General features: G+C 46.1%; 5 protein-coding genes and 1 non-coding gene across 11 annotated transcripts; 3 read left to right on the plus strand and 3 right to left on the minus strand.

Annotated features, from left to right (window-relative positions):
• The first annotated feature begins 8,426 nt into the window (after positions 1-8,426).
• Positions 8,427-8,529, plus strand: LOC121459940. The gene has a single exon (XR_005976009.1). It is a non-coding gene; the product is annotated as a U6 spliceosomal RNA (small nuclear RNA).
• A 19,967-nt stretch (positions 8,530-28,496) lies between these two features.
• On the minus strand, positions 28,497-63,964 carry Cbx5 (chromobox 5). 4 transcript variants are annotated; one of them, XM_041669739.1, is made up of 6 exons: positions 42,885-42,903; positions 42,645-42,744; positions 40,160-40,338; positions 34,155-34,341; positions 29,999-30,096; positions 28,497-28,765 (listed from the first exon to the last, which is right to left on the minus strand). In XM_041669739.1, exons 2-6 carry the CDS (start codon positions 42,702-42,704, stop codon positions 28,615-28,617), a joined length of 675 nt encoding a protein of 224 aa, XP_041525673.1. In that variant the 5' UTR covers positions 42,705-42,744; positions 42,885-42,903; the 3' UTR covers positions 28,497-28,614. The 4 variants fall into 4 exon arrangements, with proteins under 4 accessions (XP_041525673.1, XP_041525674.1, XP_041525675.1 ...); XM_041669740.1 differs by lacking the exons at positions 42,645-42,744; positions 42,885-42,903 and adding an exon at positions 63,841-63,964 and having other exon boundaries at positions 29,999-30,099; XM_041669741.1 differs by lacking the exon at positions 42,645-42,744 and having other exon boundaries at positions 29,999-30,099; positions 42,885-42,971.
• A 525-nt stretch (positions 63,965-64,489) lies between these two features.
• Hnrnpa1 (heterogeneous nuclear ribonucleoprotein A1) lies at positions 64,490-70,655 on the plus strand. Of its 3 annotated transcripts, XR_005975970.1 has the most exons (12): positions 64,490-64,616; positions 65,133-65,249; positions 65,486-65,632; positions 65,842-66,052; positions 66,134-66,226; positions 66,311-66,403; positions 66,599-66,673; positions 66,873-67,025; positions 67,575-67,730; positions 67,900-67,965; positions 70,255-70,324; positions 70,523-70,655. XR_005975970.1 is itself a non-coding variant. In XM_041669523.1 (11 exons), exons 1-10 carry the CDS (start codon positions 64,602-64,604, stop codon positions 67,953-67,955), a joined length of 1,116 nt encoding a protein of 371 aa, XP_041525457.1. In that variant the 5' UTR covers positions 64,490-64,601; the 3' UTR covers positions 67,956-67,965; positions 68,186-68,902. The 3 variants fall into 3 exon arrangements, 2 of the variants coding, with proteins under 2 accessions (XP_041525457.1, XP_041525459.1); XM_041669523.1 differs by lacking the exons at positions 70,255-70,324; positions 70,523-70,655 and adding an exon at positions 68,186-68,902; XM_041669525.1 differs by lacking the exons at positions 66,873-67,025; positions 70,255-70,324; positions 70,523-70,655 and adding an exon at positions 68,186-68,902.
• Positions 70,656-72,350: 1,695 nt separating this feature from the next.
• Nfe2 (nuclear factor, erythroid 2) lies at positions 72,351-75,810 on the minus strand. Its single transcript, XM_041669934.1, has 2 exons — positions 75,675-75,810; positions 72,351-73,567 (listed from the first exon to the last, which is right to left on the minus strand). Exons 1-2 carry the CDS (start codon positions 75,786-75,788, stop codon positions 72,560-72,562), a joined length of 1,122 nt encoding a protein of 373 aa, XP_041525868.1. The 5' UTR covers positions 75,789-75,810; the 3' UTR covers positions 72,351-72,559.
• Positions 75,811-105,553: 29,743 nt separating this feature from the next.
• On the plus strand, positions 105,554-129,368 carry Copz1 (COPI coat complex subunit zeta 1). Its single transcript, XM_041669968.1, has 9 exons — positions 105,554-105,669; positions 118,830-118,898; positions 120,453-120,534; positions 121,133-121,224; positions 123,883-123,938; positions 125,086-125,163; positions 125,302-125,353; positions 127,325-127,363; positions 128,313-129,368. The coding sequence occupies exons 1-9, from the start codon at positions 105,652-105,654 to the stop codon at positions 128,358-128,360; spliced, it is 534 nt and encodes a 177-aa protein (XP_041525902.1). The 5' UTR covers positions 105,554-105,651; the 3' UTR covers positions 128,361-129,368.
• A 9,998-nt stretch (positions 129,369-139,366) lies between these two features.
• Gpr84 (G protein-coupled receptor 84) lies at positions 139,367-140,694 on the minus strand. Its single transcript, XM_041669243.1, has one exon. It carries the CDS (start codon positions 140,692-140,694, stop codon positions 139,504-139,506), a length of 1,191 nt encoding a protein of 396 aa, XP_041525177.1. The 3' UTR covers positions 139,367-139,503.
• Between the last annotated feature and the right edge of the window lie 1,658 nt (positions 140,695-142,352).

Below are 142,352 nucleotides of genomic sequence, written 5' to 3' on the forward strand. Positions count from 1 at the left end.
GTCATCTTCAGCTACATGGTGAATTTGAACCAGATTGGATTATGAGCTTCCGATGAAAAAAAAAAGGTTTATATTCTTTTTTGGTTTTTTCAAGACAGGGTCTCATTATATACCTCTGGCTGTCCTGGAACTTACCATGCAGACCAGGATGCCCTCGAACTCACAGAGATCCGCCTGTCTCTGCCTCCCAAGTGCTGGGATTAAAGGTGTGCGCCACCACCCCCAATGAGGTTTGTATTTTTATCACCAGATGTCCTACCTGGCTCCAAACACCTGGAGTCTAAGGAAAAAACTGCTTTGCCTTCACATGGTTCATCTGGGCCATAAGGCAGAGGCAGGAGAGTTTGTTCGAGCTGGTAGGACAGCAGGAGCACCCTCAGCACCCTGGAGTGGGCTCCCAGTTTGAGCTGCACAGGGAAGGTGGGTACCTCTTCTTACTGATGCACCAACCACACGAGAGACCTCAGTGGACATGGACGAGTTGCTGGAAACCTGGGTGAGCAGCTTGACCTCTCCCAGTCTCAGCTACTTCATCTCAAGACGAAGGGACTGGACCATCAGACAACCGAGTACCCTCTGACCATAATAGGATGATAACTTGGTGGTAGGGTGCGTTCTAAGACACACACGACCTCTGTGCATGTCGCCTAGGTCACAGTGAATAAAAGCTCTTTCCTACCTCACTCGTACACACACAGGTTCAGAGATAAGGGCATTGACCTGACCTTGCTGTTCGCATGCCCCGTCTCTCCTTTGCTCTCCTCAATCCTGCTATGCAGTGCCAGGTAGGCTGGCACACCACTTCTGGATGCCACAGGCCTGGCGTCTGCTGCCCCCTGCTGACCACGTACGGCATGGCAGCCTCTCCTGCGGAGCTAGGCTAGGGGTCTGGCCTGCTCAGGCAGGTAGGTTGAGCAGCTTCACCTGGTCCTTAGGCTCACCCTGTCAAACAGCTTCCTTCCTGGATCCTAGGAAGGTCTGTGAAAAGAACGAAGACACTCCTCCGCTGACCCTGATCTCTCTACAGAAAAGAAATCCAGAACACAGTGCTATTGTGAGCAAGGCCCTGTATTCCGTGCTTTTCAGGCCTGTGGGATGTGTTCACAGTGGGAAGGGGAGAAAGGCGGAGAAGCCCAAAGTTACACAGCCGGCAGACTCAGATGAGGATCTTTACTTCTGGGAAAGAGCAGGGAGGGTCTGGGAGACAGACATTTGACCGACATCTCCAGACTACTGTCTGGACGGCTGCAGAACCGCGGGCTGTGGGAGGGAAGGGGGGCGGATTCCCCTTTGACCCCAGGGCCCCAAAGGTGTTATCAGCCAGACCCCGCGGAAAATCCTCCCAGGATTCCTGTGCATTCCAGCCTGGGCCCAAGCTAGTTTTACAGCCACCGGCAGCCAGGACGCTGTTTATGGCTGCCCCATTCTCTGGTCCTGTCTCCAGGCCCCAAAGGCATCTGGCCAGGCTAGGAGGCTTGCGGTGGGAGGGGGGCTCCCTGCCTTTGCGGTGGGAGGGGGGCTCCCCCCCCCCAGTTGTCCTTTGAACCCTGCTGGGCACCAGAAGGAAGAGGCTGGGACGTGGGGCCTGCAGGCAGCACACTGAGCTGGAGGAGCAGGACCCCCCGCGCAGAGCCACCTAGCACCACCTGAGTGCCCCTGCTAGCTGTGTGACCTTGGGTTGGTGGTTTAACCTTCCCCAGCTTTAGTTCATTCTTCCAAGAAGAATGGAAATCATAGCTCCTCACAGTTCTTTTGAGAATGTGACAGGTCGGGTACAAACTTCCTGCCTCAAATTATAGCTGATATGATTAGCTTTATAGAGTCTGTAAATAAGGCAAAGAACCAGAGATTCCTCTGTGATCAGCAGCCCTACAACTCCTGAGGTGGACCTCTAGCTCCGCTATGCACCCTTCCGCGGCACTTGCGTGCGTGTTGCCCTCTGCTGGCAGTGTAGAGAACTGCACTCTGCCAGGGACAGTCACGGGCTCCTCTCCGTGTTACCTAAGGTGCACCGGAATTTGCAAAAGAGTCGCAGAAGTGCAGACTAGCAAGGTTTGGGTGTAGGAATCAGGATCTATGGGAAATCTTGGACAGGTGGAGCGGCACCCTTGAGGAAGGGCTGCGAGGGCACCAAGCAGTTCGTCAGCTCAGCAGTGGGAGCAAGAGAAAGAACTCCATGGCCTTTTCCTGAGGTGTCCCCTGACTGAGGAAGAACCGGGAAGGTGGACAATCGTAGCTATAGGAAGGTCTGTGATACCACTGGAGACCTGAAGATCTGGGGACAGGGCCATAAGAGATGTGGAGCAAACCCTACCCTCCTGTACAACCCAACCCCCCAAACGCCAGTCCCCACCACCAAGCGCGCACACACACAGTAGGTTAGGGACGGTCAGAGGAGAAGCTCTTCCTGCCGGCAAAGGCAGGACTCTAGCAGCGCTAACATCTCAGAGTCTGGAGCTACTGCTCAGTGTCTGCTGAAGACAGCAATTCCCAGACAGAGTGAATGCCAGAGCAGGCAACCTGGCCTTAACACTGGTCACTCTCTGCCTTCTGGCCTACGCTGCAAGCCAGTAGGCTGTGGCCCCAGACCCTGAGCCTTGCAGCCCCTCTTTCTCCCTGCTTCCCACACAGGCACTGCCTGTGTCAGCTCCGAGGATGCCCTGGGTGATTCCGGAAGACAGGGTGCCATGCAAGCTCAAGGGACTTTGGGCAGTAGACCTTTTTTTGAAAGCCAAGGTCCATATATCCTTCAGTAATGTCACAGCCTATGGCGCTGTGCCCCCACCTCCATCCTCCCTGATGTCCACCCTGCCCTCTTCCACCCTCTTTCCCACCAACCGCCCAACCATTCCCTCCCACACTACCACCGAGAATTCCAAACAAGAGGCTGGGATCCAGGCCCTGTTTATGTCACTGCAAGCTCTGTCCTGCCAGAAGCTGCACCTCTGACCCTCAGCCCTACCCCCAGAGCACTGCTGGAAGAAACATTGAGCAGGGATGAGCAAACAGGCCCTCCCTGTCTGAGACCAGAGGAAAACTCTTTCTCCATTTTTATACTGCGCCCCAAACAGGTGGACCTGGCATGGGAAATCTCTTTTCCAGTAGACTTGGGAGCAAGCAGGATGGAGGTGTCCCTCTGCTTCCCAGGGTGTCTGTGTCCCCGCTGCCCCCTCCTAGCCCACCCACCTCCCTGAGTTGTAGTCTGGCCTGTCAGAACAGCCTCCCTCACTCCTAAGTAAACACAGCCCAAGGGACAGAGCCTGAGCCCCCCAAGTGCAGCTGCCCTGGGCAGGTTGTAAACCAGTCTACTATAAATACAAAGCAGGGACCTCCATAAACAGGGGAGGGCTCCAGCAGAGGCACCTGGTCCAGGGAAAGAAGGCACCATTGGGCCTGAGGTGAGTGATGGAGATGAGAAAGGGGTGACCGTGCAGGGCACCGCCTCACCAGCTCTACTGTCTCACATCCTCCAGCCCCATGGGCAGTGACAGAGTCCCAGGAAATTCAAGGGACTGAGAGTCAAGAGCTGGGTCCATTTTGCTGATGTTGGGACAGAGGTCCTGGGAGCAGAAGGGAATCCCCAGGCGTTGGTTGAGGAGGGGCAAGTTCCCAACTCCAAGGTGAAGAGCCAGTCTGTCTTCAGTACCTCTGTCCTGCTGCCCTAGCCTTCTGTGCTCGCTGTGCCCTCCATCTTCCCTCATGTGTGGCTGGATCTCCATGCTTCCTCCACATGGGTTTTTTTTTTTAAATATTTATTATGTATACAATATTCTGTCTGTGTGTATGTCTGCAGGCCAGAAGAGGGCACCAGACCTCATTACAGATGGTTGTGAGCCACCATGTGGTTGCCAGGAATTGAACTCAGGACCTTTGGAAGAGCAGGCAATGCTCTTAACCTCTGAGCCATCTCTCCAGCCCCACATGGGGTTTTTAAAGCTATTTCATTACTACTTTCTGTGTCTGCGTGTTTCACCTGTATACATGCCTGTGGACTGCATCACACCTGCTGCTCTCGGAAGCCAGAAGAGGGCACTGGATTCCCTGGAACTTGAGTTACAGAAATGAACTTACAGACCGTTGAGTGCTGCTATGTGATGGGAATTGAACTTGGATCCTCTAGAAAACAGCAAGTGTTCTTATCTACCAAGCTATTGCTCCATCCCATCAAAACATTATTTTATGGGCAAAACTCGGAGCCATTTCATATGTCCGTGATCAGTCAGGACTGCAGCTGTGGAGACAGCCGGCTCATGTTGACACCTCCAGCCCTGTCTCCATGCCGTTTTCACTTCCTGTCACCTGTGGATGTGGTCCTCTCCCATGTGATCTCAGACAGCGAAGGGAAAGGGCAAAGGGATCCAGGCAGACCCACAGCCATGCTTGGGAGTGAGGGTCTCTCCGAGGACTGAGGAAAGCAGAGCCTGGCAGACCCACAGCCATGCCTGGGTGTGAGGGTCTCTCCAAGGACTGAGGAAAGCAGAGCCTGGCAGACCCACAGCCATGACCTGCTTCTCTCCTGACCCATCCCCCGACTAATCGCTATTCATGGGACTCAGCTGGGTGATTAATGGCCTGATTAATAATTACTCAGGCTAATAAAATAATTAATTAATTTGGCAAGCCATTATTTATCTGGCTGTCCTCAACCTGAAACTCAGAAACTAGGAGTTTGGGAATCTCCCCTCCAGGCTCTTTCAAAAAAACGTAATCTTTTACAGGGTAGGTGGTGGGAAGGGGTGTCCCGCCCCACCACAAGGCTCTTGGTTGGTGGAAGAGAAAAGGGCTTTAGGACTCTGAGAACACAGAGAAGAGACTGAACCTCCAGCAACCTCCAGCAGAGGGAGGAGTTGACTAGCCAGAGAGCTCTGCATCTGAGCACCCAGGTTCAGGGAATTCTTGTAGGCATTCTCTCTAGCACGTGATTGATGACACCATTTTCAACAAACGATCTTTATCTCTCTTCTTGTCTCCCAAATTTATGATTTTGCCCGCAAACCTCAGCATAGATGAGTGAGAACTAGGTGGGACCCAAAAACTAGCAGGAACCCCCCCCCCCCATCTGCAGCTAAGCTCTGCCTCCTGGACTCTGCAGGAAGCAAGGCCCCCTTTCCCCTGCCCATCTGCAGCTAGGCTCTGCAGCACCGTTAGACTTGGGTTCCCAGTAAAACCAGAGAAATAAAGTCAGGCGGTGGTGGTGCACACCTTTACTCCCAGCAGAGGCTCCAAAGCTACAAAGAAACCCTGTCTCGAAAAACAAAACAAACAAACAAACAAAACAAAACGCAAAAGAAATAGGACAGCCAGGGCCTGGAGAAATGGTTAAGAGATTAAAAGCACTGGCTGCTCTTCCAGAGGTCCTGAGTTCAAGTCCGAGTAACCACATGCTGGCTCACAACCATTTGTTATGAGATCTGGTGCCCTCTTCTAGCCTGCAGACAGAACATTGTATGCATAATAAATAAAAATCTTTTTAAAAGATTTAAAAAATATTGGACAGCCAATATTTTGGGAGTTAAAGATGGAGGCAGAGCCTACTTCAGTTACTTGTCCCTTTGTCTTATAGGCAGGTGAGCTCATACTCTAGGCCTAGGGACCATACATGAGCCATGTGGTCCCCTTGGGTGCTTCAGTGAGAGAGCTTAGGTGGGCTCTTAGTAGCGCTAAGAGCTGATAAGAACTTTATCTTGTTATAGATGGAAGCAGGAAAATCAGAATAATAAATAGCTCATGCCTAGGACAAAAGCCTCCCAAAGAGAGACGCTGGAGAGATGGCTTAACGGTTAAGAGCACTGGCTGCTCTTCCAGAGGATCTGAGTTCGATTCCCAGTACCCACACGGTGGTTCACAACTCTCTGTGAGATCTGGTGCCCTCTTCTGGCCTGAAGGTGTATATGCAGCGCACTCGTACATAAAATAGAAATAAATAACTTTTTTTAGAGAGACGCTTCTAAAATTCGTGCAGCCTACGATAACAGTGCACAACTGCCATCCAGCACCAGGAAGATGGAGGCAGGGGATCGGCCAGACTGGGCTACAAATTAGAGGCCACGCTGGACTCCACAGGAAGGAAAAACTTAGAAGTGGGCTTTTGAAGTGGGTTTTAAGGAATGAGCAGGAAAGTTGTTGAGGACAAGTAAGAAAGTATGTGTGAGAGGCGGCCAGATGGACTCAGGCAAGACCGAGGTGGCCACAGGGGTGTCCTTTCCTGTGCGCAGTGTGGAGGTGGGAGAGGGGCCCACACTGGTTTGTGTATTCGGAAGGCATCTCTGGCAAACGGGAAAAAGAGCTGGTACATTGGGGCCAGGCTGGGAGACGCTGGGAATTGGCTGGATTCCAAAGCCTCCACAGTGGACAGGAAGATGCTTTGGCGTCGGGCTGCTGGGGATCCCCACTCTCCTGGTCTCCAGAGACTGAAAAACTGGGCGGGAGCTCTGCTCTTAAATCTTCCCACACCCCTGAATGATGGAGAGGAGCCAGGCCTGGTGCCCCGGCGGCCGCAATGAACGCGGCACTGCGGCCAGCAGAGGGCGCGCGGGAGACTCGCCGCCCAGAGCCGGGCGTCCCACTCGCGGGCGTCCCCAGCGCGGTGTCGCCGCCCGAGGGGTCACGCGCGGAGCTTGCAGCCCCTACCGTGTGCTTCCGAAGTACGGCCACCCAGGGCGACTCCTACGGGCCGCCAGCCCGGGCGGGGGCGGAGCGCGGGGCCACCTGGGCGTCCCAGTGGGCGGCCACCGTGCGAGCACCTGGTCTGACTGCTCCCGCGGGGGAAGGGCGACCCACACTCCACTTGGGCGTCCTCCCACCTCTCCCCCCCTCCACCAGTTTCCAGTAGGAGGGGCTTTCAGGTTAAAGTCCTCGGGAATCTCATCTTCAAGCCCTCCACCCTGAGCATCCAGGGTTGACTCTATTGGGGAAGTTCTTCCTGGTGTCTTACCACGGCAATCAAATCTTACAAGCTATAGCCTCACTGGAGGAAGCGGGTGCCTCGATTTTCTTCCCACGCTCCCTTTCCCATGCTCACAGCTCCGTTCCCCTCCTGGAAAAGCCCTCCTCCTCCCCATCTTGCATTCCGTTTGCCTTTTGTCATCTGGGCCACCCAACTCTGCTCTGATCGCCCCCTTCCGCCTCCTCAGCTGCGCCAGCACCCGAGCACCACGAAGCTGGGCCGGCGGATGGCCTCAGTTTCCCCGTGGCTTCCTCCCGCGCCCTCGGCTCGGGGAACGCGCAGATCCCAAGACGCCGAGTAGGGGAGCTGAAGGTCGTGGGCGGCTGGGAGCAGCGGCGGGGGCGGGGAGGGAGGGCACGGGGTGCGGCGGGCGCGGGGCACGCGAGTCCCCATTCTTGGCGCAAGGAAGACCCCGTGTGGCCGCCGCGGGAGGCGCAGGCCTTGGAGAGCCTCCGAGCGCCAGACAGTCCTCGGCTGTTCACTCTGCCCAGGAAGACTTCGGCCTCTTTACACACACACAAAACACAACAACCTGGATCTCACCAAACCACCAGGAAAATAAAGTACGAACAGCAAGTGTGATTATGGTTAGACTTCCGGAATAACTTCAGCAAGGGAGGCAGGAGACAGGTCTCAAGAAGGGTGGAGGAGGACAGACCTTCAGACCCGGGCATCGCCTGGTCCTGGAAAGACGGAGTTCTGGGGCTGGGTGAGCGCGGAATTGTTGTAGCCTGGCCTACCGTACCCCGCGTGCTCAGGAACACGCAGCTAGCAGGCGGACGGCCCTTTGCCCGCACCTTAGTAAGGAGCCCCGTCACGGGGACCCAGCACACCCCAGCCTAACTTCTCCACGACTGCGACGACACCTTTGACAGCCCTGTCGCCGAGTCGTTTGCATACATTTGCACACCCAGCTGCGCGCAGCTGCCCTCGGCTGCCGGCCACAATTCGTGGCAGGCGGGTGGCTCCGCGGGGTGGGCTCCATCTGTGCCCGGCCGCCGCCGGCTCGCGCCACCTTCTGGGCATCCGTCCGCCTCACCCAGACGAGCTTAGACGCCACCGCTGAGACTTCCTGGACAGCCTGCGCTCCCTCCCGGCCCGACCTTCCTGAAGGACTGGTGGGGTCTCCTAGACGGTTATCCTACAAAGATGGGGCATGTGCGATCGGAGACCCAAAACTCCCGGGACTGGAGAATTTCGAACAGAGATTGTGATGTCTGCTCTGCCCGAGGACATCCTACGCCCCCTGCCAGTAGCCGGGTGTAGCTTCATCTCTGGCGCCCGCTGATGTCAGAGGACCGCAGACTCCCTGCACTCCTGGATCACTCTCAGGCTGCCGCCCACCTGGACTGCCCTCTTGACTCATGGACAGACAGAGTTGAAGGCATAGGCCTGTAATCCCAGCTGCTTAGGGACTGAAACAAAAGGAGCACAGATTCAAAGCCCGGGTAACGTAGAAAGACATTATTAAAAACAATTTGTGTTCGCTCCAGCAGCACATATACTAAAATTGGAATGATACAGAGATTAGCATAGGCCCTGCACGAGGATGAAATGAAAATTGTGAACCATTCTATATTTGTTGAACAAGTTCTAGGACAGCCAGGCATACACCGAGAAACCCTGTCTCGAAAAAATCAAATACTTTTTTGTTTTGTTTTGTTTTGTTTTGTTTTTCGAGACAGGGTTTCTCTGTAGCTTTGGAGCCTGTCCTGGAACTCCCTTGGTAGACCAGGCTGGCCTCGAACTCACAGAGATCCGCCTGTCTCTGCCTCCTAAGTGCTGGGATTACAGGAGTGCGCCACCACCGCCCGGCTTTTCAAATACATTTTTTAAAACTATCTCCGGCCGGGCGATGGTGGCCCACGCCTTTAATCCCAGCACTCGGGAGGCAGAGGCAGGCGGATCTCTGTGAGTTCGAGACCAGCCTGGTCTACAAGAGCTAGTTCCAGGACAGGCTCCAAAGCCACAGTGAAACCCTGTCTCGAAAAACCAAAAAAAAAAAAAAAAAAAAAAAAAACTATCTCAGGCCGGGCTGTGGGGAGGCAGAGGCAGTTGCATCTCTGTGAGTTCGAGGCCAGCTTGGTCTACAGAGTGAGTTCCAGGACAACCAGGGCTGTTAAACAAAGGGGGGAGACCACCTCCCTCAGACTTTAGCTAACACCTGTAATACTAGCACTCTGGAGGCTTGAGGCAGGAGGATTACCTTGAGTTCCAGTTCAGTCTGGGCTACTTGACGAATTCCAGGCTAGTCAGAGCTACATAGCCGAATCCTGTCAGAAATAACAACAACAACGACAATGCAGCTTCTTTTTAAAGGCGGGGATGTAGTTCGGTGTAGGGCACTTGCCTAACATATGGAAAGCCCTGGATTCATTCCACAGCAACGATCTCACACACACATGAGGATAAAAGAAAATGAGCTGCCATCCTCCCTGAGGGCTCCCTCTCGGACTCTGCAGAGACATTTGGTCACTCTCCAGGTTGTGAGCTCTACAGGGACCATATCTGTTCACAGACTAGATCAGGGGGCCAACTCCCGGACGGCTGCACCCCGAAGCAAAGCCTCCTCCTCTGAAGCTGACCCTGAACTACAAAACTGGAGTTACCCTGGTAGACCCCACTCAGCCAGAGAATGAAACGCTTCCTGAGTGTACAAAAGGGCGGGTTCCCCGGGCTTTAAGTGGGAGAAAGGGTCGTCCCTTGCTCCCTTGCCCGTGGGGAGGAGGACATGTCCCTGGCAACTCTGGCACTGGGTTTGAGCTCTGCCAGCATTCAACCCGATTGGGAATCCACTGAGGAGGGTCCAGGCAGTGCCTGTTTCAGCTCTGAGCCGACCTGCATGCGATTTGCACCGTGGCTGCCAGGGGGCAGTACGAACCCCCAAATCACCTCGGGCTGCCTGCCCTCGCCATTCTCAGGAATGAGCCCCTTGCCCTGTCCCTGCTGCTTCCCATAGTGGTCACAGGCCCTAAATCGGTCGAGGACTAGGATGACTCAGGGAAAAGGAGCCCTGCCTGGCCAGTAATGAGCCTGGCACAGCTACATGTGACCTAGGCGGGTCAGTTTCCTCTGAGCTGTAGGCTCAAGTGCCTGCATCACCTGGGAAGAACGCAAAGGTGACCGTTCCAGGGAGAGAGGAGTAATAAATGAGAAGCATTTGAAGTGATGACATGTTAATTTGATTAGATAATTTCATATTATATATTACTTTGATCCTTATAAATGTATACAAGTATAATGTGCAAATAACATTTTTAAAATGAGTTAATGCCGGGCGATGGTGGCGCACGCCTTTAATCCCAGCACTCGGGAGGCAGAGGCAGGCGGATCTCTGTGAGTTTGAGGCCAGCCTGGTCTACAGAGCTAGTTCCAGGACAGGCTCCAAAGCCACAGAGAAACCCTGTCTCGAAAAACCAAATAAAAAAATTAAATAAATAAAATGAGTTAATAACTTTTTGTTTTGTTTTGTTTTTTTGTTTTTCAAGACAGGGTTTCTCTGTGGCTTTGGAGCCTGTCCTGGAACTAGCTCTGTAGACCAGGCTGGTCTCGAACTCACAGAGATCCGCCTGCCTCTGCCTCCCGAGTGCTGGGATTAAAGGCGTGCGCCACCATCACCCGGCTAACATTTTTAAAATGAGTTAACGTGTGTGTATTGGCACACCATGCCACGTGTAGAGGCCAACTTTGTGGAGTTGTTCTCTCCTTCCACCTGTGTGTGGGCTCCAGGGTTCAAACTCAAGTCTTCAGGCTTGTGCTTCAAGCACCTTTACACACTGAGTCTTCTCACCACCTGAGTGACATTTTCTTACGGGATTCACAAAGCTAAAAACCTTTTTAAAACACCTTAGTCTCAGCACTCAGGAGGCAGAGACAGGATAATATGAACTCAGAACTAGCCTGTTTTATACACTGAGTTCTAGGGCAGCCAGAGCTACATAGCGAGACCCTGTCTAGAAACACTCTCCCCCTCCTCACAAACAAACCCAAAAAAAAAAAAAAAAGTAACTGTTAAAAATTTTTTGTATTAGCCGGGCGGTGGTGGCGCACGCCTTTAATCCCAGCACTCGGGAGGCAGAGGCAGGCGGATCTCTGTGAGTTCGAAACCAGCCTGGTCTACAAGAGCTAGTTCCAGGACAGGCTCCAAAACCACAGAGAAACCCTGTCTCGAAAAACCAAAAAAAAAAAAAAAAAAAAAAAAATTTTGTATTAATGTTTGCCTGGTTCTCTCAGAATGCAGAAGTCATCAGATCCCCTGGAAAGAGCATTACAGGCAGCTGTGGATGCTGGGGACTAAACAGGGTTCTCTTAACTGGGACATCTCTTTAGCCTCAAGAACTATTCTGAATGTCATGTGAAAAAAAAAAAACACAAAACAGACATCTATCCACAATGTAAAAATAGGGATTTTTCTCCTATGAACAAAAAACAAGGTCAAGTACAGAAATGAAAGGATGTGTAGTATATTGTCATGATAGGATTATGGGATTGGGCTGGGCGGTAGTGGTACATGCCTTTAATCCCAGCACTTGGGAGACAGAGGCAGGCAGATCTCTGTGAGTTTGAGGCCAGCCTGATCTACAGAGCAAGTTCCAGGACAGTATCCAAAGCTACAGGGAAACCCTGTCTTGAAAAAAAAAAATAAGATTTTTCCTTTTGTTAGTTTTTAGATTCTGGTTATAATAAAAATAATAAAGCAGACTAGAGAGATGGCTCAGTGGTTAAGAGCACTGGCTGCTCTTCCAGAGGTCCTGAGTTCAATTCCCAGTAACCACATGGTAGCTCACAACCATTTCTAGTGGGATCTAACGTTCTATTCTGGCATGAAGGTGTACATGCAGATAAAGCACTCACACTCATACGTACAATAAATAAATCTTTTTTAAAAAAAATAAAGCGGCCAGGCAGTGGTGGTGCACGCCTTTGATCCCAGCACTCTAGAGACAGAGGCAGGTGAATCTCTGTGAGTTCGAGGCTAGCCTGGTCTACAGTGCTAGTTCCAGGACAGGTTCCAAAAGCTACAGAGAAGCCCTGTCTCAAAAAACCCAAAAATAAATAAATAAATAATAAAAAAAAATAAAGCACCCTGGGGAAAATGAAAGCATGGCCCAGCACTTAGGCTGAGCCCCCAGGAAACCGAGAAGCTGGTGGTGCCAGACAGCCCTGCAACAGCAAAGCCAACACATCCGTGTCTCGGTGGTGCTGGGGCACAGCCTAGCCTCAGTGCCGAATGATTCTGCCACTTAGCCCAACCTCAATATGTATTTGTCCTGCCCAGGGCCTAAGCTGTTGAGGGGTTGGGGGCTGAGAGAAGAGGTCACCTGTTTCTATTGCCCATTCTCTCAATCTGCCTATCCCGCCATTGTGTGTGCCCGGACTCCTCACACGCTTGCTGTCCTTCCAGACAGTGCTGCCTCTAAGGCCTCCTGCTCACAGTTTCCTGCTTCTGGGTGCCACAGTTAATGTTATGTGGCACTGGGGACCAAACCCAGGGCCTTGTACTTGTTGGGGCAAGTATTATACCAATTGAGCCACATCCCCAGGCCTCTCTCTCAGAACAGAGGATCTGAGGGTCTGCATTACGGAGCTGAGGTGAAGCCCCTCCCAAACAGCAAGCCAAGCACTATTCACTCATTTTCATAAATGACCTGCAGCTCTCGTGTTGCTTCCGCTTCCCAGGAAACTGCTTCCCAGCCATGTCCACTAAACGGTGACCTGACAAGGTGGGGTCTTAAGTAATCAAATGAGCACAAACATTTTCAAATGAACCCTTCCTCCAACTCACCCACACCCAGATGCTCCATTCCCTTGTGAGGGACCTAGAGTTGTTGGGAATAACCCCAACCACTAAGGACTAGGTATCCTTACCTCTGGCCACTTGAAGGGCCAAGTACCTGCCCCTCCCCTTACTCCCGTTCTGGGATACCTAAAGCAGGCCTGGAGGTTGAAAGGATCCAGGCTCCCCAGTCTTCCCACAGAAGGTACAAATTAAAGCCATTAAAGATGCACAGGGTCCTAAAATTACCCATGCATTCTTCAGGTTTCTAGGGAGCTCATGGAGTTGAGGGGGAACCCTGTCCTGTCTCAGAACACAGCAGGGTAAATGCTGAGGTCACTCACCACTCCCAGCTCTCTGGAGGTGAGTCTAGCCTGCTGTTTGTAGGGAGTGAGGGTGCTGACTGGAGGCAGAGGGTAAAGCCACAGAAGCCCAGGCTCAGCCCTTGAATCTGTCTCACCTCTGCCTTCCCCTTTTATTCTTCTGCTAATTTTCACAGGGATAATCCCTAAATCTGCTTCTCTCTCTCCTCCTCCCCAGGCTTGTACTTTGGTCCCCAAACTACACTAATCCAGCTTTTTGTTTTTTCCTTTTTTTTTTATTTTTTTTTCATTTATTTTACATACCCACCAGTTTCCCTCCCTCAACCCAGCTCTTTAATCCACACCCCAGACTCATCCAGCTTGAGGTTTGAGAAGTGAAGGGCGGGGTGGGGCACAGAGTTAAAGGACTTGCTTTTGCCTAGTTCGCACGAGGCCCCAGCATGGAACCAGATACAGTGGTACACACCGAGAATTCCAGCACTTGGGAGGTAGAGATCACTCTTGCCTATATAGTGAACTTGAACCCCGCCCAGTTCCTACATGCTCCCCACGGCTGATGAATGGGACATTTTTATGTGTATGATAAGCGGAACAAGTATTTCAGAATGAAACTAGGCACGATGGTACATATCTGTATTCGCAGCTTCAGGAGGCTAAGGCCAAAGAAAAGGGGTGTAGATCCGCCCTAGGCATAGTGAGACCCGCCTCAAAACCTGCTGTCTGCAGAGTCCAAAAACTTCATCTCATGGCAACCCCTGCCCTGAGGTGGCATCAACACCACAAAGGTTATGAAATTCTTTTTTTTATATTTATATATTATGTAAACAGTATTTTGTCTGTGTGTATGCCTGCAGGCCAGAAGAGGGCACCAGATCTCATTACAGATGGTTGGGAGCACATGTGGTTGCTGGGAATTGAACTTAGGACCTTTGGTAGAGCAGGCAATGCTCTTAACCACTGAGCCATCTCTCCATCCCCCGGGTTATGAAATTCTTAAAAGTGGCCATTATCAGACTGGAGAAATGCATCAGTGATTAAGAACACTTGCTTTTTGTCTTTGTAAACACGGTTTCTATGTGTTGGAACTCACGCTATAAACCAGGCTGGCCTCAAGCTCACAGAGATCTGCCTGCCTCTGCCTACCAAGTGCTGGGATTAAAGGTGTATGCCACCACTGCCCAGGTTAAGTAATTATTTTAAAGTAATCAATTTGGGGTGGGGTGCATGCTTGGCTGAGGCACACGCGGCCCAGGAACACCTGTTTTACACACCACTGCTAAATGAGGAGATGGAGACTCTGATTCCCAGAAGCAACTTCCCCTTCACTAGAACTCTGAAAAAGAAAGGAAGTGTTCTTCCTCCTTGGATCCCTTTTTCTTAATTCCCTTTATTAGTTCTCTGACACAGCAAGGAAAGAGAACAATCAGGAACCGAGAAAGGGCCATAAGCAGGAAGAGGTGAAGAGGGAAGAAAGAAGCCCTCGAGCAAGACTACTGTGCAACAAGGCACAGTCACTCTCTCCATCTCCAGCCTCCTACACAGGCCTGAATGAGGCAGTGAGGCAGAAGCTAGAGCAAGGACAGCCAGGCCCAGATCCCTAGGAACTGGGCATCCCTGGCTTCCACCATGAAAGGATAGGAAGCTGGTAATTATTGGGCAGGGGGTGGGGAGGCAGGCTGCCACTGGAGGTGCTGCAGTGTGGAGGAAGTCCTGTTCACCTGCTCCCAAGGCTCCCTACATACTTTCTTCCCTCTCCAAAGGCACAAGGGGCAGCAGGAGGAAAGGGTGAAGTAATAATCCAAACCTTTCGTCTCAGCAGCCCCCAATTAAAATTATCAGCATCTCTTCTTCCCTGGCTTATAACCAAATGATATCGAACAAGACCTTGGTGATGGAGCTGGTGGCTAGTGGGCAGGCATCTTCTCTTAGTCTCGCACAGAAAGACATGCATCTGCTTCCAATCACAGCATGGACCAGAACGAGCTTGTAAAGAGTCCCAGATTGTTGCAAGAAAGATAATTTGAGGGGCTGGAGAGATGGCTCAGCGGTTAAGAGCACTGACTGCTCTTCCGGAGGACCTGAGTTCAATTCCCAGCAACCACATGGTGGCTCACAACCATCTGTAATGAGATCGGGTGCCCTCTGGCCTGCAGGCATACATGGAGGCAGAATGTTGTATACATAATAAATAAATAAAATCTTTAAAAAAAAAAGAGAGATAATTTGATGGGCTGAAATGAAATATCCAAATTAAGGTCACTTTGGGATTGGGAGGGGTGGAGACATCGGAAATAGGAGAAAAGGACAAGAGACAACTCAGTATACAAAGGGGAACTACCCAGATGAGCCTCCCACCTGACACACCAGGTGGGCTCATGGTTTGCCCTGAGCCACACTGATGGAGGAAGGTCATTGGCTAATAAAGGAACTGCCTTGGCCCATTTTATTGGTTAGAAGATAGGTGGGAGGAGTAAACAGAACAGAACGCTGGGAGGAACAGGAAGTGAGCTCAGACTCCACAGCTCTCCTCTCGGGAGCAGACACCTCAGAGAGAGGCCATGCTCCCGGCTCCTGGGCAGAGGCACACGATGAAGCAAGCCGCCAGGTCAGACATGCTGAATCTTACCCGGTAAGACCAGTGCTCACAGATTATTAGAGAGGGGTTGATCGGGTTATCAGAATTAGCCAGTAAGGGCTAGAGCTAAAGGGCCAAGCAGTGATAAAATGAATAGTTTGTGTGTTGTTATTTCGGGTATAAGCCGAGCAGGCGGCTGGGGTGCTGGGAACGCAGTCCCGCCGCCCTTATTACTACAGATTGGCGCCCACGTGGACAACTGAATCCACAGAAAGCCTGAAAAAGCTTGGGAAAGAGTAAAGCATGTTTTCTTGATAGTGACAATTTCTCAGATCTACTCTGCTTGCTAGAGGCAAGCAAGCGCCTCATCTAAGAGAGGCTTCCTGACTCAGCTTTAGCTGCAAAACCCTGCAGCTCATTAAGAGGTCCTGCCACGAAACACTTAAATGGTGTTGACGAAAAGCTGAACGCATGCTTTTCGGTTTTCAGCCATAGCAGGAAAAAAGCTGCGCCGTTTAAAAATGCCGGCTTTCTGGGCTGTCCTGCCAGGGCAAACTCTGACAATTATGCAGGCGGTTCGTGCAGTTTGCAAGCACAGGCTGCTGAAGCTCGCTTGCTGGCAGGGACCTTGAAATGCCATAGAGTTCTGGCAGTAAACGTGGCTACAGCCAGTACCTCAGCCATGAGGCTGGAAAGCTAAGGAATGGGCTACATCTAGCCGGCAAAGCCACACCTTTAATCCTACTGAGATTGCTTGGTAAATTAAAGACTCATGTGGTCAGAAAAAGAGAGATATACAGTAAAGATTCAAAAACAAAGAAAATTTTTAAATGGTTTACAGTGTGTTAAAAATATATGCAGACTAAAAGTTGAAGTTCTTAAAGTAAAAAACATAAAAAAGGAAGAGAGTTGTTGTGTGTGGTAGTACACACCTTTAATCCCAACACTTGGGAGGCAAAGGGAGATTGACCTCTGTGACTTCAAGGTGTGGTAGCACACGCCTTTAATCCCAGTGCCTAGAAGGCAGAGACAAACAGTTCTCTGTGAGTTCAAGGTGTCCTAGCATACATCTTTAATCCCAAAGCCTGGGAGGCAGAGACAGGTGGATCTCTGAGAGTTCAAAAACAGCCTGGTCTACAGAGTTATTCCAGGTCAAAGATATACGCTCAAAAAGCAAAAAGTTAAAAGTAAAAATAAATGAAATAGAGGTTAAAACAAAGCTGCGCAAAGATGGAAAATACACAGAGACTTTTGATACTGTATGCTATTATGCTCTCTTTAAATTATTTAAATGCTGAGGAAGGAGCAACAGATGCTAAAAGATATTTATTTATAAATGCTGCTGAACTAATCCAACATAGATATTTTGATGCCTTGACTTTGAAATTTGGATCTAAGGACATGATGCTTTGGAAAGGAGTTTCTTATTTTGTTTTCACAGAGGATGAGATGCTGTTCATTTCTTCTATTCCGATTTGGTATGATGGACCACGCCCTCCTGAAGGGTTGCAGTGAACACCTTCAGAAAATTGCTTCGCTCAACTGCCAACTGAGCACACAGGTTATACCATGAAAGACCTAATTAACGACGCCCCCATTCAGCAGGAAGCAGTTTGGAGAGAAAAAACTGCACCCATGTTCCCAAATATGGTTTATAAACGTCCTTTTACATTTAAAGGGGGATATGATATAGATATGAATAATTTACATTAGTATAGATTTTGCTTTATTGACAGAGATTTAAGGTCAATTTTGTTATATGTATAAGTGTTTCTGATTTTGATTAAGGTATTGTGATTGTGTAGTTCATTTAAATATGTACTGTATAATTAAGAAATATAGGTTGTTAATGGATAATCATCGATAATAGTAAAGCTTGTAGTCATGTTAGTTAGATTTTCTAGATATATAGAGATATATTTTAGATAGACATTCTTCATGTCTTTCAAAGATTACAGAATAGGACATTTAATGTTTTAATAACTGAGGACTTTTCATGACAATGAGACACTCTGCTCCTGGCAGCACCAATCTACTTCAAGAGGAAGATGGGCATCGAAGAGGCTCGTTATGGAGTTTTGATAGCCATTTGGGCAAGAAACTGCTCTTGCCTGGACTATTGCATACACTGGACACAGAGAACCCACAGAGAGAGGACTACTGAACTTGCCTAAGGTGAGATGATCTTTCGGGGTTCCTGATTCATGAAAGAGTCTGCGAGACATTCTGCAGGACACAACAGATAGTGACTGAACTGACTTTGAATTTTCCTGCTTTATGGAAATGTCTGCTGGATACCATGGGCCTGAAGGCTGAAGATGGATGCCCCAACGGTACAGAGGAACTTTGAGTGACTGTCTAGGCAGCGAGATGTCTCCGTCATTTCTAGAGTTTAAAAGTTGCTTTTTTCTTGTTTGCTTAGGTCATATTGAATCTTTCTGGAGTCTTTGATGGAGTTAAGAATAGTTAGTTATAGTTTTCCTTAGTTATGATAAAGATTATTGTAACTTTTACTTGATAACTGTTTTGTTATATGTAATTTTGCTATGTTAAAGCATTTTTTTTTTGTTTAAACAGAAAAAGGGGAAATGATGGAGGAAGGTCATTGGCTAATAAAGGAACTGCCTTGGCCCATTTTATTGGTTAGAAGATAGGTGGGAGGAGTAAACAGAACAGAACGCTGGGAGGAACAGGAAGTGAGCTCAGACTCCACAGCTCTCCTCTCGGGAGCAGACACCTCAGAGAGAGGCCATGCTCCCGGCTCCTGGGCAGAGGCACGCGATGAAGCAAGCCGCCAGGTCAGACATGCTGAATCTTACCCGGTAAGACCAGTGCTCACAGATTATTAGAGATGGGTTGATCGGGATATCAGAATTAGCCAGTAAGGGCTAGAGCTAAAGGGCCAAGCAGTGATTAAATGAATACAGTTTGTGTGTTATTTCAGGTAAAGCTAGCCATGCGGGCGGCTGGGGTGCTGGGGACGCAGCCACGCTGCCCTTATTACTACACCACACAACGCCTATGCCACATGCCCACACTCTGACCCCAGTCTTCACCTTGTCTCCTTTCTCCCCTTTCCAATAGGGTCTCTGTGAAGGCTGGCTTGGAACTAAGAGATCCATCTGCCTCTGCCTGAGTGCTGAAGTTAAAAGTGTGCCACCATGATTTTTTTAAAGATCTTTTTAAAAACCATACACGGGGAAGTCAGCTTATGGAGTGGATTTCCTCCAGTCACACATTCCTCTCAAGCACACACACAGGTCACTCCAGGCTTGGGCAGCAGCTCTGGCATGGCTTCCCCTGTTCAGGGTCAGCTCTGACTACTGTGAACACCTGGTTCAGCTTACACTTCCTTCCAAAAAGCAGGGAGAGCCTGGGGCTGGCTCCAGCAGGGCAGTGCAGAGCTATGTGCTCAATGAGCCAGGAAACCATGGACCCCCACAGTGAGCCAGGAGAGCACGGACCCTCACAGTGAGCCAGGAGAGCATGGATCCCCACAGTGAGTCTCCACTTGCCTCCAGCTGCCAGCACTGCATCCATTTCGTTAGCTCGGTGACTTCCGGACTTTTTCAGAAAACTGAAAGTTTACAAGGGGATGAGTTATGGCAACACAGAACTCATCTAAAATGAGTGCTAAGCAGACAAACCCCTTCCCTTACTGAGGGGAGACATACACCAAGATAGTTGTCTAAGGGTGGGAGTACAGGATCAAACCCCCTCTAACCCTGGAGTTAGTCCTGCCCAAGGCAGACAAACTGCCCACGGGAAAAGACAACTAGAAAAGGAAGGAAGCAGATCCAATCCCCAGAAGTCGGAAATAAATAATGTCCAGAAAGGCCCATCTCTGAGGTGGACCAAATGGCTCTCCTGTACCATGTTTATGGGGTCATGGACCATTAAGCCAGCCAACCTACAGATGTCTTCATAAGACTTTTACGAGATTAGACTGCAGAGACCCTATAACTCAGCAGCCAGAGAGGAAAACAAGCATGGGGAACTGCAAAGACAAGCTGGTAGCAATCAGGGCTGCTCCAGGGTCTGTCCACCATCACTTAGGCCTGCAAGTTTCTGCCCTGCCCCACCAGGTTCAGGGCCACATCACTTATATTGCCCAATAAACCCTAGATAACCTCACTTTCCTCTCCTGACCCAATTCACTACTGCAACCCCATTTCTGGTTCACCCGTGTTAATCCTTAGGACACGAGTTTCTTTGGCCTCTGTGAAGCAAACCAAAGATGAGACAGTTATAGCAAAACCATACTGGGTTTTGTAAACCTTAGACTGTGCTTGGTGTGCTTCAGTAAAGAACAAACCCACAGAGCACCCTGGGCTCTGAAGAACAGATAAATGGAGTCAGGGTCACAGCATGGTCTTCAGGGTTGGCGCCACCTGGTGGTTGTTTGCAGAACCAACAAACCCTTAAGGAAAGTTCTCTTTTATAAAGCTTCAGAAAAACAATGTACCCAGATGTACAGATGGGTTGGGGCTCAGCTCCATGAGTGGGTGCTTACTTAGCACACACAAGGCCCTGGGTTTGATGCTCAGCACCGAGAAAATAAACGACAGCAAAAATATATGACTATTGGCGAACACTCCAGAACCCAAACTGAAAAGGCATACAGACGACCCAGATCTTGAAACCACCACTCAAGATCCGTATTTGAAAAGCAACCGTTTATTAGAACCAATACAAGAGTATGAAAATGGGGGAAAGGGGGGAGGGAAAGAATGGCGTCTGAATTGAATGTCAGTTGTAAAAAGACAAAAATGTGTTTTTAAACCATTTACACTTAAAATGCAAACATACATATATATATAGACCACTTATACTTAAAGAAATCAAAAGCAGAAAAGTTTGGCTGAAATAAAACCAAGAAACAACCAAAACTCCCCCACAACCAAAAGTCCATTGAGAATTCAATGTCTCACTTCTATTCAGACACCTAGCAACAAGGTATGACCTGCATCCTACTCAGAATGGCACACTGCTGAGGAAACCCAGTCTCTAGGGTCTCTGGAAGCTCATCCTGTGAGAAAGGGGGAACAAAGCCAGCAGGCCGGGCAAGGCAACTGCTTGTTACTACCCGTGCCCAGGACCCGTTAGGAGCAGAGAACACGGAACAGAACCAGAGTGTGGGCCTCCAGGATACCAGGACCTTGTGCTTTCCATGGGTCACCAATCCAGAGTCAAGGAGGGGGATGGCAAAGAGCCCTGTTGGGAAGAGCTACGGGCTGGCTCCCTTACCCCTAAATGAGACGAAAGGGTAAGGCTCTTGAACCCATAAGTGTGCAAACAAGTGTGCAAACAAGTGTCCAAGATGCCCTCAATCAGAGTTGGACTGTGGACACTGGGAAAGAGGTGATAGATTCCACACACAGTGAACTGGATGAAGCCTTGAGAACCAATGCTCAATTTTAAATGTTAACACCTGTTTCAAAAAAAAAAAAATTCCAAAGTAGCTCTTTTTTGGTGTCCAATGGCAGGTTATGTTGACTGAAAACCATCTGTTTTATGTGAGCATGGAGGAGCAGTGATCTCACTGTCCTGGGATCAGTCTGGAAAACACAACAACAAAATGCTTTGCTCATGAGACACTCAGTAGTGGTTCTAAGTCCATAGGAACAGGACCTTAACCCAACCTACAGAGAAAGACATGCAGTAAACATTCCTGCTTCATGATTCCCTAACCAAAGACTCTAGGGTTTCAAACAGCCTCTTCGTGAATGCAAGACACACACCCTAGTCCTACCCTCCTACCATCCCAAGTCAGTCAGAACTATCGAGACTCCAACATTCACAAAACATTGTCAACATCTCAACTAGCAGCTTTGATGAGGGGTGGGGGACAGAAACTTGCCAAGGTCACTAAGTACTTCCAAGCCTGGAAACAGCTCAGTAAGGATAAAAAATGTCGAGGCATCCTCCACAGGCAACCCCAAAGGAGTCGTCAGTTCTGATCTGTAATGCCTCACGACATCCCATGAGGTAGCTCAATATTATCACCCCATTTGACAAATGGGGAACTGAGGCATTGGAAGGAAAGACTTGCCCAAGGTCAGCCACTAAGACACAGTAGGGAGGCTGGCAAGGTCAGTATCCATTAAAACCTCACTTGGCCCAGCCAAGCTGTTATTCACCTGTAGTAACTTGAAGAGCCTTGCTTCTGAAGACCACCCTAGTGCTATTTTGAAAATTAGGTTGCATTTTAAACACAAAAATTCAGTTAAGTGAAGGATTAAGACATTGATTCCTCAGTCTTCTACTGAGTAATTCAGGTTCTAAAAATCCAGCAAGCAGCATGGCCCCTAAGTAGGCAGGACTGAGCAGTTGAATGCTGTCTGCTCTCTTCCTGTGACACCCCAGGCTGAGTAGCTCTCCCAGTCATCTCATCTCACCCACGAGCAGTGGCGTCTGCACAAACAGCTGTCAGGTAGTGATGGCTCCTCCTGCTGCCAGAGATTTAACTTCTAACACAGAAGGAAAACAGAAACAAACCACCAAGGTGGACAGAAACAAGCTGAGGTCTTCTCCAACCCTTAAAATTCTAGTGGGAAAGCGTATGTTCCTATCTTTTTTTTTAAATTATTTATTTATTTATTATGTACACAATATTCTGTCTGTGGTGCAGGCCAGAAGAGGGCACCAGACCTCATTCCAGATGGTTGTGAGCCACCATGTGGTTGCTGGGAATTGAACTCAGGACCTTTGGAAGAGCAGGCAATGCTCTTCACCGCTGAGCTATCTCTCCAGCCCCCATATGTTCCTATCTTAAAACTATGGGGAGGGGGGACCACTGCCAGAGCTGGTTGAGAATCAGATCCTAATGTTCCTGGAATTTGAGAATGCTGCCACACAAGGAAACTATTTTTTTTTTAAGAGTTCTTGGAGAATTTCAAAGCAGGACATCCCCTTTCTCCCACAGCCTCTACACTGGTCAAGGGCTTGAAGGATGGCACAGCAGCACACCAGCACAATGTGTCACCACGGGCATGCTAAGACTTGACAACAGTGGAGACTTCCCACTAGGGCTGACTGGACTGGACAAGTTCAGATGATGGAAATTCAAAGGCTGTGTTTCAGCAATGACAGCTCAGATTCAGCTTGACTGGAAACTCCCCTGACAAACAAAACTCTCTGAGCTAAGAATATCACTAAGTGGTAGAGCACTTGTCTAGAATGTACAAGGCCCCAAGTCCAACACCCCCCTCCCAACACACACACACACACACACACACAGACGCCTGAATACACGCACTGCCTCATAATCTTAGTGCTCTGGAGGCTGAGGCAGAACTGTAAGCACTGCGGCCAGTCTGGGCTACTAAAAAGAAAAAAAAAATAGTTCTGTAAAAGTGAAATCATCAATTTGAGCTTGGACCAACTATTAGTGTCACAGCTGCCAATGCCAAGGAACATTACAGGAGGGGGGGGAGGGGGAGGGGGGAGGGGAGAGAGAGGGAGGGAGAGAGAGAGAGAGAGAAAGTTCATTGCATTCAATTTGGCCTAATTTCTTGATAATAGTTTCCTATTAGATTTTCAGATTAATACTGATGGCTCTTACCTAGGCTGTGATAATTAGGTTTTGATCTATTGTGACATTAATGATCACAATCAGTTGACTTTGAAATTGTCTTTAATTAATGGCTCCTTCCTTGTCAGCTTTTGCCTCCAGTACAAGATCTGCCCTTCCTCCACCACTGTGTTTTAACTCCTTCTCTTGCTGACCTCAGAGACAAACAGCATTGGTGGATTACTTCTTCCCATAAAAAAGACTTTAAAACATGTTTCTGACAGGAGCAATAAGAGATGATGTTAGGTAAAATGAGGGCCAAGAGAAAAGGCAGGAGAATGAACCATCAATGAACAAAAGAGATACCATCTTAGACCAAAGTCAAGCTTGATGCCCAAGTGGCAACACAAAATAAGATGAGGTAGATTAAAATTCATAAACTTCAGCATAAGCAAAAAGAAACAAGAAACTTCACCTTTTAACTTGTAGAAGTTAGCTGAATTCCTGGAAATTCTGACATCCAACGTCAAGTTATCCAGGCAGAGCCAAGATCCTTCCCTTCTGCTCTCAAGTTATCTGAGACCCTCAAGTAGGAAGGCCTCCTGGTGCACCCCCTGGACAGATCGTCTGAGGAGCTAGGACACACATTTCTGGGGAGGTTTTTACGTGGGTGACACAGGTGCTGCTTAGGACTGACTCTGGCAGTGCTTGGCCCAGAGGTGATCCCCTAAGCTTCCTTTTAACAAAGCCTCTTGCTTTGGGCTTTAAAGCCAACCCTATGTTGATTTCTCCAAAAGGGATGAAAAATTGAGGAGTATGAACAACTTGCTAAAATGCCCACGAAGAAGAAATATCCAGAAGGACCCATAACACAGCACACTACGGCACCTGCAATGCAGGTGATGCTGTGCACAGCAAAGTGACCACGGTCATGAATGTTTTGGCAGAGTCCAAACGAGCTGAAGGTTCTCGGTGTTCACTTATCTGTGTCCTCTTGGTCATGATAGCATTTCTATTACTTAGTTTTATTTTCTGCAATGCTCCCATGGCCAGTCAACTCAGTTTATCCAAGACCATAGTTCTTTCTCATAGATGAACCAGTTAATGGCACCCTACTACTCCAGGGTTTTTCCTGTGGGAACCCAGGCTTCATGAATGCTCCATCAGCGCTCTACACTAAATTGCCCACTCATGACGTGTCCTTATATACATGTTTGTTTCTGCCCCGATCAGAAATTAATTATATTTATTATACAAAACTGTAATGATCAACTCATCCCACACCACCACTGTCAAAGTTCTCTGAGGGGCAAGGGTGTTTGTTGAATGCAATCAATACTAATGTATGCTAATGTGGAATGTGAACCGGACAATGTCAAGCTTGTCAGTCACCCAGTTCACTCCTGCTTCTGTGTAAGCCTGGCAAAATACATTTGGCAACATGCTTATTAGAGGGCAGACCCAGTAAGAAACATCCAGGACTACACAGAAAGATAAGAAGGGAAAAGGAAAAGAGAAAAGAAATTCAGCATTACAAAGATGTTTAGAGCCAGGTGGTGGTGGTGGTGGTGCACGATGCCTTTAATCTCATCACTAAGGAGATGTAAATCTCTGTGAGAGGTCAGCCTGGTCTACAAAGTGACTTCCAGGACACCCAGGGCTAAACAAAGAAACCCTGTCTCAAAAACCAAAACCAAACAAACAAATAAAAAACATGATTTGAGGGGCTGGGGAGGAGATAACTCAGCAATCAAGAACACCAACTACTCTTGCAGAGAACACCTACAGAGTGGCTCACTCCTATCCCAGGGGATATGGAACTCTCCTGGGAAACCAGCACCTCTGCAGACAGAAATCCCATATACATAAAATAAGTAACTTAAAAAAAAATTTTTTGAGCTAGTCTTGGTGCCACACAACTGATACCCTGATACCAAACCAAATCAAACCAAACCAAAAAAACCCCTAAATTCAAAGCTGGTCTAAGTAACCTTTTCTTTATATTCCTTTTAAGATAGGGTCTATGCAGCTCTGGCTGGCCTGGAACTCACTATACAGACCAGGCTGGCTTCCAACTCAGAGATCCAACCCTAAATGCTGGGATTAAAGGTAAGTACCTATAAATTGGGAGTTGGAGGCAGAAGGATCAAGAATTCAAGGTCAGGCCCCGAGGTGGTGGCACATGCCTTTAATCCCAGGATTTAGGAGGCAGAGGCAGGAGGAACTTGGTTAGAGGCCAGCCTGGTCTACAAGAGCTAGTTCCAGAACAGGCTCCAAAGCTACAGAGAAACCCTGTCTCAACAAACAAAACAAAAAACAAATAAACAAACAAGCAAAAAAATTCACAAGTTGGGGCTAGCCTTGTATATGAGACTTGTCTTTAAAACACCACCACCGGGTTGTGGTGGCACACACCTTTAATCTCAGCACTTGGGAGGCAGAGGCAGGCAGATCTCTCTGAGTTCCAAGCCAGATAAGAGCTAGCTAGCTCCAGGACAGCTAGGACAACAACAGGCCAAGGTAACTTATAAATCCCGGGACGTAGGAGGCAGAGGTAAATGGATCGTGAGGTTAGGCCAACTGCTCTATAGAGTTCCAGGACAGCCAGGGCTACAGAGACCCTGTATTTAAAAAAAAAAAAAAAAAAAAAAAAAAAAAAAAACCACCAACCTGCCAAACAAACCAACCAAAACCAAACATAGTAACAACAAAATGGAGTGTATCAGGGCATGGGGCATATAAAGATACCAGTTCAGTGGTACAGCATCTGCTTGGCATGTCTAAGCTAGCCCCAGGTTCAATTCCTAGTATCACAAAACTAGTTCTGAAAGGATTTAACACAGGAAAATATACTTAGGTGTTTTGGAGTGTTTCACCTTTGGCTGCTCACTCTTTACAGGGAAGAAATCTATAGGAGATTCTTCTGCCCGAGGCTGACACATTCTCCAGCAGAAACAAGCAAGCTACTTGGCACCAACAAATGCTAGAGGCACAGGCAGGTGTCTGGCTTCTTCACATCGAGGGCTGAAGACAATACAGTTCTTTATTTCTAGATATAACCAGCAAAAGTACTAAGAGGAAAACAAGAATATTTTGGTAATATTTAGCAGAAAGATGAGGACAGAAAAGGCAGGGTAAAGTGTATCAACAGTCTTGGTTCTGTTAAACACCATCTGTTGTCTTAGCAATTATGCACCCTAGGTTTCTCAGGGCCTTCTCTTGACTTTTTTGAATTACAAGGGATTGAACTCTCAACTAGAGCCTTGGTTCTTTTTACTTTTTGAGACAGGGTCTCATCAAAGGTTCCCAGCAGGCCTTGAACATACAACACCCCTCTATCAGTCTGGGGTTGTGCTTAAGCCACCAGGCCTGGCTTAGGAGCAACCTTAGTACCAAATATCACCGTTGTTTGGCCCACAGGCTAAGACTTTGCTTTAAAAAAATTTGGCCACTCCAATTTACAAGTCTACTACCTACTGACTAACCAGACAGGCTGTCCTTTCCTTCAATCAAGAGATTTAGATCACCTCTGTCCGATTTTCATCCACCCCAGGCATCTTAGGTTGCCCGCATGACAAACCTTTCTAACCACCACTCCCTTTCTCAACCACAGTACAAAGTCACTGATGCAGCACTTGATTTGGCCTCTAACTCCCTCAGAGAACATGGACTGTAGGGAGAAACCGAGGTACGGGTCAGGTGCCCTTCCCCGACCACATCACCATTCACAGGGTCTTCCAGGCTGACTTACAGCAAAGCTTCACTGTCTTGTCTGCCACGTCACTGCAACAGCTGCCTTCTCAACTGCGCAGTGTAACTGTTGACATAATTTATACAGAATTCAATCAGCAGCTAGGCAGGAAAGCAATGTTAACAAAAGCTACGACTGGGTCTACGATTTGCTTATCACCTGGCTCATCTGTGGCCTGGAGTTCTCCATCCACCTCTCTCACGACTATGAACAATCCAGAAATGGCTGGATGCTCCAGCCTAGACAGCTACGTTTTAAGAGTCAGAAGCAACAACAGGAGCAGTCTCAGTAGCTGATGAAGTCAGCACTTATTCTTTTTTCCTCAGCTTGGAGCTAGGACAAGAGTACTGAGTTCCAAATCCTTCCTTACTTCCAGTCCTGATTCTCCAGCCTCCTCAACTACCACAAGAATGAAGAGGAGGTGAACATTTCTCAACGGACAGAAAAGCAAAGTAGAGCCAGAAAATTTTCTCAATAGAATAGCAAAGCAAGAGTAAACCAAAAAAAGGAAAGTTTGTTTTGAGAGAAGGTTGTGTCAAAAAGCTAGTATTAGGACCTGACACTTTCTGAGATGATAGTCTTCTATGAAAAGACCGTTTTAAAAATAAGATACAACTAAAGCCTGAGAGCAGAGAAGGCGAGGAACATTAATACTTTGTCATGAGACGGTAAAATTAGATTAGTACTACTGGGAGCATTTAAAAACTGATACTACGGCTAGTAGCTTCTCTCTATGAATTCCCAACTGAAAATAATGGCACGGAAGGGAATGTGAGTCCACTGAGAGGTGAATTTGCTGACACCGCTTTGGTAACAGGAAGCTTTGGGAGGCCATAGAAGTTGGCAGGGTTAGAGGGTGCCCAGCACCTTGGCACAAGCAAGCACCAGGCAATCACTCACACCTACATAAATATAGTCTGCATATGAGGGGTGAAAGGAAAGAATACATACAAACCATGCGATACCAAAGACAACTCTCTCTGGCCCCACCCATTGTCTTCCTGTACTACAGCTTACAGACTCCACAGTCATCTTGTTACTTGATGACAAACTGATGCCACGGAAAAGAAGAATCAGGAACAATAACAAGGCCGAAAACGTTTAAGGGCTAAAGAGAGTGCCTTGACAAATTTAAATGTAAAGTTTCAAGTTCTCAGAAAGACAGAGTTGTTACAATAGGGTAAGTGAGGATGGACAGGGGCAGTCCAGAAGACCACAACAAGAACCCTATTATTGTCCTGGCAGAGCTAAATGAAAGTGGAAAAGATACAAGTAGGCCACTGCTATTGGCTTTCTAAAAAAAGGACAATATCCTTTCCACCCTAGTATGTCAAAACAAAGGCCAGCTGGTCATCAATATATTCCAATAACAATCAAGAAACTGAAGTCATCACCATTGTAACCATCACCCAGCCTAAAAAGCAACTGGCCTCAAAAATTCGTGACTCTAAGGTGATTAAAAAGTAACCTGGGAACAGAAGGAAAAGATAAGGGTAAAGAAAAAACTGGGAATTACACACAGCATGTAAATGCTTGGTTTTCACAGTTACACTTATGGGTCCAACCGTCAGCTATATTACAAGAGAACCAATACCAACACCTCTCCATGAAGCACAGTGTGAGCACATACTTTTATGGATGTGTTTAGGATGGAAAGGGAAGGAGAAGGGAGAGGAGGCAGGAAGGTGAACGTGGTATATACAAAGAGAAATGGCAGAGACCACCCTCCTTTAGCTCTTCGAGCTTTCTTTCTCTTTGTTTTCCGCATCTTCTGGATACGCATGCCACGTCAGTCTCTCTTCATAAAACGCTATCACAATTTGTGGGCACTTCACATTAGCTTCTTTTGCAAGAACCAGGTCAGCTTCATCTGTGTCTTTCCTAGAAAGAAAGGACATAAGACTTAGAAGAAGTGAGACTGAAAATATCTGTCTGAATGTCACTATTTGAATTTAGCCGGCTTGATCTCCTCCTTACACTTTGATCTAAAAGTAAAAGGGATCTTTACATGGCTGGAGCTATAACAGTGGTGGAGCCTCTGTATTTGATCTTTAACATCAAAAAGTAAACAAGAAAGAAAAAGCTGAAGAGACAGCTGCTCTTACAGGACCCAGGTTCAGTGCCTAGCACTCACACAGTGGCTCACGACTGTCTCTCCCATTAGCTCTAGAGGATCCAATACCCTAGAGGCTAGAGTTGGCTCAGCATTTAAGAATACATACTACTGTTCACTCGGGAGGCAGAGGCAGATGGATCTCTGAGTTTGAAGCCAGCTAGGTTTACTGTGAAGGACCCAGGCTCAGTTCCCAGTTCCCATCAACTACATGGCAGCTCACAATGGACTGTAATGTCAGTCCCAGGGGTTCCGGAGCCCTTTTCTGGCTTCTGTAGGCACTGTACACAGATGGTACACATACATACATATATAAACAAAACACACATACACATAAAATAAAATCAAACAAAATTTTAAAAAGAAAAGGGGAAGGATGGGAAAGGGAAAAGAACAGTGGAGAGGAAAAGAGCCAATCAGGCATGGTGAGCATGTGCCTGTAATCCTCTAACTCCAACCCTGGGGAGATAGGGACACGAGAACAAGTTCAAAGTCCTAGACTATACACTGAGGTCAAGGTCAGCCTGACCTAACATTAGACCCTGTCAGAAAAGGAGGGGGAAAGGAAGAGGAAGTACTCCACTTTCTTCTAGAAGTTACTATCACTGATAAAGTAATTTGTGCTTTCTTCAGCCATTAATCTTAACGTCCTTTGTTGAAATTAATTTCTCTTTTAGCCATCTCTGTGATCCTAGCCCTCAGGATGGGAATAAGCTTTACCCAGCCCCTTATCCCATGGACATGATTCAGTTCTATGCAAACAGATGTTTAGGAAATGGCTACAAATATTTTACCCCAAATTTATTTTTCTATTATGCATGTTACTATGACACAAAACATAACAAAGCCTGACAATGTCACAAACCCATTCTGAACCACAATCCCCACTTAATATTGACAGTGCCAGTGGTGTTAAGAATTAGACTTAGGAATTCTCAGTTTTACATCCTTTCTTCATAGCAAAGGAACACAACTGTAGAGTGAGGCCCGTCTTCTCTCACCATTTCATTAAGAACATTAAGTCACCACAGGAGTCTGTTGCCCCAATGATCTTTTCTGGTTCCAGTCCTCTCTCAAAGCCCCGAGCGATATCATTGTTCTGCTATAAATAGAACAGGAGAGATTAGAGCTTGTAGAAAGAATAAAAACAAAAAAGGGTTTCTCAGAACAAGTCATAGCCTTTTGTTAGCATCACCTGATACCATCAATTCAGAAAAATTCTTAGAACTCAAGAAACATAATACTAGATCAACCAGTAGCAACAATGTCAAAAGATATTCCTGCAAGAAAATGCAGTGTCTTTCCTGGGATTCCTTGCAATGACCAAAGAGGGCCTGGAAGTCTAGAAAGTCCTAGAGTCTCTGGAGAACCATCTGGTCAGTCCTGTCATCCTAACCCTTACGATCTCTTCAGTACCGCAGGCTGACCTCTCTTCTTGTTCCTGAGACACCCAAGCCCATTCTCACTCTCTTAACTTCAGATATGCTTTCTCAACCATAACCTTTTAGACCTTTAATTTATCTTAATAGTGACAAATGGTTTTCATATTCCAGCCCTCTATATTATAAAAAAACAGAGACAAGAAGAATGCAAGACCAATACTCTGAAAAAGGAAAATTTTAAAGATCATAAACACTAGTTTGCATATACTTGGCAGGAGAGTCCCTGGTACCACAGACACACTGTTAGCATTAACTGGGATTGGACTTAGACTTGAGATACTGTAAACTCATTCATCAGCAACACACACACACACACACACACACACACACACACACACACACAAACTTAAGATATTTCAAATGAACCAAATCTTGGGTGTGTGATTTCCTAGCATCTCTCTGATCGTCTTACTTTCCTTTGAGATCAAAAGCAGTCATCAAAAGATGGCTCAGTGGGCAAAGGGGCTTGCACGCAAGTCTGACAACCTGAGTTTGATCTCTGGGAGTCACATGGTGGATGGAAAGTACCAACTCCCACATGTTCCTGGACCTCCTGGTACATGAGGCTCCCTAACCCATTGAACAAGTAAATGAAAATTTTAAAACAGAAACACAGAAAGTTTGTACAGTCCTGGTGGTCCCCAAAGATACCAGAAGCCACAACAGAAAAGAAATTCTAGTCATGGACCAATGGGTACTGTATCGTGGATGCTGACTTTTTAAGACACAGACTCTTTGGGGCACTCAAGGGGGACAGGTTCCCAGATGCAAACACAGCTGCTCACAGCTGGAATGCTGGCACAAGGACGAAGTCATCCATTACTGGCGGCTGGAAACAGCCTGTTACAGAGGGAGGGAAATGGAGAAAGAATGTCCAAGCTGCTTGAAAGGAGCCAAGGCAAGGCAAACACAGAAATCATCACAGGCAGTAATCTTAAATCAGGCATAAAACTGACTAGGAAATCTCTTCTGCAGTGGTCTAAAGAAATGTAATCTCCTCCATACCTTAAAAACACTTGGCTACTACCTATCATGCCAGCTGTCTACCTGACAGGGGCCCCAGACAACTGACTAAAGGATGTGTGGAGGTGTTTTCAAGGTCAGCAGCTCCAGAACTAGACAGACGGGAAGTCCTCTCAAGTGGCCGGGACTCTAAGCCAGATTACTGCCTTTAATAGAACAAAGACCCTGAATTGAAGAGCTGTTTACTGACTCTCACAAATACACAGTTAAAAGTCTTTGGTTGTGTTAATCTGCTATATCAACCTAACTAGAAAAGAACCAAATGACAAAAGCCAGAATACAAGGGCTAACAAATGAATTAATGAATGGCTTAGTCAATAAAGGTGCCTGCTCCAAGCCTGCAGACCAGACTAATCTGGTGAAAAGAAGATAACCGACTTTCCCAAGTTTTTCTCTACCCACCACACATGCGCAGTGGTATACACGCTCACGCACACATGCAAAAAATAATTTTGGGTTTTTTTTTTTTTCGAGACAGGGTTTCTCTGTAGTTTTGGAGCCTGTTCTGGAACTAGCTCTTGTAGACCAGACTGGTCTCGAACTCACAGAGATCCGCTTGCCTCTGCCTCCTGAGTGCTAGGATTAAAGGCGTGTGCCACTACCGCCCAGCGCAAAAAAATAAAATGTATTAAAATATGTAAATAAAATTTAAAAAGGGCACAGGGAGATTTGAGAGGCAAAGGTAGACAGAGACTGAGGCCAGCATGGTCTGCACAGTGAGTTTTAGGCCAGGACTACATAGTGAGCCCCTACCTCAAAAAACAAAATAAATAAAATTTTTTTTGTTTTGTTTTATTTTTGATTTTTTGAGACAGGGTTTCTCCGTAGCTTTTGGTTCCTGTCCTGGAACTAGCTCTTGTAGACCAGGCTGGCCTCGAACACACAGAGATCCGCCTGCCTCTGCCTCCCGAGTGCTGGGATTAAAGGCATGCGCCACCACTGCCCGGCTAATAAATAAAATTTAAAGAACCGAAAACATCAAGTCCTATTCTCTTAGAAAATGGAAAATGTTAAAATTCTTTATCAATGGGCTAGAGAGATGGCTCAGAGGTTAAGAGCATTGCCTGCTCTTCCAAAGGTCCTGAGTTCAATTCCCAGCAATCACATGGTGGCTCACAACCATCTGTAATGGGGTCTGGTGCCCTCCCCTGGCCTGCAGGCATACACACAGACAGAATATTGTATAGATAATAAATAAATAAATGTTTAAAAAAAATCTTTATCAATATAGTTTATCATAACAATATTCAGACCTTTCCAGAATCTGGCATAAGGCTCCAGCCAGGCATGTTACCCCACCCCTTTAACCCCCGTGCTTAGAAGGATCTGAGTTACACGTCAGCCTGGTCTACAGAGAGACCCTGTCTCAAATAAACAAGGAAATGGTTATGAAAATAAAATTAACCAGAGAAAGGAGCCAGACAGAAAAAGCCCTTAGTCTGAGGCCAAGAATTATATACAAACCTTTACAGAACCAACGCCTCAGTCTTCCCACAGAACTCTTAGTTTAACTGGTATAAGGTTCATCTTGGATACTGGAGATCTTTTAAATACCCACTGGGTGTCTCTAAGGTGTAGTCAGAGCTAAGAGTAACAGTACCGACAAATGAGCGTCCAAGTATAATGCAGATAAACAGGAACTTGATGTAGGGATGCTACACAGACTTATACTTCTATTGTAGTAAATTTTAAGAGTATGATATATTCTTCCTAACCTTGAAATAAAATGTAAAGAGGCAAAGCTGGATGGGTAGAGTGGTATAACAAATTTGATAAACCCACACAGCAAAGATACAGCAGAAAGAAAAAGAGGCAATATGGTGTTTATGTTACTATAGAAAAATAAAAAGCAACTGAGTGAAGCCAAACTGCAGAACTAATTTTCAACTAAACTGGAAACAGACACAAAAAAAGATTTATTTTTTTTTTTTTTATTTTTGAGACAGGGTTTTTGTTGTGGAACTCACTCTATAGACCAGGCTGACATCAAACTCATTGAGATCTGCCTGCCTTGGCCTCCTGAGTTGGGGATTAAAGGCATGGGCCATCACTGCCCAGTTCTGTTTGTTTTTTAATAAAGTAAAAATTTATTATTATTGGTGTGTAGGCAGTGCACATGGAGGTCAAAAACAAACTTTTTAGGAGTCAATTTTCTCCTTCTAAACATGAGGATTTGAACGCAGGCTGTCAGGTTTGGAATAGGCACCTTTACTCCTAAGCCATCTCCTTAGCTACTTTTCCTTCTTTAAGAAGAAGAAAAAAATATTAAGAGTCTTCCTTTTGGTGCTAGAGAGTTGCTAAGAGAGTTTGTTGTTCTTCTAGACTCAGAACTTTGGTTCCCAACACTCACTTCAGGGAGCTCGCAACTGCTCTAACTAGCTGTAACTCTAGCTGCAATACCTTCCTCTGAGCTCCTCAGCACCCACAGATACACACACACACACAAACATTGCTATTCACCAAGGAGGCAGTTTTACATTAGTTTTGACACTTTAGTCAGAATCAGTACTACACCAGCTCTCCCTTGCCAGAAGGGGTCACTGTAGTAAACCAGTATACTTCCCTGGAAGTTTTTGTTCAACATACATTGCAGGTCTGTCCTTAGAAGGAAGAAAACAAACCTAACCCCCCCCCCCCCCCCGTTTGCATAGCAGGAGCAAAAGGATAGTAGTGAGAGGTGGGAAAAACTTACCTCTCTCTTTTTTTTAGATTTTATATCATCAGCATTGTTAGAGAAACTGGATTTCCTCTTGTTTCCTTCTGACTTCTCTCTGGGCTTGTTGTTTTCACCCTCCTTCATCTTCTTATACTTTTTCATAAACTCAGAAATTAGTTCAGGACAATCCAAGTTCTTTTCAGGTTCCCAAGTATTGTGCTCCCTGAACAATAACAATAACGACCAAAGAAAACGACTGAGAGATGATAATAATGCCCTATTCTTTCTATCTATCTATCTATCTATCTATCTATCTATCTGTCTATGTTTTTTAAGACAGACTCTTTCTCTGTGTAAGTGTCCTGGAACTCACCTTGTAAACCAGGCTGGCCTTGAACTCACTGAGATTTGTAGTCCTCTGCCTCCCAAGTGCTGGGATTAAAGGTGTGCACCACCACCACCACCCAGCCCTCCCCCCCCCCTTGTCTGTCTGTCTCTGATTTGGATAATGCCCTATTTTTACACACTTACCATCTCTGCAAAACTTAAGACTGATAAGCTTATTTTAAAGAGAACATGTAATAAATATTTAACAAGAGGCTTGGGGTATATGCATATAGTTCAGTTGTAAGGTACTTGCCTAGCACATGTAATACCAACCCCCAGCTCTGCAGAGAAAAAAAAATCCAACAAATTTGATCTTATTTCACTGAAGAAACTTGGGGAAAAATATGTTCACACAAAGTTGTGTGAAGAATCATGGCTGCTTTTAATCCCAGCACTCAGGAGGCAGAGGCAGGCGGATCTCTGTGAGTTCAAGACCAGCCTGGTCTACAGAGCTAGTTCCAGGACAGGCTCCAAAACCACAGAGAAACCCTGTCTCGAAAAACCACAAAAAAAAAAAAAAAAAAAAGAATCATGGCTGCTGGGATTGGTGGCACCCACCTTTAATCCCAGCACCTGGGAGGCTGAGGCAGGCGGATACCAGAGTTCGAGGCCAGCCTAGTCTATAAAGTGAGTTTCAGGACAACCAAGGCTACACAGAGAAACCCTTTTTTTGTGGTCCAGGGGAATAATTATTAAATTATTACAGAAGAAGTGTTATTTTTAGGGCTGGGGAATCAAACCTAAACCTGGATTTTATGTTAATCCGTAACCCTGTAGCAACATTTTAATAGTCCAAACAAAAAACCCAAATGCTCATCAACTGATAATAAACAAGATGTAGTGCAACTATAAGAGAACAGAATCCAGCAACAGAAAGAAACAACTGCTCTACAATGGGAGCGTTGTAACAGTCTCACAGATGTTGACCAAAAGAACAAAAACGGGCTGGAGAGATGGCTCAGAGGTTAAGAGCATTGCCTGCTCTTCCAAAGGTCCTGAGTTCAATTCCCAGCAACCACATGGTGGCTCACAGCCATCTGTAATGAGATCTGGCGCCCTCTTCTGGCCTGCAGGCATACATGGAGGCTGAACACTGTGTACATAATAAATAAATCTTAAAAAACAAACAAACAAACAAAAACAACTGAGCCAGGTACAGGGTAGACACATTTACTCCCAGCACTCAGGAGTTTGAGGCCAGGGTTAACAGAGAAACCCTGTCTTACTTATCTCAAAAATAAAACAGAAAACATCAAATTGTACAATTTCAGTGGGTGACTTTTCTTTTTGGGGGGCTGTCATGGAACTCACTCTGTTGAACAGGCTGGCATCAAACTCAGAGAACTGCCTGCTTCTGCCTCCTTAGTGCTGGGACTAAAGGTGTGCACCACTACTACCAGGTGTGAGTGGTACTCTTATGATACATAAATTACACCATAATAAACCTTTTTAAAACTCCCAGTTTTGGGGCTGGAGAGATGGCTGAGTGATTAAGAGTGCTTGTTACTCTTGCAGAGGACCTGAACATCTGTGACTCCAGTTATAGGGAATCTAGTGCCTTCTGAGGCACCTGCACAGCATTCACACCCCTCACAGACAGGCAAGCAGGCAGGCAGGTACACACACAATTGAAAACTAAAACAACAACAACAAAAAAAAACAATAAGCAAACCCAGTCTATAAAGTGGGCAAATAGCTCAGTGGTAAGCATGTTTGTTCCAGTCATAAGTCAGGCTCATGGGTTCAATCCATTGAACAGCTTCCCAACAAAAAAAAAAAAACAAATTTAACTGCTTAATTAAGTGCGTAAAGAGTGTGGTTTTATACACACATCAGTAGCCTGCAGAAAGAGGTTAACTTAATAAAGTTACTGTCAGGGACCAAAGACCCCAACATACAAACTATCTTTCCCTATCTGGACCGGTACCAAGGTGCGAGAAATAACCAGACACAGGTCACACCATCATCACTGAAGGGCATCTCAGGTTTCTCCCCATCCTCAAGATCTACCCGCACAAAACATCTCTTATCCCCCCCCACCCCCACCCAAGGTGGATACCTCATTAATATTTTCTTTAGGGAGGGGGCGCAGGGCTAGGGAAACACCTGCGACTGAGTCCTCAGCTTCAGCAAACACCTCTCCCCAGGAGATCTACATTTCTAACAAAGGAGATAGGAGCAGCACATCCTGGCTTTTGTTAGGGCAGTGACAGCCAGTCTGCGCTACGTGACCACCTCAGGCAGGGCCTATGGCTTCAGAGCCTGGCTGCCACACCATATAGAAATAATGGGCCTACAAGTTACATACCTCCAATTTCTATTGCGGTAGATGTTATTTGTAACCAAACTCTAGCAAGTAAGAGGTGGAATGCATTAATTCAAATGAGATACTTAAGTTGTGTGTGCGCGCGTGAGGGTGCACACATACATACACACAATCTCAAATAGTACAATCAGACAAAACAGGAAGCCCTATAGTGTAGAAAACAGTTTTTGGGGGAAGAGGGCCTCATGTAGCCCAGGCTGGTCTCAAACTATGTAGTCAAGGATAACTTTGAACTTCTCTCCCTTCTGAACACTGGGTTCACAGGCACGTGGCTCCACACCTCCTCTATGTGGAACCGGGCCCAGCTCAGGGTTCTAGCTATCTCAAGCAAACATTCTACTGAGACATATTCCCAGCCTTCTCTATGGGTTTCTATTTATTTTTTGTTATTTCATCTAACCCAGGGTCTCTGGCTGCCTTGGAACTTGCTAGGTAGACCAGGATGGCCTCTAATAGATTCGACTGTCTCTGCTGAGATTAGGAGTACACTGCCACATGCACCTATTCCCTGAATTTTTAAAGTCTTAAAATGTAGCCCAAGATGGTCTTGAACTCTCGGCAGTTCTCTCTCTCTCTCGTTCTCTCTCTCTCTCTCTCTCTCTCTCTCTCTCTCTCTCTCTCTCTCTCTGGTTTTTCGAGACAGGGTTTCTCTGTAGCTATGGAGCCTGTCCTGAAACTAGCTCTTGTAGACCAGGCTGGCCTCGAACTCACAGAGATCCGCCTGCCTCTGCCTCCCAAGTGCTGGGATTAAAGGTGTGCGCCACCACCGCCCAGCTTGGCAGTTCTCTTGACTCAGCCTTCCAAATAGATTATAGGAAAGAACCAACATGTGTGTTTCAATTTTGATATTCTCAAGGTTGTCCTCTGTATTTTCTATTTATAGCATGGGTTCTAGAAAGTTAAAACTACAACCATCTTGTGAAATTACAGCAAGAAAACTATTACCCCTTTCCCTACCCAGAGGCATAATTCTTTGGTTAGACAGGAAATACAAGTTTGTTTTTATCTGAGACACACCTGTAACCTGTAATGAATCACAGAAGCAAACAATAAGTCTGTAAGCCACACAAGCAGCATCTGTAACCTGCACTTAGCTTGACAAAAGTTGCTAAAAAGAAACCTTGGGTTCAAAGGCTGAATGGTGCTAGCTAGTGACGTTTCTGTGGGAAACAGATTCTACTGCGGCAGTGCAGAAGTGGCTGGGCAGTGGTGATGCACGTCTTTAATCCCAGCACCAGGGAGGCAGAGACAGGTGGATCTCTGTGAATTCGAGGTCAGCCTGGTCTGAGCTAGTTCCAGGACAGGCTCCAAAGCCACAGAGAACCCTGTCTGGAGAAGAGACTCAGTGATTTAGAGCACTTGTTCTTGTAGAGGACCTGGATGTGATTCCCAGTGCCTACATGGTAGCTTACAATCATTATTTTTATTATTTTATGTGCATTGAATTTTGCCTACATGTATGTCTGAGTTAGGGTCTCAGGTCTTGGAGTTACAGAGAGCTGTGAGCTGCCATGTGGGTGCCGGGATTTGAAGCTGGAAGAGCAGTCAGTGCTCTTTAACCACGGAGCCATCTTCCCAGCCCCCTGTTCCTTCCTCTGACGAGGCATGTACAATATACAAGCTATACATTCAGGCAAAGAATTCATAAACATAAGTCTTTTTTTGTTTTGAGAGACAGTGTTTCTCTGTGGAGTTTTGGAGCCTGTCCTGGAACAAGACCAGGCTGGCCTTGAACTCACAGAGATCTACCTGTCTTCTCTCTGCCTCCTGAGTGCTGGGATTAAAGGCGTGCACTACCACCCGGTTTCTATGGCAAACTACTGTGGCTACTGGGATTAAATGTGTGCGTCACCAATGCCTGATCTGTAAGGCTGATCTTTTTACTCTCTGAACTTTAGGTCAAACCCCAATATCTGTCTCTGAGTTTTTATTAATCATGCTACAATTGGCACCCAACATTTGGGGTATGAATTCACAAAAAAGCCGCTTGCCTGAGGCTTTTTAGCTACTGGCACAGGCCAGAGCTAGACCCAAACCTAGCCACCTGGATTCGGGGGGGAAAAACTAGTGCTCCCAACTTCTACCTGCCCCAACTTAGCTTCCTCTCCTGCCAAGGGTCCTGGCCTCCTACCTTGTTTGAACAGGTTCCCTTATTCACTGCTATGTATGCCAAGCTAGTTGTCCCTCCAGCCTTCAGGGATTCTCTTCTCTGTCTCATCTCTCAGGGAGAGATGAATGTGCCTGACTTTGTATGGGTTCTCGTTATCTAAATTCAAATGTTCACACTTGCCATGACAAGCTGTCTACTCACACTTAGTGAGACTTCTAAGTACTATATCCTTAACCCTGGTTTTATCTTTTTTCTTTTCCTGGCATGTGTGAGGACCAAATTCAGGATCAAACCCGAGTGTGCCAGGTGAAAGCACTCTACTCCTAAGCTACACCCACCTCTTATCCCTACTTTATTTTATTTGGTTTTTCAAGACAGGGTTTCTCTGTAGTAGCTCTGAAGCCTGTCCTGAAGCTTACTCTGTAGACCCGACTGGCCCCAAACGTCTCTGCCTCCCAAGTGCTGGGATTAAAAGCATGTACCACCACTGCCCGGCTTATTCCTATTTTATTAAAGGATAAAAAAATGATTATGAAATTAGTCAATGGACTGCAGAAATGGCTCAGTGTTTGAGAGCACTGCCTGCTTTCCCAGAGAACCATGGTCTGGTTCCCAGCACTCACCTGCATCTGTAACTCCTGTTCTAACTGCTGCGATGCCCTCTCTGGACCGTGGGGACCAGACAACACAAATGCAGGCAAGCCACTCACACACACAAAATAATAAAAGTTTTTATTTTTTGGTTTTTCAAGACAGGGCTTCTCTTTGAGTCCTGGCTGTCCTGGAACTTGCTTTATAGACCAGGCTGGCCTTTAAGTCACAGACAGACTCCTGCCTCTGCCCTCTCCCCCTTTACCCTGCCTCCATGCTGGGAATAAAGGTGTGTACCAACACTACCTGGCAAGAAAAGAATTTCTTAAATAACAATAATAAAAGAAATCAGGTGAGCTCATCCACCTGTATCTTAAAAGGGTGGAGTAAGAATCTGATCCAGAAAATCTGGCTCCCAAGTCTGTGCTCCCAAGCATTCCTTACATTATCCCTCAAAATAAAATCATTAAACATCAGCTCCATGGTGGGGAGACTATGTGGTCTGCTGCTTCTCTTGAGTCTTATTTTGGGTGTAAATAGGAAAAAGGTAGACACTGGCTCGTGGGCAAGTAAACTAAAGGTTTCTACCTCTACATTGTTCTAACGCCTGGAAAAGAAAGCACTTACTCAGAAAAGCCTTTCCACTTCAACAGGTACTCCACTTGCCCCTTAACCATGCGCCTGTCTAACACCTTCTCCACGACGTATTCCTCCTCATCCTCTGAGGAAGAACTGTCAGCTGTCCTCTTGGTTTTCTTTCCCATGTCGCACGCTGATTCACCTGCAGGACTAAGGCCACCAGGTTCCTGAGAAGGGAAAGACAAAATGGTCACAATCCGCGAGGGTTAAAACTGTCACTTCTTGATGGAATAGAGGGCACACGTCAACCCATACCCTTCTTTTTGTGTATACAATTATTCTAAGACAGGGCTACAAATTTATTTTGTAAATGGGTCAATCTGCACATTTCCCTAACAACAACTTCTCTTCAGATGAAAAGATCAAAAATTATCAGATGGCACAATTGTTTAACTCCCTTAATTTCATATTCTAAGAAGGCAAATAGCATGGTATGTTACTCTTCAGTGTTTCTGCATCTACTTGTGAGCCAGGAACTCAAAGAGAAATGTGGGAAACCTTCAGTTAAAGGAACCAAGAAAAATAAAAATCTTTTCCTCCAAGGTGACTAAAGGTCTTTATAAAAAAAAAATGAAGAAAAAGAAGAAAGAAACCTTCCCCCTCAAAACACTGAAAAGTAACTTCTCTGTTCTCTGAGCAGTCTCTTAGCAGCACGCGCAGCACACACACACACAGCACACACACACAGCACACACACACAGCACACACACAGAGCACACACGCAGCACACACACACAGAGCACACACACAGAGCACACACACGCAGGGCACACACACGCAGGGCACACACACACGCAGGGCACACACACGCAGAGCACACACACAGAGCACACACACAGAGCACACACACGCAGCACACACACAGAGCACACACACAGAGCACACACACGCAGCACACACACAGAGCACACACACACAGAGCACACACACACAGAGCACACACACAGAGAGCACACACACAGAGCACACACACACAGCACACACAGAGCACACACACGCAGCACACACACACAGAGCACACACACACGCAGCACACACACAGAGCACACACACAGAGCACACATACACACAGCACACACACGCAGGGCACACACACACAGAACACACACAGAGCACACATACACACAGCACACACATGCAGGGCACACACACAGAGCACACACACACACGCAGCACACACACACAGAGCACACACACGCAGGGCACACACACACAGAGCAAACACACACGCAGGGCACACACACACAGAGCACACACACACAGCACACACATACCTAGGCCATCTCTAGGCCACATTTCTAGTGACTTGGTACATTTTCCTTAAAATGCTTGAACCCGTCCTTTCAGCGTGTCCATCAGCTCACAAAAGCAAGGCTAACAGCTCAGACACACTAAGCCTCCTTTTTAGCAAGCTCATTTGGGAATAGAAAGGAAGAGCCAGGCGATGGTGGCGCACGCCTTTAATCCCAGCACTCGGGAGGCAGAGGCAGGCGGATCTCTGTGAGTTTGAGGCCAGCCTGGTCTACAAGAACTAGTTCCAGGACAGGAACCAAAAGCTACGGAGAAACCCTGTCTCGAAAATCAAACCAACCAACAACAACAACAAGAAAAGGGGGGGGGGGGCGGGAAAAAAGGAAGAAGGGCAGAGAAAAAGTTCAAAATTAGTTACTGGACTAGCCTGTAATTCCCAGGGCTCAACTAATCCAAATAGTTAGGAGGTACCTTGCCTCTTAACTGAGGCTGACTTCGGGCCAAAGGAAGAGGAGGGGAAGTCTGGCCCCAGCCTCTGCATCAACACGCAGCTCCTCAGAACACAGCGGACTATTCATTGCCCAGGAAAGCCAGGGCAATGCAGCACAAATGGAAACTGAGTTAAGCTCAGAAATATGCATGTCAGGGGTGCTCAACAGAGAATCTAGTTTTTAAAATTCCCACACTGTTGAACCATAGTCCTATAGTCTGGATTAGCAAATAGCAGGAATTAGTATTTTAGTTGACTCCATTGTTATTTTGCTATAAATCTCTAAACCTGTTTTTCAGAGCATTCCCATCCTGGCCAGAAAGTCAACCTCAGGAATAGAAAGGGCAACTAATTTCACAATTTTCAAGTCAAAGAAGCAGAAGTTGTATTTATCAATTTATTCTGAATTAGTAATTTAAGAAACCATTACAGCAATATAGTGTTAACAATCCTACTACCTACAGAACTTATTAGCACTAGGTAAGCCAGTCTCAGAAATTGCTTGTATTAATTTTTGACCTATAATAACTTTATTTGAGAAGGCACGGGGGAATGTAGGTATAAGATTTTCAAATAATCTTTTCATTAATTTAGAAGACTCCCAGGCATCAAAAAAATTTTATATATATATATATATATATATATGGTTTATTTAAAATGAACAGCCACCGACCTCACCAGACAGGAAATGTCATATTCCAGTGAGAGTACCCCACCCCCACCCCCACTCACCTTGGAATTTCCGTGAGCTGAGCAGTTTAGGTCAGAGCGCTGGGTTAAAACCAGCCCCATGTTGGAAGCATGCAGCTAAGCATTGTGGCTATGGCCTTCCCTGCCTCACCAGGAAAAAAAAAAACAAGGATTTACATATGTGTTCTACAGTTTGAGGGAGGAAGAGAATTTTTTTTCTTTATACCTTCATGCTGAAGAAAAGCCCTAAGTAGATCAATAGGGGTTCCGTCCCTTACCTACCGGATCGCCCCAGTTCGTTCTTTCCCTCTGGGCTAACAGGAGGGGCCTCCCCTCCCAGGTCTGGGGCTTGGCGGGCTGGCAGCTCCCCCGCCCCCACGCAGCTGCCTGGGCGCCACTGCGCAGCTGTCCCAGTCCGTTACCATGGCAACTGGCAGCCTTACTAGACTAAGAGGGAGAGGCAAATGAAAAAGTTAAAAGGCTTAACTTTCCTTTTCACTGCAGACTGGGTGGAGAAGTTGGAAGGTACCTCCCTTGGCCCCAAGGCCAAGGCTTTCAGAGCTCAGGGGAGTTAGTTCTTTGATTTAAAGTCCAAAATTTAGGCTTATTCCTCTAAAAGCTGTGAATTAATCAATAGCATTTTAGGACCACCTAACAGGATCACAGTTCACTGACGGGGGGAGGGGTAAGAGAAGGCTCTTACAACCACCCTCCTCTAGAAGCACTTTGGACAAAGCTTTTTCCACCGTCTGTCACTGTACAGTTAATTAAAATTGCTTGAGGGAAAGAAGCAACAGGAAAAGGGAGAGGGGGAAGTATTTTAATGATACTATGTCACTTTTCTTGTTCGAGAGAATTACAACAGAACTAGAACCCAAAGACTTAAAACAATAGCTGGGTATGCATCCAGGGCCTTATATAGACTACTGAGCTACATCCCAACTCACAAAAGAACCCTTCAATTGAATTTACAGGTGAGAAAAATTAGTCCTTTAGTTTAAAAAAAAAGAAAAAAATAGGGTGAGCAAGTTGGCCACAGCCATTATGGTTAAATTGAAGTATTTTGTTAGTTATGCCTGTTGGTTTTTCTTGTAATGCTATAAAATAAACTTTTAGCAATTTATATTAGTAATCCTAAAACCTAAGGAAAGGAGGACATAATAATAACAGGAAGAAGATTAAGCACGACGAACCACATAGCTGGTTCATGGCCAGCCTGTGTCACATGACACCAGATTACAATACACGGTGTTCTTTCACCTGACTGCAACAAACATCTTAGAGATCCAAAACTGTATTTGCTCCACATTCAGAAATTTAAAACTTTGTGGTGCCAGACCCTCCTCATGCATGCTAATGCTGCTTCCACCGGAGAACACAAAAAAGAAGGTGGGCTTTACTTTGTCAGGGGCCAGAGAGATGGATAAATCAATGATTTTAAACACTTACTGCTCTTGTGGAGAGGACCAGGGTTCAGCTCCCAGCACCTCACAACCACCTGTAACTCCAGTCCCATGGGATCTGACACCCTCGTCTAGCATCTGAGGGCAACAGGCATGTATGTGGTATGCAGACATATATGCAAGCAAACACTCATACACATAAAATTAAAAAAACAAAAAAAAAACAAGAACAAGTCACCATACCATAGAGATACACTACAACCATGTTTATGGCAATGCTATCCATAACAGCTAAAATACAGAACCTAGGCATCCAGCAACAGAGGGGTGGGTAAATAAAATGCATATATACACAATGAAATCTTTTTCAGACACGAAGAATAAAGTTATATCATTTTCAGGAAAACGGATGTAACTGGAGATAATCATATAAAAACAAGCCAGTCTCAGAAAGATAAATATAGTATGTTCTCTCAATGGTGGCTCCTAGTTCTAATAGAAACATATAAAATCATGTATGTAGAACTAAATCTGTATAAGGGGAGAAAAGGCACTAAAAAAAGAGGGGAGAGAAATGGGAGGACAATATATCACACATACCTGTATAAGAACCTAAGAAATGAAGGCCTGCCTTACCAGGTGGTACACACCTTCACTCACAGTACCCAAGATCTCTCAGTTTAAGGCCAATGGGTGGGGGGAGCTTCGAAAGTAGAAAATGGTGGTAATTTTGGCCATCAAATAGAAGTATCAGGGGCTGGGCAACAGTGGCACATACCTTTACATATATATTTATTTATTCTGTCTCTGTGTGTGTGTGTGTGTATTCGTGTCCCGCCCAAAAGAGGGCATCTGTTTCCCTGGCTGTCTTGGAACTCACTATTTAAACCAAACTGGCCTTGAACTCACACACCTCTGTCTGTCTGCCTCTGCCTCCTAGGTGCTGGGATTAGAGGTGTGTACCGCTATGTAGAGCACCATCACAGCCTTTTAACCTATATATCTATATCCAGATGGATGCCTGCCATACCATGGTGTGCTTATGGGGCTGATTTTCTCCTCCTACTATGTGAGTTCCAGACATTGAATGAAGCTTATCAGGCTGAGCAGCAGACTCCTTTACCCAGAGCTATTTCCCCAAACAGTGTGCAGTGTGCAGTGTTCTGCGGGACTGCCATCATTCAAAAGGTGGAAGAGAAAACCACCACTAGCTCACACATGTGAGGCCCATCAGGGCTACAATGATTGCCATAAAAACTAAAGAGGTCTTGAGACAATGGTTCAGCGGTTAACGGCTTGCTGCTGCTCTTCAGAGGCTAAGTTCTCAGCACCCATAACTACCTGTAATTCCAGCTCCAGGGGATCTGATGTCCTCTTCTAGCTTCCATGAGCACCCCAAGCACACACACAAAAGCAAAAAACTTTCTTTAACCAACTCTTTTTTCTTTTCTTTTCGAGAACAGGGTCTGTGTAGCTCTGGCTGTCCTCAAATTCACAGAGCTCCACTTCCCTCTGCTACCTGCCACCCCAGTGCTGGGACTGTCATGCCTGTCCTCACCTCTTGTATTTAAGAAATGTGAATATATCACTAGAGAAATTAAAATAGGGTCAAGGTAGTAACTTGCTAGGCACAACTGATCTTGAACAACTAAGCTTTCTACCCAATCTCAGTACCACTGAAACAGGACAAACAGCTGGGAGCAGCAGCAAAGGCCTGCGATCCCAGCACTTGGAGAGCAGAGTCAGGGCCAGGTGGGTTCATTGTTAAAAGCCAGCCTTGTTTTACAGAGTGAATTCCAGGCCAGTCAGAGATACATAGCAAGATCTTGTCTCGGAAGAAAAAAGAAATCAGAAAAGAAAAGAAAATCCAGGATTGGAGATAGCTCAGCAGTGAAGAGCACCCACAGAGTGGCTTTACAATATCTCTAACTCCAGACCCAGGGTCTGACATCCTCCTTTGACCTCTGCCAGCACAAGGGGTCCACAAACACACACATAAGCAAAACATTGATACATATAAAATAAAAATAAATCTTGAAAAGAAAAACCTTGAGTAATAAATCCCCACGGCCTACCCAATAAGAAAAGAATTGAACTCATTGAAAAAGCTCTATCATAGGCAGCCATTAAGATGGCTCAGCTGCTATGCAAGCCTGATGATGACCCAAGTGTGATCTCCAGATCCCAAAGGTGGAAGGAGAGCACTGAGACTACAAAGTTGTCTTCTGACTTTACACATTTGCCATGGTGTGCATCCCTAGCTACACAGCAGACACACATGTGTACATGCACACACAAACACACAACAGCGTACAAAATATTCTTGTTATCTACCTTTACCTTTATAAAACACCAGGAAATAAAAGGTTCAGATGTACTAACTCCCATTCATCTAAAGCAGAACAGGCTGAAGGACATGTGAGTCAAGGCCCCTCTCTCTATGGGAAATGGGTTTTGTAACAGCTGACAAATCAAATTGGCCTGATGCCAGGAATCAGAGTCCAACCATAATATTCTTTAAAGAATGGTGTGCAACTGTCTTGTAAATCTCCTGAGCAGACTCAGACCAGGAGCTGGCTAGGATGACGACACAGTTCTGATGGAACGCGTCTATCTTAACCGTGAAGTTCCAGATCTGCTCAGGACCAGCAGTGAGAAATGAGAACTGCAACCAGACATGGAGGGGACATAATTCTCTTTTACAGTGCAACCCAGTGGATTAGGGTCAAATGGAACACAAAGCCAATCGGAAAATTTAAGGCTAGAGCCTGGACCAGATAAAGCATCAAGGCTGGTGGTTCAAGCTGAGCCTGGAAGGGAGGAGCATTCTGGTATGAGAAATGAGATCTGGGTGGCAGGATGAGGAGCGATTAAAGCAGAATCCTGATACTATGGCAGAACAAGGGAGAACGAGCCTTATCCTTATGGAAATCTTCGTGGGAAGGGGTGAGAACTCTCAAATTTCTGGAGAGCCTTTTGAAGGGAAACAGCTTTCAGTCATTTCTAGTAAAGGATTATACACCATAGACTGCAGCAACTAGAACCATAGGACCAAAAGAAGAGCTCCAACAGACCTTCCCAGGCAAATTCACATTATAGGTTCCTCAACAAGGGAGGTGGACAGAAGTCAGTCCTGGAAAAACATCAAAGAATTTCATGGTCAAGCAGAGTCACACTGATTCCAAACCATTGACAAGGGATTCTTTTTTTGTTGTTTTGTTTTTCAAAACAAGGTTTCTCAGAGGTCGTCTGCCTCTCCCTACCAAGTGCTGAGAGTAAAGGGGTGCACACCACCGCCTGCTGACAAGGGATTCTTTAACGGATGAAATCTTTAAAAATCATGGTGGTGCTAGCACACACCTTTAAACCCAATACTCAGAGGGCAGAGGGAAATGGATCTCTGTAAGTTTGAGGCCAGTCTGGTCTACAGAACTAGTTCGAGGACAGTGAGGGCAACACAGAGAAACTGTCTCGAAACTGCCCCCATACACACAAACAAAAAAAGTGTGGGGGCCGGGCGGTGGTGGCGCACGCCTTTAATCCCAGCACTCGGGAGGCAGAGGCAAGCGGATCTCTGTGAGTTCGAGACCAGCCTGGTCTACAGAGCTAGTTCCAGGACAAGCTCCAAAACCACAGAGAAACCGTCTCGAAAAAAAAAAAAAAAAGTGTGGGGGAGGGGACATGCAGAAAGAAGAGAAGGAATACAATTCTACTTAAGATTAAGGCAAAAACAAACAAACAAAAAAAACCCAAACACTTAAAATCGGGGCTGGAGAGATGGTTCAGTGGTTAAGAGCATTCATTGCCTGCTCTTCCAAAGGTCCTGAGTTCAATTCCCAGCAACTACATGGTGGCTCACAACCATCTGTAATGAGGTCTGGTGCCCTCTTCTGGCTAACTGTATACATAATAAATAAATAAATAAATATTTAAAAAAAAGAAAAAAAAAACACTTAAAATCCGTTGGTCGTAGCCAGGCGGCGGTGGCGCACGCCTTTAATCCCAGCACTTGGGAGGCAGAGGCAGGTGGATCTTTGTGAGTTCGAGGCCAACCTGGTCTACAAGAGCTAGTTCCAGGACAGGCTCCAAAGCAACAGAGAAACCCTGTCTCGAAAAAAACAAAAACAAAAAATCAAAATCCGTTGGTCCTTGTCAATTCAAAACAGTAGGTATAATGGCCAGCAGTCAGTATTAACTAATCACGGAACTAAAGCCACCCACAAGTCCCTGGTGTCAGAGTCTGCTCCAGCCCCTCCATCCTGTTTGCTACTTTTCAATACCAGCTGTCCTGGCTTTTTTTTTTTTTTAAAGGATCATGAAACATCAGGTGCATTTTTTTCCATTACCAATTAAAGAACAAAAGTGATAGAGATGATAACTAACTGATAAAATTATTCACTGCATCACTCACCAAATTATTCGGAAGTGGTATCCAGATGGATTATCAATGAATTCTCCATTTTTGAATCACAGTAAGAATTCTGTAAGCCAGCTCAGGATGACTTGGGATGCAGAGAAAGGAGAATCTATGTAAGTTTGAGCCCAGCCTGGTCTACAAAGCAATTTCTCGGACAGCCAGGGCTATTACACAGAGAAGCCCTGTCTTGAAAAACAAAAAAAGTAGCAAAATTTTTCCAGACAGCAAGCCCCAGCTAAAAATCAGAGGAAGAGAAAACACATACAAAGCTCACCTTTATCATACAATATGCTATTGACCAGTGGCTTCGCATGGCACAGGCTTCCTCCCCTCTATTTCCTCTTCCCCCCTGACAGGTTCTCTCTGTATATATACCTACTATGTTGCCCTTCAATTTGCAGTAATCCTCCTGCCTCTGCCTGCCTAGTTCTGGGATTGCTGGCAACACAACACTCTACTCAAAGAGAAACTTCAGTTTCTTCTCTAAGATCCTTCGGGAGAGAGAGCAGTTCAGGGTAGCTGGGCATGGTAGTATACTTGGGAGGCTCAAGTGGAAAAATCAGCATAAGTAAGAGGCTAACCTGGGCTATTGTCTAAGATCTTGTCTCAAGAAACTACAAGTAAAACCAATTTTGCAGCTGATGTAAAGCTTCAATTGTTGGTTACAGTCCTAACTTCTAAAGCGCTCTATGCAGACAGTCTTAAGTAATGAACAGATACGCAAACAAGCCAAAAACTGCTTATGTTTTTTTGCTCTTTATGGATCTTGAAGTACCAACGGTCTTAGGTATGAAACACATACAGCATAAAAATATTTTATCTTGCACTGGATTTATGATTTCTAAACTACTGGTCATATGGCACTTTAACAAAAACATGGCAGAGAATTTTCACTACAATTGTCCAGGTTGGCTCAGGTTTTGTTACAGGGATAACTATCATTCTATCTATACCAGAAGCAGATGAGCACCCAATTTAAGAAGAGTCAAAAGCTTTTAAAATGTCTATGTTAGAGACTTGGATTTGCAAAGAGCCCTATCATTAACAAACACACATAAACAACACAAATGTATTACAGTAGAGGAAAGAGCAACTACAGATGAAGTGCCCTCCCTGTGGACAGCAGGACAGCAGTTACAGCTCAACCCTTTTTTTTTTTTTTTTTTTAGTTTTTCGAGACAGGGTTTCTCTGTGGTTTTGGAGCCTGTCCTGGAACTAGCTCTTGTAGACCAGGCTGGTTTTTTTTTTTTCTTTAGTTTTTACAGCTCAACCCTTTAAAATCAGACTGAGTGGCTGAGACTGAAATCTAGGAGTAAAGGGAATGCTGGCCATGTGCAAAGCTCTGAGCACAACCCCTAGAACATCCCAACAATGAGATGCTAAAGGCATTGTTTCAACCAACCATACAACATAACTACTGGTTATATAAGCATCCTGCTACAATGAACAAAGGAGGAAAGATCTTTATTTGGCTTTTGTTTTTGAGACAAGGTCTCATTTTGTCTCACCCTTTAGACGGACAACAGTGCTGTTTGTGTTTCCAGAGCACTGGGGTTACAGGTATTATCCAGTCTCCTTCTTTTTTTCTTCCAGATTAAGACATAGACCACTTGTTAAAGGACATTCTGTAATTCCACTGGAGATGTATGTGCCTCCTCCCCAAATTTGACCTTGGGGGTTAAAAATAATCCCAGCATTTGGGAGGCAGAGGCAGGCAGACCTCTGTGTGTTCAAGGCCAGTCTGGTCTACAGAGTGAGTTCCAGGGAAGCCAAGACTACACAAAGAACCCCCCTAAAAAGATATATTAATATAGACTTAAGCTCAGAGAAAAGAAAGACAGCTTTAAGAAGCACATGGTGGGGGTTGGGGGTGAATAAGGCATAATCAAGACTGGGTTTGGGTCCTCAGCAGACACTGACCCTGACCGTTATTATTTATGATGAACGTGGACTACAATCTCAATTCTCAGAACAACTTGACACATCGGTCTGATAAACTGGTATTTTTAGCAACACACACAAATTCTTATCTCAAATAAAGGTTATTTGAATTTTTGTTCCCTATTATTAAAATCTACTGAATTTCTCCTCTTAAGTGTAAGCTGTAATGAAGTTTGGTTAGGGTACTGGGAAATCAATCCTTGGGCAGATACTGTATCCTCAACTGCTCCAAGATTTATGAGAAAGTAGAACTTGGCATCATCATTGGAATGTTTCTCAAATGGTAACTCAGGAATGTCCTTATCTTACAGCCCCACTCTCAAGGGGGTGTTAATTCCATACGCACTCCTCTTTCAATGTGATGAAACATGAACTAATAAACCTGCCACCTTACAGACACAGACACACACCACATCCTGCGATTTCATCATAAATAAATCTTAAGAAAAATGGGCAACAAAAATGTTTGGGTAGATTACCATGAATTTATGAATATCACTTTGACAGATCATCTGAGGCCAGGTGTAGTGGTACACATATAATCCCAGCACTCTGAAGACAGAGGCAAATACATCTTTTTGAGTTTGAGGTCATCTTGGTCTATTCAGTGAGTTCCAAGTCAGCCAGAGTTACACAGCAGACCCTGTTTCCAAAAACAAACAAACAAACAAACAAACAGCCCTTTGTCTAAATAAAACTATGACCATGCATAAAACACTTTGCAATCATCCAACCTTGGGGCGGTGGTGTGCACGCCTTTAATGTCAGCAGCACTAGGGAGGCAGAGACAGGCGAAAATCTGTGAGTTCAAAGCCAGCTCCGGAACAGCCAGGAATACACAGAGAAATCCTATCTCAAAAAAACCAAAAACCAAACAAAATACCAGTCATAAAGCTCAGTCTTTTATCCTGGTGTTGTTTCCAGTTTTTAGACTTAAATGGCTTAGGGCTTACAAAGACCCCTTCAGGTCATTTCAACTAATCATCTATTTTTAAGGAAGAGCCTATATAGACTAAGGCAATTTAGATTTGCTCAATAATCTGTTTAGCAAAGACATAAAAATTAACTTACATAACCACAATCTAAAATGTTTCTACTTTAACTGTTGAGAATATTTATAAGTCTATATACTACAATCTGATTAATACACGCTGACAAGAAAGGAATCTTTACATGATTGAAGTAAGAAATACCTCAGACTGGTAAACTTCCATGAATAAAGAGAGCATTCCTTCAAATAGGGCACAATATGGCGCTTGGCAATCACCTTGGTGTATTTGCGAAATGAATTATATTGAAGTCATGCCCTACATTTTAGATAAATAAAACCAAGCCAGTATTGAATTTCTTTCATCCCATACAAGCGTATCCGTGGCAGCTACTGGGCCATCAATTATGGTCCTGACCAATTTTGCTTTGTGGCAATTTTAAAGCTGTTAAAACACACACAATAATAGGTGATGATAGGAGGAGCAAACCACACCAGAAGTTACTGAACCTTGCAGGGCTTTGCAATATTGACATTTAAGTGTGAGTTACTATGGCACAATATAATAAAAGTGTGCTCTACACTTCAAATATATTGATAGTAAATGCAAAGAGAGGCTACCATCAGATAAATGACCAAGAGGATGGCTGATATCAGACCATCTAGCTCTTCAAGTGTTTTGATGTGTTATTTAAGCCAAGTAAGATGTTTTCTTTTTGTCCAGTTTCCAACCACACTCCCAATTCAAATTCTGTGCCAAAGAGATGATTAATACAGTCATTCTGTTCCTTTTTGAAAACTTTAGCAGACTGGGGATATTATTAAGAGCCTAATAAGTATCAAGTACTGCATGGGCACTAAATCTACTGTCTTCAACTTTTAGGCTAAAAACATCAGAGTTTCTTCTTGGTTAAGTCAGTGCTTCCATAAAGGTTGCCCCCCGAAGCCTTCCCAAAAGACTACACAGGTTTTGGAAGCAGCACCTTAGGTGCTAAGGGGCAGTGCACGTGAGATGACCACAAGGCTGAGTATTCAACCCCCAGGTGCCACCAAGCCAAACCAAAAGAGCAGAAAGGCAACAAGTTTGTCAAACTAGTAGCAATCAGGAGGCTGAAGCAAAAGATCATTGAATGTTCAAGGCCAGCCAAGGCTACAAATAGTGAATTCCACCACAGCCTTGAGCTACAGTGTAACTGTCTCAGAAGGAAAAGGAAAAGCTACTTAAAAGGTGACTTTACAGTTCTTACTTGGGAGACAGAGTGAATCTCTGTGAGTTAGAGGTCAACCAGGTTCCAGGTCAGCCAAGGCTACACAGAGAAACCTTGCTTCCTCAAAAAAATTAGGACGAAACAAAAAGAAAGTAATTTAACATTTTTTTTTAAAACTGGGGGCTGGAGCATAGCTGGGCTGTTAAGAGCAGCTGCTGGTCTCAGAGGAATAGGTTAGGTTCCCAGCACTCAGCAGCCCACAGGTGAAGACAGCTAGAATATAGCAACAGTGTCTTGGTAACTATAGTTCCAGGCCCACTCACATCCACTTCTGATCTTTACAGGCACCAGACAAGCACGTGGCACATATACATACATTGGTACAAAGATACTCATACATAAAATAAATAAGTCTCATTTTTAAAACATTTATTTATTTGTCTATTCTTGTATATATGGGATTCTCCTTGTATGCTATGAATATGTTTTATTACCACTGGTTAACAAAGAAGCTGCTTTGGCCTATGGCAGGGCAGAATATAGCAAGGCAGAAATTCCAAGCAGAAGTAGAGAAGTAAAGTAGGTGGAGTCAGGAGACACCAAGTAGTTGCCAAAGGAGACAGATGCTGGAACCTTACTGGTAGACCACAGCTTCATAGTGATACATACATTAAAAGAAATGGGTTAATTTAAGATGTAAGAGTTAGTTAATAAGAAGCCTGAGCTAACAAGTCAAACAGTGTTGTAATTAATATATTTTCTGTGTAATTATTCAGTCCTGGGCAGCCAGGAAACAAACAAGCAGTCTCAGGTTACAGGTATGTTTTTGTGGTTTGTGCCACAGCATTCCTGTGGAGATCAAAGGACAATTTGCAGAAGTTGGTTTCTCTTTTCACCATGTGGGTCCTGGGATGGACCTCAGACCATCAGGAATGGCGTTGGGTAAGCGCTGTTATCTGCTAAACCTCATTGCCAAGTCCAAAGGCAACTAAACAACAAGGTGTCTACCACTACTAGATAAACCAGACTAGCCTCTGCCTCCAGAATTAAATGCCTTGTCACCAAGCCCAACCCAAAGGCAACTTCCTAATACTGGAAAGATGAAGACTGTAATAAGTAAATTAAAGATGAAACTGAACAGCTCACTTAACTTTAAATGTCATCACTGCTCTGGTCTGCTGTGGGGAGTGAGAGGTAAAACAAAGCAATTTGGGCATAGGTTTTCATCAGACATGAAAACATGGGATGGGGGTCTCACTTTGTAGCCAGGACTGGTCTCCAATGTGCAACAGTCCTGCTGCCTAGTCCTCCTAGGATGAGAGAAGCACCATCCCAAGCTTTCTAATGTTTAGTGCTCTTTGAAAAGTCTAAAGGATCAACAGTAGCATCAATCTCTTGTTCCAAATAATGGTTATTTATGTGTTCTATTTTTCTTGATTTATCAATTCTCAAATAACTTTCAGGTTGGTTTTTCTGTTCTTGTCTACTGAAATAGGATCTCACTACATAGCCCAGGTTGTCCTTGACCTCACGTGATCCTCCTACCTCAGCCTCTCAAATTCTTTCTTGCTGGGGTGGTGCTGGGAATATACTGAGCCAGCACCTTGCATAAACAAAAGCTTTGAGCTACACTCCCAGTAGCTTTGGTGCTATATAGTATTCCAAATATTTGGAGACTTACTAACATGTAACTAATTTCTAAGACAACTGCATTAAGGTCACAAATACTTTATATGAGCCTTTAGTCCCAGCACTCAGGAGGCAGAGGCAGGTGGATCTTAGTGAGTTTGAGGTCAGCCTGGTCTACAAGAGCTAGTTCCAGTACAGTAGGACTGTTACACAGAGACACTCTGTCTGGGGAGGGGGTGGAGAAAAAGAAGAAATACTTTATATGATAGCACCCTTTTGAATGAGACTTAAATATTCCATAATATTTTAAAACATTTCCCTGTTATGTGAACTATTCTTCAAGTGTCAATTATGTCAGACTAGTTGATAATGTTCTCTTCTTTTTCCATACTTTTCTACACATTTGTTTTTATCAAATAGTTAAATTTCCAAACATAATCACGGATATCTGCTATTTCCCTTTTATCTTTTTTCCTTCATGAATTGTGAGCACCTCCCCCCCCCCAGGCTGAGAATCAAACCCTGGGCCTAACACTCTCTCACTGAGCTTCATTCCCAGCCCCTGAAGCTTTTATTATTAGCTGTATAAACATTTAAGATTATTATGTCCTGGGCTGGAGAGATGGCTCAGTGGTAAAGAGCATTGCCTGCTCTTCCAAAGGTCCTGAGTTCAATTCCCAGCAACCACATGGTGGCTCACAACCATCTGGAATGAGGTCTGGTGCCCTCTTCTGGCCTGTAGACATACACACAGACAGAATATTGTATACATAATAAATAAATAAATATTTAAAAAAAAAAAAAAAAAAAAAAAAGATTATTATGTCCTCTTGATGAACTGATTTCTTAATTAACTAACCTGCTGTTATTTGTCCAACCTATCTCATAGGTCTGTTATGGAAAAAGAACAAGAAAGCACGTTGGAAACAGAGGCAAAAATTTGACAATAAAGGAATTTAAAAAAATAATTTAATGAATTTTCTGAATTATCTCTAAGTTTATCTATGTTGTCTCCAGCTACTCATATAAATGAGGCTTACTATGTTTTATCAGATCTTTAGACATAATTTATTGTTGTAAGATACTGAACAAATTAGCAAATTCACCCTCCACAACTCTCTGTGAAATGAGTCTTAATGATTTAGGGATGAAATAAGGCACGCCAAGTTCAAGGATTTCCTTCAGAAACTAAACTTTTGATTTCCCAGCCTGTTAGCTGACCTCTGTAGTACAGAGCATTTTATTCCAACATAATTATATCCGTTGGCTCAGATACAAAAGAGCTGGACTCTGAGGACTGTAGATTACCATCAGGGAGACTTGAATTCAATGTGCTTCCTTGGCTTTATGGAAAAAAATGGGTGGACTATTTGCTATGACTGACCTTGAAACAACCTTTCCAAGGACACCTTATCAATTTCATAAATTCTAGTATCCTTCATAGCTATGAAACATAATAACACACACTCAGCAAATCTGTATATTAAAACTGCATGTGAAGAGCCAGGTGGTGGCGCACGCCTTTAATCCCAGCACTCAGGAGGCAGAGGCGGGTGGATCTCTGTGAGTTCGAGGCCAGCCTGGTCTACAAGGACAGGGTCTAAAAGCTACAGTGAAACCCTGTGGGGGGGGGGGGGAGGGACAAAACTCCAGGCCCTGCATGTGCTCTTTATCCCACTTATGTATGACCTGTTTAAGATAGAAAATACGTGAGTGCGTAATTCTGATTAACTACTTATTACTACAAAGGAAAGTTCAGAATACACGGCCCCCAAATTCAGCAAAAGGTTCATGATATATTTAAGCAGTTTTGTCTGTCTATGTTAATAGTTCAAGGAGTTTAGAATCAACCAGTAAGTCAATTTTATGCCTCTCAAGTTCTACACAAAAATGCTACAGTACTACACTGGTCAAAGTGTTAGAATAAATTATTATTGAGAAAGGGTCTTACTACATAGCTTTGGCTGGCCTAAAAATGGGTATATAGACCAGGCTGGCCGCAAGCTGAGAGATCTTTCTGCCTCCCAAGTGCAAGAATTAATGGCATATAGCATCAAGCTTGGCTTGTTTTGCATTTTTAATTATCAGCATTAAAAAAAAATCTAGGCCAGCTGGTCTACGGAGCAAGTTTCTGGATAGCCAGAGCTACACAGAAAAAAACCCTTTCTCAAAAAACAAAACAAAACAAAACAAAAAAAGAGTAGAGAAACTGATCCTGAGTCACCCCAGAGGGTCTTAAGTATGATCATATTTATGAGACAGAATTTCCAGACAGGCATACAACGAACAGAATGAAAATAACAAAGGGGTCAAGCGGTGGTGTCGCACGCCTTCAATCCCAGCACTCGGGAAGCAGAGGCAGGTGGATCTCTGTGAGTTCGAGGCCAGCCTGGTCTTTAGAAACAGTTCCAGGATAGGCTCCAAAGCTACAAAGAAACCCTGTCTCGAAAAACCAAAAAACCAAAAACAACAGCAAAGGGATCTCATGCTATAAGCCAAGGGATGATGACCACCAGAAGCAAGAAAAGCAACATCCTCTTGCTAAAGCCTGTACAATAGCTTCAAGACTTTTAAACTGGGTGGCGGTGGTACACGCCTTTAATCCCAGCATTTGGGAGGCAGAGGCAGGCAGATCTCTGTGGCCAGCCTGGTCTACAAGAGCTAGTTCCAGGACAGGTTCCAGAGCCACAGAGAAACCCTGTCTCATCCCCACCCCCCCCCAAAAAAAAAAGACTTGTGTTTTTTTTTTGTTTTTTGTTTTTGAGATAGGGTCTTATCAAGGAGCAGAAGTTGATGCTATACTAACCATCCTCCACCTTAATGTCTTCATTTTTTTTGTTTGTTTTTTGAGTCCTGGCTGTCCTGGGACTCGTTCTATAAACCATATTGGCCTCAAACTCAAAGAGATCCATTTACTTGCCTCCCAAGTGCTGGGATTAAAAACATGCGCTACCACCACCCAGCTGTTTCTTTTATTTTTGACACAGGGTTTCACTATATAGCTCTTGCTGTCCTGAAACACACTACATAGACCAGGCTTGTCTCAAACTTAGAGAGCTGTGTGTCTCATAATACTGAGTTCTGTGATTAAAGGCACATGTCACCACACCCAACCTAATTTTTTTTTTTTGAGACAGGGGCTCACTATGTTGACCAGGTTGGCTTCCTTGGTCTCAAAGTCAAAGATTCACCTACCTCTGCCTCCCAAGTGTCGTACTATTGCAATGAACCTTTAATCCCTCATTTCAATAGGTAAATTAAAAACAAAAAAAACAGTCTACAGCCAGGTGCAGTGGCACATGCCTTTAATCCTAGCATTTGGGAGGCAGAAGCAGGCGGATCTTTGTAAATTCCAGATGAGCCAAGACGATACAATGAGACCTTGTCTCAAAAAAAACACGATACACTTTGTTCAAAATAAACGTACAGACCTAAGAGGGCTAATATTTACATAGCTGCTAACAAGAACAGTGTAGGTTTTTCCACAAATGGAAAGGGGGTTGAGCTCCTGGATAGACTAACATAGGCACAGTTGTCATTGTGGGTGTTCTGACAGCACAATTGTAAAGTTGTCACCAGAAATGAATATGTGGCTTCAAGTGGCTTACAGAATGCAACAAATGCATAGCTTTTACTGTATACAAGCCAACTCTTCTCACAGTAACCCAGGTTCCTTTTTAAAAAGAATTTTAAAGATCCTATATGCCTGTGTGTTTGTACACGTAAGTGAAGTACCTAAGAGCAGGGGTTGAACCCCATGGAGCTGGAGTTACGGGTGGTTGTAGGTCATCTGACCTTAGATCCTTTATAAGAGCATCAAATGTTTTTAAATGCTTAGCCATCTCAAGCCCCTACACTCCCTCCCCTCTCCCCCGCGCAAGCAAACATGCATTTATCTCTCAGCTGCTGACTGCGGATGTGCTGTGACTCGATGTTTCAAGCTGCTGCCAGTGACTCCAGGCCCCGGAAACCAAGCTTCTTCCCGCAGCTCCATATCTGGGTCCCTCCTCGCCCCCGTGATGCACGCTTCCCTCTCTCACCTGCCTTGTGGATGGTAGCAGCTGCTGCAGCGACGGCTCAGACCCTGCGGTCAACCCTACCCCTACAATGAGTCATCTTTTTTTTTTTAAAGATTTATTTATTATGTATTGTGTTCTGTCTGCATGTATCCCTGAAGGTCAGAAGAGGGCACCAGATCTCATTACAGATGGTTATGAAGCCGGGCGGTGGTGGCGCACGCCTTTAATCCCAGCACTTGGGAGGCAGAGGCAGGCGGATCTCTGTGAGTTCGAGGCCAGCCTGGTCTACAAGAGCTAGTTCCAGGACAGGCTCCAAAACCACAGAGAAGCCCTGTCTCGAAAAACTAAAAAAAAATAAATAAAAAAAAAAATAAAATAAAAAATAAAAAAAATAAAAATAAATAAAAAAGATGATTGGTCAGTCAAAAGTTATGAATACAATGTGTAATAGTTATACTGTATAAAATGATAGCTACATTGTTTTAAACTCAGTAGAGTGTAGCACTGACACAATTTTGAGAAAAGTGAATGTATACAAAGATTATCAAAAGAGCTGGGGGGTGGCGCACGCCTTTAATCCCAGCACTTGGGGAGGCAGAGGCAGACAGATCTCTGTGAGTTCGAGGCCAGCCTGGTCTACAAGAGCTAGTTTCAGGCTAGCTAGGGCTGTTACAAAGAGAAACCCTGACTCAAAAAAAAAAAAATCAAAAGAAAGAAAAAAATAGCAAAAGTGCTCTTTACAAAGTGGAGTTATGTAATCTTATTTAAAAATGTTATGCAGAGTATAGTGGTACCTTTAATCTTAGTACTCTGGAGGCAGAGGCAGATTGATCTCTGAGTTCAAGGCCTGGTCTACACAGTGAGTTTCAAGATAGTCAGGGCTATACAAAGAAACTGTCTCGAAAAATAACTAAAACCAAGCTAAGTGCTTACATAAAACACCTAAGAAAAAGACAGAAAGCAGGAGTTAGGGCTGTACTGTAGTTTGATGGCAGATCTCAGGATAAGCATGCATGATGGCCTACTGTTTAATCCCCAGCACCATGGCAATCTGAGGGTGGAGGATCACAAACTTGAGGCTGAGTCTCATAAAGCTTGCAGTGGCCTTTAACTCGCCAGCTGAGGATGGTTTTGACCTGGTCCTCTTCCTATTGCTCCTCTGCTACTGGGATTATAGGCCAGCACCACCATAACATCCTTTGATGGGGAGAGAATCCAGGACTCCATGCAAGATAGACCAGTGGTCTACCAACTGAGCTATATCCACAATCTTGAAACTGACCTGATTATTAAGAAATTGAAATAAGCAGGCGGTGGCAGGAAATAATCCTAGCAATTCATGAGACAGAGGCAGGCGGATCTCTGTGAGTCTGAGACCAGCCTGGTCTACAGAGCTAGTTCCAAGTCAGTCAGCGCTACACTGAGAAACCCTGTCTCAAACACACACACACACACAATAATTGAAACAATACATTACAGATAAGAACACAGTACTTCATATGCTTGTTTGGTGCAACTCATTTTAACATGTGTACAGACAGGAACAGAAGTCTGGTATGGTGGGGTCGTTATCATTAAGTAACCTCATCACCTGAGACTGAGGCAGGAGGATTGCTTCAAGTCAAGGCCAAACTGGGCTACATAAAGAGCTGACAACACACACAACAGAGACCTTGTTTGAAAAAAGGGGTTTGGAGGGGAGCAAAGACATGGCTCAGAAATTAAGGGCACTGACTGCTCTTCCAGAGAACCAGGGTTCAATTGCCAGCACCCACATGGCAGCTCACAACTGTCTGTAACTACAGTTCCAGGGGACCCAACACCCATAGCAAAACAGTAATGCACTTAAAGTTAAAATTAAAAATCAATAAAGAGCCGGACAGTGGTGGTGCATGCATTTAATGCCAGGCACCTGGGAGGCAGAGGCAGGCGGATCTCTGTGACTTCGAAACCAGCCTGGTCTACAAGAGCTAGTTCCAGGACAGGCTCCAATGTTAAAGAGAAACGCTGTCTCCAAAAACAAACAAAAAAAGGAGTCTGAAATATCATTCTAAAAGAATGTCAACACTGAACCGGGCGGTGGTAGCACAAGCCTTTAATACCAGCACTCAGGAAGCAGAGGCAAGTGGATCTCTGTGAGTTCGAGGCCAGCCTGGTCTAGAAAGTGAGTTCCAGGACGGGCTCCAAAAGCTACATAGAGAAATCTCAAAAACAAAAACAAACAAACAAACAACAACAACAAAAAAAAAACCCAAAGAATGCCAACACTGGGCAGAGTGGTTTATGTTATCACTTCCAGCACAAGTTTGAGGCCAGCCTGGTCTAAAGAGAGTTCCAGGGCATCCAGAACTGTTCACACACACACCCAGGACTGTTACACAGACAAAGTAAAGATAAAACAGAAAAAAAAATGTCAGGAAGGAGCTCATATCTGGTCAAAATAATGAGTTATCCAAGGCAGGGCTACCTCTCCAGCCCCTTATTTTTAATTTCATTAGCAAGCCATACAAACACAAGGTGTAATCAATCCTGTTTATTTAGATATGGTCTAACTGTATAGCCCTTGCATATCTGAAATTCACAAAGTGGACAAGACTAATCTTGAATTCAAAAATCAGCCTGCCACTGCCACCACAGGTGGCAGAATCGTATGTTACACTCCAAAAAAAAATAGTAAAAACCTTAGTAAAATTTTCCTTTTTATCCAAAGACAGAAAGGCTAATCTACACCAGAGGAAAAACAGGACTGGGATCCACCTATTAAAGACCTCACCTGGCCGGGCGGTGGTGGCGCACGCCTTTAATCCCAGCACTCGGGAGGCAGAGGCAGGCGGATCTCTGTGAGTTCGAGACCAGCCTGGTCTACAAGAGCTAGTTCCAGGACAGGCTCCAAAACCACAGAGAAACCCTGTCTCGAAAAATCAAAAATAAAATAAAATAAAATAAAATAAAGACCTCACCTCTGCCACACTGTTAGCTATCAACCTGCTAAAACATCTGGAAATAAGCTCTAGAGCGAGACTTCAGTTGTCACTTTTGGTATTGTTTTAAAACTAAAACATTAAAAACAAACAAACAAAAAGCAGAACAGCAGCGGTGCTCACCTCTAGTCCAGCACCTGGGAGGCACAAGGCAGGGGTTGTCTGAGTTCAAGACCAGTATGGCCTACTCCACACAAAGCAAGTTCCAGGACAGGCAGAGAAACCTCTCTGATTGCGGCTGCTCCCCAGACCTAACCCATCTGGAGACGGATGCCTGAGAAGGCTGAATTCTGGAGCTGAAGTCTGCAGCTGCATCATTAGCATAAGGAGGTAACCAGTTATAAAATGTTTGTCAAAGTACCCGTTAGTGTGGAAATGTCTATTCATTACAAATTTACCACAATCGGGCAGGCCTGATAGCATAGGCTTTTAACCCAGCACTCCAGGTGGGGAACAGGAAGATCTCTCTTCGTTTGAAGCCAGCCTGGGATACATAGTTTCTAAAAAAACAAAACACAAAACTAGGCTGAAATCATCAGTCTCACATACGATATTGGAAAGTATTTTCATTTCCCTTCTTGCTTTTTTTTTTTTTAAGGGTTTTCAAGACAAAATCTCACTATGTAGTTCTGGCTGTCCTGTAGACCAAGGTTGGCCTGAAGCTCACAGAGATCTGCCTGCTTCTGCCTCTCAAGTGCTGGAATTAAAGGTGTTCAAACTAAGCCAAGCTAAAAAGTATTTTTTTTTTTTAAATAACAAGTGCACCTCAAAAGTTATTCATTGTGTTGTTTTGGTTTTTGGAGACAGGGTTTCTCGGTAGTTTTAGAGCCTGTCCTGGAACTAGCTCTTGTAGAGCAGGCTGGCCTCAAACTCGGAGATCCGCCTGCCTCTGCCTCCCGAGTGCTGGGATTAAGTCCGGTATTTTAATATTTCCTCTTGACTCAAAATACATCAACAGACAGCTGGTAAATGAAAATTACAAATCTGTCCAGATCGTCTGGGAAGCGTGAACATTATCAACACCTGAGAGACTGCAGATAAAATAAAAAGCAACAAAGAATGACCTAAGAGACAAGGGAGCCTCCTGTCACCAATATCCTAAATATTTCCCAACTAAAGCAGCAGGACATCGTCAAGTGAACAGCAGAAAGAGGGGCTTAGGAGACCTTGAATGTTAAAAGATCATTAGAAGAAACTGTTCCTCAGAACTGAATGGTGGTGGCAGTGAGCACCTTCAATCCCAGCTCTCAGGAGACAGAAGCAGGCAGATGTCTGTGAGTTCGAGGCCGGCCTATTCCACTAAGTGAGTTCCAGCTCGGCCACTGCGGTTACACAGAGAAATCCTGTCTCAAGAAACTTTATATAAATAGCAGGTGGTGGTGGTTCACACCTTTAATCTCAGCACTTGGGAGGCAAGGGCAAGTGGACCTCTGTGAGTTCGAGGCCAGACTGGTTTACCGAGTGAGTTCCAGAGAAACCCTGTCTCGAAAAAAAAAAAAAAAAAAAATTAAAAAAAAAAAAGCCATCAAAGAGACTCTGATTAAAGAATTGGAAACATGGCTGATGGTGAGAAGTCAATGACTGGAAACAAAAAACAAATGAGTCCATTTTTTTTATTAATCTTTTCATTAACCCCTCAAATATCAGACATACAACAGGCCTCTACACCACTGTGTCCATAGAAACAACACTTTGATTTGCAGCCCTCAAAAACCTTTTCTGTGGCCACAGAAATACAGATGTGTCCCTCCTAACCGGTGGTAGTGTTAAGTATTTTTTTTAATGCTGTCCATTACAGGACTTACGTATCCATTTCACGCATAAATTTTAAATACCCCACTTTTTTTTTTTTTTTTTGTTTTTCGAGACAGGGTTTCTCTGTGGTTTTGGAGCCTGTCCTGGAACTAGCTCTTGTAGACCAGGCTGGTCTCGAACTCACAGAGATCCGCCTGCCTCTGCCTCCCGAGTGCTGGGATTAAAGGCGTGCGCCACCACCGCCCGGCCTAAATACCCCACTTTAAAAGTTTTCAAAAACCAAAGCCTCCCCTCTAAGTTCTTCAAAATATCAAATGCTGAGTGGGACGTACCGAAAAGAGTAAGGAAAATGACAAACTCAGGGGCACAAGGAAACATATGCTTTTGTTAAGGTGGTTTATGGACTGAATGCCTCCTTTATAGGAGTCACTGTAGATGAAATGTGCGGCCCATGACTCCATCCAGGGGTAAGAGCTCAGGGACAGTCCACATACAGGCTGCAGGGTTGGCTCGTGGATTAAACCTGCAGACTGCCTCTTGGAGAAGGCCGGCCTATCGCGCGCTCAGGGCTCATAGGCTCAGAGAGACGCAACTCAGGCGGGAAAAACCCGCCTCCGACATTCCGAGGCCCACGAGCCGCTCGGTAGGCAGCTATGGAAGACCCGATTGGCCTCGACACTCGCCAGTCTAACGCTCCGGTGGCGCAGCTCGAAAGAACCCGCAAGGATTAAAACATCCCGCCCCCAGTCCTCCGATTGGCTGTCCCAACCCTCCGCGGCCCCTTCCCTGTCGCTCCCTCCCTCCCCAGGCCAGCGATCCATTCATTTCGTACTTAACGAGTGCAATTGGAGCGGGTCCAAGACCTCGTACATGTAATCGAGACTCTCCGGCACTTACCCGGGATCTACAGTGATCACTCACACTAGGCCTGCACGGGTCCTCTATGGGAAAGCTGCACCACAAGCCACTGCTACCGCCGCCTTCTGCGCAACGCCAACCGCCCGCCAAAACGGATCCCTCCCTGCGCCTGCGCAACTAATCCCCCCCCCCTTTTTTTTTCTCCGCCCAAGACGCCTGCGCAAAACTGGACGCGTCTCCCGCCACTACGCAGGCGCCTCAGGTTCACACGGCTCTCCCGCCCGCCATTTCACGTGTTCCCGTAGGCAAGCGGAAATTCTTAGTGCGCCGGCGGAAACGCGCCATTTTATTACACATGCGCCCTATGGGTGGTGGCCGAAAAAGCGGTAGCGAACTACTTTATTAACGTATCGTGTTTTGCCAATTAAGTTTGTAATGTGAAGTCGCTGTAAAGTTATAAAAAACATTTAAAGACCTGGGCACATTCAAATATAAATGACTGGTTAGCTAGCCAATCGCTCCGGTTAGAAATGAGATCCGGAGGGGCGGAGACTGCGTAGAACGCCCAAACGGATGCAGCCTCTCAGCAGGGCGGTAACACAGGCCAATAGTGGGAGGGAAGAATTTCAAGTGTCCAATCAAAGGGAGGAAAGGGCGGAGTCTACCAATGCCGACAGCGAGGAGGCGGGATAAAAGGGCGAGCAGACGGTAGGCTGGCGGATGCGTGCGTTGGCTTACTCCTTTCTGCCTATTGACGCGGCCGAGGAAGCATCGCTGAGGGCTCCCGTTTCCCAGCCGTCATGTCTAAGTCAGAGGTGAGCTGTGCGCGCTGTGCCGCTTCCTTTTCTTCCATACTTAATAAATGTGGTGGGATGCGGACCTGTCTTTGTCGTTGGCACCGCACCGTCTTTCGGTGTTTGATCGGCCGTTACCGAGGCCTACTCACAAAAGTGTAGGTCGCCATTTTGTCCTCGTAATCGCCATGAGGCTGCCGTCCGCTAATCAACTAGTTTTCGTATGCCGTGCTTGTAGCAGAATCCGTAGACCATAGATCTTGAGGGTTGAGATTCTTTTTTCCTCTTTCTTCTTGTTTTGTCTAATAAATGGCCATTAAGTGTTAACGGCCCCATGTCTTTTGTTGCGCGTGCGTACAGAGTAGGGACGCATGCGCTGCCTGCTGGTTCTCCAGCACCTCCTGGCCCAGGGAGGAGCACGTGGTCCTGCGCAGTGATAGAGAACAATAAAAAAGTGCCGCCTGGGTTGGTGCGTGGAGTCGACGCATTCGCCCCAAGTTGCAACCCCTTCACTACCCGCTCTCCTTTCCTCACTAGTCTCCCAAGGAGCCGGAACAGCTGCGGAAGCTCTTCATTGGAGGGCTGAGCTTCGAAACAACCGACGAGAGTCTGAGGAGCCATTTTGAGCAATGGGGAACACTCACGGACTGCGTGGTAAGAATAAAAGGAACGGAAGGCAGAGCTGGTTTAACTTTAATGTTTAATCTTGCTGCATTTTCTAGATGCTTTGTTAATTACCTAATTAGTGGTATAGTTTAAAAACTTTATAGTTTGGGGCCTTTGTATATGCGTCTAGATAAAGTTTTATGCTGGCTATTCACAGTAGGAATGGCATCAGGGCCCGAGATTAGGCGGTATGTTGATTGTTGTTTGAATTAACTCCAAATCAGGTCATGAGAGATCCAAACACCAAACGATCCAGGGGCTTTGGGTTTGTTACATACGCCACTGTGGAGGAAGTGGATGCCGCTATGAATGCAAGGCCCCATAAGGTGGATGGAAGAGTTGTGGAACCTAAGAGAGCTGTGTCAAGAGAGGTGAGGGGTTTATTACTGATGGTGCTCTGGTTGCATTTCAAATCGGAACTGTATACCTCAAAGCAGGGAGATTTCCCCCTCCCTCTAGGTTGCTGGGATTAAAGGCGTGGGCCACCACAGCTGCCAGTCGTTTGGAGATTTGCGGCTGCTGATGGCTCAAGGCCCTTGGAATGTTCTAAATGGCTGAAGTAGGTTTTTTTTCCTCTTAGGATTCTCAGAGACCAGGTGCCCACTTAACCGTGAAGAAGATCTTTGTCGGTGGCATTAAAGAAGACACGGAGGAACACCACCTGAGAGACTATTTTGAGCAGTATGGGAAAATTGAAGTGATTGAAATCATGACTGACAGAGGCAGTGGAAAAAAGAGAGGTTTTGCTTTTGTCACCTTTGATGACCATGACTCTGTGGACAAGATTGTTAGTAAGTGTCAAATTAGATCTTCCTAATAATTGTGGAATTTGACTATATTTTGAGCCCTAAATTTTTTTTTCTCTATTAAAGTTCAGAAGTACCATACTGTGAACGGGCACAACTGTGAAGTAAGAAAAGCCCTATCCAAGCAGGAGATGGCTAGTGCTTCGTCCAGCCAAAGAGGTATGTAGTTGCTTAGTTACTTTTACAGATGCTAATTGAGTGGCAAGTTGGCTTCTTAATGTGGTGATCTAAACTTCTCTTAAGGTCGAAGTGGTTCTGGAAACTTTGGTGGTGGTCGTGGAGGCGGTTTTGGCGGCAATGACAATTTTGGTCGAGGGGGAAACTTCAGTGGTCGTGGTATGTATTAAATATTTCTAATCCCCATGCATGCGCACAGGTTTTCTCTGTAGCCAGGCTGATCGCGTGAACTCCCAGATGCCTCTGCCTCCTGGGTGCTGGGATTAAAGACCTGTGCCGGCGCCACCCTAGTTGTTGTTAATTTCTTAATTGCTTTTGGAGTACAGAGTAGTTTAAGGGTTTGGTTTCTTTCAGGTGGCTTTGGTGGCAGCCGTGGTGGTGGTGGATATGGTGGCAGTGGGGATGGCTATAATGGATTTGGTAATGATGGTAAGTTTCTTAAGGATTCTGTAAGTAAAATTTTTTGGCAAGCTATATACCTTCAGTCTAGGCTAGTAGAGACTAAACCTAGTGCATGACAAAGTTCAACCGGCCCTATAATATGCATGCTGTGAGCAGACCATTACACTTGCGTAGGTTTTTATTGTTAAATACTTTTGTCTTATTGAGAAGGCTTGTATTCTTGTAGGTGGTTATGGAGGAGGCGGCCCTGGTTACTCTGGAGGAAGCAGAGGCTATGGAAGTGGTGGACAGGGTTATGGAAACCAGGGCAGTGGCTATGGCGGGAGTGGCAGCTATGACAGCTATAACAACGGCGGAGGCGGCTTTGGCGGTGGTAGTGGTAGGTATCCAGTGCTGCAGGTACTTGGTGTGATAGCTAGATTAGCCTTAGAGTTTAGACCCGTGTTGGACTTGAGCGCTCTTAAAGCATTGTGGGAACACTGCATGACGCGTTAAAGTAGGCTTGCTGTGCTACCTCCTCCTGGCTTTAAGCTGGGGCCGCCTCCCCAAAAAAACTAAGTAGGTGGATGAGTGGTTAGTGGTGTCTTTAATTTAAGATAATTAGAATAACACCATAGTTGGATTTAGCATCTAAATCCCTTTGGGACTTCAGGAACTTAGTTAATATATCCAAGAAATCTCTGCATTGGCTGTGAATACAAGAAGGCCTTCAAGTCTAATGTGATGTAAGTACCATTAAGAAAATCTCAGTTTTCCATTAGTTAGGTTCCTTTAAATACTAGATTATTAACCGAATGCCTTACTCAGAATGAACTGTGAGGGTTTGGAGTTAGCAGTTTTGGAAGAAGGAAGGCATAATATTTCAGGACTCTAAATAGAAATGGCTCTATCCTTGGGTCATCAATGAAGACCTTCTTCTCGTTTCCAGGAAGCAATTTTGGAGGTGGTGGAAGCTACAATGATTTTGGCAATTACAACAATCAGTCTTCAAATTTTGGACCAATGAAAGGAGGAAACTTTGGAGGCAGAAGCTCTGGCCCTTATGGTGGTGGAGGCCAGTACTTTGCTAAACCACGAAATCAAGGTATAGTATATGATACGGTAACAGATGGGTAATTAAATTTGCCCTTCCCATCAACCCGGAGAAATCCTGTAAACCTTATTGGATCGTTTTACCAGATCTTTACTGAGTTCATCTGTGCTGTTAGTGTAAAATCATTGCTATTGCGACAATATTGTTTTTACACTTCCAGGTGGCTATGGTGGTTCCAGCAGCAGCAGCAGCTATGGCAGTGGCAGGAGGTTCTAATTACAGCCAGGTAAGTGCCTATTTTGTGTGTGTTGACTTAATTTTATTGAGCCCAGTAGCCTAATGTAGCTGTGCAGTACAAATAGTTAACATTATAATTGCAGTAAATGGTGGATGTTAAGTTAATATACAGTTCAGTGGAATCTGTGGGAAACAGCTTGCTCTATTGGATTGTAGCCTTGAGTCTTAATGCGTTTAGATTAACAACTTTATTCCATATTGTTCAACAGGAAACAAAGCTTAGCAGGAGAGGAGAGCCAGAGAAGTGACAGGGAAGCTACAGGTTACAACAGATTTGTGAACTCAGCCAAGCACAGTGGTGGCAGGGCCTAGCTGCTACAAAGAAGACATGTTTTAGACAATACTCATGTGTATGGGCAAAAAAACTCGAGGACTGTATTGTGACTAATTGTATAACAGGTTATTTTAGTTTCTGTTCTGTGGAAAGTGTAAAGCATTCCAACAAAGGGTTTTACTGTAGACCTCTTCTCACCCATGCTGTTGATTGCTAAATGTAATAGTCTGATCATGACACTGAATAAATGTCTTTTTTTTTCTTTTTTTTATTTTTCTTTTTTAAATGTGCTGTGTAAAGTTAGTCTACTCTGAAGCCATCTTGGTAAACTTCCCCAACAGTGTGAAGTTAGAATTCCTTTCAGGGTGGTGCCAAGTTCCATTTGGAATTTCTTTATGATTGCTTGGGTGTGGAAGCCATTGTCTTCAAAAACCTTGGTGTGGTTAAACTGCCAGTTATTGTGACTTTAAGTTTCACCATTAAAAGGATCATCATCCAAGCAACGTTACAATTTGGTTATAAAATGGTTATTGGCACACCCTACGCAATATCAAAATTGAATAATGGTATCAGATAAAATAACAGATGGGAATGAAGCTTGTGTATCATCCATTATCATGTGTAATCAATAAACGAATTTAATTCTCTTGAATGGAATGACAACTGTATGGATTTGAGACTGGCAGAGATTTGGACTTTCCCTACCCACAATACCCCTGGTAAATGTTGATTGTTTGTTATCACAGTGCAAGTTCAAAGCTCTGCCAGAGTAGAGACCAATTGCTGGTTAAGGCCACAGATTAGGAGTATTGGGGCATCTTAAAACTGATTATAGTAAGGGCTCTTAACTGCCTTAGAGCAGGCTATAGTGAAGGAAAACTGCAGTTCAATTGGGTTGTGGGTGGGTGTGCCTCAAGGTCTGTGGGTGATTTAGTTACTTAAATTCGATTAGAAATACATAATTGGTGATATTTCTGTGTATTTTTGTATTAACAGCAGTTTTCCTTCACACTGTTATCCTGAAATGTTTTCTATTTGTATAGAAAATGAATTCAAAACAGTTACTGCCCAATAATTGTTATTTGTGCATAGATTATTTCGAGCTTACCATTTGGTGCCCTTTTAAGTTCCATTGTACCTGGCAGCATAGATGATTTGTTTGCCATAGGACTTGTATATTCCATCTCATGGTGTATTACTTGGAAGTTTTGGGAGGGGGGAGGGGGTGGGTGGGGGTGGGGAGCATGGGTGGTAGTTCCATGATACTGGTTGAGTTTGCAATACCAGGTGGAACCTTAACTATTGAGGGAGTTTGCAGATACCTCAGGAATCGTGACAATGCCTTTAAAGATCCAGGAGATGTTCAGCTACTAGGAACTGCTAGCAAGTATAGCGCGAATGGCTTCGAGCTCAGAAAATCTACAGCTGAGAGTAGACACTTGTGGTATGTGGAGTACAGATAAGCCAGGGGCAGGCCACGGCACCTCCATGAAAGCTAGGAGGGAGTGAAGTTTGAGTGATCATCGCAAGGAAGGAGGCAGACGAGAGTAAGGCACACACCTGACTCTTAGGACTAGCAGGCAGAACCAGAAGGAAAGGTTTTATTGCTATGCTGGTAGGTAAGAACAGATTTTACTTACATCCATATAGTTATAAAAGTCCAATTTTCTGTTGGATTTTCCTTAATGTATTGAGCCAAACTAGTCCAGTTAAGCTGCACTTGGTTTTTCTGGAGATGAATTGTTTTAATTAATGCCCATATTACTCCTACTTGGAGGAAATGAACACATTTATTTCTCTTGTGAAAATACATTTTGACCCTTTAATTTTATTTAACCTTCCTTTGACCCATTTTCTTAAAGCAATGGCTCAAAGTAATATTAGACACTTATTCCCCAAAATGGTGGGAGGATGGGTGGATCATTAGGGGAGGGGGTGGGGAATAGCTTAAGGATGGGAATCGGCTTCACAAAAACTAGTTCTAAAGTTTGTTTACTTTTCTAGGAAGGAATCTGCTACAAGGTTTAACCACTGTTGTAAAATTTTTAGAAAGACTTCAAGTTCCTGCTTAAAGGTAGGTTTTTATGGTTGGTGATTTACTACCTAAAAAGTTAAGTCAAGCTGCAGTTAAAAACCAAGAGATACCTGGTTTCTTTGTGGCTGGCAGTTATTAGATCAACAAGAGAGTATCCACTGGGGGTGAGTTGGGTAGATGATTGTGGAATCCAGCACTGTTCTGTTGAGCTACATAACGTCTCCTCCTCCCTTACAGGAACAGCCTTTACTCTGGGCCGCTGTGCTTCATTTTCACTGCTGTGCAGTTGGGACTTTAACTGTGCTGCTAATCATTCAGTTTTGTGAATGCCTCTGGTTTTTAAATAAACAGCAGTTAATTAACTTGGTACTGTTTTTTTGTTTCCCTGTGGCATTTATGGTGGGTGGCTTGATCTGTATTCTATGCAAATTCCAAATAAGCTTGAATTTTTAGCAGGACAAGTCTGAATCATTTCTAACTCAGGTTTCTTTGGCTCTTAAGTTACATTTTGGGTGCATTGATGCATTGTGAGTTCACGTATGAGGGAGTAGACTGGTCATCACATGTCCCTGAGAACCTAGCAAGAATAAATTGACCATCTCTGCCTGGGTGGGGTAAGGGAGTTCTGTTGTGAGGAACCCAGAGCATGAAGGGAAATGCAGAGATAATAGTTGTGCTCAGTGGTAGATAAAGAAGTTGCTGAGCAGTAGTTGGATGTGCAGCCAGAGACCCATATAGGATTTTGATTTTTCTTGGGGGGGGGGCACTTCTGAAGACTGTCCTTGGCTGGCCTTATAATCATACTTACAGATAATGTAGTACATGTAGAGATTTATGTCAGTCCTTTACCTCTTAGGACTGGGAGCATAATATGCTTGGGCCACTATTTTCATTCATACTGCTTTTTGTGAGCTTCCATAGAAAGTATTGCTAGGCCAAAAGTTAACACAAAAGGAGGTTTCTGTAGCCTTCATTTGGGTCTCATTCTGTTTTTCCTCTTAGGATAGAGGCAGTAAATGAACAGGCTACAGCTAAAATTCTCCCAGTATAATCCCAATAATGTGATTGGGAGAACAGCCAAATTGTGCTTTTAGATTTGATAAGCATACATCTGCCTGCCTCTGCCTTTCTAGCGCTGGGATTAAAGGTGTGCCACTAGTGCCCAGCTTTGTTTAAGACAATATCTTTGCCTGGCCTAGAGTCTACCCCTGCCTTTATCCTGAGAGCACAGTTTTTCCAAAAGAAAGACAAGGTGGATCCTGAGCTGGAGTTGTGCAGCACGCCAGCAGCTTGTAAGGTCAGGTTGAGGAAGATGGGGAGCTCAAGGTCATTTTCCACAAAACAGGTGTTTGTGGGACCTTGCCCACGTTAGAGTTAACCCTGTACAGTTCCTAGCACTCCAATTCTGACCTCCATAAATTTCCGCATGAATACAATACATGCATTCAATCATACACAATGTTTTTTAAAAAGGTGGTGTGGGCTGGGTATGGCGGTACACAATCTCAGCACTTTGGAGACAGGCAAATGGAGTTGGTAGCTGTCTTGGTCTACGTAATGAGACCCTGTTTCAAATCTAGAAAGGTGGAAATGAGCCCCTGGCATGAGTTGGATAGCTTTTGTCTCAACCAGGGATTACCTCATCACTTGCCTAGCGTTCTGGAGGCTCAGTGCACAGCCTTAAGAAGGCTGTACAGGACACACTTGACTGGAATATTTCATCTCATTCCAGTCAAGAACAGTCAGTCCCCTTGGTCAGATCCAGGATGATAGGGAAGCAGGAGAAAAGTAGGGATTTGTGTTTGCATGTGCTCCAGAGACTGGGAGCAGACTTTACACAGAAGAAGCAGCCCTGTCTGATAGCTCTTGTCATTTGTAAATTGGAGGCCACCAAGGACTGTGGAGTTCCTCAAAACCTCCATGGCGTCTGGTAGGAGGTATGAATGGGGGTGGATAGATTGTCTTGTGGCTCATGCCCACATTCTGTGCTTCAAATGAGCTCAGGATTCCTTAATAGCTCTGGCCTCAAGGAAGACACAATAGAAACCTTATCTCCACACAGCTCTTTTATGGACCAATTAGACAAGAAGTAGAGGCGTGGTGGGACCTGGGAAGCCAACACTTCCTGGCTTCCAAGTAAACCTCACCAAACATACCTTGGAACATCCAAATGCTAAGGTTACACCTGCCCTCTTGGTTGGAGAACTTCCTGGTCCTGAGGTTGAAATACCTAGGGGAAGGCCTAGCACCATTGTTGGTCTTCTCTAGGCCCACTCAATCTGAGGCCTCTGTCTTTGTCCCACGGGGTACCAGAAAGATGGCCCCATCAGCAGCCTGTTGGAGTACATATTCCTCAGGTGAATAGCTGTTGCCAGATTCATCCCGAAGATGCTGAAAAATGTCGTGGTATAGCTCTGCCAGCTGTTGCCGCATGACCTCCAGAGTACGGTCAGCTTCTCCTCGCGCTCTAAGAAGCCGCTCTCTCTCGCTGCCCAGCCGCTCCAGCTCCCGCTCTAACTGCACAATGGTTTCCAGTTTTCTCTTGCGACAATTCTGGGCTGCCACCTTGTTCTTGCCCCGCCGTCGAATGTCCCGTACTAGAGCCAGCTGGCTCTCTGTTAACGGATACTGTGCCAACAATTCATTAAAGTCATCTACAGGCAAGTTGACGATCTTGTCCGTAGGGAAGGGAATCTTCATGGCTAGTGCCCGCCGCTCATCCCTACTCCCCGCCTCCCCCCTGACAGTAGGCTTAGCCCGCACAGGGCCAGAGGATGACTCTAAGGCCAAGGGTATCTCCGTGGGTGGCAAAGTATAGTTTGGGTGGGCCAAGGAGCTGGGCATATGGGAGTAAGGGTACTCCACTGGGTACATGTCCACATACTCATTCCTCCGTCTGCCAGCCTCTGCGCCCTCTAGCTCAAGAGATTCTGCATCACTGTAGTTGAGGGATAATCCCGAGTCAGATTCTGGGTCTTCTTGGGGCTTGGGTGGCCCCACTGGCAGCCCAATGTCTAGAAGAGCTAAGGGGTCTGGGAGGGACTCGTTCAGCAGGCCTGAAAGAGTGAGGGGCTTTGACACTGGGATAGCCATGTTGCCATAGGAGTATGGGAGGTCTGGGACAGGGGGAGTGGATGTTGGGAGCTCATAATGTGGTGGGGGTAGGGAGAAGCCTGTATCTGGGTGAACTGAACAGGGGCAGTATGTTGGAGGTGGCAATGGTCCAGAGTATGGGGTAGGTACTTGGGGCTCAAAGGATGGCTCACTTGGAACATTTAGACCCTGCAGAGAAAGATACAAAAAAGGTTAGAAGATGGACTGAGATGGGTGGTGGTGGTGCACACCATTAATCCCAGCACTCAGGCAGAGGCAGATCAATCTTCCAAATCCCAGGATACCCTGATATACAAAGCAAGTTCCAGGACAGCTTGCTGGCACGGAGGCACAGGCTTATAATACCACCATTGGAGATGTGGAAACAGGAGGGTCAGGAGTTAAGGTCAGTCTTGGCTACATAGCAAGTACAAGACCAGCCTGGGCTGTGTGAGACCCCATTTCAAAAAAATCGAGAGTGGGGCTGAAGGACTGGCTAACTGGTTAAGAGCAGTAGCTTCTCTGCAAGAGGTGGCAGCTTATACCTGTCTATAACTCCATTTTCAGGAGATCCAACACCTTCACACAGACACACACATGCATGCAAAACACAAATGCACATGAAATAAAAATAAATAAAATCAAGAGGTCCTAATCCAAGCACTCAGAGGGCAGGAGCAGGTGTAGCTCTTGAGTTCAAGGCCATCCTGGTGTGTGTGTGTATATAATATATATACTGCAAACTCCAGGGCTACCTAGTGAGTTCAAGGCCATCCTGATATATATATACTGCAAACTCCAGGTATATATCCTGGTGTGTGTGTGTGTGTGTGTGTGTGTGTGTGTATATATATATATATACACATATATATGAATATATACATATATATGTATATATACTGCATATATATATATATACTGCAAACTCCAGGGCTACCTAGTGAGTTCAAGGCATCCTGGTATATATATTATATATACTCCAGGGCTACCTAGTAAGTTCAAGGCATCCTGGTATATATATATATATACCAGGGCTACCTAGTGAGTCCCTGTCTGGGAAAAAGAGACAAGACATGGTGGCACACATCTTTAATCTCAGCACTAGAGAGGCAGAGGCAGCCAGCTCTCGAGTTCAGGGCCACGCTGCTCTACAGAATGAGTTCCTGGACAGTAAGGGTTACACAGAGAAACCCTGTCTCAGGAAAAAGAGAGAAAAAGAAAAAAAAGTAGGGGGGGCTGGAGAGATGGCTCAGTGGTTAAGAGCATTGCCTGCTCTTCCAAAGGTCCTGAGTTCAATTCCCAGCAACCACATGGTGGCTCACAACCATCTGTAATGAGGTCTGGTGCCCGCTTCTGGCCTGCAGAAACTGTATACGTAATAAATAAATAAATAAATAAATAAATAAATAAATGGTGCCCGCTTCTGGTCTGCAGAAACTGTATACGAAATAAATAAATAAATAAATGAATATTTTTTAAAAAGAAAAAGAAAAAAAGAAAAGTAGGGAGGATGAGGAGGAAGAGCAGTTTCAGCAGGAATAAAGTCTCTGTGGTGAAACCTCAGAGGAAATCTCTGAGTGTTACAGAGCCTCCTCCTCACTGGGCCAAAAAGCTCCTGGTCCTTTACTCTCTTCAGAAAGTTAAAACCATTGTTATCCAAGATGGACCCTCAGAACCCTTTTCCTGCTGTGGTTATCTAGGGTCAAAGGGTCAAGTTCAGGGCCGCACCATTCTCTGGGCGTCCAGCAGAGGGAGCTGGTGTGTGGGAGGAGGGTCTAGGGCAGATCCTGAGGACACCAGGCCTGAGGTGGGGGGCAGGCACAGAGCCCAGGTTGGGGTTAGCCCTCTGTCCAGGCCCAGGTGCAGTGAGAAGAACACATGTTACAAACAAGGCCCCCAGCTTATGGAGGAGAGCTATCCCCAAGCCCAGCTGAGGACAAAGGCGTCATTGTTAGACCAACAGACATCCCTTTGTCCAGCATTCAGGAGAGGACCCCAGCATAGTCTGAGTCCCCTTTCTGAGGCCCTTTAACTAAAGTTCTGCTACCTGGAGGAAAAGAGCTCATTGCTAAGGGTGAGGAGTGATAATGAGGGAAGACGGGCAGTGCTGGGAGAGAGGCAGATGCGATGAGAAGAAAATAAAGAGAGAGGGGCAGAGAAGAGGGCAGAGAAGGGTGAACAGTGCAGCTGGGCATGAGCCCACACCCCCAGCCAGAACCTTCCCTTCACACCCCACCCCATGTTCCTCATTGTCCCTCTCTACTCTCTGTTTCTGCAGTGCCCGCCCCATACTCACCTGCAGCTCAGTAATGGACATGATCTCTTGCCAAGTCAGTTCCATCTCACCCAGCTCCCCAACAGGCAGCTGTGACAACCTGTTCCTGTTCTGCTGGGGAGGACACGGGGGCATCCTACTGTGCCAGCTGCTGGCCCTGGTTCCCCCAAAGTTCAAAGAGCTCCAGCAACCTGTGTGGAAGGAAGAAAGAGTTAGAGCTGCTTCTGCCAGATCGAAAGTTTGTTCTGTCCCTGTGCAGAATTTCCCAAAGAAAGCAGTCCACTCCTGCAGGCCCATCAGCCATCCCGCAAACTGAGAGTTTCTCTGTGAAATAGTCCTGGCTCTACTGGAATTCACTTTGTAGTGAATCCTAGCCTCAAATTCAAAGCCTCCCGAGTGCTGGGATTAAAGGCAGCGCTACCACCACCCAACTGTAAAGTTCTTTTCTGTGGCATACTCTCTACCTCACCTGCTCTGGCCAGAGTCCTCTGGGTACACAGTAGGCATCTTTACTTTTTCCCAGACAAGATGTCTTCTCTTACTCCCTAGAAACGGGGTTCTTGTTCAGAGATAAAGATCCAGTCTTCTGAGGTTTTGAGATTGAGGTTTAGTTTTCCATTCTGGAGGAAAACATCAAGATCACCCATGCCTTCCTTTTGGGTCCTCAGTTTTGTTGTTTGAAATACAGGGTCTCACTATGTAACCCTGGCTGTCCTGGAACTCGCTCTGTAGTCCAGGCTGGCCTCCAATTCACAGAGACCCACCTGTCTCTGCCTTCTGAGTGCTGGGAGTATAAGAGTGAGAAACCATGCCAGGCATTTCAGTCCTTTCCTTTCTTCCCAAGATGTGAGAGAGCCTTGGGAATGCCCAAGGCCTGTGTTATGGGAAGCACAGGCAGACAGCCCCTCCCCTTGTCTTAGATAGGCCCAGGCCTGCTGGTGATAGCAGCCCTGCCCTCTACTCCCATCCTTACTCTGGGCTCCCCTGCCTGGGCCAGATAAGAGGTTTATCAGCAGCAGGCAGCAGTGGGCAGCAGAGGAGGAATGGGCTCCAGGAGAAACTAGACCTCTACCATGTATCCCAACCAGGTCATTTGACCATGCCCCACCCCATATGACCGTGGTTCCTTTCTCTTCCAAGGTCAACACACAGCAAAGACTTAGCAAGCACTTGTCAAGAATTGTGCCGGCATTTTATAAGCACAGTATATCAGACTGGGCTTCATAAAGACCTTGCAAGAGGTAGGAGGCAGGCACTGAAGCCTAAGCTGATTGGTGGCAGGTTAGAACCTGATCATATATATCCCTTGCTGCTTTCTAGGCCCCTTTAGTTCTCTAGATGCAAGCTGTCCACAACCCATACCTCTATGGGCAGTCTACCCCAGCAAGTTCCCATGATATCTCAGACCCTTTTCTTTTCTGGGAAATGTCTTTGTGGGCTCTCAAGTACTGCCAATCCTTCAGTCCCCCTTCTTTTAATCTGGGCTCTAGCTTCAGTTCTGCTACAAAGCAGCAGTGTGGTAGTTGGGCAAGTCACCTTACTGCTCCTGGTCGGTGCTCCCAATTGTAAAGCCAGGGAGTTAGACAACTGGAAGAATTCCTTGCTGCTGGGACAGTTCTCTTCCAACTCTTACCCTGGCTTTCATCATCTCCTATTGGTCCACGCCTCTCTTCACCCTACCTCCATACTCCCCATTACCCATCTCTATCTGAATCCATTCCTTCTGTGTCCAACAGTAGATTCCAAGTAGACTTGGCAAGGTTCTCCTGATCTCTCGGGGCACAGCATGTCCACGTATGCACATCCACACTACACACCATATAAATAAAGAACAGAGGCTGGGACTGGATGACTTCGAGTTGTATTGTATAATTTTACATCACCCGCCACAAGAATAAATAGCCCATTCCTGCTTTTCATTATAGAAACCCCTCTTGGACCTACCACAAAATGTATAGAGCTACTACCAAGTGTCTTTTTCACAGCTGATCTGCCTGAGGCCCAGCCTCCACCCTCTTGCCAGAATACCATCCTCAGAAATGGGAGTTGGTATAGGCACAGGCCTTTGACCAGTGGTAGAATGGGTGGGGTGTTTATGTCTGTCCAGCCCAGGATGCCATTTCAACACCGGAACTCCACCCTCCCCACCCAGGTTCTGGCGGAAATTGCCCAAAGACAGGGTGAACGAAGAAGGACTTTGGGGTGGGCAGGGACCACGACTATTGCCTCACAGTTCCTCACCGGCTCTACCCCTCTGTCTCTGCTTTCTGCCTGCGTCTGAATCTGAGGAGCAACACAAAGATCTTGCCCTACAAGGCAAGGTTCTCTACTCTTCAAGATGCATGACCTTGGACAAATTGTGTCACAGTCTCCAGGTAAATGAAGGCAGGACTAGAGAACTCACTGCCATAAACCTTACTGTGCAGCACATTTATTTGGGGTATGTGGAAACATTCCTGAAGGTCATCCAGGAATTGAATTCATGTGTAGACACCTAAGAACAAATGTCCAAGACATTTTCACACAAAGATCAATCTTGCCTCAAGAAACACAGATTTGCAAGAGAGAACACAAAGTTAGAAGGGAACTGCAAATGCCCTATAGTTTCCACCTAACTGCAGACCCCAGGCAAGGGTAGACTCCAGGGGGAACCTAGCTATCAGTCCTTTCCCACGAAGACCTGGAGGTGGCTCCCCTCTCTGTACTTGGGCTTCTAAAACAGAGAGAGGGTAGAGGGGGCAGGAAGAGGCTGGAGGAAATCCCTGGACCATCACTTGCACCAGACACAGGCCCTTTGGGTCTTGGAAGGCAATCTTTCAGAGGACCAGCAAACTCGCAGCCACTAGGAGAGACCAGGAGTCAAACATGTTCAAACAGAACACCAAAGAGGGTACTGAAAAGAGACAAGGATTGTGGGCTAGGCTTCTCAAGGGGCCCTTGTTTTTAGCAAAAGCAGCTCTTGTTTTACAGTTTAGCCCTTATCTTCAGGTCGTACAATAACTGAATCCATTGGGCTGGTTAGTCTCTTTAGTCTTCAGTAGTGTGGGTCAGGTAGAATTTGAACCAACCTCAGAAACTAACCTCCATCCAGCCTTCCCCTTTCATCCTGGTGGTCCTACCCACTTTCCTCTTTCTTCCCCCTTCTCTCTTCCTCCCTCCCCCTCCTCTTTCCCTTCCTCCTGGCCTCTCTCCAGATCACTCCAGAATCTTGATGCCCAGCCATCACTCTACCACTAAGATGCATCCCTAGAATTCTCCAAAGATCATGGTCTCTAGGACTTCACAGAATATAAACTTTCTGATGAAGGATTCGGGATCATTTGGAGAAGGAGGGAGGGGAAGACATTTTACCTTTCACTGCTAGCCCAGGACTTTTAACTTCTTTGATAGGGAGCTTGCCCCAGGGTGCTTTATAGAGGCTTCTTAGGTTACTCCTCCTCTCCTCGTGTCAACACAAACAATACGAGTAAAATTTGGTGTGTAAATTAGCAGGTAAGCAACCTAGTTACAAAGATTAGAGGATATTTCCCAAAAGGGAGAGGCACACAGGTGAAAGCGAGAAATCAATAGAATGAAGAGGGAAGAAAAAACGGATCCCTAGAACTCAAACTCTGGCTCTTTAGAAGCAATGGATAAAGGCTGCATCCAGCAGATCTGGTAGCTCTGTCTCCCACAGCATCTCAACCTGCAGCTACAAGCAGCCAAAACTTCCCAAAGAAGCTTCTATACTCGGTTGGACACTCTCCTCTTGGCAGATCCAGCTTACCTCCACTGACCCAGGACTGGAGAGGAAGGGAAGCAACCAGCAAGAACTCAGCTCCTCTCAGGCAACCACCCCACCTCTGCTGTAGCAAGGCTTCTCAGAAGTTCACATATCCAATATCTACAGTTCCTATGTTTGCCGCAAACGCAAATCTCAGATGGCCGGAGCTACAGAATGCAGTGGGGAGGGGACATGGTGGCACCATATTCCTGAAGCCTCCTAGCTCCCCTCGACAGACAACAGGCCAATGGAAGAATTCCTTCTAGTTACTCCCCTGCTCCTCCAGGGTGCCTCGACCTAACCTCAACCTTCTACCCCAAGGATCCCAAACAGACAGAAAGCCATCCAAAGTTATCATCAGTTTCCTACACCAGCGCCAATCTAGGAAGATGTCTTAGGAACGTTCAGACAGAAAGTTAAGTATTCCTCCTTGTATCTTCTCCACCTGCCCAGCCTCCCTCCTCAGATGCCACTGAGGGCTCCCTCCCCCTACTCGCCTTTCAGGCACCTGTGGCGGATTCCAAGACGGGCAGGAGAGAGATGAGGCTGCGGGTACTGTCCCTGGGAGGCTGGGTCAGAGCTGACACCTCCAGGGCGCTGAGCGCTGCCTCTGAGCGCCGCCAAGGGCCGAGCCCCGCCCCCGGGCCATGGCTGAGCAAGGAACACCGGTTAGCCCCGGTAGAAGCTGGTACACAGGCGGAGGTCTCTCCGAAGCCCTCGGCCTGAGTTAGCAGTTCTTCCAGTTCTTCCTCCAACCCTTCCCTTTCCCCGTGGCCCTCCTCTCCTTCTGCCCCTTCTGGCCAAGAGAGGAAACTTGAGCCCGGTGTGGTTTCTGCCTGCACCCCGCCCCCCAACCCCCCCCCCTCCGCCTCTCTAGGGCCATGGGGGCACCCGGGGCTCACATACTCCCGGCTGTCTCCAACAGGTCTAGGACTGTGAGCTCCCTGTCCGGGCTGACTTCCCAGCCGATGGCTCCACTCACAAGTGACCCCTAAGTTTAATACAGTGATCAGCCTCCTCCTTTTCCCAGGTGGTGGTTCTTAATGACAGATAGGGAAACTGAGTAAGGCAGAGGGCAGCAGACAGTGGGGATCAAGTTTCTGAGTCCAGTTTGCTCAGGGCAACAACCTTCACTTCTAGAAAGCCTGGGCTCTAAGAAAGTTATTTTGGGGATGAGGGACTGCTGGCTGCCTGGAGGGACCCTTTATGTGCAACCTGCCTCTCCCTAGCCGCAGATGCTCTCAGACAAAGGCTTCTTTTTCAGCCACATTTATTTATTTAATGCCAATGTTTATGGAGGTTTTGGGGGAGGGGTCCTTAGGCGGGAGGCTGTCCTGTTGGGTGATCATTAGTCTCCCTAAAAGGGATCCTTCTTTCTTCCAGGCCAGGACACATCAAATCCATCTCCAAATCCACAACAGCTTTGTCTCAGGCTTGTGTATCCTCCCCGAATTCTCTCGTCCTTCTGCCTCCAAGTCACAAGACAAGTAGTTCTCTCTAGAAGGAAAGTCTGCCTTCCTCCCAGGATTAGTAGTTTTCAGCTGTTTTGTGATAGGGTCTTTGAGCTGGGGTAGCCAAGGCCAGTCCAAAACTGACTTTGTGGCCAAGGACTTTGCTCTCCTAATTGTTCTGCCTTCACGTCCAAAGTACTGGAACTGTAGGCGTGCTCGCTGTGACCACTTCACTGACTTTCAGCTCAAAGGAACACGCCTTTCTGGTCTAACTTCAGTTCTGATTGCTGCAGCTTACACTTTTTATCTATTATTTTCCTTGCTGATATTCAAGTTAATTTAGAAACATTTACAGAGCAGAAGTAAGCTGGCTGTTTGACAAAAGATCTATAACCCTAGTACTTAGGAGCGGGAAGGAAGGAGATCAGCAGTTCAAGGCCACCCTTGGCTGCATGGGACCCTGTCTCTGAAAACACACACACAATAATAATAAATAATTAGGGAACAGATGAGTGTACCTCAAGACAGTGCTATCTCCGCTCCTTCTGAAAGGATTGTGCTTGCTATTAGAATAATGAGACTATTCTGACCTGGAGCATCAGCAGCTCCATTTCTCCCAAGAATCCTCCACAATCTGGCAACACAGTCAAGCAAGTCATGAGGCAGTGTTGTTCTCACAGGAGCCTCCCATCAAGTGTGGCTGAGACTGTCCATGCCCAGTCAGACCCAAGGCTGAGGGATCTGCATTCCATCCTGACGGCGGGCATTCAGGCCTGTGGAACAGGAGGCAAACCCGTGACTTCACTGTGTGCTGGATGTGGGCTCAGGGCCTGGTATGGGACTGAATCTAGGTCACATACATGCATACTTATTTGGGTCCTCATAGGAAATAAGAGGTAGTGACGGTCAAATATACAGTTGATTATATAATGATATTGGGTCCCAGATAGATGAATGCAGGGTGGCATTTTAGACACCTCTATAGGCAATATAAACCTTAGCCTGCATTCATTCATTCAAGAATATTTATTTTCTACTCCAGAAACACAAATTGACTAACATGGTCCGTGATCTCACACAGATCTATAGCCAGTGGATACAATGGCACATGCCTAAAACCCAGCACTCGGGGGCAGGGGCAGGAGGACAGATTTCCAGGCCAACCTGGGCTACGTAGCAGTGGTCAGCATGAACACGTGATGAAAGACTGTCTAAAGAAAAAAACTGCTGGGTGTGGTGGCATGGGCTTCTATGCCCAACAGTCATGGAACAAAGGCAGAGAGGGCGTTGCCAGTTTCCAGACCAGCCTGATCTATACAGTGAGTTCCAAGCCAACCAGGACTACATAGCAAGACCCCGTCTCAAACACAAAACAAAAAGTCTATATGATAGCAAGACCCCGTCTCAAACACAAAACAAAAAGTCTATATGAAGCACTACAGAATAAATAAATTCTCCTGGTAAAATTTAGGGAAGGCTTTCCAGTGGGCTGTGGAGAAAGGGGAAGAGTGTCTGGCAAAGTTGTGGGTGCAGTGAGGCGTAACATACAGATACTTGGGGCTTTCTGGGGTGGGCATCAGGTGACAAGCAGATGAGAAGCCTGAAGACCCTAGGGGCTGGGGAAGTTACCTGGTGGTAAGCATTTTCCTAGGTCCTGGAGTCTGGGATAAGGAAGCCTGTGAATTTTCACTGAAGGGCAAGGCACTCTGAGAACCAAATTTGGGAAGGTGAGTCAGGGGGTTGTGGTGGCACACGCCTTTAATCCTAGCACTCAGGAGGCAGAGGCAGGTGAATCTCTGTAAATTTGAGGCTAACCTAATCTACAGAATGAGTTCCAGGACAGCCAAGAATGCTTCACAGAGAAATCCTGTCTTGAAAAACCAACCAACCAAAGAAACAAACAAAAACAAAAAATACTTGGGAGGGTGTATTCTCTCCTGCAGGCAGTAGGGACTCCTAGAAATATCTGTTTGTTGGATTGTGGCCAGCTATAATGAGCTAAGTGAGCCTCCACTTCATTTCACACCCTCTCTAGACAGAGCCTTGTCCTGTGGTTTCTGGGTTGTGTTATGTCTCCAGGTCACCCCAGGAAGCCCTCTCCTCTCAGATTGCTTGATCCACAGTCAGTGTCCTGCCTGCTACACTAAGTCTCTTTTGCTTGACTTCCAATCTGCAGGTGTTGGGGAGTGCCACCTGAGTGGACTGCATAGACTTGTCCAAGTAAGAATAACGAAGATTCTCCTGTCGTGCCTGGCAGTGATGATGTATGATTTTAATTCTGCACTCAGGAGGCAGCAGCAGGAGGATCTCCGTGAGTTAGAGACCAGCCTTGTCTACAGAGTGAGTTCCAGGTTAGCCATGGCTACTCGGAGAAACCCTGTTTTGGAAAACAAAACAAGGGGACTGGAGAGATGGCTCAATGGTCAAGAGCTGGCTGCCTTTCCAGATAATCAGGGTTCAATTCCTAGCATGCAAATGGCAGCTCACAACTGTCTGTAACTCCTGCTCCAGGGGCTCTGACATTCTCACACCAACGTAAATAGACTTAAATAAGTTATTTAAGAAAGAAAAAAAAAAGATTTTCCTGTCTCCAAAATTCTTCCACTTCAACAAAGGTAGCAGAGACGGAATACACAGAACAGTGGCCGGATAACTGTACCATGTTCCTATTTTTCACTTTTGTTGTTCACACACCCCTAAATGGTTAACTTGTCACTCCTGGCCAACCCACCCCCACTACGTATGTGCACACCACCATCAGCATCAGGTCAAGCCACAAGCAATGTTGCCAAACACACCACCGGCTTATGCAACCAGTTTCCCGAGAAGGGTGAGCAGGGCGGGTGGGTAGAGGTGGAACCAGGGGAGGGCCATGGGTCCCACAGGGAACTGGCTGCCTCGCCGGGCTTGCCTACTGGTGTGACCGCAGTGGCCCCAGAGGGCGGGGATAGGACTGGCCTTTTTATCAGTGCCCGGCAGCATTGCACCCGCCACCCCCTGGCTTCCTCTCTCAACAGACGGAAAGGGGAGGCAGCCACAGGGGGCCACGGGGAGGACTGAGTGTTATCCTAAACAGCAGAGATGGGCGGTTGCCCCGGATGGGGGAGGTGGTGGAGGACGCCTGAGACCAGGGAATACTGCAGCTCCCCTCGCTAAAGTCGAGAGTGAGGGTAGTATAAACTAAAGCTACATAGTGCAGTCCGATGTCCAGAGTCTTCACTCATTTTCCTTGTGTTCCAGTTGGAACGGCGATAGGGTTTTCCCACTTCTTAGAGAGTTCTCAGGACTGACTCTGGAGGAGCAAGGGGGACTACACTCTGAGGCTAAAAGAAACGGAAGCTTCGCAGGGATCTGAGCGGGACTCCAGTTTCCCCGGATTCTGGAATCTAAGGGCTGTGTCTTGTTGGCAGAGCCTAGAGTTAGAATATCCCAGAAAAAAACTAACCCTGGGAGAGGCTGAAGAGATGGCTCAGCAGTTAAGTACTGGCTGCTCTTTCAGAGGACCGGGTTCTATTCCCAGCATCCATAGAGCAGCTCACAACTGTCTGTAACTCCAGTTGCAGGGGATCAAACACCATCACACAAACATATGTGCAATCAAAACAGCAATATTCACAAAATAAAAGTAAGTAAGTCATTTAAAAAAAAATAGTCGTTGGAGCTTGATTCTAACTAAACTTAGGAGAAATAGAGTGCCTGGTATAATGAGGATCAAGTTTTCTTTTCTTTCTTCTTGTTTTTTTTTTCTTTTTCCTTCTTTCCCCCCCTTAATTTTCTAGACAGGGTTTCTCTGTGTAGCCCTGACTGACCTGGAACTCACTCTGTAGCCTAAGCTGGCCTTACCTGCCTCAGCTGCCTGAGTGCGAGGATTGCAGGCTTCAGTCCCCACACCCAGCTGAGGACATCTTAATTTTTTTTTTCTTTCTCTTTGCTTTTCTCCTGGGATCTTGAGTCTTACTAGCTATGTTTCAGCCCAGGCTTTTAGCATTGACTGCGCGGCGGCCCTGGGTAACACAGCTTTTCTGAGCACTTCCATGCCTGAGAAAATGCAGGTGATGTCTTTTTTTTTTTTTTAAAGATTTATTTATTTATATATGTATGCCCATGTATGCCCACACACCAGAGGAGGGCGCCAGATCTCATTACAGATGGTTGTGAGCCACCATGTGGTTGCTGGGAATTGAACTCAAGACCTCTAGAGGAGCAGTCAGTGCTCTTAACCACTGAGCCATCTCTCCAGCCCCTGAGATGATGTCTTTAAAGTCTACTTTAGACTGAGTGGTGGTGGCACATACCTTAGATCCCAGCATTTAGGAGGCAGGCAGGCAGATCTCTGAGTTCGAGGCCAACCTGGTCTACAGAATGATTTCCAGGATTGGCTCAATAGCTACTGAGAAACTCTGTGTTGAAAAAACAAAATGAACGAACAAACAAACAAACAAACAGTTTATTACTATTAGAAAATGAATGCTTAGCTATCAGGAGGCCATATCCTTTTGGGGCTTCAGGAACTTAGAACACTCTATCTGGAGGTCACATTGGTGAAGAAATGTTGGGACAGCTGAAGTTCAGAGGTGGCCTGATTCTGGGTGAAACACAGATACAGAGTTGGCAGCTAGACTTCCAGGAACTAGCCTTAGGCCATACCAGCACCTTTGGGAGGGGCTCATGCTAGCCACAGAGTGGGCACAGGGCCAGTCTTATGGGCTTCAGTCACCTTCCAGGAACCTCAGAGCTACCCTACCCCACTGTGGTAATCCTCTGCATGGGGCGGGACTGCCTAGGGAGAGCCACCCTCAGGAAGGATGACTGGATACTCCTCTCAGAGGCATCCTGCATCCCATCCTCCCATCTTTGCCCCTGCTGCTTCTCTAACCCAGAATGCCCTCCTTGGCTTTGAGCCTCAGCTTACCTCCCAGCACTGTGAACCTGGGCAAATATTTTAACTTCCCTGAGTTTCAGTTTCTCCTTGTGAACTTCCGTCACAGGATGTGTGGGATCAGATGAGGCAATGTAAATTGTTTATTACTGGAAATTCTAGTAATGTTGGTCCCCTGATCTACTCTACAAAGCCCATGTCAAGTGCCAGTTCCACAACACATTTTCTGACTGCTTCAGTGTATATATTCATTTGTCATTTTGAAAGTTCAAGGTCTGTTTAGACTATAGTTTGGGTGTAAGGCTAGCCTGGGCAGAACTTGTCTTAAAATAAACAGTAAAAAGAGGGCTTGGGAGTGACTCAGTGGCAGCATACTTGCCTAGTACTACCACACGCACACACGCACGCACACACACATGCACATGCACGCACACACACGCACGCACATGCACACACACACATGCACATGCACGCACACACATGCACGCACACACACATGCACGCACATACACATGCACACACACATGCACGCACACACACATACATGCACACACACGCACACACACATGCATGCACACACACGCACGCACATGCACGCACACACATATGCACACACACATACATGCATGCACACACGCACACACGACACACACACGCACATGCACGCACACACACGCACGTACACACACATGCACATAAACATGCACTCACACATGCACACACCCACACATGCACGCACACACACATGCACACACACATGCCATGCACGCATACACACATGCACGCACGCACACATGCACACGCACGCACATGCACACACATGCACACACATGCACGCACACACATGCACACGCACACACGCACATGCACACACATGCACACGCGCACACACACACATGCACACACATGCACGCACACACACATATGCACACACACATGCACGTGCACACACATATGCACACACACATGCACGCACACACACGCACACACACGTGCACGCACACACACATGCACGCACACACACATGCACACACACATGCACGCACGCACATGCACACACATGCACACACACACATGGACACGCACATGCACGTACACACACATGCACATACACATGCACGCACACGCACATGCAAACACACACATGCACGCACACACACATGCATGTACACACACATCCACACACACATGCACGCACATGCACGCACACACATGCACGCACATGCACGTACACACACATGCACGCACGCACACACGCACACGCACATGCACGCACACACACACCCATACACATGCACACACACATTTTGTTTGGTTTTTCAGATTTTGTTTTTGAGACAGGGTTTCTTTGTATAACTGCCCTGGATCTCCTGAAACTCACTCTGTGAACCAGGCTGGCCTCAAATTCACAGAGATCCCTTCTGTCTCTGCCTCCCAAGTGCTGGGGTTAAAGGCTTGCGCCACTACAGCCCACAACACACACATTATGTTAAATTCAGTGATTCAGTATGTGAAATACTTTAAAAGATTTGTTTGTTTGTTTGTTTGTTTATTTATTTATTTATTTATTGTTTTTTCAAGACAGGGTTTCTCTGTAGCTTTGGAGCCTGTCCTGGAACTAGCTCTTGTAGACCAGGCTGGCCTCAAACTCACAGAGATCCACCTGCCTCTGCCTCCTGAGTGCTGGGATTAAAGGCGTGCGCCACCACTGCCCGGCCTAAAAGATTTATTTATTTATTTAAAAGATTTTCTTGTGTATGTGTGGAGGTCTCTGTGTGGGTGTGTTCAGGTGTGTGCCAGAGAGGTGTGATCTTGTGGAGCTAGAGTCACAGGCAGTTTGTGAGCAACTTGATGATGGTTCTAGGACTCCCACTAGGGTTTGGGGGTAGTTTTTGATTTTCTCTTTTTCGAGACAGGGTTCCTCTGTGTATCCTGGAGCTTGCTCTGTAGTCCGGATCTGCCTGTCTCTGCCTACAGAATGCTGGGATTAAAGGTGTGAACTACCACACCAACTTTCTTTCCTTTCTTTCTTTCTTTCTTTTTTTTTTTAAAGATTTATTACATATACAGTATCCTGTATATGTAATTATATGTACAGTGTAATTACATATACAGTGTTCTGCCTGCCTGTATACTTGCAGGCCAGAGGGGGGCACCAGATGTCATTATGGATGGTTGTGAGCTACCATGTGGTTCCTGGGAATTGAACTGAGGACCTCTGGAACAGCAACCAATGCTCCTAACCTCTGAGCCATCTCTCCAGCCCCAACATCGACTTTCAAGTGAGAGTCTTTCACAAGAGTGGTATTCACACTTACTGCTGAGCGATCTCTCCAGGCCCCAGACACTTTCCTTTGAGTGGAGGTTGGGAGACCAGTAAGATGGTTCAGCAGGTTAAGGCACCAGAGGAATCTTCCTTTTTTGTGGTCTTGAGTTTCATAATAGCCCTGTGTTGAAGATACAACTACCACAACCCAGAGAAAATGTACAAAGTCCTCAGGTGAGGGCTAGCGAGATGGCTCAGCCCATCAAGGAGGCTGCTGCCCGGAAAGCGACCTCTCACCTTCACATGCTCACCATGGTGCTGGAGTGGTACATGTCACACACACACACAGGCAAGCAAATACATATTTTTTTATTTTATTTTATTTTTTAAGATTTATTTATTAATTATGTATACAGCACCTGCCTGCATGTATCCCTGCAGGCCAGAAGAGGGCGCCAGATCTCATTACAGATGGTTGTGAGCCACCATGTGGTTGCTGGGAACTGAACACAGCACCTCTGGAAGAACAGTCAGTGCTCTTAACCTCTGAGCCATCTCTCAGCCCCAGAAATATTTTTTTTAAGAAGAAAGATGCTAACTATACTAACTTCTCAAAGCCAGCTTCTTTGGCAGTGAAGCTTGCTGGAGCCCAAGGCTCAGAAGTCCTCAATCATTGTCTTGGAAGGTGTATGCCCACATCCCCATGGCAGTAGCTGGAGCTGTCCACTCCCTTGGCATGATGGCCATCTCTCTCCAGAGGCAGAGCAAGCCCAGGTGGAATTTGACTATGTGGAGCCCCATCCAGGTGACTGTGTAGCTCAGACATTGCTAATTACTTTTTTGAGCCTCCATTGTGAGTTCAGGAAAAAAAAATCTCTCACTGTTCTTGGAGCACAAGAAATAGACCTCTTCCACCCTCAGGGTGGACAGAAGCACACTGATTTGTAGCTGGAGTTTTCTTTGGGCAGTCAGCTCCCAAATAACTACACAGAGACTTATTATTAATTATGAAAGCTTGCCTTAGTTTAGGCTTATCCCACAGGTTTTTTTTTTTTTTTTTTTTTTTTGCTTTCATGATAGGGTTTCTCTGTAGCTTTGGAGGCTGCCCTGGAACTCACTCTATAGACCAGGCTGGCCTCAAACTCACAGAGATCCACCTGCCTCTGCCTCCCAAGTGCTAGAATTAAGGTGTGCACCACCACCATCCAACTTGTTCAGTCCTTTATTAAACCAATCACAGCAATATATCTTTACACTATATAAATATCTCATATCTTTTCTGTACAAAGAACTAAGCTTTGATTTGAATACTTAGAAATTCAATTTTAGTCCAATTTGGGTCAATTAATTCATCTTGGAAGAATTCACTTATGTTGACCTAACTTAAAAGAGCATGATGTATAAGCCGTATGGTTGATTTACATGTTTCTGCATGAAACTCAGAGTGTGCGTGTCCTGGACATTCTATTGTCTATAATAGGTGGCTACTTCAGAAGGCAAATACGGTAATTAGAAGGTTGCTTGGTGAACAGGTAGAATTTGCTCTAATTTTCATGAGTAATAGACCTGCATCTGTTACTTTAGTAAAGATTTCAGACATTCATTCATGTTGGCCACGCAGGGAGCCTTTTCCCCAAAACATCACTGGAAAAGTAGATGGAGGTGGGAAAGCCTCTTTGGAGACCGTGCCTCCCCTTTCTATGAAGACAAGGCACAGTTCAGTTGATTGGGTTACGGTTCTTGTCAAGTTTAATGGAATTGCTTCTGTTTATATCCTCGTCAGTCATGTTACTGTAATTGATTTTCTTAGAGCTTGGTTGCATTTAGGCTCCAGCTGTTTTCCTTTAAGAGATTAGGTTGCTAGGGCTGCAGATACATTGGCAGAATTATGCTTTCCCGGAACCACGTTAGATCACTTGCCACGTCCACAAACGGCCGACCTCAGTCCATCCAGAGCACTCTGCATGAAAATGTCCTCTGGGAGCATGTTCTGACTCTATTGTTTCTATTGTGTATTTCCTGACTGTACTGCTCTGACTCTGAGGTGAAGCACTATGGTCTTTTTGTCTTTTCCATCTCTGACAACCCTTTCTGCCCTCGGAGCTCATAATCACCACCTTAAGAGCACCTGCTGTGCAGTCCCAGCTGTTCGAGAGGCTGGCAGAAAAACTGGAAATTAGAAACTTGTCTGGGCAATATAGCAAACCTCATAGCAAAATAATAATAGCCCCTATAAAATAGGAGAAAATACTTGCAGTTCACACGGCAGGCAAAGATTCAGTATCTAAAATATGGAATACAGCCGGGCGGTGGTGGTGCACACCTTTAATCCCAGCACTCGGGAGGCAGAGGCAGGCGGATCTCTGTGAGTTCGAGACCAGCCTGGTCTACAAGAGCTAGTTCCAGGACAGGCTCCAAAACCACAAAGAAACCCTGTCTCGAAAAACCAAAAATAAAATAAAATATGGAATACATAAATGTCTCCTATAAGTTTCTGGTCTTGCTGGTGCATGCTTACAACCTCAGCACAGAAGAGATAGAGATCTCTGTGAGTTCAAGGTCAATCCTGTTTCAAAACAAACTAAAAAAAGATTAATCCCAGTACTCAGGAGGCAGAAGGAGGCAGATCTGTGTTAGTCCAAGGCAAGCATGGCCTATAAAGTGAGTTCCAGGACAGCCAGGGGTGTTACACAGAGAAAACCAGTCTACCAGTCTCAAAAAAAAAAAAAAAAAAAAAGAAAAAAGAAAGAAGAAAAGAAAAGAAGAGCATTATGCTCTGAATTGTCTCTCTAAGACCCTCTTCACCCCCAATTATTATAATTCAATAGGAAAAATACAACATAACCTAAAAATGGCCTAAAGACTGGTACAGATATTTCTTCTGGAAGATATACAAATAGACAACAAGAATACAGACAAAATGCTAAAGCATTTATCATGTGGGAAATGAGACACCACTTCATCCCCCATGAGAATGGATGCACAAAATGCAGAAACAAACAACAAAAACTCAGAATACAGAATTACTACCTTTAAATATAGATCCAAATCTATTTTTATTTTTTTGAAAGATTTCTTTCTTTATTATTTATGCACTTACCAGAAGAGGGCACTAGATCTCATTACATAAGGATATGAGCAACCATGTGATTGCTGGGAATTGAACTCAAGACTTCTGGAAGATCTCATAACCTCTGAGCCTTGTCTTCTAGCCCCCAAGAGCTGGGAAATCGACTCTCTTTCCCCAAGACAGGGTTTCTCTGTGTAACAGTCCTGAGACTCACTCTGTAGACCATACTAGCCTTGAACTCACAGAGATCTGCCTGCCTTTGCCTCCTAAGTAACGGGACTAAAGGCATGCACCACCCACCACCCAGCCTCCCAATTTATTTATTTATTTATTTTTTTTAAATATTTATTTATTTATTTAGTATACAATATTCTGTCTGTGTGTATACCTGCAGGCCAGAAGAGGGCACCAGACCCCATTACAGATGGTTGTGAGCCACCATGTGGTTGCTGGGAATTGAACTCAGGACCTTTGGAAGAGCAGGCAATGCTCTTAACCTCTGAGCCATCTCTCCAGCCCCTCCCAATTTATTGAAATCATGTTCTCACACATTTTTTTTTTAAGTCTTGGATTCAAGCCCAGGAATTTACACATGCCGGGTAAATAGTCCACCACTGAGCTGTTTCCCTGAGCACAAGCAGATACTGTGACATGATTGCTCATAGTGGTACTATTCAATAAACGTGAGCCGGGCAGTGGTGGCGCACGCCTTTAAGCCCAGCACTCGGGAGGCAGAGACAGGCGGATCTCTGTGAGTTCGAGGCCAGCCTGGTCTACAGAGCGAGTTCCAGGACAGGTTCCAAAGCTACAGAGAAACCCTGTCTCGAAAAACAAAAACAAAAAGTACAATAAACACGTGTTTATCAACTGATGAACAGATAAAAAGAACTGACCCTGGGTCTGTAGTAATATTTTATTTGTTTTTTTTTTAATATTTATTTATTTATTATGTATACAATATTCTGTCTGCATGTATGCCTGCAGGCCAGAAGAGGGCATCAGATCTCATTACAGATGGTTGTGGGCTACCATGTGGTTGCCGGGAATTGAACTCAGGACCTTTGGAAGAGCAGGCAATGCTCTTAACCACTGAGCCATTTCTCCAGCCCCTTTATTTGGGTTTTAATAAATAAAACTTGCCTGAACACTAGACAGTTCTACTTCTCCTTGTTTACCTGATACCTAAAGCAAGTTCTGACAGAAAGTAAATTAGGTACAAGACTTTGGACTCATAAGATAGGATAGATATGGAGTATTTTCTCTGAATGTATCAAATGCAAATGGACTACACATTGTTGATGGATTTATTGCCTTATATATTGTATATAGTCATTGTACTTATTGTATATAATTTTTCTTATAATAGTTACAGCCTTCTTTTTTATTTTCAACAAAATAGGGAAATGTGGTAATATTTCATTTGTATTTTAATAAATAATGCTTGCCTGAAGATCAGAGAGTAAAACAGCCACATTGATCAGTCTTACAGACCAGGCTGTTGACACACACCTTTAATCCCAGTAGCCACACTAGTTTGCCATAGACACTGGGTGGTTGTGGTACATGCCTTTAATCCCAGCACTAGAGAGGAATATAAGATGGGAGGATTATTTTGTTTGTTTGTTTTGAGACAGGATTTCTCTGTGTAGACCAGGCTGGCCTCAAACTCAGAGATCTCCCAGCCTCTGTCTTCCAGGTGGTGGTGGCCCATGCCTTTAATGCCAGTACTTGGCGCCGGGCGGTGGTGGCGCACGCCTTTAATCCCAGCATTCGGGAGGCAGAGGCAGGTGGATCTCTGTGAGTTCGAGGCCAGCCTGGTCTACAAGAGCTAGTTCCGGGACAGGCTCTAAAACTACAGAGAAACACTTCCCGACCAAAAAAAAAAAAAAAAAAAAAAAAAAAAAAAAAAAAAAAAAGACAGGAGGGGACAGCTCTCAGACACAGTCTCATTTTGAGATTCCTGGAGTAAGGGAGTGAGGATAGCCATTTTGGACTGAGAAAGAGGTGACACTTTTGCTTTTCTGACCTTCAGGTTGAGCCCCTAAATCTGTCTGTGGGTTTTTATTAGTTGTGCTACATGGGTCCTTCGTAAGAGTAGCAAGTGCTCAGCCAGGCATGGTGGCACTACAGCCTTTATTCCCAGCACTCAGGGGGCAAAAGCAGGCAGACCTTTCAGTTCCAGGCCATCTTGATCTACAAAGCAAGTTCTAGGATAGTAAGAGATATACAGACAAACCCTTTCTTTTTTTTTTTTTTTTTTTTTTTGGGTTTTTCGAGACAGAGTTTCTCTGTGGCTTTGGAGCCTGTCCTGGAACTAGCTCTGTAGACCAGGCTGGTCTCGAACTCACAGAGTGTCCGCCTGCCTCTGCCTCCCGAGTGCTGGGATTAAAGGCGTGTGCCACCATCGCCCGGCTAGACAAACCCTGTCTTGGTGAGCCATTTCTCCAATCCCTGTAGGACATTTTGTTAATTGATGATTGATGTAGGAGGGCCCAGTCCATTACAGGTGATGGTACCCTAGAAGAGGTGACCCTGCATTGTATAAAAAAGCAGACTGAGAAAACTAGAAAGCAACAGTCCTCTTGGCCTCTACTTCAGTTCCTGCCTTTAGACCTGCCCTGAGTTCCTGTCTTAACATCTCTAAATGGACTGTGACCTCAGATATGTAAGCCAAATAAGCCCTTCCCTCTTGTCTTTGTTAGGGTTTCTATTGCTGTGACCACAGCAACTATTTTTTTATTTGTTTGTTTGTGTGTTTGTTTGTTTTTCTAAGACAGGGTTTCTCTGTGTAAAGGCACTGGCTGTCCTGGAACTCACTTTGTAGTTCCAGGCTGGCCTCAAAATCACAGAGATCCGCCAGCCTCTGCCGCCCGAGTGCTGGGATTAAAGGTGTGCGCCACCACCGCCCGGCTAACACAGCAACTCTTAATAAAGGAAAATATTTAGCTGCAGTATCTTGTAGTCCATTATCATCATGGTGGGATGTGGTGGCATGAAGGCAGACAAGGTGCTAAGAAGGAGCTGAGGGTCCTTTAATCCCAGTACCTGGGACACAGATGTAGGTGGATCGCTTTTGAGTTTGAGGCCAGCCTGGTCTACAGAGTGAGTTCCAGGACAGCCAAGGCTACACAGAGAAATGATGTCTGGAAAAGCCAAAAAAAAAAAAAAAGTAAAAGAAAGTTTGGGTTTGTTTGTTTCTTGGTTTGGTTTTTTGAAACAGGGTTTCTCTGTGTAGCCCTGACTGTCCTAGAACGGCTTTGTAGACCAGGCTGGCCTTAGTCTCACGGAGATCTGTAAGCAAAGACTGTTTTCCAGCTGCCCATACCCAAATAATCACACAAAACCTATATTAATTACAACACTGTTTGACCAATGGCTCAGGCATATTCCTAGCTAGCTCTTACATCTTAAATTAACCCATTTTTGTTAATCTGCTTATTGCCACAAGGCTGTGGTTTACTGGTAAGGTTTTGACAAATTTCTCCTTTGGCAGCTAGAGGGTGTTTCCCTGACTCTGCCTTCTTTCCTCCTCTATCTCTGCTTGGATTTCCCGCCTTGCTATATTCTGCCCTGCTGTAGGCCAAATCAGCTTCTTTATTAACCAATGGTAATAAAACATATTCACAGCATACAGAAAGAATCCCACATCAGAGACCTGTCTGCCTCTGCCCTCTGAGTGCTGCAGTTTTGACAGGAGCCGCTAGATCCTTTTCTGCCTACCCTGACTTGAAATAATCACTCAGAAACCAAATTATTTAAATTACTGCTTGGTCAATCACTTAAGCATATTGCTAGCTGGCTCATATATATATATATATATATATATATATATATATTTTTTTTTTTTTCGAGACAGGGTTTCCCTGTGGTTTTGGAGCCTGTCCTGGAACTAGCTCTGTAGACCAGGCTGGTCTGCCTCTACCTCCCAAGTGCTGGGATTAAAGGCGTGCGCCACCACCGCCCGGCTTGGCTCTTATATCTTAAATTAACCAATTTCTATTATTTTATATTTTACCATGAGGATCGTGGACTACCAGCAAGGTTCCAGCTGGCAGCTTGCATCTTTCTCTTCTGGTGGCTCCATGGCTTCTCCCTGACTCTGCCTACTCTCTCTATATATATCTTTTCCAGCCTGACTATATCCTGTTAAGCCATTGGCCAAAAGCAGCACATGGACAAAAGGACTTCCCATACCATTTTCCCTTCTGTATTTAAATAAAAAGGAAGGTTTTAACTTTAGCATAGTAATATTACATATAACAAAACAGGTGTCAAGCAAGAATTACAGTTACAATATTTATATCTACTTTATCTTTTATAATAATTAAGGAAAACTATAATTATTATCTATTCTTTTTTTTGTTTGTTTGTTTTTTGAGACAGGTTTTTTTTTAATATTTATTTATTTATTATGTATACAACATTCCTTCCATGCCTGCCTGCATACCAGAAGAGGGAACCAGATCTCATTATAGATGGTTGTTAGCCACCATGTGGTTGCTGGGAATTGAACTCAGGACCTTTGGAAGAGCAGTCAATGCTCTTAACCTCTGAGCCATCTCTCCAGCCCGAGACAGGATTTTTCTGTGGCTTTGGAGCCTGTCCTGGAACTAGCTCTTGTAGACCAGGCTGGTCTCGAACTCACAGAGATCTGCCTGCCTCTGCCTCCCAAGTGCTGGGATTAAAGGCATGTGCCACCACTGCCCGGCTTATTTATCTATTCTTCAACATCATCAAAGACCCCAGAAGGATATATTACCTGAGTTAACAGAAAGTGCATTGTAAGCAACTTTCAAAACTCTAGAAATGACAGAGACATCTCGTTGCCTGGACAGTCCCCCAAAGTTCTTCTGTAACATTGGAGCACCTGTCTTCTGCCTACAGGCCCATAGTATCTGGCAGACTTTGCCATTACAAAGAAGAACAGATCTTCAAATTTCCTGCTTCATGGAAAAGTCTATCGATTGCTTTCTTCTGTGTCCCGCAGAATGTCTGGCAGACTCTTTTATGAAGCAGGAACCCTAAAGGACTGTCTCACTTTTAGGCAAGTTCAGTAGTCATTTTTCTATGGGTCCTGCATGTCCAGTTCATATGGCATAGCATCAAGCAGTCCAGGCAAGAGCAGTTTTTTGCCCAAATAGCTAGCAAACTCTATAAGGAGCCTCTTTGATGCCCATCTTCCTCTTGAAGTACACTGGTGCTACCAGGAGCAGATGTGTCTCATTGTCATGAAAAGTCCTAAGTTCTTTTTTTTTTTTTTTAAATATTTATTTAGTTAGTATACAATGTTCTGTCTGTATGCCTACAAACCAGAAGAGGGCGCCAGGTCTCATTACAGATGGTTGTGAGCCACCATGTGGTTGCTGGGAATTGAACTCAGGACCTTTGGAAGAGCAGTCAATGCTCTTAACCACTGAGCCATCTCTCCAGCCCCAAAGTCCTAAGTTCTTAAAACATTTTAAATGCCATATTCTGAAGGTCTCTGAAAGATTTGAAAATACCTATATAGGTATTATAATCATCTATAATAGAAGTCATGTTAGTTAAGTTTTCTAGATATATAGAGAGATATTTCAGCTATATAGGTATTTTCTTTTTTTTCTTTTATTTATTTATTTATTATGTATACAATATTCTGTCTGTGTGTGCCTGCATGCCAGAAGAGGGCGCCAGATCTCATTACAGATGGTTGTGAGCCACCATGTGGTTGCTGGGAATTGAACTCAGGACCTTTGGAAGAGCAGGCAATGCTCTTAACCTCTGAGCCATCTCTCCAGCCCCTTACATTACATTTTTAAATGAGCTGCACAAACACAATACCTTAATCAAGAGCAAAAATATAGCCGGGCGGTGGTGGCACAGGCCTTTAATCCCAGCACTTGGGAGGCAGAGGCAGGCGGATCTCTGTGAGTTCGAGGCCAGCCTGGTCTACAAGAGCTAGTTCCAGGACAGGCACCAAAGCTACAGAGAAACCCTGTCTTGAAAAACAAAACAAACAAACAAAAAAAAAGAGCAAAAATATATATACAACAAAATTGACCTTAAATTTGCACCAATAAACCAAGATCCATACCAATGCAAAGTATTCATCTCTACAGCAGCCAGGGCTCTTAACTACTGAGCTATCTCCAGCCCCTAAATTGGTTAATTTTAATGTGGATTTTGCCAAAATTTAAAAATTTATCCCAATAACTTTATTTTACTTTTTTCATTATTTTTTAATATTTATTTATTTATTACATATACAATATTCTGTCTGTGTGTATGTCTGCATGCCAGAAGAGGGCACCAGACCTCATTACAGATGGTTGTGAGCCACCATGTGGTTGCCGGGAATTGAACTCAGGACCTTTGGAAGAGCAGGCAGTGCTCTTAACCACTGAGCCATCTCTCCAGCCCCCTTCTCATTATTTTTTATGTGTACATCTTTTGTGTGTGTACTTATTTTGTTGGTGTACATCTTTAATCCCAGCATCTAGGAAGCAGAGTCAGGTTGATCTCTGTGAGTTCAAGACCAGCCTGCCTTGTCATAGCAAATTCCAAGACAGTCTGTGCTACAAAGACCTTTTCTCCAAAGAAGTGTGTGAATGCATGTGTGTACATGTGTGTGTAAGTCAGATGCTAAACTTCTGGAGTCAGCTCTCTTCTTCTTGGGAATCCTAGTGAGTAAACAAGGTCATAAGGCTGAGCCAGAATTACCTTTACTCAGGGAACTGTTTTGCTCCCTCCCCCATCTCTTGTGAGCTCTCTCTCTCTCTCTCTCTGGCTTTTGTGAGACAAGATCTCATTTTTTTTAAAGATTTATTTATTATGTATACAGAGTATACATACATGTATGTATGTATTTTCCCTACATATATGCTGCAGACCAGAAGAGGGCATCAGATCTCATTACAGATGGTTGTGAGCCACCATGTGGTTGCTGGGAATTGAACTCAGGACCTCTGGAAGAGCAGTCAGTGCTCTTAACCTCTGAGCCATCTCTCCAGCCCCCAAGATCTCATTTTTTTTTAGCTGTGGAACTCAGTCTGTAAACCAGGCTGGCCTCAAACTCACAGAGATCCCCCTACCCTACCTCCCAAGTGTTGGGATAAAAGGCGTGAGCCACTACCAATCTCATTTTTAATCTTTTTCTTTAAAATTTTCTAAACTCTAAGTACAAGGCTGTAATAAAATTAAACAAAACCATGTATGTGAAACTATTCATAATTTATTATTCCCTTTGCATCCTTTGGGGACTTTATCCTTCTATCTTGGCTCCCCATCCTTCCTGGGGAATGAATTCAGGTCCTCCTGAAGTGTGGGATGCAAGTACCGTACCACTGAGCCACAGTCCCAGGCCCCAAAGTTCTCTTTCTTGGTGAAGTTTTCTTCTACTGTCCATTGAACTTTCTGCCTCTTACCTCTACCGATTGGGAATACCTTTCCCAGGGGCAAGGTTTTATTCTTGGAAGAATCTGATGCTCAACAGCCCTGGAGCTGGAGTTGAAGTCAGTCCTCAACTGCCTTACAATATTGAGAACAGAACTCTAGTCCTCTAGAAGAGTAAAACACTGACTTCCCCCTTTTATCTGTTTATTTATTTTCATCTTATATGTATGAGTATTTTCCCTGTATATATGTGTACCAGGTGTGTGCCTGGTGTCATCGTCAGAGGGCAAAGGGCACGGGATCCTCCTGGAGTAACCAGTTGTGAGAATTCACGTGGTACTAGGAACAGAACTTGGGTCCTCTGAAAGAATAGTAAGTGCTCTTAACCGTTGAGTCATTTCCCCAGCCCCTATTACATATTGTTAACTGCTGAGCCATCCCACCCTAGTCACGGTTAACTTCACAAGATAATGCTAGAATCTTTTATTTTTTATTACATATTTATTTATTTATATTTCAGACAAAGGTCTTACTAGCCTGTGCTCTGGATGCCCTGGAACACACTCTGTAGACCAGGCTGGCCTTCAACTCTCGAGTGCTGGCAGCAAAAGCATGAGCCACTACACAGTTTACATTTTTCTTTATTATGTGCATGCATGCATGTGTATGTGTGTACATGTGGAATTTAGAAGACAGCTTTCAAGTGTTGGTTCTTTCCTTCCGTTATGTGGGACCAGAGGACAGAATCTGGGACATCAGGCTTCCCTTCTTCCTCCTTATTAGTTTCTAAATTGTATTATATAAGTAATTCAGTGAAACCATGTAGACAATTATATAACTAATTATCATAAATGTTAACACAATTATGTGTGTGTGTGTGTATGCACAGCGGCTTTGGATACCAGATCCCTGGAACTGGAGTTACAGAGGTTATAAGATGCCATGTGGGTTCTGGAGATTGAACTCAGGTCTTTTGCAAGAGCAATAAGTGATCTCAACCACTGAACTGTCTCTTTGGTTCCCTATAATGTACTTTTGATCATATTCACACACATCTGCCTCTCTTGTCTCTCCTTCCTGCCTGTCTGTCTTTATCTGTCTCTCTGTCTGCCTATCTATCTATCTATCTATCTATCTATCTATCTACCTACCTACCTATTACCTATCTGTCATCATCTAGGGATCTCGCCTTGCCTTTGCTAGGTAAGTACTCTACTCTGAGCTAACTCATCCTCCCTTCCAAGGGTCTGGCTATGGAGCTCTGGATACAAAGACTAGGCTAGCCTTGAGCTTTCAACGCTCCTCTAAGTACGGAGATCACAGGTCTTCATACCAATGCTTGGATCTTTCAAATTTTTTTATTTGAATCTTCTGTACTATAAAATCAATTCCTCAACAGTATTTTTTTTAAACTTTGTTTCCTTTCAGAGAGGAACAGCATTAAAGTTTTGATCCTCCTGCCTCAGCATCCTGTGTACTAGGACTATTGGAGACACTATCACTCCTGGCTTTCTCCAAGTTTTCTTTCTTCCTTTTTTCCCTTTCACTCTTCCTTCCTCTTTCTGTTCCTTTGTTCCTCTCATTCTCCTCATAGGTTCTCAGATTGAAACCAAAGTCTTCAGGCTTAGTTTCAAATGCCATTATCTACTGAGCTAGCCAGCTGTCCTATTAATTTATTCTGTAGATGAGGATGGCCTCAAGATCACTATATAACAGAGCATAACCTTGAACTTCTAATCCTCTTGACTCTTCTGAGTGATGGGATTACTCCTCGTTTAGGTCATGCTGGGGAAGAAACCCAAGACTTCCAGCCTGCTAGGCCAGTACTTTACCAATTGAGCTGCCCACCCAACCCTCTTTATTTACTTTTTTTTTTTTTTTTGAAACAGGCTGTGGCTTGTCATTATGTTATACCAGACTTTTTCTTTTGGACCACCAACTAGCTCCCAAATCATGACACAGAGATTTATTAGTTTTGATTGCTTGGCTTAGTTTAGGCTCATTTCTGACTAGCTCTTTTAACTTAGATTAACCCGTTTCTCTTCATCTACCTTTTGCCTCAAAGCCATTGCCCTTCTCACTTCTGCACACCTTACTTTCACTGCTTCTCTGTCTGCCTGACTTCCTGTCCTGGGCATGTCCCTCATTCCCACCTCCTTCTTTTCTTGTTCTTCTTCCTCTTCTTTGTGATCCTAGATTTTTCCTCCTATTTATTCTCTCCCCCTTTTAGCCATATCTATCCTTTCTCTACCTATCTATTGGCCATTCAGCTCTTTATTGGACCTTAGGCAGGCACGGTAAAACAAATGCAATACATCTTTACATACTTACTACACATCCTTACATGGTAAAACAAAAGCAGCATAAACAAATGTAACACACGCTTATACAGTAAAATAATATTATACAACATTATATAGACTTGGATGGTCTTGAACTTGCAATGATTCTCCAGTCTCTGCCTCTCTAGTACTGGGATTATAAGCATGCACCATAAAGCCCAGTGTTCTCTCAAATATTCTGTATACAGTTTTTACGATAGTATTCCAGAATATTTAACTATGTGAAGATGTGTTATGGTTGTTTATGCTAAGGAATAATACTTAAACCATGTAAAGGTGTGTTACATTCGTTTATGCTGCATGTGTTTAATTATGTAAAGATGTGTTTCTGTTTCACCTTGCCTGCCTAAGGCACCTGATTGGTCTTATTAAAAAGCTGGTCTAGCCGGGCGATGGTGGCGCACGCCTTTAATCCCAGCACTCGGGAGGCAGAGGTGGGCGGATCTCTGTGAGTTCGAGACCAGCCTGGTCTAGAGAGCTAGTTCCAGGACAGGCTCCAAAGCCACAGAGAAACCCTGTCTCGAAAAACCAAAAAAAAAAAAAAAAAAGCTGGTCTATTGATCTATTGAAAGCTGATTGGCCAATAGCTAGGAAGGAGAGGGATAAGTGGGGCTGTTGGGCAGAAAGAATAAATAGGAGGAGGACTCTAGGCTCGGGAGAGAGAAAAAAGAAAATGAGAGAAAAAGAGAGGGACAGGGCTGGAGAGATGGCTCGGTGGTTAAGAGCATTGCCTGCTCTTTCAAAGGTCCTGAGTTCAATTCCCGGCAACCACATGGTGGCTTACAACCATCTGTAATGAGGTCTGGTGCCCTCTTCTGGCCTGCAGGCATATATACACAGACAGAATATTGTATATATAATAAATAAATAACTATTTTAAAGAAGAAGAAGAAGAAGAAGAAGAAGAAGAAGAAGAAGAAGAAAAAGAAGAAGAAGAAGAAGAAGAAGAAGAAGAAGAAGAAGAAGAAGAAAGGGACACACCAGAGGCCAGAAGCCAGGCAGCTGCCAGACAGACAGACACTGGAGGAAGTAAGACACACAGAAAAAAAAAGGTAAAAAGCCCCGAGGCAAAAAGTAGCTAATGAGAAGCAGGTTAAGTTAAAAGAGCCAGCCAGAAATGAGCCTAAACTAGGCCAAGCATTCAAAACTAATAATAGCCTGGTGGTGGCAGTGCACGCCTTTAATCCCAGCACTCGGGAGGCAGAGGCAGGCGGATCTCTGTGAGTTTGAGGGGATCTGATATCCTTCTCTGGCCACCACAGGCACTGGGCATGCAAATGGTGCACAGACATACTGTCTTAGCTAGGGTCACTATTGCTGCAGTGAAACACCACGACCAAAAGGCAAGTTGGGGAGGAAAGGGTTTATTTGGCTTACACTTCAACATCTATAGTCAGCAGGATGTTCAAAGGAAGTCAGGACAGGAACTCACATAGGGCAGGATCCTGGAGGCAGGAACTGATGCAGAGGCCACGGAGGGATACTGCTTTTTGTCTTGCTCAGCATGGCTTGCTCAGCCTACTTTCTTATAGAACCCAGGACCACCAGCCCAGGGATGGTATCACCCATAATGAACTGGTTCCTCCGCCCCCTTCTCTCTCTTCCTCCCTTCCTCCCTCCCTCCCTTTCTCCTTCCCTTCCCCCCTCTCATAAATTAACCCATTTATTGCAGGCTAGGCAACTCTGAAATGGTAGTGCATCTAATGATCCTTTAGTTCCTTCAGCTTGACTGTGACAGCAAGAGCTGTAGGTCCAAGCCTGACAGCACAGTTTCCATGCAGGAACAGACAGATGCCAACGGCTCATCTCTTCATCTTGGTCTTTCCACAGAAGGAACAAATGTACTTGGCTTGCTGGCTGATCTCAATTTTCTTCACCATTTTTCTGAAGGGAATGATCAGAGTGGCCCCATATTTCCCAATGATCACGACTTTCTTGGTGCATTTTAGCCATGTTGCTGAAACTGGCAATTTCTCAATTTGCTGAGGTTCTCTCATTTTAGATAACTCTAGCTTATGTCAAGTTGACATAAGATGAGCATGCATTTAGGCAAAAATCCATATAATAACAATAATAATAATAGAACAAAAGAATAATTGTTTTTTTACTCCTTGAGGGCCTGCCACCAAGCTCCCAAATAAATACACAGAAACTTATTCTTACTTATGAATGCCTGGTATTACCTTGGTTTGTTTCTAGCCAGCTTTTCTAACTTAAATTACCCTATTTTGTAGGCAGAGTTTCCCTGCATTCCCTTGAGCACTCCCCAGATAGTCACACAGAGACTTAATAATTATTATAAATGCTTGGCTGATAGCTTAGGCTTGCTTTTTATTAGCTAACTCTTCTAACTCAAATTAACCCATTTCTGTTCATCTATGAGCTGTCCCAAGGCTCATTTAATCCTGCCCAATCCGTGTCTCATGGTGTCTCCTCTGCCCTGAAAACCCTGCCTAGCCACGGGCCAATCAGCTGTGTATTAACTGTGAGAGCAGCACATTCACAGTGTGCAGAGGGTTATTCCACGGCACAATTTCTCTTTAACTATGTTTTGCCCCTAGGCTTTTTACCATTATTGTATACATCTTTCTTTCCTAGTAGTAGTGATAATTCATTTGCATTTTAATAAATAAAGTTTGCCTGAAGATCAGAGAGTAAAACAGCCTTACTGGACAGCCGTACAGACCAGGCAGTGGTGACACACACCTTTAATCCCAGTAGACACACTAGTTTGCCATAGAAACCAGGTGGTGCTTGCCTTTAATCCCAGGGGTACAGCCTTTAATCCCAGCCCTAGAGAGGATTATAAAATGGGAGGAGACAGCTCACAGACACAGTCTCATTCTGAGACTCCTGGAGACAGGATCGTCATTTCAGACTGAGGTAGAGATAAGAGCCAGTAACTGGCTATTTTGCTTTTCTGACCTTCAGGTTAAACCCAAACTTCTGTCTCTGGGTTTTTATTATTTGTACTACACCCCATGGCTGACTGTGTGGCTGGGTGACTTGTTCCTGGCATCTTCCTGTCCCTCTTTTCTTGTTCCTCACCTGTCCCTCGATGTCTCCCATTTATTCTCTGTGCATGCCAGCCGCACCTCCTTCTCTCTCCTGCCTACCTATTGACCATTCATCTCTATATCAGACATTCATCTCTATATTAGACATTCATCTCTATATTAGACAGCTCACATGTTTTAGGCAAAGAAAGTTACAAATGTAACATGAAAGGATGCAACACATCCTTGCATCATTAAACAAAGATCCCACAGCATAAATGAATCTAACACATTTTAAACTAACAATCCACACAGGCTAGTGTTCAGATTAGATAACTGTCCATCAGTAGACCCTGTAAAAACCAAGTTGGTCATGGTGGCACATACTTTTAAAACCAACACTCAGGAGGCAGAGGCAGGTGGATCTCTGTGAATTTGAGGCCAGCCTGGTCTACAGAGCAAGTTCCAGGACTGACTCCATAGCTACTGGGAAACTCTGTCTCAAAACAATAAATAAATAAATAAATAAATGAAAAAGAAAAAAAAGAGAAAAGCTCTGGTAAGTTTGCATGCACTTTTAGAAGTTTCTAAAGGAATATTTCAAAAAATAGTGGTTTTGGATTTTTCTAGGGCTGGAAACTGAGGCATAGGAGAACCAAATTTCTGCAACTCCTTTTGTTATGAAATCCCCATCATTCAAAAAACTTTTCGTATTTCTTATTTTGTAAGGGCTCTTCCCTACTGGAAAGCCACAGTCGCGCGCTCTCTCTGAGCGAGCAAGCAAATCCATATACACCTGAGAATTGAACCCAGGGTCTCTGGAAGACCAGTCAGTGTTCTTAACCACTATCTCACTGTGTAGTTCTGTCTGGCCTGGAACTCTTTATGTAGACCAGGCTATCAAACTCATAAAGATCTGTCTGCCTCTGGCTCCCTAGTCCTGGGATTAAAGGTGGTGTCACCACGCCCAACTACAACCCCTCTCCTTTACCCACTCAGAATTTTTCATTCAGATCTCTTTCTTCCTTGGTCCTTATTCTTTCCATTCTCTCTGGTCTCCAATTCCCTAATTTCTCATTTGGAAAAAAAATTAAGAGTAGCTGGGATTTTACATATAAGTGCAATCCCCTCCTCCACCTCCAGGCCGAAAGTGGGCGGCAGATTCTCCGGAGCTCAGCACTGAGTGGGACCTGGGAGCTGGGAAACAAACTCAGATCTTCTACAAGAGTATAAGCTCTTAACTACTGAGCCATTTTTCCAAGCCCCAGAAATATATATATATTAATACACATATATATTACATTAAAATATTTATTGGTTATGTGTGCATGTGACACGGTGCACATCCAGATATAATTCTGGAGACCTTGGTTCGTCGAGTTAATGGCTGGCTACAGCTGATTAGCTCAGCGGTGAAGGTTGGATGACCCAAGTGAACGACAGCAGCTGTGGATATCCCGCAGGACCTAAAGGAGGCGCTAAGAATCCGGGTTCGGGCGGGAAGGACTCTTCAGCAAGGCCGATGCTAAGGGCTAAAGAGCCATAGCGCCCCCTACAGCGAGTGCTGCTGAGAGGCTGACGGGATCACGTGGCCTCCTCCTACCAATAGCAAAGTAACACTCGCTTCCTCCGTTCCCCATGGAAACAACGCCGCCCCCAGTGCTCCCGCCTCTCCTGTGGTGAGGTTTTGGCCTTTCATTGACTACTCCAGGTGACAATCAGACACCCGCTCCTTCTGGCTGGACAGTTCGCGTCCGGGACACGAGCGACTACGCCGTCTGGGGCGGCCGCCTGAGTCTCAGAGCCAATCAGAGGCGACGTCGCTTGTGCGCCTCCACGTCGGCAGCAGCTGCGGTCAAGATGGAGGCACTGATTTTGGTAGGAGCTGGAGGGCCGGTGGCGCCGCCGTGCTGTCCAGAGGGTCCGGGAGGCGGGGTTTGGCAGTTGGGGCCGGGAGAGGGGAGTTCCGGGCAGGCCTCGGGGGCCGAAGCTCCCGCTGCCTGAAGAATGCGAGTGTGGCCTACTTGGGACCTAGAGCTGCGGTTCGGAGGAGGAAGCCTTGCCGGGAAGAGGGCAGAGTCGATGGCAAAGTTGAAGAGGGCAGGCGGGGTCCTTAGGACAGTTCTGAGTGTGCTGGATGGGTTCTTTCAAGTTCTCCCAGATGGTTAGCATTGTGAATCACACCTACTTGAATTTCCCTAAACCATCATATTCCCCTCAAGTTGCAACAAGAGAATAGAGATGTTTTCTCAGCCTCAGATACTCCTGGTGGTGGTCAGTATACGATAATTAACAATTCCATGTCATCTTCCTCATGTTTTCTGCTTCTTGTTAATCTTTAGTATATAGCACTGCATCCAAGTTCTGGAATGCCTGCTAGAGCTAGTATTGATTTTGGAATATATTTTCTGACTCCTTATTCTGTCTCCTTTCCCCCCTCCTTTAGATTTTAGGAACTGTAGGACCTTCCTCTGGTTACATGAGAATTGTGGCTCCAGGAATGCATTAGCTCCTTTGTCTGATCCTTTCTGCTTGTTCAACTAGAACACAACCCCTTTAAAATAGGATCAGACAGCATTTCTTTCACGTGCACTGGTGGGCAGTTTGGAGATGCCTGAGTCTGCCTGCCTGATCTGTGTGTTAGTGTAGGAATTTAACTTCCAGATTCTTTCCTTGAGTTGAATTCCAGGATTGTTTCCATGGAGTCTTCCTTGGCTCCTCTTTTCCTTTAGATTCCTTGTGTGCATACATGTCAAACCCTGTCAGTAAAAGAAAACAAGTTTTACCTTCTTTCTTTTTTAAAAGAAAAAAAATTTGGTTTTTATTTTGTTTGTTTTGTTTTGTGTGAGACAGGGTCTCTCGCTCTCTCTCCCTCCCTGGAACCCCAGCTATTCTGGAACTTACTGTGTAGACCTCACTGGCCTCAAACTCACAGAGATTCACCTCCCTCTACTTTCCAAGCACTGGGATTAAAGGTATGTGCCCACCGTGCCAACGTGAGTGAGGGTTTCATATAGACCATACTGGGATCACCTTTGCCACACAACTAAGGCAGAGCACCAGGTCTACCTTCACATTTGTGTAGCAAGCACTTACTGCTGACCCATCTGCCTGTATTTTCTTACTTCCCTTCTTTCAAATGTCAAAGAAAATTTGCTCTCATGTGAGTTAGGCAAGTCGAAGCAAAATGCTTACTGTCTTGAGTAGCTTCAAGAACTTACTATAACAGTCAGTTAATGAATTTTTTAAAAATATTTATTTGTAGCCGGGCGATGGTGGCGCACGCCTTTAATCCCAGCACTCGGGAGGCAGAGGCAGGCGGATCTCTGTGAGTTCGAGACCAGCCTGGTCTACAGAGCTAGTTCCAGGACAGGCTCCAAAGCCACAGAGAAACCCTGTCTCGAAAAACCAAAAAAAAAAAAAAAAAAAAAAAACCAAAAAAAAAAAAAAAAAAGAATAGCAGGGAAAAATATTTATTTGTTTATTATGTATACAATATTCTTTCTATGTGTATGCCTACAGGCCAGAAGAGGGCACCAGACCTCATTACAGATGGTTGTGAGCCACCATGTGGTTGCCGGGAATTGAACTCAGGACCTTTGGAAGAGCAGTCAGTGCTCTTAGCTGCTGAGCCATCTCTCCAGCCCCAGTTAATGAATTTTTTAAATCTGATAACAGATGTGGATAAAGTCTGTGGAATTGGTCTCTTTGGATGTTTTTAACCTTTTTAATCAGGTGTGTAGCTCATACCTATAACCCCAGCACTCAGGAGGCTGAGGCTGTATTGCTGCTAGTTTGAGGCCATCCTGGGCTACAGAATGAGATCTTGTCTTATAAAACCAAAATTAGCCGGGTATTGGTGGCACTCACCTTTAATTCAGGAGGTAGAAGCAGGAGGATCTCTGTGAGCTTACGGTTAGCCTGGTCTACAGAGTGAGTTCTGGGGCAGCCAAGCCAGTACTATTATACATAGAAACCCTGTTTCAAAAAACAAACAAAAACCAACCACCAAAATTAATTTAGTAGAACTAGCTTAAAGAATGAAGAAGGTGCTGGGTGGTGATGGCACACACCTTTAACTCAGCACTCAGGAGGCAGAGGCAGGTGGATCTTAGAGTTTGAGACAGCCTGGTCTACATAGCGAATTCCAGGTCAGCTCGGTCAACACAGAGAAATCCTATCTTGAAAAAAAAGAACAAGGGCTGGAGAGATGGCTCAGTGGTTAAGAGCATTGCCTGTTCTTCCAAAGGTCCTGAGTTCAATTCCCAGCAACCACATGGTGGCTCATAACCATCTGTAATGGGGTCTGGTGCCCTCTTCTGGCCTGAAGGCATACACACAGACAGAATATTGTATACATAATAAAGAAATAAATATTTTTAAAAAGAAAAAGAAGAACAAGCAAAGAGAGCAAGGAAGGTGATACTCGTGTTGGTTCTGTTGGGCTGGTGTGCTCCATGGTGGAGCACACGATCTAGCTGGCTTTAAAAGGCCCTATATTTGGCCCCAGCACTGGGAGAGTTAAGTTATTCAGATAATCTCTGTCATTTCTCTTCCTTCTCTGCCCCTCTTATTCTGTGTGGTCTCTCAGCCTGCTTCTTTCTCTTCCTTCCACTTCCATCTGAACTAACCCCTCCATGTAGTAACAGGTCCTTGCTAACTTGCTTGGATGCCCCTTACCTTTACTTTTTTGTTCTGGTTTTTTTTTGTCTGGGACAGGGTTTCTCTGTGTAACAGCCTTGGCTGTCCTGGAATTTGCTCTGTAGACCAGGCTGGTCTCGAACTCACAGAGATCCACCTGCCTCTGTTTCCTGAGTGCTGGGATTAAAGGCGAAATCTCTGTTTTTTGAAACACTCTCATTATGTAGCCGGAGCTGGGCTTGGATTTGTAATCTCCTAGTTTCTCACCAAGTTTCTCTCTGATGTTTCTGTAGGTGCTTAGACTTCTTCATTGTGCAGAATTTCCTTTCAGTGATCAGTTGTATACAGTTTTTGTTGAGGATAAAATACCTACTGGTACTTGGGGGGTACCTATTTTAGGTCCAGTACTTGGGAGGCAAGCAGGTGGATCTCTGAGTTTGAGGCCATCCTGGTCTACACAGAGAAATCTTGTCTCAAAAAACTAACCAAACAATAACCCCCAAACCTCCTGTGTATGTGTGTGTATACATACTTACATACATACACACACACACCTTCTTCTGACTTTGGGCTTCAGGCATGCAGGTTAAACACACATCGGCAGGCAAAACCAGCCATATACATAAAATAAATCTTTTAAAAGAGTCATTTCTGCCTTAGCTCATGATCGAGTTTGTCTAATCTTCCTTCAGTCCTTCTTCTCTCAGCTCCCAGCCTGTCCTGGCCTCAGCCTCCTCTGCTGCTGTCTCTGCCATTTCTTCTCAGTGGAGAGGAGTCTGTGCTTGCCATTCTCCGTTTATAATTTGGAATCTTAAAGTTAATAACTTAATGCTTTCCTTCGGCCTTTGCTTTTTTTTCACCCTCAAAGCTGAATTACTGTAGTAGTTCAGATCCTTAAAATCTTTGTACGTTGATTTTTTTTCTTCCTATTTCCAGGTTTTATTTTCAGCCCAGTGTCTTACAGATTAGACTTCAATTCTGTCCATTGTCTCTCCTTAATATTTTATCCTAAAATGACAAAATTCTGATTTCCACGTCCCATTCAAGTATCGGGCCCTCTAGAGTGCACTGGGATGTGCCTGTGTCTGGAGGAGGGGCTGGGAACACATGAGTGACTTAGGTTGATGCCGGCTCGTGGCCCTTGCTTCCTGAATCATCTTAATGGGGCTTTTGTTAAATTCTTTTGGCACTAACAGAGATACTTGGCCTAAATGCCCCCTCCCCCTGCTTTGGGCAAAGGTATCAATTACATTAAGCCCCCAAAGCACTCCCATCTCGTTCCTGGCAGTCCCCTGTGCCCCTCTCCCAGCTGTGTCCTTGCTGGTGCTTGGCCCTCCATTTCGTTAGGAGAAGCAATCTTCTTGTTCCTGTGCTGTGGAGATATATTTCTCAGCCAGGGCTTGAGCAGTGCCAGCACTGCCCCCGGTGAGGTCCCTGGCAGCCATAAAAATTTTTATTGTGATTATGTTGGTGTCAGGGTGTCCATCTGGGTTATTGCACACCTAGTTTAATTGATTGAAGTTTAATTTATTGACACTTCAAATTAAATGATCAGAATAAACTGTGCTGTTACTCTGGCCGGCTTGTTTTAATGGTTGATTGCTAGAAGCAGACCTTGGCTTGAACTAAAACCCCTAAAGAGTAATTGACGCTGCTTCTAACTCTCCCCATGTCTTGCCCTCCAAGAAGACCTCGTTATAGATTTCCGACATATTTATTTATATATTTTTTCCCTCTCTGTCACAGTGGTGGGAAAGAGTTGGTCCCTGGCAAGGTATAAATTATATCAAAGGTCTAGGGGACCATCACGTGGTCAGAAGGGGTGGAGGAGGCCTCTACATGAAGAAAAGCAGACCCTGGAAAGCCAGGTCCTGCCTGAGGGGCAGGTTGTGAGTGTAGCTGCCCATCTATGTAAGGAAACCTCAAGGCAGCTTAGGCTTCTCGTCTAGGTTCTTCCTGCTGTTTCTTATTCCGTTGGTATGACTTGGCTTGATATTGGCAGGGTATTGTCAGAAAAACTAGAGGAAGGAGGAGCAAGAGGGGACAATAAGGATGGAACACGCATCATCGGTGCTTATGCAAGCACTTATGTTAGAATAACAGAGGGAGTACAGCTCATGAAGGTGCTCTGGGAGGCCAGATCTATGTGCACTGTGAGGGCCTTCAAATGGGCCTCTGTCACCCTCGTGTCTTCAGGAAATCCTTTTGTGGAACTTAATTCATGTGCTGCAGATCAAAGCTTATCTTGGTGCTAGGGATGTAGTTCAGTTGGCAGAGTTCACCTAGCGTCCTAAAATAGACTTGGCTGTACACACCTGCAATCTTAATTCTCTGTAGATAGGAACAGGAAGATTGGGAGAAAGTCAAGGTCATTCTCAGCTACATGAACTTGAAGGCAGTCTGGAATACATGAGACCCACCCTCACCCCAAAATAAATCAAAGAAAAGAAAGTCTATCTCTTAGTGGCTTTTCCTTCCCTTCTTCCTCACAATCAGTGTACATAATTCCATTTGTACCCAGTTGGTCTGAATAAGTTCTGTCAACCAGTTATCCTCCACTCTCTTGGTGTTATGTGTATGGTGGGGGCGCTGGGGGAGCAGGGTCTTCTGCGTGCAGGAGTTACGGGTATGTGCAACCAAACTTGGCTTCCATCTTTTCTGTTGTGTTATACTGAAGAGCTCAGGCTGCTCATCTAGTCTTTAGCTCTTTTTCTCAGGAGCAATTGGAAGGGGGCAGCAGGATTAACCATGATATAAACCAAGGATGCATGAAAAATGGATTTGTAACTCCCAGCACTAACAAAGCCCAAACAGAAGGACTCCCGACCCAGGTCTAAGAGTTTGCTGCCAGGCTGAAAGCTGTAGTAATGCCCTGCCTTGAAAACGAAGAGAAATTCACATTAAGAAGTTAAGACTTGGCCAGGTGGTGGTGGTGCACACTTTTAATCCCAGCACTCAGAAAGCAGAGGCAGGTGGATCTCTGAGAGTTTCAGGATAGCCTGATCTATCTAGAGAGTTCAGGACAGCCAGGATTGTTATACAGAGAAATCCTGTCTCAAGCAAAAAAGGAAAGAAGGAAAAGAAAAAGAGTTTAGGACTTTCGAGTCTCTTAAATTTAGATGTCCAGCCAGTCTTGAACACATACCCATTATTCTATTACTTGGGAGGCTTAGCTGGAGGATTGCAAAATTCAGGCTAGATTGGGCTATTCACTGAGACCCTGTCTCAGACTAAATATCCAAAGCCTAGGGATATAGTGCAATGATATAATACTTTCCTAACATATACTCAGCCTTGGGTTCCATCTATCCCTAACACTGGAAGGAAAACAAAAGATGTCTCATGCCCCATTTGATTGTTTTTCCTTTGCTTTGTAAGTGTGGGCTTCTGAATTGCCCAATTCGGGTGGGAGGATGTTCTTTTTTTTTTTTTTTTTTTTTTTTAAAAATCCAAGATACACTTATTTATTTATTTATTTATTTACTTATTATGTATACAATATTCAGTTTGTGTGTATGCCTGCAGGCCAGAAGAGGGCCCCAGACTTCATTAAGGTGGTTGTGAGCCACCATGTGGTTGCTGGGAATTGAACTCAGGACCTTTGGAAGAGCAGGCAATGCTCTTAACCACTGAGCCATCTCTCCAGCCCCGGGAGGATGTTCTGATGTAGCCCTCAGGCCTGTTGCTCTGTTCAGCAGGACCACCTCATTTTTGTGACTCTTGCCTTGGTAATGGTGAAGAGTTAGGAACTGTGACTCCTGTGGAGGAAGTTTTGCAGCTGTTTCGAGCATTCAGATGATATCTGGAGTTCAGAGAGATGGCTTAGCACTTAAGAGCATGGTTGCTTTTATAGAGAACCTGTGTGATTCCCAGCACTGACAGTAGATCATAGCCTTCTCTAACAATGCTGGTTGCTCAGACATGTCAAATAAATCAGTCTTTTAGAAAAGAAAAGCAAAGACCTGGTACCCTGCATTCCCAAAGAGCTTGAGGCTTGATTAACTTGCCCAGTGTGGACACCGAAGCCGGCTATTGAAGCTATATAGTGCTGGTCCTTACTTATCCCATGCAGGCTGAATGAGATCCTTGGTCTATTCACTTAGAAAGGCCCCCGTATTTTTATTGAAGTTGTTAACTGGCTGAAGGGAAATCACTCATTTTCTCAATTTTTCCTTTTCACAGTCTTTTTTCTTTCTTTTTTTGGCTATGTAGCTATGGCTGGTCACTGTGTAAACCACGCTGTCTTCAAACTTGCAGAGATCAGTCTGCTTCTTCCACCTGAATGGTGGGACTGAAGATGTATGCCACCGAACTAAGCTCTTCACATAATCTTGTCTTCAGAGGAAAAAAACCATTTCATTCTAAACCTAATCTATGAACTTCTTGAAATCATAAACTGTGTGGCATGTTTTTAGAATGGGAACAAGGTCCATAGAGTTTATCAGCTTATCACAAGGGTCTGTGTAATTAATGGAAAAAAAGGCATTAGCTTTAGCTGATCTAGGCCCAGCCTTTCACTTCTTTGAGGAATTTGAGTCTTTTGAGGAAGGGAGGGGGAAACTCAGTTACTCTCACTCAGAGTTCAGACTTTGGCTCCTCTTCTTCACAGAAGTTTTGTCCCATGCCTGTGCTTCCTGTCTGTATGTGCTTGGTCTAGGGGGAGGGGGGGGTGAGCACACACACAGATAGGAGGCCATTCCTCAGCAGCTGTCTACCTGGTTGTTATTGATGTTGCTAACCTTTTTGGTTTGGCTAGGCTGGCTTGCTAGTGAACAGGGGATCCTCTCATCTTTGCCAGCCCTGTGCTTGGGTTTTTTATACGGCTCCTGGGGCTCAACCTTGTGTCCCCATGTTTGCATGACAAGTATTTTCACCAACTGAGCTATCACCCCAGGCCGCATATTTTGTTTTTATTTTAGTGTTTTCTTAGAGGCGTGTGACCTTGTTATCGCTGATAATCTTGAACTTGTGATCTTCCTACCTCTTGAGCAGCACTGGGATTACAGATGTGGTGCCATGTCTTGTTTTATGTCATACTGGGGAGTGAACCAGGGCTTCATGTGTGCTAGGCAAGCACTACACTAAGCTATAGTCTCAGTTCCTAAAAAGATTCTTCTTCTGTCTGTTTGTTTGGTTTTGTTTTTGTTGTTGTTGTTGTTGTTTTTCGAGACAGGATTTCTCTGTATAACATTTCTGGCTGCCCTAGAACTTGCTTTGTAGAGACAGGGTTTCTCTGTCCTGGAGCTAACTTAGTAGACCAGACTGGTCTCGAACTCACAGAGATTGGCCTGCCTCTGCCTTTTGAGTGCTGAGACTGAAAGCATGCTCCACCATGGTCCAGCTTGGTTAGTTTTCAGCTGGTCAGATCCATTACTAAGCCAAGGCACTCCCCCCTTTTCCCATGGCCCCAAGAATATCTTGGTTAAATAGGGAACATAGAATTTTCTGGGAATCGCAACTAGATTTTGTTCTAAGTTTTATTTTACATGTGTAAATGTTTTGTCTTCATGCATTTATGGACACCATGTGCATGCAGTAACCTTCAGAGGCCAGAAGAGGGTGTCAGAAACCCCTGGTACTGGGAGCTGAGACCTGAACTGAGCCCTCTGCAGGAGCAGCAAATGCTCGTAAACTCCGAGCCATTCCTTCTGATTCATCAAATAGTCATAATTCTAAAACATTCTGTTTCTCTGCCGTACGTATTGTCCCTCCAAGATTTTCTGGTGTTAATACAATGATCTTATTCAAGTATTCCCTTACTATTACTGTATATATTTTCAATAGACTTAATTCCATAGTTTGTTGTTTTTGTAAATTGTTTTGAGACAAGGTCATTTATCCCAGCCTGTCTTAGAATTTGCTAAGTAACTGTGGATGACCTTAAACTTTTGTTCCTCCTGTTCCTAGCACCTGCGTTCTAGGGCTACAGGAATGAGCCACTACTGTCAGTCAACTTCCCATGTCTTCTTTTCTAAACCTATTTCTATTAATTTTATTTAAAATACAAAATACACACACAAATAGAGTTTGGTGATGGGTTTTTTGTTTCGTTTTTTAGCCCCCCTCCCCCCCCGTTTTTGCTTTGTTTTGATTTGTGTGTGAATTAAATACAAGGTCTCACACCTTAGGCAAACTGCTGCCTTTCTAGCACTGTTTGCTCGGGCTATAATCCTGAGGAAGCTGCGAGTCAGCGAGAAGGCCCCCAGAGGGCAGCACTGGGAAGGGCTCCTCTCTCCCTAGCCTTCCCCGTGTGGCTGTGAGGCTCGCAGATGTCATTTTCCATCAGGTTTCTGGAGCCCCTGATCGAGACCAGGGAGCTGTTTGCAGCAGCCTTGTTGCTTGTTGGATGGCATTTCAGCTGTCCTGGGGAGTTTTCTTGAAAATAAAAGCAGATATGAAAATCTATCCTTGGTACTCCTCCCACAGGTCAGTCTGCCCATCCATCATTTGCAGGCACAATTAGCATTTGAGGTGAAGTTCTGTTATACACTCAGGCTGTGGCTCTGAAAGTCAGTGCATCACAGAACTTTGTCTCGAAAGCTTTCTAGCAGCTGCCCATTTGGGAAGTGAGAGGGAAGAATAGATCTTTTCAGCCCTTTGAATATGATCCTAAAATTGTAGGGTCTTTTCCAGGAGTCAGCCTTTTAATGTATTACAAGGTCAAAGCCCAGTCCATGAGTAAGCTCATTTCTTCTTTTTTTTTAAGATTTTATTTATTTATTTATTATGTATATAGTGTTCTGCCTACATGTATGCCCACAGGCCTGAAGAGGGCACCAGATCTCATTGCAGATGGTTGTGAGCCACCATGCAGTTGCTGGGAATTGAACTCAGGACCTCTGGAAGAGCAGTCAGTGCTCTTAACATATAAACCATCTCTCCAGCCCAATGAAGCTCATTTTTAGTATCTGGGAGTTATTTATAAATATGCCCTTTGCAAAACTTAGAGTGAAATTACATTATCAGCAATGGCTTCTGGCACCTTGAACTGGCTGACTTCATGACATGAAGAGAACTCTCAGGCTTCCCACTTGTAAGAGATAAGAGCCATAGGGTGAAGAGGGCCCAGCTAGAGTTAGGAGGTGGCAGGAGAAGTTAGGAGAGCTGGCATTCCTCCTGCCTAAGCCCTCCTTTCCTTGTGACTTTTCTTTTGCAAATCTGCAATGGTCAGACCTTTGTCCTGCCTTCCCTCCCTTCCCAAAATGTTGGTGCCTGAAAGCTGGTCTCTCCTTTCTCCTTACCCTGTCTTTTATTGTGCCCAAGAAGACTCTGGGTTTCTGCTTTGAGGTTTCTTTTATCACATCTTCTAGGAAGCCAGTGACAAGAGCCGGGAGCAGAACTCTGGGCTATGTTTCTCAGTTGTCAGCATGGCTGTTTAGATGCTTAGACAGTGTTGGCCACAAGAACGTTGGCTCTCCCACTTGGCAGGTGGCCATTAGGGATTTTGGCATGCGCTGGGGTGGGGGTGTATGCTCCCATTTCTTCCTGAAATGCCAAACTCTGGCTGCAAGAACAGTCACCAATGCCAGATTAAGGTCCAGTTTCAACTTGTGGGCAGCTAGCTCTCTATGGTTGCTGTGAGTGTGGATGGAGGGCATAGCCATTTCCTTTTATTGGGACTTTTGTCCTTAAGGAAACTCACTCCCATTGAGGGCTCAATTTTGGTGCTTGAGCTGCTAAGTTACTATAGCACAGAGCCTGCCCTGTGTGGTGCTTTTTCTGTGTAGAACTAGGAGTTAGAAGAGCAACTTCTGTTTGTGATGTCTCAGACTAGACTCAGAAGACTTCCCTCTGCCAGGCACCACAGCTCCCCAGTTCAGAGGAGGTGTCCTGTCCATTACTCCAGAGAGCAGTATGTCTGGGGTGAGAAGTTTTAAGTGTGTCAGAGGGGATGAGTTGGTGATGGCACCCCAAATGGTCTCACTACAAAATCCACTTAGATGTAAAATCTGGTTCTAGTACATCATCACACCAAGAGATTTCTTTTTAAACTTTATTCTCAGTTTTGAACAAATTTTGAGGAGTATGCCAGATATTGCTCTGGATACTTGAGAGGAACAACACAAGAATCAATGAATGCTTTGCTTTGTTTCTTTTTGCTTTTTGAGACAGGGCCTCATAAAAATTAGCCTCCTTAAGAGTTTAAATCAGGCCAGGCAGTGGTGGCCCACACCTTTAATCCAGGCCAGAGGCAGAGGCAGGCCTGGTCTACAGAGTGAGTTCCAGGACAGCCCAGCCAGGACTGTTAACAAAGAGAAACCCTGTCTCAAAAAAAAAAAAAAAGTTAGGAAAACAAAGATTTCATTTCTAGGGTCATTTTCTTTTTTCTTTTTTCCCCCGAGACAGGGTTTTTCTGTAGATTTTTTGGTTCCTGTCCTGGAACTAGCTATTGTAGACCAGGCTGGCCTCGAACTCACAGAGATCCGCCTGCCTCTGCCTCCCGAGTGCTGGGATTAAAGGTGTGCGCCACCACCGCACGACGTCATTTTCTTTCTTTTGATTTTTGAGATAGGGTTTCTTCTGAGTTCTTGGACTAAAGGTGTGTGTCACCACTGCCCAGTTCTTATCTCATTTTCTTTTTCTTTATAAGTTTATTTTGCATTAGTGTTTTGCCTGCATGTAGGTCTGTGTGAGGGTGTTGGCTCTTGGAGTTACAGACAGTTGTGAACTTCCCTGTGGGTGCCAGAAGTTGAACCCTGACCCTCTGGAAGAATGGTCAGAGCTCTTAACCACTGAGCCGTCTCTCCAGCCCTCTTACCCCATTTTCAAAAGATAAGGTCAGTGAGCTGGAGAGAGGTCAGCAGTTAAGAGGCACTGGCTTCTGCTGGGCAGTGGTAGCACACATCTTCAATCCCAGCACTCCAGAGCAGAGGCAGGCGGGTCTCTGTGAGTTCAAGAGCTGCCGGGTCTGCAGAGTGAGTTCCAGGACAGCCAGAGCTACATAGTGAGGCACTATCTCCAAAAAACAAATTAATTAACTAATTAATTAATTTTAAAAAGGCATTAACTCCCTTTCTAGAGGACCGGGGTTCAACTCCTGGCACCCACATGGCACCTGTAATCCCAATTTTAGGGCCTGTTCTGTCCTCCAAGGTCACCAGCCATATAGATAGCGCACAAACATACATGTAGAAAACACCCATACATATAAAATAATAACATAAGTGATGGCACTTAGGAGGCAGAGGCGGATGGATCTTGTGGACTCGAGGGCAGCCTGGTCTATACATTGAGAGACCCTATCAATAATAATAATAATAAATAAAAGTTAGAAAAGCCTGGTTACTTCCCATTCTCTTAAAGCTAAGGTTGCGTCTCTCTGTGGCTCCCCACCCCTCCGGAGCTTCACTTTATCTCTGCAGGGCTGCAGCGTCTGAGTACTTCTTCTGCCTTGTGTCTAGACGACCAGGAAAGCAGAGCAGACAGTCTTGCCTTGGCACAAGAGGTAGCAGAAAGTAGTATTTATTGGTGAGATTGTCAAATAATGTGAGTGACAGAGGCCTTCAGTACACAGTGCCAGCTCCTCTTACTCTTCCATTCTGAAAGTTATGAGGACAGAGGAGAGTGCCCCAGACTTTCATGTTTGCAGCTGAGAGAGGTGTGAAGTGTTGGCACAGCTGCGGCTGGGTGTCTGCGGGAGCCAGTGTCAGCTGTTCTTTTTGGAGGGGAGTGGCTGGGGATTAAACCCAGGTGTCCCTGCATACTAAACAATCTCTGTAGAGCTGAGCCACACCGCTAAGCCCTTAGTTCTATTCTCGGTAGTGAGAGAAAACTCCCCTCCTGTTAGCTACCTCCTGGACCCTGGACTTGTGAAATATTTTTCTGTTTACCACACTTAAGATTCAGGTTGATTTTTATCCTAACAGATTAAGTGATAATGGTTCATATATAGCAGAGGAAAGGTTACATACGTGAATTTTTGGATGGTGTCTGTCTTGGAGACCTGGTGTGTGTATGTGTGTGCACACATTCACATGTGTGTACAAAATGCTTTTCTCTGCTGTGTTTGGCTTGCTTTGAGACTGCAGTGACTAAGTACACAACCTTCAGATGAGCAGTGCTCATTCATTAGCATGGTCACATTCCATGCCCACCTGTGCCCAGGAGGCAAGGAGGAGGGTTATTTGGAAAGTGACTTGGCCTTAGGACCTGGAAATAACAGTGTAATCTTTCTTGATGAGAGCTTGCGAGTCTGAACTGTCTGTGAGTCTCAGCTGTCTCTGAGTCTGCTTTGGAGCCTCCTATTGACACCTTTCTCAGTTCAGTTCCTACCTCCACTTGGTTATCCTCGGGGGCCATAGGGGGCATAGACCCCAGTGGGACCAGAGAAGGAAGCTATTAGGCTTGCTAGTAGTGGTGGAGCCCTCAAAACTGAAGCTGTGCTCATATTTCCTCAGGAGCCCTCCCTGTACACTGTGAAGGCCATCCTGATTCTGGACAATGATGGAGATCGACTCTTTGCTAAGGTGAGATTCCCTTTCAAGAGTATCATGATTTTGAGAATTCTTCCGTCTTACCTTGACCACTCCAGATAAATCCAAGTTGGCAATCTTGTGTCCCTTGGAGTGCTTTCTTCCAGCTGCGCTCAGACCTTGACCTTCCTCTGCCATCCTCATCAGAGCAGGAAGAACTTTGGTACCTTGGTTCTAAAACACAACAGTTTCTCAATGTTAGAAGCTGTCTGTCTATGTCCCGACTGTCCCTGTCTCTCTTACTTTGTCTTGCAACCTGAGTTTTTCCCGGGAGTCTACAGTCTACAGTTTCTGACTTGTAGCCCTAGGTTTGTGGTGTCCTCACCACACTGCATGCCCCAGTGAGGCGTTGCTAACTTTGGATGGATTGAGAGGAGAAAGGACACCCCTCTCCTTCATTCTCCCCCTCCTGTAGAAATACCTTCTGTCCCTGGTGTATTAACTCTGGGCGAGCAGAGCATAAATCAATCAGCAGGTGGAGATTAGTTAGAATTCACCAGCTGTTCCTCCCTGTAATTGGATGTAACTATTCAGGACACCTTTGGAAACAGTTATCCAGTTACTAAATGCCAGACCTGTCATAGGTCTTCAGCTGACTGCGACGGATTAGCCCCGAAAGAGCAGGCGATTTAGCAGCCTGCATCTCCAGCCCCTTGCTAGGAGTGCTTGGGAGTGGGCTGTGTGAAGTGCTTAACTGCCCCCTTCTCTGAGCTGGCAGAAACAGCTAAGATGTGCAGGAGAACAGTGCATGGATTTGCCTTGCTGTGGAAGAGATTTGTATGGCCTTTCTCCACTACTCAGTAAAAGAGTGGTTTCTCTAGACAGGTGGTGGTGGCACACACCTTTAATCTTAGCACTTGGGTACTCAGGAAACAGAGATGGGCAGATCTCTGAGTTCAAACCCAGCCTGGTATACAAAGCTAGTTCCAGGGCAGCCAGAGTTTCTACTCTGTCTGGAAAAACAAAACCATCTCCCCCGTATTCACCCCCAAAAGAAAGGACTGGTCTTCCTGCAGTGACGGGGAGTCTGAGGATGCACTCCTGTATCTAGTGTGCTTATTCCTAGCACTGCCCTGACCAGGGTAGCCCCTGGGAAGTATGTAGTGGGCGTGTCCTTAGGAGAGCTGCTAGGTCTTTGCCCTCGGTCTTAGAGATGGCATTAGGACAGTGGGACCGATTACAGGACAGTCCCCCACACATGTTTCTTTTGTGGGTGTGTGTGGTTATTAGAGAAAGTCAGAGAAAGGCTTTCAGGAGTTGGCTCTCTCCCTCTACCTGTGGGCTCTGGACATCAGACTCAGGTTGGAGCTTGGCAGCAAGCATTTTTCTTTTCTCTCCCTTCCTTTCTTCATTTTCCCCCTCTCTCTCTTCTCTCTCCCTCCTCCCTCATTCCCTCCATCTCTCCCTCTTTTTCTTCCATCACTCACTCCCATTCCCTGCCTCTGCAGACCTTTCTTAGTATTCTTTTCCCACCCCGAGTAGAACAATCACTAATCATCTGGGCTCGCAGCTATGATGACCCAGCCCTGTCTCCTTTCCTCCCACTAGTACTATGACGACACCTATCCCAGTGTCAAGGAGCAAAAGGCCTTTGAGAAGAACATTTTCAACAAGACCCATCGGACAGATAGTAGGTCATTCTCCTTCACTATTCCCTGTGTTGGGGGGAACCATGGGAAAGGGGTGTCAGCAAGACTATAGAAAAAGATAAAATGATGCGACCTCCTCTCCTCTTTCTTTTCTCTTCCTCCCCTCATATAATAAACTCTTCAGAAATGTAATGGGGAGGTGAGTGTACCTCACGCGGGAATACTGTGCTAGAAGCTTGGCTGTTAGCTACCTGTCTAGTCCCTGGATTTATGAGCCTCACCTGACAAATTTAACTGCAGCTCTGCTTATTGTACCGCATCCATTAGGGCAGGGAAATGGAAGCCTGTAAAGGTGACCGCTCTGCATTTTCACCTCCGAAGGATCGCTGGTATCCTGCCTCATACACAGGGAGGAAAGTAGGTGCAGTGGGGGAGGGAGAGTTAGAAAACATGTATTTAGACTCCCCTGAGTTTCTGTGTCCCTTCTGCCAACCCCATAAACAATAGATAGCTTCAGTGCCTGAAGGTCATTACAGTTGACCTTTCCTTGGCCCACACAACTGTCCCCAGGAATTCATGGGAACTCCTATTCAGTCTCCTCTTCTCCCACACAGCTTCAGTTTCTGCTTTCTTCCCAAGGTGAAATTGCTCTGTTGGAAGGGCTGACAGTGGTCTATAAAAGTAGCATCGATCTCTATTTCTATGTGATTGGCAGCTCCTATGAAAATGAGGTGAGAATCCCTGCCCATTTGCTACCTCTGATGTTGCTTCTGAAACTATAGATGGGACACAGCCATTAGTTTTGGACTTTGTAGAGCCACATTCCTCCGATGTCTGCAAGGTCTTTTAGACCTTTTATTTTTTATTTTTTTTTTAAAGATTTATTTATTTATTATGTATACAACATTCCTTCCACGTATGTTCACATGCCAGAAGAGGGCACCAGACCTCATCATAGATGGTTGTGAGCCACCATGTGATTGCTGGGAATTGAACTCGGGACCTTTGGAAGAGTAGTCAGTACTCTTAACCTCTGAACCATCTCTCCAGCCCCTCTTTTAGACCTTTTAAAAGACTTAAAAGAAGTCTTTTAGAGGTCCCTGTCAGCATACAAAGTGACCCAGTCAAAGAGTTAGTCAGAAAGGAAGTTTTCCCAGGTCTTTTTTTTTTTTTTTTTTTTAAGGGGCAGAATCTTACTGTATAACACAGGCTATTTTCAAATCTGTTTCCAGGTATGAGTCACCATGTCCAATTAGAATGTTTTTAGTATCCTTCCCTACACAGTGACTGTTTTAGATTTTGTTTGTTTGGTTTTGAGACACAAGTTGTAGTTCAGACTGACTTTAGACTCTCAGCAGTTCTCCCGTCTCAGCTCCAGCGTGAGCCAGTAACATCAAGTTCCCACAGTGTTGTTTAAGGTGTGGTCAAGAGTGTGTGTACTCTAGATCACGGTGAAGCCGTGTTGGATGAAGTCTCACACTATAAGAGGGACTGTGAGTGCAGTCCTGACCTTCCTGGGTGCAGGAAATCTGTTTATTTCAGGTGGGAGAGCAGGTAGGTAAGTAAGGCACTAGGTAATTTCCCATCATAGTTAAAGAGCTTGGGAAACCAGGTCCTGCTGAGCCCTCTGGGCTATGTACAGACTCTGGGAAGTGTATTGCTTTAGCTTGGCAGCATTCTGGGGGTTGGAGGCATTACTATTTTTGTTTTACCAATGAGAAAAGCAAATCACAAAGAATCATAAAATTACTTGTATTTGGCATTTGTCAAACTACAGAAGTAGCTGTTTTATGAGCTTAAACTCTACTGGGTAACAAATGTAGAATCAGCTGAGATTCAAACCTAGTTCTGACTCAAGAGCCCAAGCTGAGGCTGGAGATGCAGCTTAGCAGTGAAATATGTGCTTAGCAAATTTGAAGTCCTGAATTTGACCACTAGTATCATTTTTAAAAAGGACCTTGGGGTGAGGTGGGAGGCTGGAGAGATGGCTCAGTGGTTATGGCTGCTCTTCCAGAGATCCTGAGTTCAATTCCCAGCAACCACAGTGGCTCACAACCATCTGTAATGAGGTCTGGTGCCCTCTTCTGGCCTGCAGGTGTATGTGCAAGGTACTCACTCATACATAAAATATGAATAAATAAATGAGTTTTTTAAAAGGACGTTCTACCACCTTCCTCTAGCTTCAGCTTTTGCTGGATTTATGATTTCTCTCCTTACTGACCCATCGGGTAGCTTAGTAAAGACATAGAATAGAGGTAGGGGCAGGAGATGGCTTAACTGTTAAGAGCACTGGCTGTTCTTCCAGAGGTCTTGGGTTTGATTCCCAGCATCCACATGGTGACTCACCACTGCCTATGACTACAATACCAGGGGATCCAGTGCCTTCTTCTAGCCTCTTTGGGCCCTGCACCTGTGTGATACACAGATACAGATGCAGACAAACATGAGCATCCATGCTATCAACTAACAAAGAGACATAGAGGCGGAGAGGCATGACAGTGCACACACTTGGGAAGTATAGTCAGGAATTCAGGGTTGTCTCAGTTATATAGCTAGTTGAAGACCAGCATAAGCAATGTGAGACACTACTACACAAAAAGAAAACACATCTGGAGATATTGCTTACTGTTAGATTGCTTGCTGTTCTTTCAGAGAACTGAATTTGGTTTCTATGTTGGGCAGCTCACAACCATCTGTAACTCCTGCTCAAGTGGAGTACAGTGCCCTCTTCTGGTCTTTGTGGGCACCTGTATATTTGTGGCACATACACACAAATAAAAATAAATCTTGCTGGGCACGCCTTTAATCCCAGGCAGAGGCAGGCGGATCGCTGTGAGTTCGAGGCCAGCCTAGTCTACAAGAGCTAGTTCCTAGACAGGCTCCAAAGCTACAGAGAAACCCTGTCTCATAAAACAAACAAACAAATAAAAAAATTTAATTAATAAAAAGCAAACACACAGAGAACTAAGATACATTGAGGGCTATGTCAGCAAAGTTCTGTTTGAATTTCTGTCTTAAAGAAACCTTCACTTAACACAGTTGGTGCATACCTTTAATCCCAGCAGGCAGGCAGATCTCTGTGAGTTTGAGGCTGGCCTGGTCTACAGAGCGAGTTCCAGGACAGCCAAGGCTTTACAGAGAAACCCTGTCTCAAAGAAAGAAAGGAAGGAAGGAAGGAAGGAAGGAAGGAAGGAAACCTCTACTTGTGGAATTGTTTAGCAGAATTAACTTCTCTGAGAAACCAGAGGCTAATTCTGTTGTGTTTGCACCTCACATTATGTCTCTGGTCGTTGTGAAAACCTGTGTGTGTTGCTAAGGATGCAAGTGGAGGGGTTTGCTTTGGGGTAGCAGTTTTAGGACCTTGAACCTTCTGTCTCCTTTCTCAACAGTTGATGCTTATGGCTGTTCTGAATTGCCTGTTTGACTCCTTGAGCCAGATGCTGAGGTGAGCAGCCATTCTCAGTTTACACTGGGAAGAGAAAGTACCTCTCCCTCAGGGCCTGGAATTCGTGGGAAATGAGAGCCACACTGGGGAATTGGTTCTTTGTGAGCACGATCCTCCTACGGAATGAGAGGAGTCTGTCTCTCCTTTGGCTTCACTGATGATTGAACTTGGTAGGCAATTGTTCTACACTGAGCTACTCACACAAACCTTTTATTGTGTTTTCTTTTAATTTAAGACAAGGTTTTACTAAGTTGTCTTAGAACACTGTACCCCAGGCAGCTCTTGAACATGTAATTGCCTGCTTCAGTCTCCAGAGTAGTTGAGAGTACATGCATGCACCATGGTGTCCTTGTCTATGCTTGACATGTCGAGTGATTCTGACAGTGTTCTGAGCCCCTAGGTGCTTTCCTAGGCTTTGTCCTCTGCAATTGCTGGCGGGGAAGGACAAGGAAGGTGTCCCAGGTGAAAAATTGCCCGTCTCCATTAGTACTGCCTTTATAGTCTCCCTGTACATAGAATGGCCCCACTGTTCTCTTGGCCCTACTTACCTCCCCAGTAGCCCTCTGTTTCCATGCACACAGCAAGAAAAAATGTAAGATACTTTCTCTGAAAACATTCAAGGTGCTGAACCTCATCCACAGCAGCTCCTAAGTGAAGGCATTTTAGAGATCCATCCAGAGGAGAACAGCAGGCCAAAGGCTCAGGTTTCCTCAGGAAGGGGGATGATTTATTTCCCAGCCAGGTGGATGAATAGACTTAATTTCGGGTAATCTAGAGAAAAGAGTCGCACTGATGGATGTGACAGGCCACATGCACAAACCACGGGATCTGTGGCTGGTGGATGCAGCCCCTGGCTGTTCCTCACCCCTCTTTGGCCTTTGTTTTAGGGCTTGAACAGACCTGGGGGGAGGGAGAAGGCAGAGAGACTTCACAAGTTTGTCAGCACTTGAGTGCAGATAGGATTTGCATCCTACCCCTCCCACCTTCCGCACCCACTCCAGACTAAGCTGTACTCACCACCAGCAGCATTCTGGGTAGTCAGCCCAGGAGCCAGAAGTTGGCTGTTTGGAATCCCTTTCTTGATATTCAGACAGTGGCCCAGGATCCCTTTCACACACAGTCTGATTTTTCTCTTTTGGGGATTTAGGAAGAATGTAGAAAAGAGAGCTCTGCTGGAGAACATGGAGGGGCTCTTCTTGGCTGTGGATGAAATTGTAGATGGAGGGTGAGTTCTCTACCCTGCCTGGATTTGGAGTGGGAAAGGGAAGTGGCTGCCCCTGTTCCAAGTCACGTGGGTTGACCAGCCAGTGATCCCTGCCTTTGGGACAGGACAAGCGAGCAGTGATCTTCTCTGTGTTTGTAGGGTGATCCTAGAGAGCGACCCCCAGCAAGTGGTGCACCGGGTGGCTTTGCGGGTAAGCAGGAATGTGCAACCCCTTCTCTCCACAGGTTCTCTCAAGCTAAGCTTGCTGAGTGTAGCTGAGGACGCAGCTCCTAAACACATCCTACCTTTTCCTACCCTTAAACATGTGTGGACCCTTCTCCTGCCTTCCCACCCCAGTGCACCAGAGAAGCAAAGGAGCTTGTTGGTTTTTCTAACAGGAACCTAGCATTTTATATGGTCTTGTACAAAATGGCCACTTTAATGTAAACATATCGAATGAACAAAGTAAAAGAAGCATTAAAATTCATGGTTCTGAAACTATAAAGGAGCATGAGGTTGGCTTTGAGAATGGATCCAGTCATCAAAGGCGTTGGAGTATCTTTCCTGTCTTAGTCTGATGGAACCCCCAGGAAGTTCTTATTTGCCAGCACCTCAGCCCTCCTTGGCGCTCGTGACGGCAGAAAGGAATCTGAGGTACTGGCAGGAAGCTTCGTATCTGCTCAGGGAGATGATAGTGCGTGCACAGAGTCCACCTAGGAGACGATAGTGCACATAGTCCACCTGGGAGACGATAGTGCGTGCACAGAGTCTACCTGGGAGACGATAGTGCATACAGAGTCCACCTGGGGGACGATAGTGCACAGAGTCCACCTGGGAGACGATAGTGCGTGCAGGGTCCACCTGGGAGACAGTAGTGCGTGCAGAGTCCACCTGGGAGACGATAGTGCACAGAGTCCACCTGGGAGACGATAGTGCACAGAGTCCACCTGGGAGACGATAGTGCACAGAGTCCACCTGGGAGACGATAGTGCATACAGAGTCCACCTGGGGGACGATAGTGCACAGAGTCCACCTGGGAGACGATAGTGCACAGAGTCCACCTGGGAGACGATAGTGCACAGAGTCCACCTGGGAGACGATAGTGCGTGCAGAGTCCACCTGGGAGACAGTAGTGCGTGCAGGGTCCACCTGGGAGACGATAGTGCGTGCAGAGTCCACCTGGGAGACGATAGTGCGTGCAGGGTCCACCTGGGAGACGATAGTGCGTGCAGGGTCCACCTGGGAGACTATAGTGCGTGCAGGGTCCACCTGGGAGACGATAGTGCGTGCAGGGTCCACCTGGGAGACGATAGTGCGTGCGCAGGGTCCACCTGGGAGACGATAGTGCGTGCGCAGGGTCCACCTGGGAGACGATAGTGCGTGCGCAGGGTCCACCTGGGAGACGATAGTGCGTGCAGAGTCCACCTGGGAGACAGTAGTGCGTGCAGGGTCCACCTGGGAGACGATAGTGCGTGCAGAGTCCACCTGGGAGACGATAGTGCGTGCAGGGTCCACCTGGGAGACGATAGTGCGTGCAGGGTCCACCTGGGAGACGATAGTGCGTGCAGAGTCCACCTGGGAACTGGTGCAGCGATGTCTGAACAGAGCAGCACCGCCAGTTCCCAGTGTCCTGGCCCTGACCTCCAGAGTGAAAGTTGCCAGTGCTGGGTAATGGGAAGTCTTCTCCCTTAACTGCCTGGGCTCCATTTGCATAGTTTAATCTTCTCCTCTAACATATGTCTCTATGTGGCAAGAGAGAGGGTCCCCCCCCACTGTCTCCCCCTTCCCCTTCTCAGGCTGCTGTTGCAGCAGTTTATTTCTTCAAATTAACATGCCGTCGTTACCCATGAGGCCTTGCGGTATCCATTAAACTACCCCTGGCTCCCTTCATCCCCCCCTTGATATTGATATTCATGGAAGGTCTTCTCTGACTAGGGAATCAGGTCCTCATCCCAGAGTTGAGGGAGATAAGGATCAGATATCCTGCTGATTACTTGGAATGAACTAACCCTTTTAAGAAGGGTTAGTTAGCTTCTCAGTGGAGGATGGATAAAATGACCCTTTGTGTTGACAGTCCCTCTGGCCAGTAAAAGTGTGGCTCGGTCTTTGGAAGAAGGGGTTGAGAAGTTTAGGGTATTTGCTTTTGTTTCAGACTCCAGTCTAAACGCTTATCTCCATACAGGGTGAGGACGTCCCCCTTACAGAGCAGACCGTGTCTCAGGTATGACTCTTCCTCCCTCCTTTCCACATGTTATTACAGAGCCTAACAGCCAAGTCTGAATTGAGACCTCACATCAGTGAGGTGGCCTGGCTGCTTCTTGTCCTGGAGCACAGTGTCCTCAGCAGTGCCCTCTTCTCTCACTGTGATCGTGACTGTCAGCCTCGCTTTCTGTACCCTTCAAATCTTCCCTGCCAGATACCTCAGGCAGTGATTTATTCCCCGGCAGAGACTTGCCTTAAGCAGATGGTCTGTGTGCCTATGAGCACATACTCCTCTTTCTCTTATTATTCAAATGAGGGCTGAGCTGGAAATGCATATTCTGACCTGTGCAGACTGCAGACCCGTCCTTCTGCCTTGACTGCAGATGACTGTCTACTGACCTGGGGGCTGCAAGGGAGAGTTCTGGAAATGCATATTCTGACCTGTGCAGACTGCAGATCCGTCCTTCTGCCTTGACTGCAGATGACTGTCTACTGACCTGGGGGCTGCAAGGGAGAGTTCTGGAAATGCATATTCTGACCTGTGCAGACTGCAGATCCGTCCTTCTGCCTTGACTGCAGATCCGTCCTTCTGCCTTGACTGCAGATGACTGTCTACTGACCTGGGGGCTGCAAGGGAGAGTTCTGAGTCTGCCCAGTAGGAATCCTCATCATCTGGATGTGTAATCTCCTTTTTATAACTGTGTCCAATAACCCCCAGCTTTTTCTTCTTTCCTCCCAGGTATACCTCTTCTCTCTTCATCCCCCCAGTGGATTTGAATTCGGGGGGACTTTCCCAAACTGACAATCCTCTAGGGCCTTAGAGAGCTTCCTCCTATCCTTCCACCCTTGGGATTTTCTATCCCCAGTTCTTCTAAGGAGAGGAAAGGCAAGTGTGGGGAAGGAGAGCCTCAGCCTGCTAACACCCGGTGGCTTGCAAGCCCTCCTCAGTGCTGCCTTTGTCTCTGCAGGTGCTACAGTCAGCAAAAGAACAGATCAAGTGGTCCCTCCTTCGATGAAGATGTTTCATGCCCAGTTCCTTGCGCCTCAAAACCCCACATCTGCTATGACTTCTTATCCAGGCCCCCAACAGATGCTCTTAGGGTCATGTTGGAGAATCACAATGGACCCTTGCATCTCTATCCTTTCTAGGGTCATTTGTCCCCTACTTCCTTCCCACTCAAGGGCAGATTTGAATGAGGCAGGGGAAACACCCTCTTCCTACTACACTGGTTCTCCAACCCCCACATTCTCTCCTGGCCCTTTTCTATGGCTGTACTTCAGATCAAAGCAGGAGAAAGAATGTGCTGAGTGTTTCCCTCCCTGTGCCCCAAGGGCCCTCATCCCAGCATCCCATATGTCCAGCAAAGGGAGGACTCCTTCCTTCAGCCCAAGTGGGTCTGGAGTGGCAGGGGCTGCGCAGCTTCTCTTCTTCCTGCTGCCCTGTCCTCTGCCTTGAAGAGACTGGGAACAGAGCTGCCAAGGGACAGTGATTTAACCCCTGTCTGTGAGTGTGCAGGCAGTGCAGTCTCTGCTATAATCTGCCCTTCAGCCTCAAGGCTGCTCTAGGTCTGTACCACACCTCTCCCAGGTCTTTGCCTGGTGTGGCCTCTGGTAGCCTGGAGCAAAGCCAGACCTTGGAACTAAAACAGAGGTGGCTTCCAGGAGAGTTTCTACACAGAACCAGGAAGAAGGGGTCCTTCATGACTTGGGTCTTGCCATGTTCCTCCTCTGCCTTGGTTCTGCAGTCTGCTCTTTAGCTCTCCCTCTCTGCCCCAGCCTTCCCCTCAGCCGAGGGGCTGGTGCCTGCCTTTCTTCTAAGGCTTGGATTCCCGTTCTTGGTTGAAATGTTGCCCCTTGACCCCACATCTCCGTGAAAATGTCTTAGAAAAACGTTCCCCTGCAAACATTCTGCCCCCTGCTTTGGCTGAAGTGGGCAGACTGGAGGTGGCCTCTGCAAGAAATGGAGTCAGGCGGAGTACAGTACGTTGCTGTGCGTCAGAGGAATAAAGCGAATCTCTTCCAAACTGCCTTTGTGTGATGGTTCTGTTCCTCCCTTTTTTTGGCAGCTATTCCTGTTCCTCCAACCCCCCTCCACCTCTCCTTATAATATTTCTTCCTACCTCAGAGACTCCCCAGCACTCCCGCCCCTAATTTACGGGGCTGTTTGCCTCCTTGGCATCTCCCGGTCCCCTCGCCTGGAAATTGGCGCCAGGGGTGGGGTGGGGATGGTAATTTCTCAGTGGGAGACTTGGGGAACCGAGTTCGTCCCCACACACCCCCAAAGCCAGCTGCCTGCTCCCGCCTCAGCCATTAGTAACCCGGAGACGCGCACCTGCGTGGGGGCTCTCCTCCAGCCCCTACTCCCTTCCCGCACCTCCCATTCCTCTGAAAAGGCACTGTGCGGGTTATTTATCGGAGCCAGCGCTGCTCCAGAAGGTCAGGACGGTGGTGTAAATAACCTCTTCTCGCCATTTCCCCGTCCCTCCAGAGCCCGCTCCCCTCCCCCTCTTCCACCTTTATTCGCACAAATGAATGTGGCTGGGCTGGCGTAGAGCCTGGCCCTGCATCTTAATGGGGCGGTGAGCTCACAAGATGGATTTAGCTGGGGGTTTTATGGTTGCTGCGGCGACAGGAGAATGCTTTGGTTTTCTTTCCCCCTTCCTCTGCAGGATTTTAAGGAGGGGGCAGTGTGGGGACTCTTCCTCTCCACTGAGATTTGAAGGGTCTCCTCAGTCACCTCGACTGTTCTGACATGGGCCTGCAAAACTGGACCGTGGAGGCTAAGGGAAGGAGGAAGGAGGCAGAATGGGAAGACCCTCTGCAGGGCAAGAAGCCAGTGGTTTGAACATTCCTTCCTCCTCTAGGAAAACCTGGAACTTGGGCTCTGCATCTGTGAAGTACCTGGGCCCAAGATGCTCCTAAGTAGACAGAAAGTGATGTACTGGACCGTCCCTGTGTGGTCTCTGTACTGGAAGGTAGAGAGCCGCAGGGGAAGAGCTGTGATGCCCCTGCCTACCCAGTCCTCTGGCCAGAAACTTCCTTTTGGGGCTCTACAAACCCGTCCTTAGCACTAACTAAAACAGACACAGCAGGGGCCTGGACTGTCTGGTTTGCCTCCCCCTCCTGTTTGTGAACCTTTCCCCCTTCCCCAGGGAATTCTAGGAGGCCCTCCTCCCTTTTCCCCCTTTGGCTGGGAAAGAGACTACAGTCTGAACAGTGCCAGACACCTGCCTGCCAGATGTGGCGGTTCCCCACGCTGCCCCCACCCCACCGAGCCCAGGCAGAGGGAGCCCCCCACAGGGTGATTTACTGCCACAGTCTCCTCCTCAAGTGCCCATGCTCCCCTCTTCCCACCAAGGCCAGGAAGCCTCCTCCCACTAGGACTGCAGGGCCCTGGGCTGGGGGAGCTCTGGCTCCCTCTCTGCCTGAAAAAGGAATGGGTCGGTAAAGGGTGACACCCTTGCTACACCCCTGGGAAAGAAATCAGCAGCATGACTGAGGAGTGTGTCCGCCAGAGCTGATGTCATTCTCAGCAGGGGAGGACGGGGATAGAGTAGGCTAACAGAATGGAGCCTGTATTCCAGAACTAGATGCAGAGGGCTGAGGTAGACCAAAGACCATGACTGGGGCTGGGTTGTGGACTTTGAAGTTCCACATCTCTGGTTGGGTCTCCAGGCCTCGTGTCTCCATCTGTGTTTCATATAAGCCCACAGGTCCGCCTTCTTTCTTTGGTGTTTCCCTTTTGGTGTCCTCTCCCTATGACTTCCTGGGTCTTCCTGGGTCCTTCTCAGCTCTCCTCCTTCTCTCTGCTCCCAGGCACCCTGGCTCTACCACTTCCTGGCCAGAGCAGAGCCCGCTAGCATCCACTAAAGCTGGGACCCATGTAGTCTGTTTTCCTCCCTTCTATCCTTGTAACCTGACACCCAAAGTTCTCTGCAGGGTTGCAACAGGGTTCATGGTGGAACTGAGGCAGGAGGATGACAGTGTCAGGGGCTGGAAAGGGGAAGAAGGACATAAGAAGGAAAAAGAAGCAGTGAAGGCAGAGGCAGAAGCGGAGAGAAGTGAAAGCGGGAATCTGGGAGAGAAATCTGTACAAAGAAGGCAAGCAGGGCTAGAGCAGAGAAAGAACGGAGGTGGAGACAGAAGACAGCTCAAAAAGGCTGCTGGGGAGGGGCCAGAAGAAGGCAAGCTGGCTCTCCTGGGCTGCTTTATGCTGGCAGGTCATAAATCATGTGTGTGCACATGACACATGTATGTGGGGGCCCGAGGTGCTGAAAAGGATGGTGTCCACAATATTATCCTTTCGGCAGCCTCTGAGGCTCCTCACACCATGTCCCAGTATTCTTGATGCTCCCTCCAGAGATCATTCTGAAGGTACTTCCACATCTTCTCAGGAACAATCCTGCTGGAATGTTCAGGACCCACAGAACAATCAAAAGGTCCCCTCCCCTCACTGCACTCCATGGCTGCCCACCAGCCGCTCCTGTCCATCTCTCTTCCCACTCTACTTGTCTGTCCCCTCCTCTGCAGCAACCCGTCCCCCAGACTCTGGGGCCTGGGTCAAAGGGGAGACAAAGACAGGATTTATTACCAGTGTGGAGAAGCAGTCAGAACAGGGCTGAAGGCAAGGACTGACCTCCCTGCCATGGGAGGGGACACTGGGCTGTTAGAAAAGGCTGGAAGCCTGGGCTTTTCTGGCTCCTGCCCATAACCCCTAGTGTTCAACTCAACATTGCTGCTTCCTTTTCTCTGAAAACAGAGAAGATGCCCCTGAGGCATTTTTTGGCCTCTAAAGGAAATGTTGAGAGGGAAACAGATGAGACTCCTGTCACAGGGTCATCCTCTTATGGGTATTGAGTAGGACTGGAAACCAGAGGCAACCAGGCCTCTAGTTGTTTCTTAGGTTAGGAAAATTAGGGTTGTGGTACAGAGGGACTGCTTTCTAATTTACAGAGGGCCCTCACATAGCAGCCAGTCAGCAGGAAGGGAAGTAGGGGTCTTGAAAGACAGGAGGCATGGTTCCAGCTGAAGATAAGGCAGCAGGGCTGCTCAGGGTTTACCATCTCTGCCTCCTGGGGTTCCTCCCTCTCAGGGCACACAGAAAAAGCTGCCTTTGGCATCAGTTGGCCTTGGATTGTCTCCTCAGAAGACAGGATGTATGGAGGAGAGGCTAGTGTGATGAGGGGTTCTGAGAATCCAGACTGCTGATCTTCTGTGGGTGGACTCTTAACTTTCCCCATGGAGACCCCTCCAAAATCTTGGTGCTCCTGGAATCCAACACCCTGCTTCCTGCCTAACAGATGCTAGAGAGCAAAGTGGAAGAGCACTGAGCCTTCCCCTCAGTCCCAGCAACCCACTTCTACCTAGACGGATGAGGGAAAACTTGAGATCCGCTCCCCAGCTCCTCCATACGGAGCAATCATTGTCTCTATTTCTGATGAAAAGCTAGAAGTTGGAAATTTTACTGGAAAGGGTAATGGAATGGGAGAAAACAAAAGGATTGGGAGGGGGCAGGAAAAAGGAGAGGAGATCCTGTCTTTTTCTTACCCCCCCCCCCACTTCCCTCCTTCGAGGAGGCAGATTTACAACCTTGGTGTTGGGGGGAGGTGAGCATACGGAAGACAGATCTGCAGTTTTGCCCTCTGAGTGTCTGGGTACTTAGCTTTAACTCCCCCATTAGCATCAATCCCCATCTTGCTGCCCATCCGTCTTCTGACATCAGCTCCTTCCTCTCTGCAGGCCAGGTTTTCTGACCCTAAGTGGCTCTTAAAGGGCCAGTCTAGACCCTTCTCCTCTTTCCGCCATCTCACTACGGGAAGGCGGGGGTATATATATATGCTGTGGTCATTCTTGCTGAGGCCAATGTCACCTGGGTCATGGGTGGGGACAGGGTGACTTCCTCCCCAGTTCTCTGTAGATCCCCCTTATGTCATGGCCCCTATCCTTTGTCTGCTACCTCCCCACGCCTAGAGCCAAGACGCTGCTGGCCAGGGGTTGAGAACTGGAGAAAGCATGTGGATCCTTAGGCAGATCCCCCACCCCACCCCACCCCCCTGCCCATTTCCTGGAGGCCCAGGGCGAGGAGTGTTTTTAATTCTCAGCTAGCAATGGGGGTGGATAGGTTGGGGACGAGGATCCTAGGAGATGCATTGGGCGCCACATTCCTAGCCTTCTTTCCCAAGGATCCAGGATGTGGGCTCGGTGGGAGATTTCAAATCCCTTTTCTGTGAGGGAGATGTCTACCCCGAGAAACCTGCTTGCTAGCGCCTCTCCCCCATTCATTCCTCGGCAACTGAGTTTAGAGGTTAAGTAACGGCAGATTTCTCCCGGTCTTCTGCAGAAAGGCTGTAATTGCCCACCAGGGCTTTCAAGAACGACAGTATGCTCACAAAGTTCCTCCCTGATCTGCCTTCCATCCTGTAAGTTGCAAAACTCAGCAGGCATCGGCGGGGGCTCTCAAGGGCCGAACCATTCTAACTCTTTTGCAGGTATCGAAAGCCCACCACCCACAGCCCCGGAGCTCCCTCTGGCTTGAGATTAGAGGGAGCCGCTGATGGGGTCCTTGGCAAAGTGGCCGTGTCCGAAATAGGAGCCCCCATCGCACCCCAGCGGCCCCTTATTTATCACCCTCCAAACCTCACTCCCAAAGAAGCATAAATATTCCTAATTCCTGAAGGCCGAGTCTAAGCTCGTAAATCTAGGAGGTGGGTGGGAGGGGTCCCGCGCAACAAACGCGACAGAGCTCCGAGGGCTGCGCGCCGCCGACCTCGGGCCCGCCGGTCCCCAGCGGCTCTCGTACCTCGCCGAGCGGCTTCCGAAGCGGCGCGGCGGGCACGCGCGGCGGGCACGCGAGGACGCGGGGGAGGGGCGCGCGGCCTCGCTCCCAGGCGCGCCCCATCCCCCTCGGCGCCCACCAAGCTGTAAATCAGGGCCGAGGCCGCTGGGCCAATGGCAACGCGACTCGTAAATCGACCTGTCAAGAACAGCCAATGAGAGGTGGCGTTAAATCAAGAGCTGTCAGCGCTTGGCCAATGAGAGTCTCCGGGCTGACCATAAATCTGCCTGCGAGAGACAGCGAAGGAGAGAGAGTGTGTGCGCGCGAGCGAGAGCAGGCGGGCGGGGCCGTGGGGGAGGCGCGAGGCGGGGACGGGCGGGCGCTGGCGGGCGGGCGCGGGCGGGCCTGAGACTGCAGTCTGTCCGAGAGACGCCCAGATGGAGAGGGACAAAGAGAGGCTTCGCGCGGGAGGTTGACAGATAGAAGTGGGGGGGATCCAGGCACTGACTTCTCATCCGAACAGTGCCCCAAGAGAAAACCCTCAGGAAAGCCTTGTTTTCTATTCTCTTTCTCCTAACCCAGCCTTTATTGAAATTAGGAAGGGAGGAGATGATCGCAGAGGGCCCCCCAAGGGTGAAACAGCTGCTAGTTTCCTTGCTAAATTTCAGTCCTTTGGTCTTCAGATTCTGAGTCCTCTAAATCTTACCCTTCCCCAGCCCCCAGCAATCGAAGATCAGGAAGTCACTCTGATGTCTAAGAGCAGTCTCTGTGGTCGCTCCCTTCTACTTTGAGGAAGCTTTTGAATTGAATTGAAAAGTGAACCCTTTTACAAGCCTCAGAGTTGTCAACCTTCAGAATCTTGGTTGTTGTTTTGTTTTTTTCAAGATAGGGTTTCTCTGTAGCTTTGAAGCCTGTCCTGGAACTAGCCCTTGTAGACCAAACCTTCAGAATCTGGAAGGGCTGAGCAGGAAGAACTTTTAGAGTTTGCCTGGTCCCCGGAACAAGGCAGCTGTTCTGTAGTGCTAGGCAGCTGTTCTGTAGTGGCTAGTCCTTAATGCTGGCAACAGCTCTGGTTACACTTTGCCCTCAAACCACAGTTTATCACTTACTAGCCCTTTGACTTTGAACAAATTAACCTGTTGGTGTTTGTTTTCCCCTTTGTAAGAAAGTATAATAGATCTCGTCATGGGAATTTCATGCGTCCATGAAATATCTTTGCATGGTTTAGCGCTACACAGAGAGTACCCCCACTCAGTTTTCCACAGATCATGAAACCCGAAGCCTAGAGTGACCCAAGGTCTCAAGTTCATGAAGCTGCCACTCAGGTCCTTGGCCAGGTCTCAGCCCACAGTCCCAGGCATCTGTCTGCACCCTGTCTCAGTAGACCGTGGAGAACATCTAGAAACACAGGCTCTGGATTAGTCCCTCCCTGGGGGGGGGGGGGGGGGGCGGGGGCGGGATATCTTTCTATTCTTATTTCAATACTTAAAATTTTTCTTGTCTCAAAACAGGCATTTAGAGATAGAAAAGGGCCTTGTGGAGGGTCATCTTGTCAACCCAACCCACATTCCATCCCCAGCGCTCTCCTGGTGCTCACCCAGTACCTTACCCTGTCGCACCTTAGAGGAGGATGAAGGCTCTAGGAGTTGAGCATAGTGACTGACACATGAAATTCCCACCTTCCAGAGTCTGAGGCAGGAGGATCAGGCATTCAAGGTCAGCCTCGACCACTAGCGACACCATGTTTCAAAAGAAAGAAAAGAAAAACAATGATCTCAGCAAGGATTCCATGCCTTTAATAGTTAGCACTCTAAAACGTTGAGGCTGGAGGACCATGGGATGGTTATATGGTGAGACCCTTTATCAAAAAGCAAAACCGAGCTGGGCAGTACCGGCACATGCCTTTAATCCCAGCACTTTGGAGGCAGAGTCAGGTAGGTCTCTATGAGTTTGAAGTCAGCCTGTGAGTTCCAGGACAGCCAGAAAAACCTTGTCTTGGAAAACAAAACAAAAACCAAAAAAATCCTCATTCTTCATTTTCCTTGCCAAGTTTGGTGGTGGTGGTGGTGGGTGTGTAGATGCAAATTCTGTTCCTCCACCCTTGGTCAGTGATCTTGCTGGCACTTTCAATACTCAACCCGAAGTCAGAAAGGAAGACAGAGATCCAGCACCATCTGGTGGACATTGTGTTTCCAGGCGGTTTACAGAATGGAAGATGCTTGGGGAAGATGTGCCCTCAAGCCGTTCCTGCAGACTTTCTTCAGCATGGACGGGAAGATCAGAGAAAGAGAGCCTCCCTTGTACAGCTGCCACCCACTAAGCTCAGTTCCATTTTCCCAGAGCACAGTCTCCACCTTGACTGTCTCCATGCTTGGGACACAAGGAACAGAATTCATTGCAGGGATGTAACCTGTAGTGTTGAATAAACCTCCTGGCCTGGGTGGGTATCAGGGCAGTTTTATTAAGGAAAGAAACGCACACCTATAATTGTGCTGTGTTTAATGCAGGACTGTCTCGAGTTTGAGGGCAACTTGGGTTACATAGCAAGACTGCTCAAAGGGGGGAAAAAGGAAAGAAAGCTAAATCTCTCCAAGTCCCATACATGTGCTGCAAGCTGGAAACCTGTCAGTCACAGACTGTGTCTATACCTGGATAGCTCTTTCTACATTGCTCTAGCACAGGTCACCCCAAAGCCTTAACTACTATGTTTCAGTTCTGATCCCGACTTAGATCTTTTTTCCCACATGAACATTCCTGGGCGTTAAAAGCGTGCAGTGTGCAGCTAGAGCGATGGGCTGGGAAGTGAGGGCTACTATACAAACATGGGGCCCTGGGTTGGGATCTCTAGCACACTTGTAAAAGCTGGGCGTGGATATGCATGTCTGTAATCCCAGCTCTGGGGAGGCCATGTCAGGAGGGTACCTGGAGTGTGCTGGATCACCAATATAGCCAAATTTCTGAGCTGCAGGTTCAGTAAGAAACACTGTTGTAAAAACAGCCGGGCACACATTCAACGCAATGCCCATCAAAATCCCAGCAAAATTCGTCAAAAACCTCAAAAGAACTATACTCAATTTCATACGGAAAAGCAAAAAACCCAGGATGGCCAAAACAATCCTGTACAATAAAAGAACTTCTGGAGGCATCACAATCCCTGACTTCAAACTCTACTACAGAGCTACAATACTGAAAACAGCCTGGTACTGGCATAAGAACAGACAGGAGGACCAATGGAACCGAATAGAAGACCCGGATATCAATCCACACATCTTCGAACACCAGATCTTTGATAAAAAAGCAAAAAATATCAAATGGAAAAAAGAAAGCATATTTAACAAGTGGTGCTGGCATAACTAGATATCAATATGTAGAAGAATGAAAATAGACCCATATCTATCACCATGCACAAAACTCAAGTCCAAATGGATCAAAGACCTCAACATAAAGCCAGCCACACTGAACCTTATAGAAGAGAAAGTGGGAGGTATACTTGAACGCATTGGCACAGGGAACCACTTCCTAAATAGAATACCAGCAGCACAGACACTGAGAGAAACAATTAATAAATGGGACCTCCTGAAACTGAAAAGCTTCTGTAAAGCAAAGGACATGGTCAACAAGACAAAACGACAGCCTACAGAATGGGAAAAGATCTTCACTAACCCCACATCAGACAGAGGTCTGATCTCCAAAATATACAAAGAACTCATGAAATTGGACACCAGAAGATCACATAATCCAATAAAAAAAATGGAGTACAGACCTAAACAGAGAACTCTCAACAGAGGAATCTAAAATGGCTGAAAGACACTTAAGGAAATGTTCAACATCCTTAGTCATCAGAGAAATGCAAATCAAAACAACTCTGAGATTTCATCTTACACCTATAAGAATGGCTAAGATCAAAAACACTGATGACAACTTATGTTGGAGAGGTTGTGGGGAAAAGGGAACACTCCTGCATTGCTGGTGGGAGCGCAAGCTGGTACAGGCCCTTTGGATGTCAGTGTGGCGATTTCTCAGAAAATTAGGAAACAATCTTCCTCAAGACCCAGTAATACCACTTTTGGGTATAGATCCAAAGGATGCCAAATCGTGCCACAAGGACATGTGCTCAACTATGTTCATAGCAGCATTGTTTGTCATAGCCAGAACCTGGAAACAACCTAAATGTCCCTTGACCGAAGAATGGATAAGGAAAATGTGGTACATTTACACAATGGATTACTACACAGTAGAAAAAAATAGTGACATCTTGAATTTTGCAGGAAAATGGATGGAGCTAGAAAACATCATATTGAGTGAGGTAACCCAGACACAGAAAGACAATTATCATATGTACTCACTCACAGGTGGTTTTTAAACATAAAGCAAAGAAAGCCAGCCTACAAACCACAATCCCAGAGAATTTAGACAACAATGCGGACACTAAGAGAGACTTACATAGATCTAATCTACATGGGAAGTAGAAAGTAGAAAAAGACAAGATCTTCTGAGTAAATTGGGAGCATGGGGACCTTGGGGGAGGGTTGAAGTGGGGAGGGGAGAGACAGGGAGGGGAGCAGAGAAAACTGCAGAGCTCAATAACTATTAATTAAAAAAAAACTAAGTTGGGCGATGATGGTGTATGCCTGCCTTTAATCTCAGCACTCAGGAGGCAGAGACAGGCGGATCTCTGTGAGTTCAAGGCCAGCCTGGTCTACAGAGCTAGTGCCAGGACAGGCTCCAAAGCTACAGAGAAACTTTGCCTTGAAATAAATGGAGGTGGCTGGAGAGATGGCTCAGAGGAATAATGCACTGGCTGCTCTTCCAGAGGTCTTGAGTTCAATTCCCAGCAACCACATGGTGGCTCACAACCATCTGTAATAAGATCTGGTGTCCTCTTCTGTACTGCAGGATACATGAAGGAAGAAACCTATATACATAATAAATAAAAATCTTTAAAAAAAAAATAAGGTGGAAGCCGGGTGGTGGTGGCACACGCCTTTAATCCCAGCACTCGGGAGGCAGAGGCAGGCGGATCTCTGTGAGTTCAAGGCCAGCCTGGTCTACAAGAGCTAGTTCCAGGACAGGAACCAAAAAGCTACAGAGAAACCCTGTCTCAAAAAAAAAAAAAAAAAAAAGGTGAAAAGAGACCAGGAAAGACAGCACACGCACACACGCATGCACACACAAACACACAAACATGTGCAGAGTGGGGAAGCGTGATGCATTTATTAATAATTGACCTTGGGTGACGCAGGACTGACACACTGATTCCTGGATGGAAAGGGGTGTGCCCAAACACCAATGAGGTTGTCTGTAAAAGTGTCCAAGGATCAAAGGGCTCCTATCCTGCGGACCACGCTCGATGCTGGGCTGGCCTGATGAATGAACTACCAGCTCTAACGGAACCGACGGAAACTCTGTGGCCCGCGTTTCAGGAAGAAGCCATATGCGTGGCGGAACTGGCGGTTCATGGCTGCGTAGAGTACCGGGTTGATGCAGCTGTTGAGCCAGGTGAGGTTGGCAGCCACCATGTGCACTAACCGCGGAGCGCGGCCCCTGGCGTCCAAAATGTTGACCAGCAAGAAGGGGATGTAGCTGAGGACGAAGCAGAGGAACACCGCGAAGCACATGCGCGTCACCTTTCCGAATTCCGATGGGGCATCCGGGGCTCTGCGCTCTTCTGCAGTTTCCCGGACCCTATGATGAGCTTCAGGAAGGCCTCTCTCTACAATATGCTGGGTTGCCTTTCTGGTGCCCTGGTCCCCCGCTTCTGACGGGTCACCTTCCAAGGTCTGCGTGGTCGAAGCACTGACTGACACAGATGAAATCCCCTCACTGGGTCCTTTTGAGGCAAGCCCGCTGTCTAGCTCCTGGAAGTGGCCAGGCATGGCCTCATCTGTCCCAGCCACTTGGTGAGAGCGGATGCTGGCCCGCTGCAGCCTGTAGTGGTCTAGCGCTCGAGCAGCACGCTTCACTTGGCGGTGGATGAGGCAGTAGAAGACGCCCACACTGCTGAGCCCAAGCACAAAGAAGATGCCCATGAGGATGGTGGTGTAAGGCCGGCCTCGCACGCGGTCAAAGCTGCAGGTGCAGACCAGTGGCACCAGGACAAACACATGCCAGAGTGGGGCAAAGCTTGCCACCCCCACAATCCAGCTGCCTACCAACGCCAGCACGATCCCCCTGGCGCTGAAAACTTGGGGAAAGAGCTTAGGGTGGGCGATAAGGAGGTAGCGTCCTAGAGCAATGAGACAGAGGGTGAGAATGGAGACAGAATTGGAAGTAAAGAGGAGGAGGCCGAATATTCTGCAGAAGATGTCGCCAGTGCGCCAATGGAGGTGGAGGTATGTGTCTACGGAGAAAGGCTGCAGGAGCGTGCAGTAGAGTAGGTCAGCCAGGGTGAGGTTGGCAATGAGTAGGTTGAAGCGGGTTCGGAGCTTAGGACGAATGGCCAGTGCCAGCAGGGTGAGCACATTGCCCACGGTGCCTGTGACAGCCACTACCACGCCCCAGATAACAGCAAAGTAACGATAGCCCAACACGGACTGGTGGTAACAGGAGAAGTTGGTATTCGAGGTGTTCCACATGGTAGAGGCTGAAGGGAGATGAGGGGGAGGCGGAATGAGAACTTGGTGTTTGTCTTGCCTCGAATGAACAGCTTTGTCCCTCACACCCGTTCTGCTTCTAGAATTCACTAGAATTCACGATTCTGGAAAGCCTTTCCCATGCCACCTCAGCTCAAAGTTCCCAGCTCTCTCCTTAGGCTCTCTCTGACCTTTCTTTCACATTCTTAGACTTCTTTCCTAAATTCTTATCAACTGTCTCTTTTGGACACCTGTTAATTCTCTGTTTCTGTCAACCCCAGACCCCTCCAGGATGTGTGGAATTCTTCCCATTACCCTGGCATCCTTCTCCCTTCCTGAAGATCAGTCAGGAGTCCCTTGTCCTCTGCTCCTCCTTCTGCACAGTGAGCATTCATCTTTCTTTTTGTTCTTTGATTGTATTGTTATGTAGCTCAGGCTGCCTCAACTCACAGTGGTTCTCTGGCCTCAGGTCTGTACCAGTATTCTCCTGACCTCAAATGTTCTGATTGTAACTACCTGGGGAATGAGAGAACTAAGTAAGTGAGACTGTAACACACACACACACACACTCACACACACTCACACTCACACACACACTCACACACACTCTCACACTCACACACACACACTCTCACACACACTCACACACTCACACACACTCTCACACACACTCACACACACACTCACACACTCACACACACACTCACACACACTCTCACACACTCACACACACACTCACACACACACACTCACACACACTCACACACTCACACACTCACACACTCTCACACACACTCTCACACACACTCACACTCACTCACACACACTCACACACTCACACTCACACACACTCTCACACACTCACACACACACACTCACACACACTCTCACACTCACACACACACACTCACACACACTCACACACACTCACACACACACACTCACACACACACTCACACACACACACTCTCACACTCACACACACACTCACACACACACTCACACTCACACACACTCACATACACACTCACACACACACTCACATACACACACACACACTCACACCCACTCACACACACACACTCACACACACTCACACACACACTACATGCTCACCTGAGATTCCTGGTGTTCACACTTGTCTTCAGTAAACAAAGTCCAGCTCACTTAAAGTGCAGGCCTGCTTGGGGCAGTCAGACTCCAGTCTTAGTGGGAAGTAGCCAGGTTTCCAGCTGAACACATAATGCTTCTACCACGTTAGACCAAAAGAGTAAGAAACTCCCTAATTACCCAACCTTATCCACTTCCTTCCCCGCCTCCAGCCAGTCCTAGTAATTTTATCTTGGCTACTAAAGTCCAAGCTTCTCTGTTGAAATCCCCTGCAACTTACTCCAGAGTTACTTCATTCTTCCCTTTGTGCTTCCGGAACCCAAATGATGTTTCCTTCCGCTCTGTGTGGCAGGACCTCTATAAGGTCATTGCTGAGAACTGTTGATCAGGGAGACAATGTCAGATCCTCCAGACCACTTCTGTTTTTGTTTGAGACAGGGTCTGACTCATTATCCCAGTCTGCCCTAGAACTCATAGAAATGCCCCTGCTTCAGCCATTTGAGCACTGTGAGTATAGGCATGAGCTACCACACCTGACTGGACCACTTCTT

The sequence above is a fragment of the Microtus oregoni genome, unplaced genomic scaffold, assembly GCF_018167655.1.
Source record: "Microtus oregoni isolate MIOR12 unplaced genomic scaffold, Mior012 000019F_ref0000042, whole genome shotgun sequence".
Taxonomy (NCBI): domain Eukaryota; kingdom Metazoa; phylum Chordata; class Mammalia; order Rodentia; family Cricetidae; genus Microtus; species Microtus oregoni.

Coding starts and splice junctions, on each gene's coding strand:
- Cbx5 (XM_041669737.1), bottom strand. CDS start 42,704: ATGGGGCTGGTTTTAACCCAGCGCTCTGACCTAAACTGCTCAGCTCAC. Junction 34,342..40,159: donor AAGTGGAAAGGCTTTTCTGA/GTAAGTGCTTTC, acceptor GTTATTGTTCAG/GGAGCACAATACTTGGGAAC. Junction 28,766..29,998: donor TTAATGTTCTTAATGAAATG/GTGAGAGAAGAC, acceptor CTTTCTTTCTAG/GAAAGACACAGATGAAGCTG.
- Gpr84 (XM_041669243.1), bottom strand. CDS start 140,694: ATGTGGAACACCTCGAATACCAACTTCTCCTGTTACCACCAGTCCGTG.
- Hnrnpa1 (XM_041669523.1), top strand. Junction 66,404..66,598: donor GGGAAACTTCAGTGGTCGTG/GTATGTATTAAA, acceptor GGTTTCTTTCAG/GTGGCTTTGGTGGCAGCCGT. Junction 66,674..66,872: donor TAATGGATTTGGTAATGATG/GTAAGTTTCTTA, acceptor GTATTCTTGTAG/GTGGTTATGGAGGAGGCGGC.
- Copz1 (XM_041669968.1), top strand. Junction 118,899..120,452: donor GAGATCGACTCTTTGCTAAG/GTGAGATTCCCT, acceptor TCCTCCCACTAG/TACTATGACGACACCTATCC. Junction 125,164..125,301: donor GATGAAATTGTAGATGGAGG/GTGAGTTCTCTA, acceptor CTGTGTTTGTAG/GGTGATCCTAGAGAGCGACC.
- Nfe2 (XM_041669934.1), bottom strand. CDS start 75,788: ATGCCCCCGTGTCCTCCCCAGCAGAACAGGAACAGGTTGTCACAGCTG. Junction 73,568..75,674: donor TGTCCATTACTGAGCTGCAG/GTGAGTATGGGG, acceptor CTTTCTCTGCAG/GGTCTAAATGTTCCAAGTGA.